Consider the following 139747-nt stretch of genomic DNA (forward strand, 5'->3'; position numbering starts at 1 on the left):
GTCTTATCCTGTTTTACCACATCAGCCTTCCCAGTGCTTTTCTTCAACCACCAACACTGTGACTTTACATGTCCTAGTTTCTTACAGTGAAAACATTTGAAACTTTTCATTTCTCTTCCACCCTCCTGGATTTCTTTTTAAAATTTTAAAAAAAATTCTCCTCCTTTTTCACATTTTGTCCCACATTTACATCCATCAACAATAAACAATAATCAGCAAGATATGTCAGTCCCCATAATAACAACAACGATCCCATCTACCCACCAACCCTCAACCCGCATGTTTACATAAACAAATGACAAAAAGGAATCAGGGATTACCCGTAGTCACCCTTAATCTTACACAGCTCCCCCCTCCCCCCCACCGCAGGTCTCCAGCTCCTCCCGTCCACTGCCTCTTGTAAAACTCCTCCTCCCAACCTTGGTTCCTTCCCCCAACTTTCCACCCCGGCTAGACCACTCGGACCCTGTTCTGTCAGGCTCCGATGGCCGCAGCCCCTCCCCCCACCTCACTCCCGTTCACTGGCCGGCTTAAACCGGCCAGTGTGGAGGCCCCCGCCCGGGTCCCTTTCCCACTTGCCTGGCCCTAGGAAAGCCCAAAGATCCCCTTTTAGCACACAAACCCCGCATATCCACCTACACCCCAAAGAACTCTCATTTTGAGTGAAAGTCCCGTCCCTTCCCTTGTCCAATATATACCCCATTGGCTCCTTTAATCACTACACCCGCGCGCAGTGATACAAAAAAGAGGAAAATACAGTCATGAGGTTACATCGGCACATGGCCATTCCTCAATTTGTCAGTTCTGCCACAGTCCTTCTGCTTTCGCAAACTCCTCCGCTGCTTCCGCCGTTCCAAAATAAAAGTCCCTGAGCTTGTAAGTCACCCTCAGCTTCGCTGGATATACAATGCCGCACCGCACCTTGCTAATGTACAGTGCCCTCTTCACCCGGTTGAACGCAGCCCGTCTCCTTGCCAGCTCCACCGTAAGGTCCTGGTATACACGTATACCAGCTCCAGCCCACTGCAGCACCCGCTTCTGCTTGGCCCAGCTCAGGACCTTCTCCTTCACCCTGTACCTACGGAAGCACAGAGTCACTGCCCTTGGCGGCTCACTCGCCTTTGGTACAGGCCTCCACGACCGATGAGCCCGATCCAGTTCATATCGGGAGGGATCCTCCCCCTCCCCCAATAGTTTTGCCAGCATTGCGGCAAAATACTCAGTCGGCTTCGGTCCTTCATCTCCTTCGGGCAGCCCCACAATCCTCAAATTCTGTCGCCTGGATCTGTTTTCCAGGTCTTCCATTTTTCCTCGCAGATCCTTGTTAGTATCAATCACCTTTCCGCATCTCTTTCGCCATCGAGGCAAGTTGATCACTGTGCTGCAATAACGTCTCCTCCACTTCCTTCAGCGCCTCCCCTTGCTCTCACACCTCCGCCACTGCACTCGCCACCTCCGTCCTCACCGGGGAAACCGCCTCCTCCACCATCACACTCAAAACCTCCCTCATTTCCTTCCTCACCGTCTCCATGCATTTCGCAATCTATGCCAACTGCTTTTCAAATTCTGCGGCCATCACCTTAGTTATTTCTTCAGCCGTAAGCAGTGCGGCCTTCCCTGGTGCTCCAGCCTCCATTTTTCCTGGTGACCCCGCGGTGACCTTTCCACTCCCCGAAGGACCTCCAGCTGTTTTTTTCCGGCCGTTTTCTTGCTCACCCTCGACATTTTTCTTTGTTCTTTTTTTCCTCCTGTGTCGTCACTGTGCCTCCTCCGTGCCTTCTCCCTGCTTCTGCCGCCTCCGCGGACCCTAGGACCGGGCTTAAAGCCCCCAAAATGCCGTTGCCGAACGGGAGCCCTCCATTGTGCGGCCGCCCGCCGTCACCGGAGGTCTCCTGGATTTCTTTTTTAATCATATAGAATTCATAGAATTTACAGTGCAGGAGGCCATTTGGCCCATCGAGTCTGCACCGGCTCTTGGAAAGAGCACCCTACCCAAGGTCAACACCTCCACCCTATCCCCATAACCCAGTAACCCCACCCAACACTAAGGGCAATTTTGGACACTAAGGGCAATTTATCATGGCCAATCCACCTAACCCGCACATCTTTGGACTGTGGGAGGAAACCGGAGCACCCGGAGGAAACCCACGCACACACGGGGAGGATGTGCAGACTCCGCACAGACAGTGACCCAAGCCGGAATCGAACCTGGGACCCTGGAGCTGTGAAGCAATTGTGCTATCCACAATGCTACCGTGCGGCCCGTACACTCTTTTTATTATCTCCCTCAGATCACCTTTACCACTTGTGTATTTCTCATGTCCCCAGTTTCTATCCCTCACCGGCTGAAACTGATGTCGGAAACTAAGCCTTTATTTATGAACTAACTCATAATCATCTGCCATTTCTGCTGCTAATCTCACAGTTTTAACCCTCTGTTCTTCCACATGAGTTCTCACTACATCAGGAATTGAATTTTTAAACTCCTCCAAAAGTATAATTTCTCTGAGATCATCATACGTTTGGTCTATTTTCAAAGCCCTTATCCACCTATCAAAATTTCTCTGTTTGAGCCTTTCAAACTCCATGTATGTTTGACCAAATTCTTTCCTTAAATTTCTAAACCTTTGTCTGTAAGCTTCAGGCACTAGCTCATATGCACCAAAGATGGATTTTTTCACCTCCTCATACGTTCCAGATACCTCCTCCGGTAGTGAGGCAAACACTTCACTAGCTCTACCTACCAGCTTTGTTTGAATCAGTAATACCCACATATCCTGTGACCATTTCATTTGTTTAGCTACCTTCTCAAATGAAATGAAAAGGTTTCTACCTCCTTCTCGTCAAACCTTGGCAATGCTTGGACATATTTAAATAGATCCCCACCACGTCTTCGACTATGACGCTCTATCTCACTATCCTCATCAATCTCATCCAACTGTATGTTTCCCTTTGCGTCTGCCAATTTTAACTGATTTTCATGTTTCATAGTCATTTTATGAAGTTCAAACTCTTTCTCTTTTTCCCTTTCCTCTCTATCTCTTTCTTTGTTTCTTTCTTCTCTCTCTTCTTTTTCCTCTCTATCTCTATCTTTTTCTTTGTTTCTTTCTTCTCTCTCCTTTTCTTTTTCTCTCATTGCATATTCAAGCTGCTTTAATTCTTTTTCATGTTCAAATTGCATAATCTGCAACTGGAGCTTTGCTATTTCTAATGAGTCAGAATGTATCTCAGGCAAATTTAAATGCTCAGCTACCACGGTAAGTACCTCATCTTTTCGCATTTTGCCAGGCAATGTTAACTGTAATGCTTTTGCCAAACCGAACAGTCTGCTTTTAGTCTCTGTCCGTAAGGTATTGCGTGTTACCGTGTCCACCACCAAAAACTGTTCCTTTAAACATCCAAAAGACTTCAAACCTTCAAAAACAGACATTAGGTTACATTCAATATATTTATAGTCTTTGGATTGCAGACATCAACAGACCAGTTCTGTGTTTCTTCCTGCAGCTCACAGCAAAACACACAGACACTCCCAGCTGCGTTCTCAAACTGAAACTCAAAAAAGCAGAAGTGAGCTCAGCTCCCCCCACCCTCTGACATCACTTCAGTAATATGATCAGCCCTATTTCTTAAAGGTACATTGCTTAAACATCCATTTCTTAAAGGTACTCTCACATGACAATTACATATGATAAACCTGCGGATTTGAAACAGAACAGACCAGACCAGAAACACATGAACGTCCGTCAATATCTCCGAAGTGAAAAGAGTTGTTAGCCCATCATCAAATATACAATGTCTGTGAATGTTTTGATGAAATGTCTATTCTTGCTCCACTTGGAACAAGATCAGAGCAACTGAAATAATGTTTGCAACTACTTTCAGCCAGGATAATGTGAATATGATTAACCTAATAAGTTATAACAAATAAATTATGAAAATAAAAAGGATTGCTCTAATATCTCCCAAAGTACATGAATCACTTTGAAGTGACATTTATGTAGGTAAATGAGAGAAAGTATGTGCAACAAGCTGGCACACAGATTTAATGTAAACTCAGCATCAATTTCCAGATTGCTTACACAAAAACATTGACATAATCAAATATTTTGGGGGCGTGTCTGATGGGAGCCAATGTAGAAAATTCTCATTGTAGGATTTAACAGGTTGCTGCTTAAACAGAGCAAAATTAACCATGATGTCTGAATGACTAGAATAATCACTCGACACCCAGATCCATTCCAATCGTCAAAGGCTTTAGTAATTTACAATGGTGGGGAGCAGGCCTCTGGACTCAACCATGCGCTTCTCCACCGAACAATGGAAACCATACAGTTCTGATCTATTTATTCAGCCCATCCCGACTGATTATAATCCAACCAATGCGCTTCTTGATTACATACACATCCAACCAAGGTAATAATTAGGTTTCTTGTGGCTACGTTATCAGCTCATGGTCAATCTTTGACCATCTCATGATAGTTGCAAATCATCTTATCATCAATCCTTGGGTTCTTACAATGGATCTCTTTGCTCAGGACTTCCTTCTCTTAATCATATGACTGACATTTCTTTGTTGCACACTGCAGCGGGCGGCCCCCTTGATAAGGAACCTTGCTGAGTTAGCATAACCGTCTGCAAAGAACTTGGTCAAGCTGTTCCAACCCAGAATGTCTTACACTTCAGTTAGTAACATATATATATATATATATAAACATGTAGCTGCCTCGACCACGACTGACCCCAATAATGTATCTACTGGATATTTGAACATTTCGAAATGTTGTATACTTCTGAATAATTGTAATTACACCTTCACTTCTAATGAGACACATCTGAAATGTAAATGTATTGATCTTGCTTACGACCTGTACTTCTTGCAAGTGACATACAGACATAATGTACTGCCTCTTCTCATCACATTGTGTACGCGGCCTGGGATGTTCAACTACATTAATGGAACTGTATAAATTCAAGTTGCTGTTGGTTTAATACATAGAACATACAATCCAGTGCTCACTCATTCACAGCGCACCACCATTGGATATATGCTACATTAAAAAAAAACAATAGTTTTAGATATATATTTAAAAGGGCAAATCGATTATCCAGAATTCGCTGCTCGCCGAAAGGTAGCCTTGTGGAGTGCGCACGCGCAGGCGATGATGTAATTGTGGTTCAGCGGCTGGCTCAGTGGGGTGATGTGGAGTGCGCACGCGCAGGCTCTCAGTCCGTTCACCCTCTGCCGCCTGGAGCAGGTAAGCAAAGGCAAGGCCGCCATTATAAAGGCATCGCGAACCGGTGCAGGGCCGAGGTTGCTTAACACGGCTGTTGCCAACGATGGGACGATGTTGTCGGCTGCAAGCACTTGTAAGTGGGGCGCACAGGACGGGGAGAAGACGAAGCAGAGGGTCAGGCAGGAACTGTGGAGGGAAACCGTTATTTTACATCTTTTGACCTGAGACATCAAGTCGGTGTTTCTCTCTCTCTCTCCACAAATGCTGCCTTACTGGCCGAGTATTTACGGCACTTTTCGGTTTTTGTTTTTATTTCGGATTTCCAGCATTCGCAGTATTTTGCTTTTGGAATTTGGTATGTTGCATCGGACAAAAATATCCGATGGCTCCAGTTCCGCCATCTTGTGTTAGGAAGGTCGCATCTCTGCAATGTACAGCACGGCGCATGCGCTGTTCTTTAGCCCCCCCCCCCCCCCCCCCCGAGCTTTTGGCATCTTTCCATCCAGTTCCAGTGACCGAGGAAGATAACCAACTGGTTTCAAAGACTGGAGTTATTATATGGTGCCATTTCCCCAACCCTACCACATTAAGTCTAAGCATATTATTTGTTCTGGGGTGAATGAGCATGTTAGAGAATGGATGCCTTGATTAATTTCCTATTCCTCAAGAGAATGGCCCCATAACAACCGTGGCAATGTCTGGCGGATTACCACTCTGGATGGACCCTCATTGGAATTCCAAAGCCCCTGTATCACCCAACCTTCCTGTTGGCTTGGTGAGACATGAGCAGCAAATTAGAGTAACTGGGGTGCAGAGAAGAAATACACTTTAAAGTTTGATGAAGGCAAGTGGTGGTTCAGACATCGGGTTGGAGACCGAGTGAGATGTCGGATGGAGCAAGCGAGGGTGTGTTCTTGGTTGGATGCTGTGGTAGTTCCACTGGAGGCTCTGGGTGTGCAGGTTGGTCTGGAGTTCATAGTGTTTTTTTCCCCTCCTAACTCTTTTTCAGAGTGACTGTCAATGTAAAACTGGCAGAACCATCCGAAGTTAGCAACTTTAACTTGCTGTGTTGGATGGTTCCCAGCCCAGTGCAATTATCCAGGAGAAATTATCCCCTCTGGATAATTACTGGGTAAATGGGTAGCACGGTAGCTCAGTGATTAGCACTGTTGCTTCACAGCGTGAGGGTCCCATTTCCGGCTTGCGTCACTGTCTGTGCAGCGTTTGCACGTTCTCCCTGTGTCTGCGTAGGTTTCCTCCCACAAGTCCCGAAAGAGGTGCTTGTTAGGTGAATTGGACATTCCAAACTCTCCCTCTGTGTACCCGAACAGGTGCCATAGTGGCGACTAGGGGATTTTTCACAGAGCTTCATTGCAGTGTTAATGGAAGCCTACTTGTGACAATAATAAAGATTATTAAATGTGGAAACTTCCTAGAGTGCATCATTGGGGTACTCCAAATGTGATGCTGGTGAACCAGGAAGTTATGGACCAATTGAGCTCAAATTGTCACTTGATAGTATAAAATGTGAACATTGCTGAAAATAAAGTCATGTTGCTGAAGCTTTTCACATTGCACTCCTCAGGACAATTGCAAGAATGCCAAATTTCAAACTATCATCATTTATGAAAGAAAAGGTACTGGAAAAGTAAGGCATCTCAAATACTTGAGCAACAGATTTAGCAAGTCATTTCATTCTGCTACTATGCAGTGACGGCATGAGTGATATTTTCCACGAATGTGATATTACCATTAGTCCAAAAAGGAACTCTGCCTACTGCATAATTGAACAAAATTGTGTATGAATTTCAGTGCCATTGTGATTTGAGGTACTTTGGCTGTATGTTCCAGTAATTGGCTGATCAAATCCAGCAGCATATTCCTTTGGTTATTCATAATAGGCAGGATACAAACTGCTCAACCAGCCTCCTTTATTTTCTCTGTGGCAACACCTCAACCAATCTCAGTTGATTTGCCAACCAGTCAGCAAGCACCCTTTTCTCCTCTTGTGTAAATTGTTGAGTGTTTAAAGTTGGCTGCTTTAGTCCTGATGAGTGAAAGATGAAAGTCTTTGGTAACATGTCCCCCTCTTCAGCAAAACGTAGAGTCTGATCACGTACTGCTTTTCATGGAAACTATTCATACTACAATTAGCAATGCAAACAAGTATATCTCAACTATGAACAAGCTTGGTGTCACTTGCTTTATATGGAACTGGAGAATTCCATACAAGATTGAGGTGATCAGCCGGTCAATCTCTTTATTCTTTCATATTTAATTAATCAAATATCCTTTTTGTGCTTTCACTCCCAGCTCCATGCAAATCTACATCTTTTTTAAAGTCCCACCTCATCCAAATAACTAATAACTTCAGTTTTAAGAAGAATGGGTCTCCCAAGCCTGTCAATGGCAAATGCCTGGATTAGAGTTAATAATGATTGTGTATCCACTCCTTAGCAGCTAAAACTCTTATTTGTCTATAATGCTTTTTACCGACTAAACATTGTTAACAGAAACTCACTTAAACCTAAAGTTAATATTACGGTATTCCTGTTTGCTTCTCAACATCACAAGCCAGGTAAGGAAAGAGTTGGGTTGAGTGTTGTGTATATTATTGGCGGGGGGGGGGGGGGCGGTCTTGGATTACCATAAGACTGCATGAATAACTATGGTTTTTAAAACCTTTTCTGCTGTTTTGCAATTTTTTTCTATTCAAGGAAGGAAGGTTTTACATTAATATTGCACCTTTCATAACATACGTAATATCCAAATGTTACAACATTGGGCGAATGCACAGTCAGTTCCAGCCTCACTGACCCAACGAAGGTGAATTAACCAATAATTTGTGTATTTTCCTGAGATCTTTGACCCTTGACTGCTCCAATGAGTTACAGGCACCAGATATATACGTGAAATATTAACACTGTTTATACAAGAGTAAAAGATGAACATATGTTAAGAATGAAACCATGGTCTGCTCATTTAATTATTCCCAAAACCCTGTCCCACCCTCCACCCTGTCCCACCCTCCACCCAGACACGCACAAGACAGACACACGATGGAGAGCGCAGAAAGGGTTTAAAAAAAACAAAACAGGGATTAAGTGGCATGAGAGATTTGAGGATCCTCGCTGCTGGGGTTGAGGCCTTTTTAGGTGGTGATCTCTTCAGAATGCGAGGTGTTGAACCGCCTGTTAGTTTGGATCTTAAAGCTGGGCCACTGAATTCTCGCTGTGGGATCCCCTCCAGGGACACGTTTCAACTTGTGTTGAGCTGAGCCTTACCATCGGAAGATGCACTTCAGGTCTGCTCAGTTTCTGAAGTGGTCAGCTTTAGCAGACTCGCAGCTTCTCTCAGTTAAACAGAATATCAGAGCAGCAGTTTTTGCAGGGCCTTTGAGTGGTCTGGGAACTTTAATGGGAGAGGAGTCGGAAAGTTCCCTCTCCCCAGCTCTATCTTCAAGCTTTGACTGCTCACTAACTGCTCTGTTTACCTGAAGGGAGTTCCAGCTAAGATTTGAGAGAAAAGTTCACCTTCCTGGGAGAGATTCAAAAGGATTCTGCTCCGCTCTGCAGCTCCAAACAAAACCCTGATTTGGGGAAATAGTCTCAGAGTGCCTACCAGCTCGGCTGAAGAGAAAACACAGCCTCCAACGGAGGTTTTCCAGAGAGAATTCCACCCCCTTCAGGGAGAGAGAACTCAATGCCTTCAGCCCTGTCCCGAAACAAAACAAACTTAAGAGCAAACCTGCCTGTCTAGAAACTACTGAACGGTTTTCACCAATCGCGGACGACAGGGGATTGTCCCGGAATACTAGAAGAGCCGATTGTCAGAGCACATACTGCTATTTGTTTTTTAAAATCAAAGGGGTAGACCCAGCAATGTCCAGGTGCAGAAAGTATAACAGCCAAAAGAATAGGTATTGCAAGGAAATGAGTCATGGTTCCTTACACAAAATATGTTACAACACTGCAAAGCATTCCATTGTCTGTTACACAACCAATTTTCAAGTCCTGTCAAACAACAAACGATCAGTTAATCTGCTTTTGATGTTTGTGGATAATTATTTGCCAGAACCCGTTACAAACCTCTTTGAATAATACTATGGGGTCTTTTACATATATGCCACAAGGCAAACTGGTCATGATCTCGATGAATCAGTTTCCACGCTCCAGGAAAACATCTTCCTAGAGTCAGAGGGTGTAAAGTGATTATTTTCCATAGGGGTGCACTGGTACTTCAGACAACCTTCAGATTAAATTCCATCCCAGTCTCTGGCATTCTGTATTTTTCAGTATTATATGGGTTAAGGTTCCAGCCCACAATTCACTCCCAGGTATCTTATTGAGCACAATAACATTCACTTGCATGGACGTACAATTGACCACCATACCAGATAGTGGATTCACACATGACAGTCACTTCAAATGCTCAGCGTACATAATGTACACTGGATTGTCACACTTGAATGCATTCACACGAAAGACAACTATTTGAATCCAAAGAGAAAATGCTGGAAAATCTCAGCAGCTCTGGCAGCATCTGTAGGGAGAGAAAAGAGCTAACGTTTCGAGTCCAGATAACCCTTTGTTAAGCCCAAAGGTTATTCTCTCGATGTGGTTGTTATATATGCTATAATTTGACGTATGTGCACTTAAAACTGCAGCGTATCTCGCTGACTGAATTTGAGACCTGACTTTGAAAGATGTAAACAGCTTCTATTCTGGCAGTAAATTCTTACTGGGTTGGATAAAGGAATTTCACAAAAATTATGTATGAATGGAGCGTTTGTCTGTTTGTTCTTGGGTTAAAACAACCGGTGTTTCAGAGTTGCTCATTTCATTGCATTTGTATTTAGCCAAGCGAGCCAAGTCATCAAGGTAATGATGCAAATCATTTGAACCAGTCATTGCTGGGAAATGAATGCATGTTGGAAAACATCCTGAAATGCTGAACAGTAATATAAGGAATTTAAAATAAATGGTTTCTCAAATTCTATTTGAATACGTGCAATGGTGGCAGGTAACAGTTCATATTTTATATACTCGCATCCAAGGTTTTGATAATGGCATTTGTCAACCTGCTGAATGAGAACGCAAAACATTTAGTTGACACTGTAGTTTGAAAAATTTGATTGTAAAATCTGATTGTATTTGCCAACTATATTCCATGTGCAGCACTGTGTTCTAGTCACTCATGGCTCATTCCTATGTTCTCGGCTGCTTTCTTTCTCTTTATTCTCCATGCATTTGTTTTGTCAGGTGGAGAATTCTTGTGGATTTTCTTTTCAGCTATTTTTAGCTGAAAATGGCCTACCTATCTTTCCCTTTCCTTTTGGGGCTCACTTTTTCTCTAAGTCTGTATTTTCCCTTTCATCACTGCTGCTAATATGCCAGTAATAAAAATGGGTTTAGAGCCGTGTCTCATTCAGTCCAGCCGCTATGAGCTTTGCTTTAGTCTGGTTAGAAATAAAATATTGCTCCATTTCTCAGTCCATCCATCTAATAATGGGTGACATCAATATTTATTTTTCTCTGTGAAGTCATTGATAAATTAGATTTCTCTGTAATGGATAAAGTTCTAATCTCACTTTTAAAGCACACTTTCTTAATTTGTTTTAAACTTGGTTCATCCAATCTGGAATTTTTACACATGCCAGTTGAAAAAACATTTGCTCAAATTGGAAAGCGAGACCTCGCACAACAAAAACAGATCATGCTGGAAATTCTCGGGGCTGACAGCATCTGTGGAGAGGGTAAAGAGCTAACGTTTTGAGTCTGGATAACTCTTTGTCCGAACTGAGATACCTCCAGTGGGTTCAATTTGTCAAATTAAGTAGTGTGTGTAGATCTGGGTATCACAATTCAAGAAAGTATGTACAAGAGTGTAGAAAACAAATCTCAAATGGTTCCAGTAATGAGCAACTTCAGTTGCATAGATTGGAGAGGTTGGGACTGTCTCCATGAAAAAGAGAAAGTTGAGAGGAGATTGGATAAAGGAATTCAAAATTATGAGGGTCTGGACAGAGTACACTGGGACGGGGGGTGGTGGACTATTTGCTATTGATGTAAGGATTGAAAGCAAATGGGCACAGATTTAAGGTAATTCTAATGAAGACATGAGGAAACCATTTTTCACTGTTTATGGGATGTGGAATGCATTGCCTGACAGCATGATGGAGGCCAATTCAAGAGGGCATTAAACTATCTGAAAAGGAAGAATAAGCAGAGCGATTGGGAGAAGACCCTGCCCGTTGCAGACCAGCACTCTTGTCGCAACTCAAAAGACCACAAGGTCAGCTGGATTGGCCATGCTAAAATTGCCCCTTGGCTGCGGAGGGGTGGGCTGGATGGGGTGCTCTTTTGGATGGTTGGTGCATACTCGATGGGCCGAATTACCTCCATCTGCACCATAGGGATTCTATGATTCTAAAACAAGAAATTCAGTCCATAATTCTGACAACAAAATGAGAGAGTTAGAATTAACAGTATAATAAAATACAATAAAAAGGCATCTGCATTCCATCAGGGCTGGATTTGAACGTTCTTGGGAGCTGCATATTTACTGTCTTGGTCAATGATAGAAGAGCCTAAAGTATTGAGAGAAAGTACACCATACAAAAGGAAAGTGGTCAGGGTGCCAGTTCATTCTGATAGTAAGAGGTGAGTTTGGCACAAAGGGTTGGAGTCAAAAAATACCAAGTCTGCTGATGCCAAAAGAGAAAATGCTGGAAAATCTCAGCAGGTCTGGCAGCATCTGTAAGGAGAGAAAAGAGCTAACGTTTCGAGTCCAGATGAGTCTTTGTCAAAGTCTGCTGATGCCATGTAGTGGCAGTTGAATAAAGATCGTGTGTGGCATGCAAAGGAAGCTTGGTCTCTGGCTGGGTTTATAGATGTTACAGGTAACAAGTTCCGAAGGCCTTATCCACATTGGCATTTATGGAGGCTTTGTCTGCCATTGAATTACTCTTGCTGAGCAGAGTCTGGAAATGAAGTATGCTCTGCCTTTTTACCTGTGTAGATGGACCTTGTTCATTCTCACAACTCCGTATCGAGGATTTAAATTAAGCTGACAGGAAGCAAGGTTGACCATCTAAACACTTTAGGACTAAATGTTAATGCCTCGAACTGGTAACTTGAATGACGGTCAGTGCAGCCACCATGGTGGTATTGTACAGAGTGAGGCGCACTGGATAAACTTGTTCTGTGTGACAATAATGAACCCAGGTTATGGTTTCCACCCCTGCGATCGATGGTCTGTCGATGAAGAGATTTGGTGCTTCTTTGATCAGTTCTATCCAGACTGAAGAGGTATGCAGGTCTGGGGGGGGCGGTGGGGAAGAGGGCATGTGTTTGTCTTGTACAGGAGAGGCTGAGACAGCAAAGTAGTCTGTGAGTGAGGAGCTGATTGGCAAGCCGCAGTGAATGCATTCCTCTCGAAACGCTCGGATTCATTTGCTTGCCGATGGTTGCTGGAAGACAGGGCCCCGCCCTCCCTCATCTCTGCCCCACACACTATACAGCACATGCATGTCATATGATCCTTCACATGGTCTTGCATTGAGGTGCCTGTACATGTATGTAAAAGCATTGGATTTGCATTTCAATCTTCGGCTCACTGTTCATTCTTTGCTTGAACTAGCCTGCCCAGCTAGCCTGACAGCCCCCGCCCATGACGCCTAGCATCCTACCCCCCACTGATTCCCCTCCCCCACGTTAGTGCAAACAGTCAAAACAAAGGCTAGAAATAAAAACAAATAAACAATCCCTTCCAATTCCGAACACAGAGACTCATCCCTTAACAAAGCACTGTGTCATTCCTTTTTAAAAACAATTTCCTATTCAGGGATAATTTAACGTGGCCAATCCACCTACCCTGTACATCTTTGGGTTGTGGGAGTGAAACCCACGCAGACACTAGGAGAATGTGCAAACTCCACATGGGCAGTGACCCGGGGTTCTGTTATCATTCCTGTCACACACTCCTCACAGATACTCTGCACTCCCAGTACATTACCCTAATTCATTGTATTCTTCTGATCTTCCACCCTCTCGGGCTTGACTCCCTATTAGATAAGCTGACAGCTTCTCTCTTTTCCAATAAAGAGCTTATCTATGCACTCAGGACTGGCTCATTTATGAGAAGCAACCCAAATGCCCCATCCTACTCTTGCATTAACCTTCTTGCCCAGTATGCCTGTTGGAAGATAAACGTGCCAATCTCCTCCCTGTACAATTCATCCCTTCCTCTGCTAAGCCAGTGATCTCGGCCAGTAAGTCAGCTCTCACTGCCCTTCAAGCATCTCCCTCCTGAATACAGGAGACTTGGGAGCATGAGTCGGCCATTCAGCCTCTCTAGTTGGCTCTGCCATTCGATGCTGATCTGATTGTGGCCTCCACTCCAATTTCCTGTTTGCCCCAGCCCTCGATTCCCTTGTCAATAAATGTTTATCTAACTCAGCCCCAATGACCCAACCTTCACTGCTCCCTAGGGAAGAGAATCTCACTGACTGACAACCATCTGAGAGAAACTTTTTCTCCACATCTCAGTCTTAAATGAATGACTCCTAATTTCTAAACCGTGTCCCCAATTTCTAGACTCCAACACCCCCCCCCCCCCCCCCCCAAAAAAAAGGGGAAACAGCATCTCAGTGTCCACCCTGTCCTCTCGGTAAAATCGCCACTCATTCTTCTAAATCCCAACGAGTACAGACTGAACATAGGATAATCCTAAGTGAACCTTCTCTGAATGGCTTCTTGTGCGGTTATCTCCTTCCCTAATACGAGACCAAAACTGTACACAGTACTCCAGAGGTGGTCTCTCTGAGATCCCCCTTGCAATAAATTGCAGCATTCCATTTGCCTTCCTAATCACAAGTTGCACCTACATACTAACCTTTTGTGATAAATGTACCAGGACACCCACATCCCTCTATACCTCCGAGTTTTGCTACTTATTTTTATTTAAATAATCTTTATTAGTGTCACAAGTAGGCTTACATTAACACTGCAGTGAAGTTACTGTGAAAATCCCCTGGTCGCCACACCAGATCCGGTGCCAGTTCGGGTGCACAGAGGGAGAAATCAGAATGTCCAATTCACCTTACAAGCACGTCTTTCAGGACTCGGAGGAAACCCACGCAGACACATGGAGAACATGCAGACTCTGCATAGACAGTGACCAAGCCGGGAATAAAACTGGGGTCCCTGGCGCTGTGAAGCAACAGTGCTAACCACTGTGTTGCTGTGCTGTACTGCCTGCCAAAGTGGAAACATTTACATTTTTCCACATTACTCTCTCATCTGCCCACTCACTTTATCTAAATCCCTTTGCAGATTCTTGATAACTTTCTGACCTATCTTTGTGTCATCAGCAAATTTAATTACCATACATTCAGTCCCTTCATTCAAGCCATTAATTTAGACTGTAAATCTGTACAAGTATACAGACCCCAGTACTGATCCCTATGGTAATCCATTAATTACAGCTTGTCAACCTAAAAATTACCCATTTATCCCTATTCTGCTTCCTGTTAGCTAACCAATCCTCTCCATTCTAATATGTTATAGACTACATCAGGAACTCGTAATTTGCGAAATAAGCTTTGATGTGGCATCTTTATTGAATGCTTTTTGGAAATTCAAGTGTGCCACGTCTACAGGTTCCCCTTTATTCATCTGCTTGTTCCCTTATGAACAAAGTCATTATAATTCGTAAATTATTGAGACTTCCGGTGGTGGCCATGGAGCGAGTGGTCGCACATTTGGTGGCTCCCACTCAGTGTTTCAGTCCTTCCCCACCCAAATGATGTTGTATTTGAGGGCAAAAGATGTATAAGTGCCCAGAGAAGGTAATACTCGTTTATTGATCCATACACCAACCTCCCCAGAGGAGAAGTGCCACGAGAAAGAACAAGCAGTTGGAGCAGGAAAGCTTTAGTGGTGTGACACAGATGAAGGTGGTGGAGGGCAAGGGGGCAGCGCTGCCTGCCCAGCGGTCGATGGAGCAGCTGGTGGCGTTTTTAAATAACAGATTCCAGCAGCAGAGGAAAGAGGCCTTGGAGGATTTGGCCAAGGTGGTGGGGTAGCTTAAGGCGGTGATTGAGTGAGTGGAGCAGAGGCAGGAGGCTCTGGGCCTGGCGATCCAGAAGATGGAGGAGTCGGTGGTGGAGCATGAAGATTGGCTGACTTCGCTGGAGGCAAAGATAAGGATGGTGATGAGCAGCCAAAAGAGACCGAGAGAAATTGGAGGAGCTTGAGAACGGCTCCAGGAGGTAGAATTTGAGGATTGTTAGGATACCTGAAGGTATTGAGGGAGCGGCGGCCGTCATGTTTGTGGCAAGTCTGCTGGAGAGCCTGGTGAGAGAGGGGGGCCTTGGCCGGCCCTTCAAGGTGGATCAGGCACATGGGTGCTGAAGAGAATGCCACAGATTGAGGAGCTGCCAAGGGCGATGGTGGTGAGACTGCACCGGTTCCTGGATAAAGAGAAGATCTGGAGGTGGGTGAGGCAGATGAAGAAATGCACCTGGGAGGGGAGTGAGCTGTGAATTTATCAGGACCTGGGTGCAGAGATGGCTAAGCGGAGGGCTGGGTACAAGCGGATAAAGGCGGCCCTCTTCAAGAAGGAGATGAAGTTTTGTACCCTGCCCACTTGTGGGTGACATATCAAAAACAGGAATTTTATTTGGATTCGCTAGAGGGAGCAATGAGTTTTATGAGAGGCCATGGATTGGGAGGAGTGCGAGGACATTGAACTTTGGGAGGAGTTTTGTGTAAATTGTGGGGCACATTGGGTGGGTAAATTGCGGTAGGTATTGATGGGGGAGTGGCGATGCTGAGTGCCTTTTGTATCTCTTTGTCTGTTAGTTGGGAGGAAGGAGGGAGCAGGTGGACTGAAAGGGTGAGGGGAAGTCGGAGGCCTTGGGCAGGGGCCACCATGCCAGCTGGGCAGGCTTGTCAATGGGAGTGAAGTGGGGGGTTGCCAGGATGAAGGTGGGGGAGGGGTGCTTGGGTTGATTTTCTGTTTGGTTGGGGGCGGGGGAGGGGGTGTTGCTGACATGAGTGTGGTTGGTGTGGTGCAGTTGCGAAAGGAGAGATGATGGCAGCAGACCTCTGCGGGCGGGCCTGGAGGGGCACGTGACGCCGGCCGGGTAGCTTAAAAAGGGATATGGCTGATGGCGTGGAGTCCCCCTATCAGGCAGGTCACGTAGGACGTGTGAGAATTTAATGGGCTGGTTAAACAGCTGCATGTTTTCACGCATCTGAGGAGCCTGAAGGCAAACGTTGTGTTTTTTTAAAATATAGAAATTTAGAGTACCCAATTGTTGTGGACGGTGTGTTCTTGCAGGAGACGCACCAGAAGTTGAGGGATCAGATGAGCCTGAGGAAGGGATGGGAGGTACGGTGTTCTACTCTGCGTTAGACATAAAGATGAGAGGGGTGGTGTTGGTTAGTCGGAGAGTGACGGCGGTGGCGAGAGAGTTGAGGGGGTTCATGGGGGGCAGTGGACCCTCGGAAGTTTGGGAGGTCGAGAGTGAAGGAGTTTTCAAACTTTTCTCGTGTGCATCGGGTGTATTCCCGGATCAGCTTTTTTTGTTACGGACAATCATAAAGCAATGGACTAGGTCGGTGTGATGGGTCGCAGATACGTGCATGCAAATTCACTGAGATGATTCGGTCACTGCCTGTTGACTCCAGGCCTGCCTATCGGGTGGCACAGTGGTTAGTGCTGCTGCCTCGCAGCGCCAGCGACCCGGGTTTGATTCCGGCCTCTGGTGACTGTCTTTGTGGAGTTTCTATGTTCTCCCCCTGTCTGTGTGGTTTCCTCCCACAGTCCAAAGGTGTGCAGGTAAGGTAGATTGGCCATGTTAAATTGCCCACTAGTGTCCAAAGGTTACGGGGTTAGGGCAGAGGAAGTGGCCAAGGTACGGTGCTCTTTCAGCAGATCAGTGCTGACGCGATGGGCCGAATGGCCTCCTGCACTGTAGGGATTCTATGATTCCAAGATGCTGCTGGCAGGGTTGGCCGATTCGGAGTACTCGTGTGATTGTGGTTTCCGAGCATTCGCCGTACTGAGTGGATCTGTGGGTGTTGCAGAAGGAGGACCAACGGCCACAGTGGAGGTTGGATGTGGCGCTGCTGGCAGATGAGGGCATCAGTGAGCGGGTGAGGGCTGCTGTGGAGTACGTGGGAAGTCACAGCCACCATGCTGTGGCAGGCACTTAAAGCAGTAGTTAGGGGGCAATTTATTTATTTTCGGGCTCATACGGAGCGCGTGGAGAGGACGAGGCTGGTAGAGGAGATTCACGAGGGTAGTATTGGAGATGGTGTTAAAGGAGAGGCAGAGGCTCCAGATCGAGTTTGGGTTAGTGTTTGGGGGGGAAGGCAGTGGTGCAGTTGCGGACAGCCAGAATAGCAGTGTATGAGTACGGGGAATGCGAGCAGGAATCTGGCCCAGCAGCCGAGGAAACCGGCAGCGGCAAGGGAGATTAGTAGGGGGAGGGACGAAAGGGGTATGGTGGTGACGGATTTAGAGGGGGTGAGTTGGAGCCCCAGACTGGGGAGATGGGGATGTGGCGGTTCCTGTAATAGAGTTTCCTAAGGTGGAAGGGGAGAGGGTGCAGGGGCTGGGGGCTTCGCTTGGGTTAAGATTGATGTCATGGATGCGATGCAGGCATGGAAGACCCTGGGGCCGGACGAGTTCCCTGTAGAGTTTTATAAGAAATTTGGTGCGGAGCTGGGGCCATTGTTGGTGAGGACCTACAATGAGGCGCTGGAAGGGGGAGCTCTTTCACATTGTTGCAGACGTTCATCTCCCTGATCTTAAAAGAAAGACCAGGATCCAGAGCCATATGGGTCATACTGCCCGATATCGCTGCTGAACATTTGATGCAAAGTTGTTTGTGAAGGTGGTAGCATTGCATATTGAGGACCGTGTGCAGGGGATGATGGGGGAGGACTAGATGGGATTTGTGAAGGGAGAGGCAGTTAGCGGTGAATGTGCATAGGCAATGGAATATGATTATGATGCCCTAGGAGGGGCAGGCGGTAGACGTAGTGGTGGCAATGGATACGGAGAAGGCCGATCGGGTGGAGTGGGTGTATTTGCTGGGGCAGTTTGGGTTTGGGCAGGGATTTGTGGATTGGGTTTGGATGTTGTACAGGCCGCTGGTGGCGAGTGTTCGGACTAACCGGATGAGTTCAGAGTACTTTGGGTATCATCGTGGGATGAGACCGGGGTGTCCGCTCTCCCCGTTGCTTTTCGCCTTGGCGATAGAGCAGTTGGCAATGGCGCTAAGGGCGTCGAAGGATTGGAACGGGATTGAGGGGAGGAGCGGGGGGGGGGGCCGAGCCTCTGACCCAGTGGGCAGAGTTGGAGGGATTATGGCAATTCTGACGGAATTTGGCCGGTGGGATATAGCAAGGTGTTCCCAATCAATGCTAGAGGGCAAGAAAGGAGGTGAGCCGAGTTGCCGCTCATGATGGTGGGAACGAGTTTTAGGTATTTAGGAATCCACTGGGCCCAGCTACACAATTTAAACTTAGCACAATTGCTAGAGGGAATGAAGTGGGATTTTAAGAGGTGGGAAGTGTTGCTGCTATCACTGGCTGGGCGCGTGCAGACTGAAAACAATGGTGCTGCCCGGGTTCTTTCTGTTCCAGAACCACCCTAACTTTGGGATAATTTTGGGATCTGGGTTAGTGTGTGTTTGGGTGGGGGGGGTGACCCGTGCAGAATTATTGAACGCCGATGGTGAGGAAATGGGCTGTGGATGAGACCTTGGTATGGGGGCGTATGGACATGGTGTCGTGTAGGGAGACATGTTTGAGGGCACTGTTGTTTGCACTCCTTCAGTTCTCGCCGATCAGTTACTTTGTGAGCCAAGTGGTGGTTTCAGCATTCCGGGTGTGGAGCCAGTGCAGACAAGATTTTGGGCAGGAGGGTATGTCATTGTGGGTGCAGATATGCAACAACCATAGGTCTGTGCTGCCGCGACTGGATTAGAGGTTCTGGGGGTGGTGGCCGGTGGTGATCGAGTACTTTAGGGACTTGTTTATTGTGAGCAGGTTTGCAGGGCTGGAGGAGTTTAGTGCGAGCATGTTTGCAGAGCTGGAGGAGTTGGAGAAATTGTATGAGTTGCCCAGGGGGATTGGCTTTGGGTACCTGCAGGTGAGGGATTTTGTCAAGAGAGAGGTTCCATCCTTCACGGGGTTGCCACCTCTGGTGTTGCAGGGCAAGTTGTTGTCGGAGGACGATATAGGGGAGGGGAGGGTGTCTGATACCCTCCTGCACTCACTAACCTATGTTGGCTCGTAGTCGAGCACCATTTTAATTTTATTATCCTTGTTTAGAGATCCCTCTATGATCTCACCCTTCCATATCTCTGTAATCTGCGGCCCAAAAACCCGCCGAGGTATCTGCACTCTAATTCTGGCCTCTTGAACATCCCAATTTGAATAGCTCCATCTTTGGTGGTTGTGTCTTCAGTTGTTTCCATCCTAAGTTCTGGAAATCTCTCCCTACATCTCTGCCTTTTTACCTTGCTTTCCTCCTTTCAGGCATTCCTTAAAACCCACTTTTTGGCCAAGCTGATGCTCATCTGACTTGCATACATGCCTTGGTTAATATTTTGTTTCATAGTGCTCCAATAAAGAGCTGAAGCATGTTTAATATGTTAAAGGTGTTGTGTAAATTCCACTATCATTTGTAAAGAAAAGTTCCAATTTAATATTTCCTTCATAATTGGACTTCCTCCTTCGTCTTCACTTGTTAACCATTCTTTTACTCCGTGTTCTTAAATGATGTTTTTATATTGCCTTTTTGAAAGTCTTTTAACCCTTCTTTTCTCCCTTTTTATCTCTACTGCACTTTCTATATTTCTCATTACTGGTCTCCATCATGTATCTCCTCTAAGATTTTTCAGTTTTAGTCTCTCTATTCAGGAAGCTCTATACTTTGCTTTATCCTGTTTTATCTTTTGGGACTGTTTTTTATTTTGTTCTTTTATGACCATGGATGCATCCATGGCCCCCTTTCAGGCTCCACATGTACACTGATGACATCCAGTTTTACCTCTCCGTAGTCTCTCTCCCCTTCTGCACGTGTTGCCAGCCAAATGGTCTGACATCCGTTCCCAGATGAATTGCAAGTTCCTCCAGTTAAACACTTGAAAGGCTGAATAAATAGTTTCTATTCCCTGCTGTAATCTTTATACCACACCACCGATTCTACCTCCCGCCTCATCCACTACCTCAGATTGAACATAGTTAACCGCACCATCCTCCTCCAATGCTTCTCCACTGTCATGCAACTAGGTGGGACTGCTTTGAATTTTTTTTTAAAATTAATCTTTCATGGGATGCAAGCTTTGCTAACTAGGTCAGATTCTAATCATAGCCAGAGTTTCGCTTGCAATGGTTCTCTTTGTGCACTCAAGCCATTGCAACTGTTTTTGACCTTAAAATTCAATTTGAACCAGAGGTGGGCTATCGATCCCATATCCTCCAGGTCACAAAGACTACTTCTACCTTTATGCATCAGCTGTCTCTGCTTCTGCTTAGCTCATCTCTGCAGGAATCTTCATTCTTTTTTCTCACTTTGACACAATTTTTAAGCACTCTTGGGCAGTCTCCCAACCACCACCCTGGATATTCTTCAGCTCATTCAAAACCTGCTACCAAATTTGCACCCACTTGATTTATAACTTCTTCAACCTTAGTTTTGGCAGAAAGAGGTCTTCACCCCTTCAGCCACATACATTTGAAGTCCCTAAGCTGTAGATGAAAGTGTCTACCCCATTGCACCATCCAGTACTTTAAATTGGAAATTTAAGGCTTTGCTTATCAAGATGGGTAGAGTTTGCCACCTCTGGTTCAAATTATTTTTCGGCAAGTTTCACCACATGCCCTTTGGCCTCCAACTGACTTACCCCTACAGGCCTGACATTGTTCACTTGACATGCCCATTTCCACAGTGCACCAGCTTCCTCGCCCACAAAAGCAAACAAACTTTGTTACACAATCAGCTGATTTTTAGCAGTTGGTAAAATAGCCTTTATTTCCCATCTCCAATAATTTTATAACTAATAATCTAACAGTGATCAAATAATATGAAAAACAAAATAGGCAATCATTTTTAATGTCCCCTGGTTGAGGCAGTATTGAGATTAAACTTTTAATCCCTGAATGTCCAAAACAGACCTGGAGGGTTGACAATTAAATGGGTCATCTGAGATATGGAGCGAAGGTAAAAATGGAGAGGCCAATATGTGGAGAAACCTATTTTCTATACGTTTATTGCAAATGTATAATTGCAAAGTGAAATGTGTGTTAAATTGCAATCTTATTTACGGACTCTCAGACTAAGTTGCAGAAATCAGGCAGCAGAAGGAGGAGCCAAAAAAGGAACAAATCACTTCCTGGGTTAAACAAAAAAAACCCCACAGGGTTTGGATGTCAGCTAGAACATCAGGATACAAAGCAGCCAGAAGAAAAACACGACATACAGATGCTGCAGATTACGAGTGCTGATTTTGCAGTAGCTGTGAAGAACAACTAGCAACAAGGAAGAAAAGTAATTTCAGAACAAACAAACAGGAAAATCCAGGCCTTTAAACAAAAGGAGTCTGGGCATGAGACAAAGAGATTAGGTAAGTAATAAAGGAAAGACGAGGATTGTGAGAGGGAGGGACATGATGAGCGAACAGACTGCCAAATATAAAGGGAATGAGTGAGTTTTGAGTAATGATGGAAGAAAATTGAACTTTGCATTCTGTAAAGAAAGCAGTAACTGGAGAGGGAAGGGCCAGACTGAACTATATTAGAAAAATAAAAGAAAGATGAGAGGGCACAATGGAAATAAGATAACAGCATATCTTCGTAATAAAGGTTTCTCATGATACCGATTTCACAAGTAATGTGTTTGGAATATGTTATGTAGGGTAATCAGATTAAAAAACACTAAAGCCTTTCAAAATGCTACTTCAGATACTATGGTGGGCCGGTTGAGAGGTGTACGTGATTTTCAATGTTATCAACATTTTGATTCATAAAATGCATCAGGCAGAGGAGTTAAATGAGGTGACCACAATATGATGTGATTAAGATCCTACTGTAAAATGGAGGAAAGGTTATTATAAAAACAAGGAATGCCAGAATTTAGAAAGAGGAATGAACTAAGCTGAGGCAAGAGAAATGAATACAGGATTATTGATCAATGGAATTTTTTAAATAAAAAAAAACTAACGTTGCAGGTTAGATAAAATTTAAAGCAATAAGGAGATGACTTCAGAATGCTCTTGATTAAAGGAGAGACTGGAAATCAAAACTGAAGAAGAGAGTAAGCATGACTTAAAAATAAGATTAATAATGAGTGAATGAGACGAGGAATAAAGTTAATAACAAGATGGGGACAGCCAGGAGAGACTAAGACAAGAGAATCACAAACATTTTAGAAAAGGACAGTGTTCCACAGATTTATCAGTTTAAAGGAATAAATTATTAAATGTTGAGGGTCCATAAGTGGAGAGGCTGGTGGAAGGTAGAGGATAGCGAGTTAGTAGACGATGAGCAGAAATTTGTAATTATAATTTATTACAACAAGGGCAGCATGGTGGCGCAGTGGTTAGCACTGCTGCCAATAACACTGAGGACCCGGGTTCGATCCCGGCCTTGGGTCACTTTGTGTGGAGTTTGCACATTCTCCCCATGTCTGCGTGGGTTTCACCCCCACAACCCAAAGATGTGCAGGGAAGGCGGATTGGCCATGCCAAATTGCCCATTAATTGGAAACAAAATGACTGGACATTCGTTATTACAACATTCTTTGCTTCAGTGTTTATAAAAGATAGAGGTCTTTGGGAGGAGGCAAGTCTGGAATTGGTGAGAAGGGAGATGAAATAAATGAAGTAGAAATGAAATTAGTTAAGCTAAAGGAGGAACAAATGGAAGGACCTGGCTGGATAAACCTCAAACTCCCATAAGAAATGGGGCAGAAATGGGTTTCTAGAAATGACATTTCAGGGTTCAATTGAGATTTTATGTTGATCACTGTAACGTAATAGTCTTTTCAAAAAGAGAAACCGTTATCCCAGATAATTACAGGCCAGTTATTTTAACATTTGTGTTGAGGAAAGTTTTGGATCCTTTAATTAAAGATGGAATTGCTGTAGCCAAATGAAGAAAAAATAATTAGATGCAATCGGCACTGATTTCAGAAAGGAAGACTGTCTTCCAATCTGTATTGTTTGCAGAAATAGCAAATATTAGATGGAAGCAATTGACTTTCAACAATCCTTTGATGAAGTACCACACAGGAGACTTGACGATTAATGGTAATGGAAGTAGGAGAAGGTAGCAAATTGGATGAAAAGTTGGTTAGAAAAGAGAAAACCGAGAATCTGAGTTACAGGCAGTTTGTCAATGGTTGGAATTGCTGGGTGAAGTGGGCTTCAAAGTGGTGCCAGTATGGATACAAAATTGGCTGATGGAGAGAAAGCAGAGCCTCTTTCAGACTGGAGATTTAAAAAAAAAATACAAGTGTAGATTTTCCCAGGGTTTGTTACTGGGACTGCTGCTCTTTTTGATCCCAAAAAGATTGGGTGGGGTTGTTGGGATAGGGTGGAGGGTGTGGGTTTGGGTAGGGTGCTCTTTCCAAGGGCCAATGCAGACTCAATGGGCTGAATGGCCTCCTTCTGCACTGTAGATTCTATGATGGATGATTTGAACCTGGGTGTGCAGGGCATAACTTTCAAAATTTACTGATGATACAAAACTCTGAAATTTAATAAACAATGAGGAGAATAGTAACCAACTTCAGGATGACATAGACAGTGAAACAGAAGGCACTTGGGAGATGAAATTTAACACAATTGGGAAATGATGCATTTTGGTAGGAAGAATGGAGGGAGGCAGCACAAATTATGGGATGCAGGAATGGAGTGACCCATGAGTGTGGGGCGGGAGTCACCTGGTCCAGACCAGGTAAACCGATTTTGAAAATTCCAGATTTATTAATTTAACTTAAACAGCTGCTGGAATTTGAAATGTCCCCCGATATGAGAGCAGTTTTCAATGAGGATGTGGTTTTGTTGATTTATTTCTACGTGGCAAATGTAGAAATAAAGAAAGCATACTTTATATAAGAGTGTGTACACTTGTGTTTAAATTTTCAAATTAGGGCGGCACTGTGGCACAGTGGTTAGCACTGGGACTATGGCGCTGAGGACCCGGGTTCGAATCCCAGCCCTGGGTCACTGTCCGTGTGGAGATTGCACATTCTCCCCGTGTCTGCATGAGTGTTCACCCCCACAACCCAAAGATGTGCAGGTTAGGTGGATTGGCCAGGCTAAATTGCCCCTTAATTGGGAAAAAAAATAATAATTGGGTACTCTAAATTTATATAAAAAAACAAAATTCAAATTATCGAATTACCTTTATGTTCAATGTGTTTAAACATGTGGATATACCAGTTCGGTGGAAGAATGTCATTGAGTGCTGTACTGATTTATTTTTTTCTTAAAACTGGATTGGCCATGCTGAATTGCCCTTCGTGTTCAAAAAAAAAAAAGGTTCGGTGGCGTTAGTGGGTTATGGCTAGGGTGGGGGTGTGGGCTGGGTAGGGTGCTCTTTCCAAGGACCGGTGCAGACTCGATGGGCTGAATGGTCTCCTTCTGCATGCACTAAATTCTATGGACCTGAAATATGTCTGACAATGACTGAAGTTGAGAAGGCTGCTTTTAAACAAAAGCGTATGGAATCCTTGACTTTATTTAAACAGGCATAAATTAGAAAAGGAAATTATGTGAGAACTTGGAAAGTAACAAGAATGAGCACAGAACAAAATCAAGATAATCAGGCAAGCATTCTACAAATGGATAAGCACTAAACTCAGTAAACGTAAGACGGAACCTTCTGAGTGGAGAGCACAGTAAGTTTGAGGATGAGTGTTTCAGAATATGTTGGAAATGAGGTCTGGCAGGATATGTGATGAGAAAAAGAAATTCAAAAGCTATTTCTCCGTAGATTCTGCCTGACCTGAATATTTCCAGAACCTTTCTGTATTTAGTTCAAATTGATAACTCTTGCTTTTATGACAAGTATTTCACTTCAGTAATTACAGAAGAAAAGAATATTCGAGAGAAGATCCAACCTTCATTGGTTGATGAAATGAAATGTCATAAATAAAAGAAAAGCTTAAGGGGTTAAGTCAAAGGAGCGTGTTCGGGCAGCACGGTGGCACAGTGGTTAGCACTGCTGTCTCACAGCGCCGAGATCCCAGGTTCAATCCCGGCTTTGGGTCACTGTCCGTGTGGAGTTTGCACATTCTCCCCGTGTTTGCATGGGTTTCGACCCCACAACACAAAGATGTGCAGGGTGGGTGGATTGGCCACGCTAAATTGCCCCTTAATTGGAAAAAATGAATTGGTTACTCAAGAAGTTAAAGGAGCACAAAATGATGGGACTTTACTGGATATTTCCAAGAATCTTAAAGGAAATGGGAGAAAAAAAATAGTAAAGACCATAGAACTTTTCCCAGTGAATATGTATTGGAAGACTGGAGAGTAGCCAATATAATATATACGGTTAAAAGGAAACCGAACTAACAGCTAACCTGGATAATTGCAGGGAAATTAATTTAACAATGATAGAGAAAATTTTGGAGTTAACTTAAAGTGAAACAGCTTGAGTGTGTAAATGAAGAGAAAATAATTATAAGTGGGCAACATGGATTTTAAAAAGAAGATCATGCTTGCCAAACGTAAGAGATGGTGGGCGCGATTTAGCCAAAAAGTTTCTTAAGTGCGGTAACGAGCAGGAATTGCCGTGAGCTACCCGACGCTCAGACCAGTGAGGCTGTCACCGCTATAAACCGTTAATTAGTCCACTTAACGAGGCCCCACAAGCTTCACTCCGCAAACGATGGTCCTGCCAGCTGATTCGACAGGACCGTACTTGCCAACCCCTTGTTAACCAGGGAGAGCAGCACTTAAACCACTCCTGCACAGCCAACCCCACTCAGCTCGCAGCCATGCCATCGAGGAGACCAGCCCTTGATTCGGGGATGCCAACCTGGGCAGATTGTTGGATGCGGTAGAGGTTCTCTGTGACTCAGCCACAAGGCAGCCAGTGCCGCCTGGAAGGAAGAGGCAGCAGCAATCAGCTCGGGGTGGATCACAAGGAGGACCCGCACCCAGTTTCGTAAGTATATCAACGACCTCCACTGGGCCGCATAGGTGGGTTGGCACCTGACCCCCCCCCCCCCCAAAAGAGAATGTGCCTGGCACTGCCCCCACCCAGCACCATTCCTTGCCCCAGCCCACCCATGTCTAGCAGTACTGCCATGCTGCCCCCCCTTCCCCATTGTCCCCACGCCCTGCCTACGACCTATCTCTCCCGCCCACACCTCCGCAATGAACGATGCATGCGGTTTAAGATGTTCCCGTAGAAGAAGTTGGCCCATAACAGATTGGAGAGGGCCCAGATGGGCAGCGGGGTGCCGGACATCAGAGTCTTCAACCCCCACGAGGAAAGGCCGCTGGCGGTCGCGGGAGTGGCAGAGAACAGATCTGTCAGCAACGTAGAGGTTGGTGTGCTGCAGCGGTGAGGATCCACCGGCTCCCACCCAGATGACCTGTCACACATGAGTTGTTAATGCCATTCAGATTGACCCACCCCTCCCACTGACCACATGTCCATTCTCCCACAGGATCCTCATCAGATGGTGCTGGTGTGTCCGGTGTGATCCGTCCTCCGCCCCCACCTCCTATGAGAACACCTCGGTGGGGAGCCCCGAGGACACCACCCTATTCACGGCACAGCTATCATCCCCACCCTCCACTAGTGCAGAGATACGCACTTTGGTGGTGGACAGGCTTCTGGGGCACATTCTGGTGAGCACCACACAGTTGCCGATGCACATCAGGAGGAATCAGGAATGCCCAGGCAAGACAGCAGTCGGAGGTCTGCTGGATTCCAGGACCCAGCTGGGTCCCAGTCAGATGCTGAGCCACTGGACCAGGTTTACCCGGAGCTGATACAGTCGATAAGGTGCGGCCGTGATATTCCGAAGCGTATGCCAATGACTCTCCAGCAGGTCCCTAACCGAATGGAGGGGTCCCAGAGGCTACAGGTGCAGGAGATGGTGCTGGCAATGCATGGTACCGAGGCCAACACTGCTAGGGTGGTGTAGCAGTGGAGAGCCTGGTGGAGTGGAGGTGCCCAAGGAGTAGCTCAGTCAGTGACGGTCATGGCTGAGTGTCACGAGAGTCACTGGGGGATATGACCCAGTACCAGGTGGACCTTGATGAGGCCATGGGGGCCATATCCCAGTCTCAGTTGGGCGTTGCTGAGGCCCTCCAGAGCATGTCCCAGTTGCTGAGGAAGGTCTCCCAATCTCTTGGGCCTAGCTGAGGTGCTGTGAGACATGCCCCAGTCTCAGGTAGGCATAGCCGAAGCAATGTGAAGCTTGTCCCAGTCGCAGGTGGGTATTGCTGAGGCACTCCAGAGCATGTCCCAATCACTGAGGAGCATCGCTGAGGGCACTAAAACTATGCTACAGACATTAGGGTGCAACCAGGGCTGGCAGACCCAGATTATGCAGGGGTGGCCAGGGCTTGATCCCTCCATCCCAAGGTGAACCCCAGAGACATATGGGCACCGACCGGGAGGAGTGGGTGCTGGAGCCAACCCGGAGCAACTCTACGGAGTGGCAACAGTGTCCACCAGCTCCCCCAAGACCCACACTCCAAGACATCGGCGCATCTCAGAGTCAGCACCCAGAACAGGCTGGCACGGTGGGGCATGTGCCGCTGGCAAGTGCGCCGGGACTCTCCAACCCCAGGAGGACTCCCACCAGGAGCATCGAAGGCCACGGGATGAGGTAGGCAGCCAGCTGACTTTGTCAATGGGAGCGGGCTGGTTAGATCGCAAACAGATCGGCGTCCAGCGGTGTTCTTGATTTTGGCCCTTCCTGCGATTTATTGGCCTCGTCGCGCTCTCACTTAAGCGCAACGTGGCCATTAAATCGTGCCCCATGGATATGGCACAGCTTCCAATGGTGGAATAATAGAAAGCGGAGGTTTGCAAAAGGCCAGAATTGAAGTAATTACAATTGTCGGAAGTGGATAGCTGTGTTCCATGAGTTTGTTCTAAAGCTGCTTATTTTCTACATGAATTAATGATTGCGACATGAGGCCAGAGAAAGTATAGGAATGAGAATAGGCCATGTAACCCGGCCATTCAATCAGTTAATGGCTGATTGAGACCTAACTCCATGTACCTACTTTCACGTCTTTGGTTAACAGAAGTATCTATCCCATCGTGCTTTCAACAATTTATTTAGTATTGATTACCGTTTACGGGAAAAGGTTTCCTACTTCTGCCATCCTTTTGTGTGTATTTCCTAATTTCACTCCTGAAAGGTGTGGTTTTAATTTTTTTAGACAATGCCTTTTAGTCCTATACTTCCCAACAAATGGAAACCATTTCTCACAATTCACCCTATGTTTCTAATAATATATTAAAAACTTTGTTCAAGTAACCCTTCTAAATTCCAGGGAATACAAGACTAGTTTGTTTATTTGCTTATTGTAGTTTAATCCTTGGAGTTCAGGTATCATTCCAGTAAATTGACACTGCACTGCCGCCAAGTATAGATCCTTCCTTAGGCTGGTGCCCAGAGTACTCCAGGCGTGGTCTAACCGGGGTTTAGCTGCAGTATGACTTCCACTTGGTTTCATTCTATCCGCTACATGTAAAAGATAGCATTCCATTTGTTTTTTTGATTGTTGTCTGAACGTGTTCATGACATTTTGATGTTGTGTGCACCTGGGCATCCCAATTTTATTTTGTCCTCCACTGTTGCTAGCTTTGCACCAGTTAAAAAGCAACCTATTCTACCTCTTCCGTATCCAAACCTCACAGTCGACTACATTGAAATCCATTTCCTACAGTTTTCCCTATTCCCTTAATCTATCAAAAAATCTTTGTAGTTTAAAAAATTTTTTTTTTTTTTATTCAAGGTTTTAATAAAATATCAATAACAAAATGAGAAAGAAAAAAGAACCCAACAGGGTTAAGTGCAAAACACAATCTAAAAAAGCAACCCCCCAAACCCCCCCCCCATACATAAATAATAAATTAACATTAACACCCCGAATAACATAACATGTAAATAACATAAACAAAAGTAAAGTTAAACACCCCCCCCCCCCCCCCCGGGCTGCTGCTGCCGCCATTGACCAATGTCTATCGTTCTGCCAGAAAGTCTAAGAACGGTTGCCACCGCCTAAAGAACCCTTGTACTGACCTTCTCAAGGTGAATTTCACCCTCTCCAATTTAATGAACCCTGCCGTATCGCTGATCCAGCATTCCACGCTTGGGGGCCTCGCATCTTTCCACTGAAGGAGAATCCTTCGCCGGGCTACCAGGGATGCAAAGGCCAGAATTCCGGCCTCTTTCGCCTCCTGCACTCCCGGCTCCTCTGCCAAATATTGCGAGCCCCGAGCCCGGTCTGACCCTGGATCCTACCACCCCCGTCACCGTCCTTGCTACGCCTGTCCAAAATTCCTCCAGCGTTGGGCATGCCCAGAACATATGGTGTGATTTGCTGGGCTCCCTGAGCACCTAACACACCTGTCCTCACCCCCAAAGAACCGGCTCATCCTTATCCCGGTCATGTGTGCCCTGTGCAGCACCTTAAACTGTATGAGGCTGAGCCTCGCGCACAAAGCGGAAGAATTCACCCTCCCTCGGGCATCTGCCCACGTCCCCTCTTCCATCTCCTCTCCCAACTCCTCCTCCCACTTACCTTTCAACTCCACCACCGAGGCCTCCTCCCCCTCCTGCACCACCTAGTAAGTTTCCGAGATCTTCCCCACTCCCACCCAACCCCCGAGAGCACCCTGTCCTGTACTGTGTGTGGCAGTAGCCGCGGGAATTCCACCACCTACCGTCCGGCACTCGCCCTTACCTTTAAGTTCCTGAAGGTGTTCCCCGGGGGAGCCCGTACTTCTCCTCCAGCTCACCTAAGCTCGCGAACTTCCTGTCCACAAACAGGTCCCCCAACTTTCGTATCCCTGCCCTGTGCCACCCCGAAAACCCTCCACCTGTTCTTCCTGGGGCGAACCGGTGGTTCCCCCGTAATGGGGTCCACGCCGTGGCCCCAACTCCCTCTCCCCCCCCCCCCCCCCCCCCCATATGCCGCCTCCACTGCCCCCAAATTTTGAGGGCTGCCACCACCACCGGGCTCGTGGTATACCTCCTTGGAGGCAGCGGCGCCGTTGCCAGCGCCCCCAGATTCGTACCCACACAGGACGCCGTTTCCAGCCTCTTCCATGCAGCCCCCTCCCCCTCCATCACCCACTTGTGCACTATTGTCGCATTGGCGGCCCAGTAGTGCCCACAGGTTGGGCAGCGCCAGCCCCCCCCCCCCTACCTCTACTCCGCTCCAGGAACACCCTTCTCACCCTCTGAGTCCCTCGCGCCCACACAAACCCCATTATACTCCTGTTAACCCGCCTGAAAAACGCCTTTGGGATAAACACGGGGAGGCACTGGAACAAGAACAAAAACCTTGGGAGCACCGTCATTTTGATTGATTGCACCCTACCCACCAAGGAAAGCGGCAACGCGTCCCACCTCTTGAACTCCTCCTCCATTTGCTCCACCAGCCTTGTAAAGTTAAGCCTATGCAGGGCCCCCCAGCTCCTGACCACCTGGACCCCCAAATAGCTGAAGCTCCTCTCCGCCCTTTTTAGTGGGAGCTCGCCAATCCCCCTCTCCTGGTCCCCTAGCTGAACTACGAACAGCTCCCTCTTCCCCATATTGAGCTTGTACCCCGAAAAGTCCCCGAATTCCCTAAGGATCCTCATTACCTCTGGCATTCCTCCCACCGGGTCCGCCACATACAGCAGCAGGTCGTCCGCATAAAGTGACACCCTATGCTCCTCCCCACCCCGCACCAACCCCTCCAGTTCCTCAACTCTCTCAGTGCCATAGCCAGGGGTTCAATTGCCAGCGCGAAGAGCAGGGGGGACAGGGGACACCCCTGTCTCGTCCCTTGGTGCAACCGAAAGTACTCTGACCTCCTCCTATTTGTGGCTACTCTCGCCATCAGGACGTCTTACAATAGCCTAACCCATCTGACAAACCCCTCCCCAAACCCGAACCTCTTCAGCACCTCCCACAGGTACCCCCACTCTACCCTATCGAAGGCTTTCTCAGCGTCCATCGCCACCACTATCTCCGCCTCCCCCTCCCTTGCCGGCATCATGATAACGTTCAAAAGCCTCCACACATTCGCGTTCAACTGTCTCCCCTTCACAAACCCCGTCTGGTCTTCATGGATGATCTGCGGCACACAATCCTCAATCCTCGTGGCTAAGACCTTCGCCAGCACCTTGGCATCTACATTTAGCAAGGAAATCGGTCTGTAAGACCCACATTGCAGGGGATCCTTGTCCCGCTTCAGGATCAAGGAGATCAGTGCCCGGGACATTGTCGGGGTAAAGCCCCCCCCCTCCCATGCCTCATTAAAGGTCCTAACTAACAGCGGGCCCAACAGGTCCATATATTTTTTATAGAACTCGACAGGGAAACCGTCCGGCCCCGGTGCCTTCCCCGCCTGCATGCTTCCTATCCCTTTGATCAGCTCCTCCAGCCCAATCGGGGCTCCTCCAGCCCAATCGGGGCCCCCAGTCCCGCCACCAGTCCCTCTTCCACCTTTGGAAACCTCAATTCGTCCAGGAAACGGTCCATCCCTCCCTCCTCCCGTGGGAGCTCGGATCGGTACAATTCCTCATAGAAGTCCCTGAAGACACCGAACCAAAAATAGGCATAACATATCCACCGCAGTCCCCAATCGCCCATCCCAACCCTCAGTTTGTGTCCAGCTTCTCGGCCTGAACAAAGGCCCACGCCGCCTCCGGAGACTCAAAATAATGGTGCCGGTCCTGGTAGGTAACCCACAGTCGCGCCGGCTGCAACATGCCAAACTTCACCCCCTTCCTATGCAGCACCGCCTTCGCTCGATTGTACCCGGCCCTCCTCTTCGCCACCTCCGCACCCCAGTCCTGGTATATCCGAACCTCCGTGTTCTCCCACCTGCTGCTCCTCTCCTTCTTGGCCCACCTGAGCACACACTCCCGATCGATGAGCCGCACCAGCACCGCCCGCGGAGGCTCGTTAGCCTTGGGCCTCCTCGCCAACACTCTATGGGCCCCTTCCAGCTCCAGGGGCCCCTGGAAGGACCCCGCTCCCATCAGCGAGTTCAACATGGTGACCACATAGGCACCCACGTCCGGCCCCTCCAGCCCCTCCGGGAGGCCCAGAATCCGCAGATTCTTCTGCCTCGACCGATTCTCTATCTCCTCGAACCGCTCCTGCAATTTCTTGTGGAGTGCCTCGTGCGCCTCCACCTTTACCACCAGGCCTAAGATCTCGTCCTCATTGTCAGAGATCTTTTGTCGAGCCTCTCGGAACGCCACCCCCTGGGCCGTCTGTGTCTCCAGCAGCTTATCAATAGAAGCCTTCATCGCCTCTAGCAGGTCCGTTTTAATCTCTCTGAGGTAGCGCTGGATACCCTCCTGTTGCTCCTCCGCCCACTGCCTCCACGCTGCCTGGTCTCCGCCCGCCGCCATTTTGTCCTTCTTCCCTCCCTTCTTCAGGTCTACCACCACCTTTTTTGTCGCCCCACTCCTAGTTAAAGCCATTTACTGACTGGGAGCTATTATTAACTCCTTCCCACACTGGGAAACGTCAAAGAAGTGCCTTTGGGGTCCCTGAAAAGAACCCAAAAGTCCGTTTTTGCGGGAGCCGCCGAATGTACGACTTAGCTCCACATAGCCGCAACCGGAAGTCTCGAGAGGGAATCCTTTTGGCAGTGTTCGCTTCACCAATCTGCCCCAAAAGGTCTGTGGAGACTCCTGAAAAAGGTCTGAGAGTCCGTTCCAGACGGGAGCTGCTGAATGCGCAACCTACTCCTCCATGGCCGCCACCGGAAGCCTCTTCCCCGCTTCTTCAATGGCCTTGGTAGATCTTTTCACAGTTGTTCCCTCTGCTGCTAGAATTCACCTTTAATAAAGGCCCTCAAGTCAGCTTGCAGCCTTTAAGCTTGCCCTTCCCCCGCCTGCATGCTGGAAGAGGCTTTGTTTATCCTGCAGTTATAGCCAAATCTTTTACTGTTTCTGCCGGGTCTGGTAACCAAGAGACATAGCATTCCTGGGGGCCACTGTCGGGGCAATGTTGCAGTCTACTTCCCACACTGGGAAATATCGAACAAATGCCGTGGGGGCCCTGTAAAGAGCCCAAAAGTCAGTTCCAAGCGGGAGCTACCGAACATGCGACCTAGCTCTGCATAGCCGCACCTGGAAGTCTCAAAAATCTTTGTAGTTTTGCACTTACAATGATGTGGAGATGCCGGCATTGGACTGGGGTGGGCACAGTAAGAAATCTTACAACAGGTTAAAGTCCAACAGGTTTATTTGGAATCTAGCTTTCAGAGCACAGCTCTTTCATCAGGTGAGTGAAGGGGTGGATTACACAAACACAGCATACAAAGACAAAGCCAATGATGCAAGATGATACTTTGAATGCGAGTCTTTGCAGTCCAGACGGTGCAACTGGAGAGAGGGATAATCACAGGTTAAAGAGGTGTGAATTGTCTCAAACCAGGACAGTTGGAAGGATTTTGCATGCCCAGGCCAGATGGGAGGAGGTTAAATGCAGTGAGACATTTCGATGAAGATGAACATCTTGCCAAGGCCATCCCCACCCCCCCACTACTTGCCTTCAAACAACTGTGCAACCTCAAAGAAACTGTTGCAGCAAACTGCCCAGCCTTCAGGAGAACAGCAACCACGACACCACACAACTCTGCCATGGCAGCCTCTGCAAGACGTGCCAGATCATCGACATGGATACCACCATTACATGTGAGAACATCACCTATCAGGTACACGGTAAATACTTGTGTGACTCGGCCAACACTGCAGGAAAGGATGTCCCAAGGCGTGGTACGTTGGTGAGACCATGGAGACGCTTCAACAGCGGATGAACGGACACCGCGTGACAATTACCAGTCAGGAATGTTCCTTTCCAGTCGGGAAACACTTCAGCCGTCAAGGGCATTCAGCTTCTGATCTTCGGGTAAGCGTTCTCCAAGGCGGCCTTCAGGATGCGCGACAACGCAGAGTCGCCGAGCATAAACTTATAGCCAAGTTCCGCACACATGAGTACGGCATCAACCGGGATCTTGGATTCATATCTAACTACATTTAACGCCCCACCATCTGACCTGAGCTTGCAAAATCCTTCCAACTGTTCTGGCTTGAGACAATTCATACCTCTTTAACATGTGATTATCCCTCTCTCCAGTCGTACCAGGTGCCTTGAGATCGTCCCATCATTGGCAACATGGCTTATCTGGTTTCCTTTTCGTAATTTCTTTCTAACTGCATCTAGCAGGATTTTTATAAAGACATTAATTGGTGTTGCCCTTTTTTTTTTTTTTTTTTTTTTTTGCACCCTGACCCATGAGAAATTTGAGTCATCTCCAAAAGGGGCAAAGACCTGACTGTGCAGATCTTCACTCTTTTTTCCAGCCTGTGTCTGCTGTATAATGTATTTTAAGTGTAGGAAAACCCAGCCCCATTATGTTTGGGTGAGGATGGGATCAATCTCCATGTTACTCCAACCTTTGAATACTATTGTTGAAGTTTCATCCATGCAGTATAGGCTGTTGTGGTTTTTCTCTTTTCCCTGAAATAATTGGAGGAGTCTAGAGTACAGAATGATTGTTTATTGACAACGGGAGACCTCTGGAGCTGACTCTCAATGTAAAGAATCCGATGACATTTATACAAAATGTAGTGTCATAGGTAAGAATATTGCTTATATTGTACCATGTCTGTTTTAAATTTTTACATTAAACAAGTTACATTTGTGCATCCATGACAAAATACAAATTTCTTTACCCGTCAGCCTGGCCTCAATAAAAGTCGAGATGGATTTGCAGGTACAGCATTAGTTATTTTATTTGGCTTGCAAGCCTGATTCATTTCACAGAGGCATAAGACACATCCAGTCTCCTACACCCCGGAAAGCGAATGAACAAAGAGACGAAGGGATTTCTGCAAATCAATTCAAATGGTATCAAGTTTCACATACACGATTCCCATAGGTCATCCTATACCCCTCCTGGCCTGGTCATGCATTCTGATTGGCTCACTTCCAATCCCTTCCTCTGGCCCCTATTACCCAGCCTCCTTTTCTCCTCCTTTGGTGGACACACCTCCTCCTTGCTTTGCCATGCGGTCTGAAATCCTTTGTCTGTGAACTCACCAGAATGAGACTGGCCTATCTCTACATTACAGTAACTAATATCTCTAAAGTAACTATTTTATATCACATTCGTCATTCCCTCCTTTTATCATTCCATGATAACCGAACTATCCGATCCATAGCTACGGTCCCTCATCTAAAAAGATCCGTCACTGCATTTCCAATTCCTGGCGTAGCCCCCCTTCATCTGCTGCACCCTCATGGATTTTGACAGCCAAGATTTTAGGGGCGTTGATCTGTTCCAGTGTACCCCGCATTCTACCCATCACACATTTAAGGATAGCTGGGCCCACAAAGATGCAGCCAATAGCCACTGCTAAATACATGGCCATATTTATCAACCAGTCCTTCCAACCTCCAAATCCCTAGTTAGCCCAAGAGCCAGATCCTGCATTCCGTCCAGGTGATCCCGTATGTGATCCATAAATTTAGTGATGTTAGCGGTTAAGTCTTGAACTCCCATGATACACTTGCCCTGTACTATGGCGCATACCCCACCCTCACGGGCTAGAAGATGGTCAAGAGCATACCGGTTCTGCATTGCAAACAACCGCAGCTGAGACAATTCCTTGGTTATTGCCCCGAGGGCTCCCAAGGTTTCATTTCCCAAGATGGTAAGGCCACAAATAAAATAATTCCTATCGCTGACAGCCAAGGAACCCCCACACCTCCCAGTGTCAAGACGCCCCGAATTCCGCACCGGGCTGAGGGGCCCCGGTTGGGTGCGAGAAACTGCGTTTTTTTCCAGTTCTCGCAGAATTCAGCTGAGACTGCCCGGCATGCTAACTGATTATGCAGCATCCACGCCGAGGGGCAGGGGACTGTCGTAGGGACTAGAGTCCCAATAGCAATTTGGCAGGGAAATGGGGGTGACAAAACATTAGTTGCTGTACCATTTAAAAAAAAAAAAAAAAAAAAAGTAGTGGCCTTGTTCCGTGTACAGGTGAGCATCACAATCAGTATATCGGTTGCGTAGGGATCCCCCAGTAGCCCAGTTTATCCAGCTTTGGAACGCCCATTCGGGCCGCCTAGCAATGCGGAAAGCCCTAGTCCCAACAGTGATATGAGAAACATTCTCCCAGCCACAAAGGAGCTGGAGGCCGGCGTTCAATAGAACGCCAGTGGTGTTGTCACAAATGCATTGGCCAGACGCCTGGGTGATATGACACCTCCTGTCCGTACAGGTGGGGAACAGACATGTTATATTCGTTTCCACCTCTACCAGCAAACAGCCGTATCCTTCACTGCTGAAACAATTCTCGTACGACCGGGAATCCCTAGTGGGAGCGAAGTGGCTAGGTATGTACGCCCTCCACCGTTGCAGCCTATCATACTGTGAGTGGGGATTATCCCGAGGAAGGGGAAGGCAAATAACCGGTGGTGCTGAACCCGGATCGTAAGGAAGAGTGACTTGCTCGGGCGGTGGCTCGGAATGCTGACAATGAACCACCGTTTGGGGAATGCCCCAAAGCGGTGAAACAGAAAATAACCTAGACACCGCTGCTGGGTTCGGGTAGCAGACAACCCGTCCATGGCCATACAAGCGGTGGTAAATCTGGTAGAAGAGATTCATACTACCCGGGTTTTCCTCAGTGTGGCCTTTAACTAAATAAAGTGTATCTCCTGATAACCTACGTTCTAGCTGTACTCCCCTTCTCACACGCTCCGTCCTCCCTCTAGTCCCCCTCTCTCTCTCACAACCTCTCCCTACCTTCTCCTGACGGTCTGATGTTACCTTTATTGCACCAATCTTAACACATCCAAAATCAAATTTACATGTACTCCAAAAACAAGGCAATGTCCATATAATGTTTCCTTCCCATCGCCGGGACCGGTGCAATTGCTTCATGAGTCCTGCATTTTCCTTGAATTTGGTGACCTTCCATGAGTCGATACTATGTCCTCGTATATGGGGGCAGCGAAGAACATCACCTTTGCATAACTGAAATGTCCTTGTAGCTTGGTTGGGGTTACAAATGTAGATAATATTTCCCTTTTCCATGTCCGTCGCCAATAACACTCCAAGCGAGGTGAGGCCGAATATCACACAGACGGTGCGTAGCCACCCCATCATGCTCCACACCTATAAAATAGCACTGGGGAAGGGAGGCAGGTTAATCTGTCCAAGAAAATGAGGCCCGTTATCAGAACTCAACTGAGCTGGTATACTGTACCGGGGAATGATTTCCCGCATCAGAACTTTAACCACAGTAGCAGCTTTATTATCGGTAGTCGGATACGCCTCAACCCATCTGCTGAACCCATCCACAATGACCAAAACATATTTATAACATTGACACCTTTCCAACTCAATGTAATCCATTTGTAGCGTCTCAAAGGGACCACTGGGCAACAGGGTTTGCCCCATCCCACAAGGGATACCTTTGCCGGTGTTATATTGCTGACAAATCAAACACCGATTACTGATACTCTGGGCCAACCCCTGCATTTCAGGGTGCCACCAAGTGTCCAGCAACAAATCACTAGTCCCTCGAGCCCCACAATGAGTTGCAAAGTGTACACATTCAGTGACCCATAAAGCCAGTACATCAGACATACAAGTCTGATGTGCTGGCGTGGTTCATAAAGAGGAAACAGAATCATATGTACAACCTAACTGTTTCCACATTTGTTTATCATTCTCAGGAGCGTCCTCCTGTAACCTTATGACGTCTTGGATGGTTGGCATTGACTTGTCAGAAGCAGACATATTTATAGTAGATCGTTTAGTCTGACTTAACATTTTAGGCACCATCACTTGCTGAATTTGCGCGGCTGTCCGCGCTGCACAATCTGCTTGTTCATTACCAACGTCAACTGGGGTCTTACCATTTGTGTGGGCAGCGCATTTAATGACACAAATCTGCGCGGGCATAAGGAGGGCCTGCAGTAAGTCATTAACTAAACCCCGGTGGGATATCATGTCAGGTTGTTCTGACGAAATATCACTCAAATCGTCCCTTATTGTGGTAGTTTCCTGAATCAAGGCTAAACAGTCGTGGCCAGGTGCGTCTTCATGGACAGGGGGACCACTAAGAAAACAGGCTGGATTGATAGTGGTACAGTGTTTAAATGTCAGACGTGGATTGTTCAAAAGGTATATCTCATACCTATTCTGACGAGCTGCGGTAAGATGCAGTCTGCAATTGCCTCAGTAGTGCGATGGCCGAGTGGGAGCTATACACCGTAATATCCTGTTGGAGAGTGAGAGCATGTAACGGCTGTGCGATGGCATTGATTGAACGTAAATCCTGTACTAATCCGTACTGGTCTGGCTTGGCTGGTTTAGGCACAGCAAGTATGGGGGTGTTACATTCTGATTGGCAAGGGACCAAAATACCCTGTTGCAACAGGTCTCGGATTAATTTGTCCATAGATGGGGCTGCAGTCGAGTGTTAATCGTTTCAGGGACCTCAAAATATTTAATGGCAGTGCCGTCTGGCGTGACTTGAAGTGCGTACTCTGTTGGATCTGAATGATCCACTGCCCTCCTTACCATAGGCCCCAAATCCCTGGCATGGTACTGGTCGGGGACCTGACGTGTAATATGAGGGCTTACCGAAGCTGACTGTGGCCATAAATGTGGTGGTATTGTAACAAAATCGGCTGTACCTTCTTTTCCCGTGACTGTGGCTGTAACTTTGACTGGCCATTCGGTCCCAATTAAAGACCGGTATTTGTCCTCCAACTCCTCCCTGTTTTGTCCGGTTCTGTCATAGGCCAGGGTAACGTGATGCAGTGAATGTTCAATGTCTAACATCCACCACTGGGGGTGATAGAAATATAGCACTGTTGTCTCATCCTCCATGATTGGACCGTTACCCCTTCGTCTCCATACTCTAGCTGTAGCTGGAAGATACACAGTAAATCTCGGGCCAACAAGTTACAGTCCAATCCAGTAGTCACTACAAACTGATGATCTGCAGACTTATTCTCGTAAGTGACTGTCACAGGTTCAGAAATAGAATACTCGCACACCTGTCCTTGGAACCCCGACAAATGCTGGGTGTGGTCAAATAGTGGTAGGCGAAGTTCTGATTGCAGAGAAGACATGGCTGCTCCAGTGTCGATTACAAATGGGTGATGTTCATCTCCTATCTGCAGAGAGATAATAGGTTCCCTGTCCGATTGGAGAGTCCTTATGACTAAATTAGCTAGTCAATCCTGTGTTGGGAAAGGATTTGCCTAGGAGAAGTCAGTGTATTTCGTCTGTCCTCCCCTTGGTGGGTACCCCCTCCTTCTGCTGCCTGTCTTTTAAAGGGGCATTCCTGTTGCCAGTGATCTGCACGGCCGCAATTAAAACATGCATTGCTCCCTCTATATTTGCCCCGTCCTCTTCTCCCAGTAGGCCATAGAACATAGAACATAGAACGATACAGCGCAGTACAGGCCCTTCGGCCCACGATGTTGCACCGAAACAAAAGCCATCTAACCTACACTATACCATTATCATCCATATGTTTATCCAATAAACTTTTAAATGCCCTCAATGTTGGCGAGTTCACTACTGTAGCAGGTAGGGCATTCCACGGCCTCACTACTCTTTGCGTAAAGAACCTACCCCTGACCTCTGTCCTATATCTATTACCCCTCAGTTTAAGGCTATGTCCCCTCGTGCTAGCCATTTCCATCCGCGGGAGAAGGCTCTCACTGTCCACCCTATCTAACCGTCTGATCATTTTGTATGCCTCTATTAAGTCTCCTCTTAACCTTCTTCTCTCCAACGAAAACAACCTCAAATCCATCAGCCTTTCCTCATAAGATTTTCCCTCCGTACCAGGCAACATCCTGGTAAATCTCCTCTGCACCCGTTCCAAAGCCTCCACGTCCTTCCTATAATGCGGTGACCAGAACTGTATGCAATACTCCAAATGCGGCCGTACCAGAGTTTTGTACAGCTGCAACATGACCTCCTGACTCCGGAACTCAATCCCTCTACCAATAAAGGCCAACACTCCTTAGGCCTTCTTCACAACCCTATCAACCTGGGTGGCAACTTTCAGGGATCTATGTATATGGACACCTAGATCCCTCTGCTCATCCACACTTTCAAGAACTTTTCCATTAGCCAAATATTCCACATTCCTGTTTTTCCTTCCAAAGTGAATCACCTCACACTTCTCTACATTAAACTCCATTTGCCACCTCTCAGCCCAGCACTGCAGCTTATCTATATCCCTCTGTAACCTGCTACTTCCTTCCACACTATCGACAACACCACCGACATTAGTATCATCTGCAAATTTACTCACCCACCCTTCTGCGCCTTCCTCTAGGTCATTGATAAAAATGACAAACAGCAACGGCCCCAGAACAGATCCTTGTGGTACGCCACTTGTGACTGAACTCCATTCTGAACATTTCCCATCAACCACCACCCTCTGTCTTCTTTCAGCTAGCCAATTTCTGATCCACATCTCTAAATCACCCTCAATCCCCAGCCTCCGTATTTTCTGCAATAGCCTACCGTGGGGAACCTTATCAAACGCCAATGGCCCCTCAGAGGGGGCGGCGGTTGTAAAGCTGTTGGTGCATATGGTGGGCCATAGAAAGGAGCTGAGGGTCCCTTTGGGTGGGTTTGATATCCTCCCCCTCGCTGATCCACTCACCCAAAGTCACAATATTGGGGCTCCAGCTGGTAAGCTACCGTTTCTGCCGCTTGTTGGGGTCGCAGATCATCCTTTTTCATTACACACTCAGTCTTAACCTTTGTAACTGAGCCTCCTTCCTGGCCTACACCCTCCTTCCAATAAAATCTGACTGCCCTTGCCATCTGGGAAGGGTCGTTCTCTGTCCAATTCATGTTATTACATTTCACAGCAGTAGCCACGGAAGGTGGTAGGCAATGCATTAACATAGCACAATATTGAGGGGAATTCTGACCATTTTGACATGGCAAGTCGCCTGACTGCCCACGGTAGATTTCATTAAAACGTTCCAGAAATTCCTCTGGCTCTTCAATCTTCTTAGGTTTTAGGTCTAAGATAGCAGAAATATTTATGGGCTTTTGAAATGTGCTATTCAACGCATTCAGGATTTGTGTCCCTCTATCGTAGACTAACGCATGGGCTTGCTGAAGTGCGGCGTGGCTAGCATAATTCAGGTGATTGGTATCTTCCTAATCGGCAACTGTCTCCGAGTCTCACCAGGGGGCTATTTCCTCTGGTTCTTCCAAGACTTCGACGTCCCTCCCTGTCACTAGAGGGAGTCTTTCCCTTTCAATCCTGGCATCTCCCTTTGTTCTTGAAATTTGCGGTTTCCCCTTGGTCTGAAGGGATTTTGGTGGTATGCTTAATTGTTTCTGGTTAGGATCAAGCCCTTCTCTCGCTGTCCGAGATCGGGTCCTAGAGCTAACTGGGCTTGCGGAACAGAGCTCCTCTTCCCCTACTGATCATGAAGATGGTAAATCGGGACCCACGCTATCAATCAAAAGGGCTGGCGTTACTGGCATGATTGGAATCTGGGGAGCAGTGACTGGAAAACATTTTTTAAAACTCTGGTGGTTCTGGAGGTAGTGCAGACAATGCTACAGGTGCAGTCGGAACTTTTACTGACATTTTTAAATCATCGAATTGATCATTTTCTGTCAATTCAAGGCCAGCCATTGAACTACGTAGCCCATCTTTTGTTTGACCCGAGCCTTTCCTGTCTTTACTTGCGCGTTTTTTTTTTTTTTTTTTGAATGCACATTCCTTTTTCAAGACCTGTAATGTTTTTTTTTACCCTGTTCACTAATTGGAATTCCCATTTTAATGGCATTGTCCTGCCAACTTGATAACATGATCCTATCTCTTTCCTCTTGACAATATTGTCTCCATAATCTAATTAGCTCTTTAGCTTTCATACTTTGGCTCTTTTTTTTATTATATATATATATTTTTTTATTTGCTTATTTATAACCAATGGCAATTTTTTTTGTTGCTCCTTGGCAAAACGATTGAAAAGGTTCTAACAGTGTTCTTTTAAAACTTAAAATGTTTGAAAATTCAAATTTAATTACTGCAACTTGCAAGCTTAGCTCTGATCTCAACTCAGAACTAAATTTACGATTTGCTTAACACAAACTTGTATAACATTTGCAACTTAATTAATTCTTTATCTTAACAATTTTTCTTTTAACAAGTTTTTCTTACATTCTCAAAAATGTTGGCTGCTATCAATGAGGGAGCAGTTAGCTGCGGTGATGTATACCGGAGCAAAGTCAACTGTCATCTCCAGATTTACACTTTTTAAAATGATGTCAGTGATCTTCTTTAAGTTTCTATTAATTCACAAATAAAATGAGATAAACATTATTTCAAGTAAGTAAAACTTAAGACTCTGGCAATTTCAATCAATTGCTTTCGAAAATAATAACTTTTATCAAAGAGGTGGAGAAACCCACTGGTTTCCTTTAATTAATTCAAAACGTAACTTTGCTGGAGTTCACTGACTCAAAGGAAAGGTATCCGATTACACTACAGGCTGCTGCTGTTATCTCAAGGCCTGAGTGAGAAGCACTGTCTTTCGTCTTTAACTTTGGCTGCTGCTGTTAACCCTTTGAGCACTTCTGCTTCAACCAATATGCAGCATCCAGCTCTATGGATGTTCTTTGTCTTGAAATTTCTCCAAGCAATTCCCCACAATCTCAACTAGTCCTCAGAACTGCGTTTTTCGCCACTACAGTCCAAGGGTACAATTTTAGCTTAATCAACTATAGATTTAAAACACTCACACATGGAATTGAATCATCTGTTTTAGATGTCACATCAACCCATAACCTAACCCAAGCCGAATCAGAACTCACACATGGAGTTGAACCATCTTCAGATTTAAAAACACTTATTTAACTGAACCCTCATCTGCTGAAGTCACATCAGTCGTCAACAACACAATTAACCCAAAACTGAACTATCAATTATGATATCCCATCAGTTTAATTTTCTAATCCCCAGACTGACCTTTGATTTCGTCGAGAAGATCTTTCCGTACCAACCGCGAGTGACCATAAGACCATAAGACATAGGAGCGGAAGTAAGGCCATTCGGCCCATCGAGTCCACTCCACCATTCAATCATGGCTGATTTCAACTCCATTTACCCGCTCTCTCTCCATAGCCCTTAATTCCTCGAGAAATCAAGAATTTATCAACTTCTGTCTTAAAGACACTCAACGTCCCGGCCTCCACCGCCCTCTGTGGCAATGAATTCCACAGACCCACCACTCTCTGGCTGAAGAAATTTCTCCTCATCTCTGTTCTAACGTGACTCCCTTTTATTCTAAGGCTGTGCCCCCGGGTCCTAGTCTCCCCTGTTAATGGAAACAACTTCCCTACATCCACCCTATCTAAGCCATTCATTATCTTTGTAAGTTTCTATTAGATCTCCCCTCAACCTCCTAAACTCCAATGAATATAATCCCAGGATCCTCAGATGTTCATCGTATGTTAGGCCTACCATTCCTGGGATCATCCGTGTGAATCTCCGCTGGACCCGCTCCAGTGCCAGTATGTCCTTCCTGAGGTGTGGGGCCCAAAATTGCTCACAGTATTCTAAATGGGGCCTAACTAATGCTTTAGAAAGCTTCAGAAGTACATCCCTGCTTTTATATTCCAAGCCTCTTGAGATGAATGACAACATTGCATTTGCTTTCTTAATTACGGACTCAACCTGCAAGTTTACCTTTAGAGAATCCTGGACTAGGACTCCCAAGTCCCTTTGCACTTCAGCATTATGAATTTTGTCACCGTTTAGAAAATAGTCCATGCCTCTATTCTTTTTTCCAAAGTGCAAGACCTCGCACTTGCCCACGTTGAATTTCATCAGCCATTTCTTGGACCACTCTCCTAAACTGTCTAAATCTTTCTGCAGCCTCCCCACCTCCTCCATACTACCTGCCCCTCCACCTATCTTTGTACCATTGGCAAACCTAGCCAGAATGCCCCCAGTCTCGTCATCTAGATCGTTAATATATAAAGAGAACAGCTGTGGCCCCAACACTGAACCCTGCGGGACACCACTTGTCACCGGTTGCCATTCCGAAAAATAACCTTTTATCCCAACTCTCTGCCTTCTGCCTGACAGCCAATCGTCAATCCATGTTAGTACCTTGCCTCGGATACCATGGGCCCTTATTTTACTCAGCAGTCTCCCGTGAGGCACCTTATCAAAGGCCTTTTGGAAGTCAAGATAGATAACATCCATTGGCTCTCCTTGGTCTAACCTATTTGTTATCTCTTCAAAGAACTCTAACAGGTTTGTCAGGCACGACCTCCCCTTACTAAATCCATGTTGACTTGTCCTAATCTGACCCTGCACTTCCAAGAATTTAGAAATCTCATCCTTAACAATGGATTCTAGAATCTTGCCAACAACCGAGGTTAGGCTAATTGGCCTATAATTTTCCATCTTTTTCCTTGTTCCCTTCTTGAACAGGGGGGATACAACAGCGATTTTCCAATCCTCTGGGACTTTCCCTGACTCCAGTGACTTTTGAAAGATCATAACTAACGCCTCCACTATTTCTTCAGCTATCTCCTTTAGAACTCTAGGATGTAGTCCATCTGGGCCCGGAGATTTATCAATTTTTAGACCTCTTAGTTTCTCTAGCACTTTCTCCTTCGTGATGGCTACCATATTCAACTCTGCCCCCTGACTCTCCGGAATTGTTGGGATATTACTCATGTCGTCTACTGTGAAGACTGAAGCAAAGTACTTATTTAGTTCCTCGGCTATTTCCTTGTCTCCCATCACAAAATTACCAGCGTCATTTTGGAGCAGCCCAATGTCAACCTTTGCCTCCCGTTTGTTTTTAATGTATTTAAAGAAACTTTTACAATCATTCCTAATGTTACTGGCTAGCCTACCTTCATATTTGATCCTCTCTTTCCTTATTTCTCTCTTTGTGATCCTCTGTTTGTTTTTGTAGCCTTCCCAAATATCTGACTTCCCACTACTCTTTGCCACATTATAGGCTTTCTCTTTTGCTTTGATGCATTCCCTAACTTCCTTTGTCAGCCATGGCTGCCTAATTCCCCCTCTGATAACCTTTCTTTTCTTTGGGATGAACCTCTGTACTGTGTCCTCAATTACTCCCAGAAGCTCCTGCCATTGCTGTTCTACTGTCTTTCCCACTAGGCTCTGCTCCCAGTCGATTTTCGTCAGTTCCTCCCTCATGCCCCTGTAGTTACCTTTATTTAACTGTAACACCTTTACATCTGATTCTACCTTCTTTCTTTCAAATTGGAGATTGAATTCTACCATATTATGATCACTGCCTCCTAAGTGCTCCCTTACTTTAAGATCTTTAATCAAGTCTGGCTCATTACCGATTTCGGCGTGAGAACAGCTGGTGAGTCAGTTTCAGCGGGAGCATTGTGGAGGGAGGTTGCTGGGAGGTAAGTCAACCTTTAAAAGCACTTGTCTTTGCAGGGGCAGGACAGTCGATTTCGGCGTGAGAACAGCTGGTGAGTCAGTTTCAGCGGGAGCATTGCGGAAGGAGGTTGCTGGGAGGGGCAGGCCAGTCGATTTCGGCGTGAGAACAGCTGGTAAGTCAGTTTCAGTGGGAGCATTGCGGAAGGAGGTTGCTGGGAGGTAAGTCAACCTTTAAAAGCACTTGTCTTTGCAGGGGCAGGCCAGTCGATTTCGGCGGGAGAATCAGCTGGTGAGTCAGTTTCAGCGGGAGCATTGCGGAAGTGGCTGCTGGGAGGTAAGTCAACCTTTAAAAGCACTTGTCTTTGCAGGGGCAGGCCAGTCGATTTCAGCGGGAGTGGAGCTGGCTGGTTAGTCAATTTCAGCAGGAGCTGAGAATTTTTCTTTTTTTTTAATTAGTTTTTTAGGCGGGAACAGGAAGTCGACCCGCGGACGTCTGGGAAGACCCTCACCAATAAATTCTGGTGGAGAGGAAACCCGAGACACTACACGTGTAGTGTCTCCCACCCGCCCTCCTCCTCTAACCTAATAATAAAACCCATTGGTCTGAGGTAAGTACCATATTTTATTATATTATTATTATTTTTTATAAAAATTTAATTTAGTTGTTAGCCAGATCTTGGTAGAAAGTTAGAGGAATGGCAGGGAAGGGAGTGCAATGTTCCTCCTGCAGGATGTTTGAGGTGAGGGATGCAGTTAGTGTCCCTGCTGATTTTACCTGCAGGAAGTGCTGCCATCTCCAGCTCCTCCAAGACCGAGTTAGGGAACTGGAGCTGGAGTTGGAAGAACTTCGGATCATTCGGGAGGCAGAAGGGGTCATAGATAGCAGCTTCAGGGAATTAGTTACACCAAAGATTGGAGATAGGTGGGTAACTGTAAGAGGGACTGGGAAAAAGCAGTCAGTGCAGGGATCCCCTGCGGTCGTCCCCCTGAGAAACAAGTATACCGCTTTGGATACTTGTGGGGGGGGGGGACTTACCAGGGGTAAGCCATGGGGTATGGGCCTCTGGCACGGAGTCTGTCCCTGTTGCTCAGAAGGGAAGGGGGGAGAGGAGCAGAGCATTAGTAATTGGGGACTCTATAGTCAGGGGCACAGATAGGAGATTTTGTGGGAGCGTGAGAGACTCACGTTTGGTATGTTGCCTCCCAGGTGCAAGGGTACGTGATGTCTCGGATCGTGTTTTCCGGGTCCTTAGGGGGGAGGGGGAGCAGCCCCAAGTCGTGGTCCACATTGGCACTAACGACATAGGTAGGAAAGGGGACAAGGATGTCAGGCAGGCTTTCAGGGAGCTAGGTTGGAAGCTCAGAACTAGAACAAACAGAGTTGTTATCTCTGGGTTGTTGCCCGTGCCACGTGATAGTGAGATGAGGAATAGGGAGAGAGAGCATTTAAACACGTGGCTACAGGGATGGTGCAGGCGGGAGGGATTCAGATTTTTGGATAACTGGGGCTCTTTCTGGGGAAGGTGGGACCTCTACAGACAGGATGGTCTACATCTGAACCTGAGGGGCACAAATATCCTGGGGGGGAGATTTGTTATTGCTCTTTGGGGGGGTTTAAACTAACGCAGCAGGGGCATGGGAACCTGGATTGTAGTTTTAGGGTAAGTGAGAATGAGAGTATAGAGGTCAGGAGCACAGATTTGACGTCGCAGGAGGGGGCCAGTGTTCAGGTAGGTGGTTTGAAGTGTGTCTACTTCAATGCCAGGAGTATACGAAACAAGGTAGGGGAACTGGCAGCATGGGTTGGTACCTGGGACTTCGATGTTGTGGCCATTTCGGAGACATGGATAGAGCAGGGACAGGAATGGATGTTGCAGGTTCCGGGGTTTAGGTGTTTTAGTAAGCTCAGAGAAGGAGGCAAAAGAGGGGGAGGTGTGGCGCTGCTAGTCAAGAGCAGTATTACGGTGGCGGAGAGGATGCTAGATGGGGATTCTTCTTCCGAGGTAGTATGGGCTGAAGTTAGAAACAGGAAAGGAGAGGTCACCCTGTTGGGAGTTTTTTATAGGCCTCCTAATAGTTCTAGGGATGTAGAGGAAAGGATGGCGAAGATGATTCTGGATATGAGCGAAAGTAACAGGGTAGTTATTATGGGAGACTTTAACTTTCCAAATATTGACTGGAAAAGATATAGTTAGAGTACAATAGATGGGTCGTTTTTTGTACAGTGTGTGCAGGAGGGTTTCCTGAAACAATGTGTTGACAGGCCAACAAGAGGCGAGGCCACGTTGGATTTGGTTTTGGGTAATGAACCAGGCCAGGTGTTGGATTTGGAGGTAGGAGAGCACTTTGGGGACAGTGACCACAATTCGGTGACGTTTACGTTAATGATGGAAAGGGATAAGTATACACCGCAGGGCAAGAGTTATAGCTGGGGGAAGGGCAATTATGATGCCATTAGACGTGACTTGGGGGGGATAAGGTGGAGAAGTAGGCTGCAAGTGTTGGGCACACTGGATAAGTGGGGCTTGTTCAAGGATCAGCTACTGCGTGTTCTTGATAAGTATGTACCGGTCAGACAGGGAGGAAGGCGTCAGCGAGGGAACCGTGGTTTACCAAGGAAGTGGAATCTCTTGTTAAGAGGAAGAAGGAGGCCTATGTGAAGATGAAGTGTGAAGTTTCGGTTGGGGCGATGGATAGTTACAAGGTAGCGAGGAAGGATCTAAAGAGAGAGCTAAGACGAGCAAGGAGGGGACATGAGAAGTATTTGGCAGGAAGGATCAAGGAAAACCCAGAAGCTTTCTATAGGTATGTCAGGAATAAGCGAATGACGAGGGAAAGAGTAGGACCAGTCAAGGACAGGGATGGGAAATTGTGTGTGGAGTCTGAAGAGATAGGCGAGATACTAAATGAATATTTTTCGTCAGTATTCACTCAGGAAAAATATAATGTTGTGGAGGAGAATGCTGAGCCCCAGGCTAATAGAATAGATGGCATTGAGGTACGTAGGGAAGAGGTGTTGGCAATTCTGGACAGGCTGAAAATAGATAAGTCCCCGGGACCTGATGGGATTTATCCTAGGATTCTCTGGGAGGCCAAGGAAGAGATTGCTGGACCTTTGGCTTTGATTTTTATGTCATCATTGGCTACAGGAATAGTGCCAGAGGACTGGAGGACAGCAAATGTGGTCCCTTTGTTCAAAAAGGGGAGCAGAGACAACCCCGGCAACTATAGACCGGTGAGCCTCACGTCTGTAGTGGGTAAAGTCTTGGAGGGGATTATAAGAGACGAGATTTATAATCATCTAGATAGGAATAATATGATCAGGGATAGTCAGCATGGCTTTGTGAAGGGTAGGTCATGCCTCACAAACCTTATCGAGTTCTTTGAGAAGGTGACTGAACAGGTAGACGAGGGTAGAGCAGTTGATGTGGTGTATATGGATTTCAGCAAAGCATTTGATAAGGTTCCCCACTGTAGGCTATTGCAAAAAATACGGAGGCTGGGGATTGAGGGTGATTTAGAGATGTGGATCAGAAATTGGCTAGCTGAAAGAAGACAGAGGGTGGTGGTTGATGGGAAATGTTCAGAATGGAGTACAGTCACAAGTGGAGTACCACAAGGATCTGTTCTGTGGCCGTTGCTGTTTGTCATTTTTATCAATGACCTAGAGGAAGGCGCAGAAGGGTGGGTGAGTAAATTTGCAGACGATACTAAAGTCGGTGGTGTTGTCGATAGTGTGGAAGGATGTAGCAGGTTACAGAGGGATATAGATAAGCTGCAGAGCTGGGCTGAGAGGTGGCAAATTGAGTTTAATGTAGAGAAGTGTGAGGTGATTCACTTTGGAAGGAATAACAGGAATGCGGAATATTTGGCTAATGGTAAAGTTCTTGAAAGTGTGGATGAGCAGAGGGATCTAGGTGTCCATATACATAGATCCCTGAAAGTTGCCACCCAGGTTGATAGGGTTGTGAAGAAGGCCTATGGAGTGTTGGCCTTTATTGGTAGAGGGATTGAGTTCCGGAGTCGGGAGGTCATGTTGCAGCTGTACAGAACTCTGGTACGGCCGCATTTGGAGTATTGCGTACAGTTCTGGTCACCGCATTATAGGAAGGACGTGGAGGCTTTGGAGCGGGTGCAGAGGAGATTTACCAGGATGTTGCCTGGTATGGAGGGAAAATCTTATGAGGAAAGGCTGATGGACTTGAGGTTGTTTTCGTTGGAGAGAAGAAGGTTAAGAGGAGACTTAATAGAGGCATACAAAATGATCAGGGGGTTGGATAGGGTGGACAGTGAGAGCCTTCTCCCGCGGATGGATATGGCTGGCACGAGGGGACATAACTTTAAACTGAGGGGTAATAGATATAGGACAGAGGTCAGAGGTAGGTTCTTTACGCAAAGAGTAGTGAGGCCGTGGAATGCCCTACCTGCTACAGTAGTGAACTCGCCAACATTGAGGGCATTTAAAAGTTTATTAGATAAACATATGGATGATAATGGCATAGTGTAGGTTAGATGGCTTTTGTTTCAGTGCAACATCGTGGGCCGAAGGGCCTGTACTGCGCTGTATTGTTCTATGTTCTATGTTCTATTACATAACACTAAGTCCAGAATGGCCTGTTCCCTCGTGTGCTCCATCACAAGCTGGTCCAAAAAAGCCCTCCTGTAAACATTCAATGAATTCCCTCTCCTTGGGTCCACTGGCAGCATTATTTGCCCAGTCCACCTGCATATTGAAGTCCCCCATGATCACTGTGACCTTGCCTTTCTGACATGCACTTTCTATTTTGTGGTGCATTTTGTGCCCCTGGTCCTGACCACTGTTAGGAGGCCTGTACATAACTCCCATTATGTTTTTTTTTCCTTTGTGGTTCCTCAACTCTACCCACACAGACTCCACATCATCTGACCCTATGTCATTTAGTGCTATTGATTTAATTTCATTCCTAATTAACAAGGCAACCCCGCCCCCTCTGCCCACCTCCCTGTCTTTTCGATAGGTTGTGAATCCCTGGATGTTTAAATGCCAGTCCTGAACCCCCTGCAACCATGTCTCTGTGATGCCTCCCACATCATACCTGCCAGTCACAATCTGGGCCACAAGCTCATCTACCTTGTTCCGTACACTGCGCGCGTTTAAATATAGCACCTTTAATTCTCTATTGACCGTCCCTTTTTGTTTTCTTAGTGTGGTGGACCTTGGTTTACTGAGCCTTTCCATACACTGTGTCATATTTTGTGGGATGGGGACTATCGTAACCTCTCCTGAGTTTTGTCTTTTCGTGCTTTTTTGTATTCCTAAGCAGCTACGCTTCCCACTGATTACTTCACCTCTTGGTTCCCTGACTTCCCCCCCCCCAATCTTTAGTTTAAAGTCCTATTGACCACCCTATTTATTCTTTTCGCCAGAACACTGGTCCCAGCTCGGTTCAGGTGGAGACCATCCCAACGGTATAGGTCCCCCCGTCCCAAAACTGATGCCAGTGTCCCATGAAAAGGAACCCCTCTTTCCCACACCACTCTTTCAGCCACGTGTTAGCTTCCCTTATTCTTGCCTCCTTATGCCAATTTGCAAGTGGCTCGGGCAGTAATCCGGAGATTATGACCCTTGAGGACCTGTTTTTTAATTTGAATCCTAGCTCTTTATAATCTCTAAACAGGTCCTCTTTCCTAGACTTGCCTATGTTGTTGGTACCGACATGGACCACAACAAATGGATCCTCCCCCTCCCTCTCCAGTATCCTTTCAAGCCGGTCAGAGATGTCCCGCACCCTAGCACCGGGAAGGCAACATACCATGCGGGACTCTTAATCCTGCTCACAAAGGATACTATCTATCCCCCTGATAGTAGAATCCCCTACAACTACAACTTGCCTATTTACTCCCTCCCCTTGAATGGCCTGCTGAACCATGGTGCCTTGGTCAGCTGACTCATCCTTCCTGCAGCCCTGTTCGCCATCCACACAGGGAGCAAGTGCCTCATACCTGTTGGACAGAGTCAAGGGCTGAGGCTCCTGAGTTCCTGACTGCTGGTTCCCTTTACCTGCCTGACTTGCAGTCACACCCTGCTGTCCCTGGCCACTGGCAGGATTTAAACTACTTACTCTGACAGGTGTGACTGCCTCCTGAAACAGTGTCCAGGTAAGTCTCCCCCTCCCGGATGTGCCTCAGTGTTTGAAGCTCAGACTCCAGCTCATCAACTCTGAGCCGGAGCTCTTCGAGCAGCCAACACTAACTGCAGATGTGGTCGCTGCAGCTCTCAATGGGATCAGCCAGCTCCCACATCAAGCAGCTCAAGCACATCACCTGACCAGTCATCACTAATTAATTAATTAGTTTAATTTAAGTTTGAGTTTAGCTGTGTTTTTTTTTTAAATTTGGGGCAGATTTGCTATGAACCACTCAGATCACAGCTTCCCTCTGACGTTACTTTTGGAAAAAAAACTGGAAAACAGGAAGTTACCGTTAGGTTTTTATACTCAGAGACTGCTCCTCCTCCTCCGAACGGCTCCCGAAATTATGCCCGAAGAAAGAGAGAGAACAAAACAGTAGGGAAAAAGCACCTTCTCCCACTCTTCACCGAATTACCTCACTGCACCAAATTACCAAATTCTCACTCGGTCTGTATCTCTCTCACTCAGGCTGTGTCTCCTTGACCTGCGCAATGCTTACTAATGTGCGCTTTCTGTCTGTCTTTTATACTGACTTTAGGATGATTCACACTAAAACTTCAAAGAGAAGAATACAATGTGTACCTTTGTGCCCCTTAACAGGCCTCAGGTGACTGCCAGGTAACTGCCTCTCAGCAATTAGGGTGACCAGACTAATCAGACGATAAGAAGAGGGGAAAAAGCAATGCGTGGTCATTTCCTAGCTATACATTGTGGGCCCCTTCTTCCCACTCTCCCTGTTCATAGTCAGTCTAATTCTGATTTTGCGGTTGGTCAGAACCATCTTGAGAAATCCCGGGTTTTCGGCACCAAATGACAAAATACAAATTTCTTTACCCGTCAGTCTGGCCTCCATAAAAGTCGAGATGGATTTACAGGTACAGCATTAGTTATTTTATTTGGCTTGCAAGCCTGATTCATTTCACAGAGGCATAAGACACATCCAGTCTCCTTCACCCCGGAAAGCGAATGAACAAAGAGACAAAGGGATTTCTGCAAATCAATTCAAATGGTATCAAGTTTCACATACACGATTCCCATAGGTCATCCTATACCCCTCCTGACCTGGTCATACATTCTGATTGGCTCACTTCCAATCCCTTCCTCTGGCCCCTATTACCCAGCATCCTTTTCTCCTCCTTTGGTGGACACACCTCCTCGCTTTGCCATGCGGTCTGAAATCCTTTGTCTGTGAACTCACCAGAATGAGACTGGCTTATCTCTACATTACAGTAACTAATATCTCTAAAGTAACTATTTTATATCACATTTGTCATCCAGGCAGAATAAATGTGCCCTACCCTACAGTTTTCTATGGATCCCTTCCTACTTGCTGCCAGACCCCAATAGATGTCTTTGGACCTTGGGCCGAGTTAGGAAAACATGTTTGTTAAACTTTATGCTGACTGCTGTAGATTGTGTCTTAGGACCACTTTTTAAGGTCACTGAAATCTGAATTGACTGGAACACGTTGCTTAACCCTTATGCTAACCGTTGAAGATGGTGCCACATCAGTTTTTAACTGACATCTTTATGAAAATTGCTTTAGTATACTGTACTACACTACAAATCCCTTCAATTAGATGTTAACTTCCCTAATAGATTGATTGGTGTTAATAAATACTAATCAGGTGTCTTCCTACAACAAGGCCATTTGGGAGATTTAATAAATGTTCCAATAAGTCAACTTCTTCAAGCAAGCTGTATAAAACCTCATGAGAACGAAAGCAACACTTAAAAAACAAAACCTGATAGCTCGCATGAGCAATATATTGAGCTGTGGTGAGTGGACCTCATGTTCTTGCAGATGGAGAGTTCCTGATCTCAGTTCTTCTTTGTAAACAAACTCCTCACTCACCCCTCCAGTGAGAGACTGGGAATAGTTGGAATGAGAGAGATTTCTGGGGCGTCTTCCTTGTGGCTCTCTGATTATCAAGCAATCAGGGTGCAGTCATTCACTGTGGATGCTGCCCAGACATGCCAACTCTAAAAACCTTCAGCTTTGGAATTAAGAGAAAACACATTTTCACATATTGACAACATTATGGTCGGTCACAATTATTTCTAAGCTTTACTCTGAAACTTCAATGATTTCATTAAAAAAATGAAGACTGGGCGGCATGGTGGTGCAGTGGTTAGCACTGCTGCTTATGGTGCGGAGGACCCTGGTTTGATCCCAGCCTGGGTCACTGTGTGGAGTTTGCACATTTTCCTCATGTCTGCGTGGGTTTCACCCCCACAATCCAACGATGTGCAGGTTAAGTGGATTGGTCACACTAAATTGCCCCTTAATTGGAAAAAAAAATAATTGGGTACTGTAAATTTATTTTTAAAAATTGAAGACTGCTTAAGGAAATTGTTTGACTTGTGTATGCAGTTAACATGTCGAACAAAATGGAATACATTGTTAATCTGGTGTGTGACACAAACAGCATCATTCATTTTTTAATGATTAATGTGTGACTATAATTGTTTTATTAAATGATTGATAAAGGGAGTATATAGCCAGCCAGGATTATTAGGAAGCCAACTCATTGTTTTGTTAGCAAACCAATTCCCTACTTTAGAATTGCTATTTACCACTACACTTATTTTGAAATCTGATCAATTAATTGTAATAGCAACATTTTTCACATGGGTATGCAGACATAAAGTGTAAATTTGTGCATTCACTTTCCCACTCCAAGATTAAAGCAGAAACTAACTGAAAGGGCATTGCTGGGTGAGTAAGTGTCTCTGTGGACATTGTTGGTGTGCAGGATTACCAAGTATTTTCCAGGAACAATGGTGCAAAAGGTAGTGACAAGATTTTGTGGTTTCATGTAGAGGATGTTACACCAGCTGGAGGAAAGGATTATGGCTAGTTCTATATTTTGAATCCGACTGGCTTTTCAACCAGTAGGTTTTTGGAAATTAAATGAAGGATAAAAAAAGCGCAAAGTAAATGGGAATCTAGACTACAAAAACATCAGAATGTTAGGCAACAGTGCTCTCAGATGGGAAAAGATATAGAATATGTGCCTCAGGTTCAATGAAAATTGGCATCAGATTACAATATCAGCCTGCATGTGAGACCACGTGGAAATGGTGTTGCAGAAGGAGAAACTAATTATTTCCTGAGTTAAATGAAAACTGCAGGGATCAAAGGTCAGGTGACACATTCAGAAGCAAAGCAAAACCAATGAATGGAAACTGAGTATATAGATTATTCTGGTTTGGGGAGTGAAAATCTCCCGTGGGGAAATATTGGGTTTGGAGCAAGAGTAAAAGAGAACAAAGAAGGAAAGCAACTCTCGTGCTTCAAATAAGTGGGAGGTAACTTTCTGGATGCCATGTTTACTGTAAGTACAATGCCGGAGTGCCCATAATGCACCCTGTGCCCATTCAAATAGGCAACCACCTATTTTATGCAAGTAGACTGAGCCCTGAAACTCTGGTGGAGGTCAGGCTTCTCCACTCGGTGTTCAATCTCTTATCCTGCCATAGTGTAGCCACCTAAATTGGCCTACTCCCGATTTAAAATGGCGAACGGCAAAGGCTGATGGGAAAGTCAGTCAACATAGACAGAAACCAGCAGCTGCAGGTTTGCTGTGTATTTACCTCTCCAAAGGCCAGACAACATCGATACCAGCGACCATCAGCATAACAAAGTAGCAGCCATCTGCATACTGATGAGCAATCCCCGGGAACAATAGGTAACATTTTGGACACAAAGCAAAGCCAGACTCCTCGGCACCAGCAGGAGCCAACACAAAGGAGGTGAACGAGCACCTCAAGACCGCCCATCGATCAGAGAACCGCTCCAGTATTGGAGAAAATCGAACCAAGCGATTGGGACAAAGTCCAATCACTTGGGACCAGGTATAGGGTCCGCCCAGAAAGGCGGGAAGCCCCTGGGGACTATAAGAGTTGAGCCCCAAGTTCAAATCGCTCTCTCTTCACCTCTGCGTCCTGCCCAGGTCACCCAGCAACACGAACCAACATTGACCGTGACCGGTGCAGTGACTCCCGACAGAAGTAAGTCTTAATTCAACGCTCGCTACGAGATGGGCGCTCCTAGCTACCAATCCGTACCAACTTCGAATCCCGCAGACTCAGAACCCGAAAGAAAGGCCATTTGTTCCCCTGACCTAGTGGGCCAGTCCGAAGTTAAGTATAGGCCTGTTAGTTATAGAAGTAGCTTAGACGTAGAATTTGTGCATGAGTAGCGATTACTGTGTATAATAAATGTGCTTTGATTTGAATCTCACTAATCAGTGTATTGGGTTATTGATCATTACTCTGACTTGAACCTCGTGGCGGTATCAAAAAGATACCTGGCGACTCGAGAGCAAAGGTAATAAAACAGAGCAATTGAACCAAGGAGAAAATCAGCAACAGTAGTTATAACCATTGAGCTGGGCAGTGAATATTCAGGACCCTAGGTTTTAGCAATTCTATGCAATGCAAATGGAGTTTCACTGCATTGGTTGTTGTCCAGAGCTTTGATGGTCCTGATTCTTGGTAGAACTGGGGTCAGAATTTCACAACACGAATGAGGCTGCAGGAATTTGACAATTTGGGGAGTGCCCTTTGTTCTGAGGAGCAGTGAGTTGATCACTTTGCTCTTGGAGGCAACAAGTTTCTTGGTCACTGTATCATCTTGCCTTACCACACAGAAAATGGAAATCCTCGGTCTGACAGCACTGGTAAGTTGCTTACAATGCAAAGACTTGTGTTTTGTGATTAGTTCCTGAACGTAAATTTATCTGTATGTTTCTGACTTAAAGACCCACTTCAAATGCTGCAACTTTAGTCATCTGTCCTAATTGTTCCTCTTTTGAATTTGTCTGATTATGCTCCTGTCAAATACTTTGGGTCTTTTACTAAGGTATGATATAACGGTGTTCTTGTATCTGTATTTCTACTTTTTATGTTCCTATTAATGGGTGTTAACTAGAAAATGTAAACATTCAAATTTTATCAGCAGAAGAGGTGATAATGAGTAGTGTTTTTGCTTTGAAAATTGGACTCTAGCTCAAATTAGGCTGAGAAAAGATACTAAGTCTTGCAGCATTAAACTTTCTGAAGTTTCTATAATCCAAACAAAAGTACAACAGATGTATAAGTCATTTTTTCCTCTTTGATACGTACACATATGCAGGGGGGAGATTCTCTGATCCTGAGGCTAAGTGTTGACACCATCGTAAACGCCATCGTGTTTTACGACAGCGTCAACAGGCCCCCAGGAGCAGCGATCCTGCACCCTTTTGGGGGCCAGCACGGCACTGGAGAGACTCACGCAGCTCCAGCTGTTGATACTGGCGTCAAACGGGCGCCACGGGTTTGCGCATGAGTGCTGCGGCTGGCATCATGCGCGAGTTGCCTTCTCCGCACCGGTCCCGACACAACAGAGCTACAGGGGCCTGGCGTGGAGTAAAAGAGGCCCCACCAGGAGAAGCCAACCCCGATTATGGGCCAGGCCACGGTGGAGGCCCCCCCCCCACCCCGCAGGATGGATGGATGGCGAGGTCCCGCCAGGTAGGACCACATGTGAACGGCGCCGGCAGGACTCTGCCTATCTCGACGGCCACTCGGCCCATCGCGCGTGGAGAATCGCCGGGGGGGGGGCTGTGTAGAGCGGCCCCCGACCGTCGCCGCGCCGACCATGGCAGCGCCAATGGCGCTGATTCTCTGGATTGGCGTTTCTCCGACCCGTCCCGGGGTCAGAGAATTCCGCCCAGGATACTTAAAAAAATATATATATATATTTAATATAAACTTTACTGGAATAGAGATTTTAAAATTTGTCCTCTTAACTTTTCTTAAAAGGAATGTTTTTTTAGAAAGCACCCACACAATCTGTTATTATTGAACATTAATATAATGATTGAGCTGCACCAAATGCTACAGGTTTATCATTAGAAATTGTGCGCACCGCACTTGCTTGGGTGGCACAATCTGCCTTCAGCTTACAACACTAACATACATTTTTACAGCATTTGCCATATAGTAAAACTCATCTGAACATTTCGCAGGAGAATTTCTCAACAAGATTTGTCACAACCGCATTGAAATATGAAAAATGACCAAAAGTAGGGCCGCGAGGCAAAGAGGTTTAGGAAGGAAATACCAGAACTTACTTGCGGAGTGATTAAAATCAAGGATCCACAAAACACAAAAGTGCCAATGGTAGAATAGATCCAGAAATGTAACGTTGTCATGATTCAGTGCTGAGTTTTCCAACTTCTGCCAGTGAGAAATGGCGACAACCATTTCCTTTAGCGCTCCTGGAGCAGGGGGGACAACAATGCAGCATGAAGTCTACTCATGCTTATAATTCACAGATCATTGTTGGAAGTATTGGTCAGAGGGTGGAAGCTAATGAAAGGACATAACCCAGTAAACTAACTTGCTTGCGCTCAAATCTATCGCAGCGGGGAGTAAGGACCTTGTAAAGAACATAACATTGTGAGTGAAATAAATGGTTGTTTTGTTTTGCAGAAGGAACATATTGCCTAGAACAGACGAGCAGGATGAACACTACAATTAGAGCTCCATCACTGCATCAAGAACGATTCCATATAAGTGATTCGGGAGAAAGTATAAAGTTTCTGAACAGCCTTACTCAAACTAAAAGCAGTCAAGAAGGAAAACTGTATTCAACAAATTCAGATAGTCAGGGAACCAATACTACATCTTCGGAACCAGAACCATTCAGCAACACTACCAAAAAGAGTATTTTAGAAGATGATGCTATTGGAGATTCTTCACTTCAGGAGATGCAGATACCTTCAACTTGCAAGGCTGGTAATAAGCTGACCACATTTCCAGAAGATTCTGTGCACGATGAAGATTTTAAATGTTCTCGTTGCGAAAAGACCTTCAAACAGTTATATTTATTCACTGCTCATCAGCGTTTCCACAAGAATGAGGATGCATTGAAATGTAAGATATGTGACAAGGTCTTCATGCACATGTCGAGTCTCCTGAAACATCATCGAATTCACACAGGTGAGAGGCCATTCAAATGTGAGGTGTGTGGAAAGGCCTTCTCGGTTTCATCAAGTCTCTTGCAGCATCAACGCACTCATACAGGTGAAAAGCCCTTCCAATGTGACGTCTGTCAGAAACGCTTCACAGAGTCCTCTTCACTCAGAACTCATCAACACATCCACACGGGCGAGAAGCCATTCAAATGCTCAGTGTGTGGAAAGGGCTACAGCAGGTCCTCGCAGTTGCTAATCCATCAGCTAACACACACAGATGAGAAGCCTTTCCAGTGTACCATTTGTCTGAAGGGTTTCATCCAGTTCACCCACCTCACCAATCACCAGCGAGTTCACACTGGTGAGAAGCCATTCCAGTGCAACCTCTGTCAGAAGCGTTTTGTCTCCTCCTCCTCACTTGCATCACACCAGTACATCCATACTGGTAAGAAGCCATTCAAGTGTGAGCAGTGCGACAAGACTTTTACGCAGTCATCAAACCTCCTGAAGCACCGACGCATCCATACCGGTGAGAAACCATTCAAATGTGAAGTGTGTGAGAAGACCTTCACTGTGTCCACAAGTCTCCTGAAGCACCAACGCATCCACACAGGCGAAAAACCTTTTAAGTGTGATGTTTGTGCAAAATGCTTCATTGATTCCTCTTCTCTGACCAGGCATCAACGCATCCACACAGGAGTGAAACCATTCAAATGCGAAGTGTGCGGCAAGGTGTTCACACTCTCATCAAGTCTCCTGAAACATCAACACATGCACACCAGGTAGAAATGTTTCACTGCCTCCTCTTGGCCATATTAACACTGAGAAACTATTCAGCTAAACATTTAGGAACGCTTTTAGTCCATCATACAGATTAGCCAAGTGTGATGACTATCTAGTTTTTCACTGCCTTCTTCTGGCATCATCACATCATTATGATTGAGAAGTTAATATCAGAGGGTAGAGTTTCTGCTCATTACACTAGCAATATAACTGCAATTGAGGGGACTCAGCTGAACCAATGCAGAATATTGGAATTTTAACTGAGTTATGCCCATAAAAAGGTTTGTTTTCCATGATGTTGGTTCAAGATTCAATTTGCCAGGATCTGACCCTGCCTACAATAATGACAATATCTCCAGGGAGAAAGTCTGAGATTATGACAACTGTTATTGTTCAGGAAAACTGTTCAAATGTTGCTAATGTTCTTGGGTGCACAGTCAATAGACAAGATTTAAATAATTCAGTATGGTTTTTGTTTAAAGTAGTTACTCAAAGGTGGAAGGCTGATTTTGAAAATGCTTATTTTTGGTGAACCCTTTTTAAACTGTTAAGAAAACTGCAGCAAGTGAAGAATAATTTATAATGGAAAGAAGAAAAATAAACCAATGTTCTATTTACTGCCAGATTGCTCTGGTTTGATGGAAGATTTAACGCTTTTGATCATGTATACAAATTTTAGGGGAAGCTTGAATTGGAACCAAATGAGTGCAATTTCCAGATTGTTTTTGTTGAAGCATTCAGTTTATTCACTACAGAATCCATAAAGGTACAGAACCGGAATCGCTGATGAATTGATATCGCGCCACTCCAGACCTCCCACAATGCTTTGACGTGTAGTCACTGCTGTAATATAGGAGACCTGATAGCCAATTTCCAAGCAATAAAGTCCCACCAACAGAGGAGTACACTGCAAGATCATCTGTTTTGGATGGACTTCCAAATGATGTTCAAAAAATGTGCCACGTAACAGGCTTGCCAGCAAAGTTGAAACCCATGAAATAGAGTCAATGGCAACATGAGTATAAAAACAGGAAACTGAATAATGTTGAGTGATTGTTTTTCAGACTGGAAGAAGCTATATAGTGGCGTTCTCCAGAGGTCAGTACAACACCTGCTTTTCTTGGGATAGTGGGCACAATTTCAAAATTTGCAAATGACACAAAGTTTGAAAGTATTGGGAATAGGGATATATGTGATAGACTTCAAGAGGACATTGTCCGGTGTTCACGAGCAAGATGAAATTTAATGCAGAGAAGTGTGAAGTGATACCTTTTGGTAGGAAGAACAAGGAGAGAATACTGCACAAGACCATAATTAGAAGCAGGAGTAGACCACCAGGCCTTTCAAGCCTGCACCAGCATTCAATATGATCATAACCTCATAGAGGGCTATACCCCCATCACCCTCTATTCCTCGATCTATCAAATATTTATCCATCTCCACTTTGTGGGTGGCATGGTTAGCACCGTTGCTTCATAGCTCCAGAGTCCCAAGGTTCGATTCCCAGCTTGGATCACTTGTCTGTGTGGAGTTTACACGTTCGCCCCGTGTCTCTGTGGGTCTCCTCTGGGTTCTCCGGTTTCCTCCCACAAATCCCAAAAGACGTGCTGTTTGGTAATTTGGACATTCTGAACTCTCCCTCTGTGTACCCGAACAGGCGCCAGAATGTGGTGACTAGGGGCTTTCCACATTAACTTCATTACGGTGTTAATGTAAGCCTACTTGTGACAATAAAGATTATTATTTAAATATTTCTAATGATCCAGTCTCCACCACAGCGATTCACCTCACTCTGCGCATCTTAATTTTAAATGACCGGCCTTTTATCTTGTAGCTAGGTACCCTAGTTCGAGACTCTCCCACTAGTGCAGACATCTCACCATCTACCTTGTCAAGCCCCCTCAGGATCTTACATGTTTGAATAAGGTCACCCCTCACTGTTCTAAACTCCAAGAAATACCGACCCAGACTATTTAATTTTTTGATAGGACAACCCCCTCATCCCAGGAATTTGGCTGGTGAATCTCCTTTGGACTACCTCCATTGTTACTCTCCCCTATTTGAGGTAAGGGACCAAAACTATGCAGTATTCCAGGTGAGGTCTCACCAACATCCTGCACAATTGCAACAAAATCTCCCTATTTTAAAACTCCAACCCCTTTGCAAAAAAAGGCCAAAATATCGTTTGCCGCCTTAATTACCTGTTGCGCATGCCTACTGTTTTTTTGTGATTTATGCAGTAGAACACCCAGATCCCTCTGAAATAGACTCGTCTGCAGTCTCTCTCCATTTGGATAATCTGCCTTTTGATTTCTCCTACCGAAGTGCGTGACCTCACAATTCCCCACGTTAAACTCCATTTGCCAGGTTTTCGCCCAGTCATCCAGTCTATCTGTATCCTGTTGCTGAATCACACCATGGTCTTCCACCTATTTTCGTATCATCGGCAAATTTAGAAACCTCTGGCGTGCTGTTCATGGGTCCTGGCGACTTGTCTGCCTTTAGCCCCTTGATTTTCTCTGATACTCTCTCATACCATCATTATTGCCCTTAAAGTTGCAGACACTGGTTATGGAGCAATGGCATTCACCCTCAAACGGTGTGTGGAATTCTGGCATTCACCCTCAAACGGTGTGTGGAATTCTATCATATTGTGGTCACTAACCCAGGGATCCTTTTTTAAAAAAAAAAAAAAAAAAAAAATCTTTATTCACATTTTTCAACAAATTTTCACCAACCCCCCCCCCCCCCCCAAACAAGAAAAAGAAAACAAAAACACAACAAGCAGAAATTGTGCATTGGATTTCCCCCAAATACAATAACCCCCCCTATAACAGTAGAAAACACAAATAGGGAATACCCCGCCCCTGGGCTGCTGCTGACCTCTTCCTAACTCATAGTCTAGGAACGGTTGCCACCGCCTGAAAAACCCTTGCACAGACCCTCGCAAGGCAAACTTTATCCTCTCCAGCTTGATGAACCCTGCCATGTCATTGATCCAAGCTTCCACACTAGGGGGCTTCGCATCTTTCCACAGTAACAAAATCCTCCGCCGGGCTACCATGGACGCAAAGGCCAGGATACCGGCCTCTTTCGCCTCCTGCACTCCCGGCTCGTCCGATACCCCAAATAATGCTAATCCCCAGCTCTGCATGACCCGGGCGTTCACCACCTTGGACATAGTCCTTGCAAAACCCCTCCAAAACCCAGGCACGACCAGAACATATGGACGTGATTTGCCGGGCTCCCCGAGCACCTCCCACATCTGTCCTCCACCCCAAAGAACTTACTCAACCTCGCCCCTGTCATATGCGCTCTGTGAGTAACTTTGAACTGTATTAGGCTGAGCCTGGCGCAAGAGGAGGAAGAATTAACCCTACTCAGGGCATCAGCCCACAGACCCTCATCTATCTCCTCCCCAAGTTCCTCCTCCCACTTACCCTTTAACTCCTCCACCGAGGCCTCCTCCTCTTCCTTCAGCTCCTGGTAAATCACCAAAACCTTGCCTTCTCTAACCCATACACACAAAGTCACCCTGTCCTGAATCCCACGTGCCGGAAGCAGCGGGAATTCCCTCACCTGCTGCCTCACAAATGCCCTCACTTGCATGTACCTGAAAGCGTTTCCCAGGGGTAGCCCAAACTTGTCCTCCAGCACCCCTAGGCTCGCAAACGTTCCATCGATGAACAGGTCCCCCATTCTTCTAATCCCTGCCCGATGCCAGCTCCGAAATCCCCCATCCATCCTTCCCGGGACGAAACGATGATTCTCCCGAATCGGGGACCAAACCGAGGCTCCCACCTCGCCCCTGTGTCGCCTCCACTGCCCCCAGATCTTCAGCGTCGCTGCCACCACCGGACTCGTGGTGTACCTTGTCGGCGAGAGCGGCAGCGGTGCCGTCACCAGCGCCCTCAGGCTTGTGCCCACACCGGACGCCATCTCTAGCCTCTTCCACGCTTCCCCCTCTTCCTCCATTACCCACTTACGGATCATCGCCACATTGGCTGCCCAATAATAGCCACACAAATTTGGCAGCACCAGCCCCCCTCTGTCCCTGCTACGCTCCAGAAACACCCTCTTCACCCTCGGGGTCTTATTCGCCCACACAAATCCATGATGCTCCTGCTTACCCGTTTGAAAAAGGCCTTGGGGATCATAATGGGAAGGCACTGGAAGACAAAGAGAAACTTCGGGAGGACTGTCATTTTGACCGACTGCACCCTACCCGCTAGTGAGAGTGGCAGCATATCCCATCTTTTAAAATCCTCCATCTGCTCCACCAACAGTGTCAAATTGAGCTTGTGCAGGGCCCCCCAACTCCTAGCTACTTGGATCCCTAGGTACCGAAAGCCCCTTTCCGCCCTCTTCAGTGGTAGCTCGTCTATCCCCCTTCCGTGGTCCCCTGAATGCACCACAAAGAGCTCACTCTCCCCTACGTTGTGTTTATACCCCGAAAAGTCCCCAAACTCCCGAAGGATCCGCATGACCTCCGCCATCCCCTCCATTGGATCCGCCACATACAACAACAAGTCGTCGGCATACAATGACACCCGGTGTTCCTCTCTCTCTCTCTCTCTCTCTCTCTCTCTCTCTCTCTCTCTTCCCCCCCCCCCCCCCCCCCCCCCTCCCCCCCCGGACCAATCACCTCCATTTCCCGGACTCCCTCTGCTCTGTGCCATGGCCAACGGCTCAATTGCCAGTGCAAACAACAAGGGGGATAAGAGGCACCCCTGCCTCGTCCCCCGGTACAGCTGAAAGTACTCCGACCTCCGCCGGTTCGTAGCCACACTCGCCACTGGGGCTCTATATAGCAGCCTGACCCAACTGATGAGCCCCTCCCCGAACCCAAACCTCCGCAACACTTCCCAAAGATACTCCCGCTCCACCCGATCAAAGGCCTTCTCCGCGTCCATAGCTGCCACTACGCTTCCCCCTCCACCGAGGGCATCATAATCACATTGAGGAGCCTCCACACATTTGTATTTAGCTGCCTACCCTTCACAAATCCCGTCTGGTCCTCATGAATCACCCCCGGGACACAGTCCACAATTCTCGTAGCCAGCACCTTCCCCCGAGGGATCCTTAACTACAAAATCCCTTATTATTCCTCCTTCATTACACAAAACCGAATCTAAAATAACCTACTCCCAGGTGGGGTCCACAACAGAACGCTCTAAAAAGCAATCCCTGATGCACTCCACAAATTCTTCTATGCTACCCTTGTCGGTTTGGTTTGTCTAATCAATATGCAGATTAAAATCTCCCATAATTGCAGTATCCTTCAAACATGCCCTTGATATTTCCTCTTGAGAGGTCACATTTCAAAATGGCCACGAACATGTAAAAATAAATGCGGCCGCACTGTGGTGTGCGCATGCGCTCCGATGATCTGGCACGCATGCACAGTGCGGCCGCTTTTTGTTTTACAAGTTCGGGGAGGTTTATTTGATAAAGTTTTACCGGAATAAAATGCAGAACTTTGGACAGATGGAGACTCCATACTTTCCGACACTGGAAGGCTTCACCTTCATCCAACAAGTTCCATTGGAGGAGCGTGTAAGAGGGCCAAAGGGACCCAAAACCATTTCCTCCATTTTTGTCAGCAGCAAACAAGGTAAGAGAAAATGGTGGGTCGCGCAGGTCAGCTGGCGTGGATCGCGAAGGTTGGCCGGGTTTGGGTCCAGAAGGTTGGCCAGTTGGTAAAAATGGGTCCCCGGAAAAAAAAGTTTGAAGAACACTGGTCTGGAAGACCACTGGTCCCAGCATGATTCAGATATAGGCCATCCCAACGGTACAACCCCCATTTTCCCCAGTATTGATGCCAATGTCCCACGAACCGATACCCACTTTTCCCACACCAGTCTTTGAGTCAGATATTCATCTCTCTAATTTTACATACCTATTCCCAATTTGCATGTAGCTCAGGTAATAATCCAGAGATTCTAACCTTGGAGGTTCTGTTCTTTAATTTAGTGCAACTCCTCAAACTGCCCATACACAACCTCCTTCCCTGTTCTAGCTATGTCATTGGTGCCTGCATGGACCACGGCCACTGGATCCTCCCCCTTCTAACGCTCGTTCCTCTCCAGTCCAGAGCAGATGTCTCAAGCACTGGGCAGGCAACACAGCCTTTGAGACTCTTGCTGCTGGCAACCGAGAACAGTGTCTTTCCCCTGACTACTATCCTCAACTATGACTACATTTGTCTTTTCTCCCCCCTAAATGGAACGGCTCCTTGAACCACGGTGCCGTGGTCAGTTTGCTTATGTTCCCTACAGTTTCCTCTCTCGTCCACACAAGGAGCAAGAATCCCATAGCTTTTGGACAGCGACTAGGACTGAGGCAGTGTTATCCCTTGGATCCCTCTACCTGCCTCACAGTCACACCCGCCTGTCCCTGACCATTGACAGAATTTAGTCAGTTAATCTAAGGGATAACTCCTCCCCTTCCCTAATGTGTTGCAATGTCTGAAGCTCAGACACTAGCTCAGAGCCAAAGTTCTTCGATGAACCAACATTTTCTATAGATGTGGTCACTGTGAGCCACAATGGCGTCCACCAACTCCCACATGTTACAGCTACAACACATCGCCTGGTCCTGCATCCCTATTTTATTTAATTAGAATTTATTTAATTTAGAATTTCAATTTGTTTTTATTTACACCACTAATCTTTACTTCCCGCAAATTCTGTTTCACTACCTAGCCTTCGCTTCCAACGGTAGAAGCGAGAAAAATGCGTCTACCATTCTCTTACCTGTGATATCACACAGGTGTATACACATAAAATAAAAGATAAAATTGTAATGGGGATGCAGCAGCAGAGTAACTTGGGGGTTATACATGCACAAATTATTAAAGGTGGCAGGGCAGGTTGAAGGCGGCGCGGTAGCACAGTGGTTAGCACTGTCGCTTCACAGCACCAGGATCCCAGGTTCGACTCCTGGCTTGGGTCACTGGATATGGAGTATGCACTTTCTCCCTGTGTCTGCGTGGGTTTCCTCTGGGTGCTCCGGTTTCCTTCCACAAGTCCTGAAAGATGTGCTGTTCGATAATTTGGACATTCTGAATTCTCCCTCTGTGTACCCGAACAGGCACCGGATTGTGGCAACTAGGGGATTTTCACAGTTACTTCATTGCAGTGTTAATGTAAGCCTACTTGTGACAATAAAGATTATTATTATTTAAATATTTCTAATGATCCAATCTCTACCACCTTGGTGGAATGTTCCAGAGATTCACCTCCCTCTGCGAGAAGAAATTTCAGTGCATCTCAATTTTAAATGACCGGCCTTTTATCTTGTAGCTAGGTCCTTTTGTTCGAGACTCTCTCACTAGTGAAGACATCTCACCATTTACCTTGTGGCGACTAGGAGCTTTTCACATTAACTTCATTGCAGTGTTAATGTAAACCTATTTGTGGCAAAGATTATTATTAGTGGTTAATAGGATTCTGGGCTTTATACACTGGGCAAAATCAAAGAAGTTATGGCGAATCTTCACAAAACACTGGTTTGGCCTCAAGTATTATGGGCACCACACTTTAGGATGCAGAAAAAGATTTACAAGAATGGTTCCAGGAATGGGTGACTTCAGGGTGGATTGATTGGAGTAGCTGGCTTGTTCTGAGAGAGCAGATGATTGAGAGACGATTTGCTGGATGTGCTCAAAATAATGAGCGGTCTGGACAAAGTAGGAATGTCGAAACTGTTCCCATTGGTGGAAGGATCAAGAACCAGAGGACACCGCTGTTAAGAGAGTGGTAAAAGAAATCAAACATGCAGGAAGTTGTTGGGATCTGGAATGCACTGCCTGAGTATGTGGTGCAGGTCAACTCGGTCATGGCTTTCAAAAGGCAATTGGATAATTACCTGAAGGGAAAGACTTGCAGTGGGGCAAGGTGAGTTGCAGCTAGCTGATTTAATATAATGGACCCAATAGCTGCCTTCTGGGCTGTAATTTATGATTTTAGGCGTTGAGAGATAAATGTTGGGTCAGAAAAATTACCAACCACTGCTGCTTAACCTGGGGGTCCTCATCCCTTCTGTGCTGTCAGAACTATGAAAGGGCAGTGGAAGCAGTCAATAGGGACGCTCAAAATGGGAAGTTGGATAAATACTTGAAGGGGAAACAAATTGTAGGATAGTGGGGAAAGAGGAGGGGGATGTGCAGTTCCCATCTACAACATTAATGTTGATGTCTTCCTATCCCTAGGGGCGGCACGGTAGCACAGTGGTTAGCTTCTCCAGATTAACTTCACAGCTCCAGGGTCCGAGGTTCGATTCCCGGCTTGGGTCACTGTCTGTGCAGAGTCAGCACGTTCTCCCCGTGTCTGCGTGGGTCTCCTCCGGGTTCTCTGGTTTCCTCCCACAGTCCAAAGATGTGCAGGTTAGGCGGATTGGCCATGATAAATTGCCCTTATTGTCCAAAAAGGTGAAGTGGGGTTACTGGGTTCAAGGGATAGGGTGGGGTAGGATGCTCTTTCCAAGGGCTGGTGCAGACTCGATGGGCTGATTGGCCTCCTGCACTGTAAATTCTATGTCTGTCTCTGACATAATGGCATGACAACATGGGAGAATTATCTCAACTGGCACACCTGTGACAAATCCATCATCCACAATGCGCCAACTAACAGCATATCTGTTTAACTGGAATTTGCAAGAGAAAGTTTAGCAATTCCTCGAAGCATGCAATAAAATTTCAGCAAAGTGGGCAATGGAGCAGCAGAGTCAGCATCTTGGAAAGGAATAAGAAACTCTTAAACTGGGTTTCAAACGAAGAATGTGGGCATTGTGTAGAGGAACAGATGACACCACAAACACTTAGATATCTGCTGTTACTGATGCATGTCTCCTGCTGCATTTAGAAGCAAGAAATGGATCTCTCAATTCAGACTTGGGTTAAACCAAGTATGAACAGCTATTAAATTACAATAGTTTTCTATGTCATGTGAAAATAGTGTTTATCTTTGCTGATCAACTCTTGAATGTAGTAGATTATTAAAGGAGCTAAACACAACTATTAAAACAATGATTTGCTGATATGAATTTTCTTCACTGAAAAGGTAATAGATTTATGTAATATTTTGCATGAAAAGTAATTGAAATAGTTGGAATAAATTAGTTCAAGATGCATTCGATATTTCTGGAGAGGCTGATGAATTTGGGTATATTTTCCTCTATTCACATTAATAAAAATGCTGCATGGACTTCTTATGCATATGCTTGCAAATACGCAGCATCATTTTAAAAAGTGGCCAAATGGGATTTAACCGAAAAGGGTTGAGCTTGTTGGACTTCCTGTCCATTTAATCTGCCTCCAGTTTCAGCAATTTCAATTAATGCAAAGTTGATCTTCTCCCAGTTCTTCTGAGACCTCTACCTTTGAAGTGCTCACCAGTTCTAGCGTCCTTTAGACTTTATTTTTACTATTTCAGATTCCACTTCTGATTACTGTCTATTCAGTTCCACTGTTGTTTTCCTCCTAGGGCAGCACGGTAGCACAGTGGTTAGCACTGTGGCTTCACAGCGCCTGGGACCCGGGTTTGATTCCAGGCTTGGGTCACTGTCTGCAAAGTCTGCACGTTCTCCCTGTGTCTGCGTGGGCTTTCTCTGGGTGCTCCGGTTTCCTCCCACAAATCCCAAAAGACTTGCTTGTTAGGTAAATTGGACATTCTGAATTCTCCCTCCATGTACCCGAGGCACCGTAGTGTGGCGACTAGGGGATTTTCACAGTAGCTTCATTGCAACGTTAATGTAAGCGGACTTGTGACAATAACATTTATCATCATGTATATGCTGCACCAGACGACAATGTACGATCATGAAAGTAAAGCTTGTGATCCTCTAGATCCTTTGTGTTCCATCCAACCATCATGATAAGATAATGGTAAGAAACAACCTGGCTTCACCTGCAGACTCATTATTAACTATCTTACACTTTGTACACTCAAGTGGTCTGACGGCTTACAATGCAAACATTCAAAATTTGCAAAGATTATTGTCCTTAGTGCTGTTTGGTAGCCTGATCTGCTTAACTGTGAGCTGGCTGATCAAGCAGTTCATCCATTATAAGGAGGGTCATCTGGTCTCCCTCTTGAGTTTATTGGCATTTGTTTACCTAGAATGTTTTAAAAATGCTGAACAAAATTCTTAAATCATCGTGAACTCTGCAACAATCTTTCTTGGCAGTAGGTGACAAGGATCTTCTGCATTCTGTTACATTTCTAACTTTAAGCCAAAGTTTCAGTATGCAATTCCATGGATGGAATAAGTAGCTTTTTCCTTAATTTCATAAATAATTTGACTGCAGTTTTCAGGCACTAAACTATATGTTTCAAAAGGGCCTACACTAAATATTAAGACCATAAGACATCGGAGCGGCAGTAAGGCCATTCGGCTCATCGAGTCCACTCCACCATTCAATCATGGCTGATTTCAACTCCATTTACCCGCTCTCTCCATAGCCCTTAATTCCTCGAGAAATCATATTCTTTTCTAAAATTGTCAGCTATGGTTCTGTGACAGTATTCATACCATTTGAGTTAAAAGGGTGTTAGTTCAATTTCCACTCCAGAAACTCGGTTCAATCTAGGCTGCCACTTCAGTGTAATTCTGAGAGAATGCTGCTATGATGGGGATACTGCCATTCAGATTAGACGTTAACCCAAGATCCCTCTAGCCTTAAAGTAGATGCAAGGATCCCACTGAGGGAAGGGGTGCTCTCCCAAGTGTCCAGGACAATATGTCCTCCCCCCCCCCCCAGTCAACATCACAAAAACGTTCCCATTGCTCTTGCTATGTACAATTGACTGTAGTGTTTCCAATATTACAACAGTGACTACACTTCAAAGTACTTCATTTTTTTTTAAACAAACAATTTTATTGAGGTATTTTAGGCATATAGAAAAAATGACATTGTACAGTACAAACAAAAAAAGAAGTCAAGACACAAATTACACATGAAACATATTGCAGTCCACAGCTCTGTTCATGCACGGACCTGCCTCAATATCCCCCTACTCTACCCTAGCCCCCCCCCCTGCTGACGCTTACTCCTCTGGGAAGAAGTCAATAAATGGCTGCCACCTTCGGGCGAACCATGGTAGCGAACCTCAAGGCGAACTTGACTTTCTCTAGACCAAGAAAGCTCGCCATGTCCGATAGCCATACCTCCGCCATTGGGGGCTTTGAGTCCCTCCATGCTAACAGTATTCGTCGCCGGGCTACCAGGGAAGCAAAGGCCAGAACATCGGCCTCCCTTTCTTCCTGGACTCCCGGGTCCTCCGAAACCCCAAAGATTGCCACCTCCGGCACATTACCAACTCAGTTTTCAACACCCGGGACATGACATCTACAATTCCCTGCCAATACCCTCCGAGTTTAGGGCACGACCAGAACATGCGTACATAGTTAGCCGGCCCTCCGGCGCATCTAGCACACTTGTCCTCCAGCCCGAAGAATCTGCTGATCTGGGCCACCGTCATGTGGGCCAGGTGCACGACCTTAAACTGGATCAGGCTGAGCCTGGTGCATGTTGCGGTGGCGTTTACTCTGCTCAGGGCTTCTGCACGGATACCGTCCTCCAGCACCTCCCCCCCCCCTCCCCCCCCGGAGCTCCTTCTCCCACTTCAGCTTCAGGTCCTCGGTCTGCGTATCCTCAGCTCTCATTAGCTCCTTGTAAACGTCTGAAACTCTCCCCTCTCCCACCTCTCCCCTAGAAACTACCCTGTCCTGCCTCCCCTTCGGCGGGAGACGTGGGAAGGACAGCACCAGCCTGCGTACAAAATCCCTCACCTGCAGGTATCTAAAGTCGTTCCCTCTCGTCAGCCCAAACTTCTCCAGCGCCCTCATGCTCAGAAAGCTCCCTTCCAGGAACAGATCCCCCATCCTCACAATCCCCGCCCTCCTCCACAGTCGATATCCCCCGTCCATGTTCCCTGGGGCAAATCGGTGGTTGCCGCATATTGGGGTCCACACCAATGCTCTTATCTCCCCTACATGCCTCCTCCACTGGCCCCAGATCCGAAGAGCCGCCACCACTATCGGGCTGGTGGAGCACCGTGCCGGCAAAAGCGGCAGAGGCACCGTGACCAGGGCTGCTAAGCTAGTGGCCCTGCACGAAGCAGCCTCCATCTGCTCCCAAACCGACCCCGCACGCACCATCCATTTCCTTATCATCGCAATGTTGGCTGCCCAGTAATAGTTGCTGAAGTTCGGCAATGCCAGCCCTCCTTCTCCTCTCTTCCTTTCAAGCATTACCCTCTTCACCCGCGGGGACTTCCCTGCCCATACAAATTCCAGAATAATTTTATTCAGCCTCTTAAAGAAGGACCGCGGGATTAAGATGGGGAGACACTGAAAAACAAACAAGAACCGCGGGAGAATCGTCATCTTAACAGTCTGCACCCTCTCCGCTAATGACAGCGGGAGAGCATCCCACCTCCGGACCTCCTCCCTCACTCGTTCCACCTGTCGGGACAGGTGGAGCTTATGCAACCTGCCCCAGTCCCGTGCCACCTGAATCCCCAAATATCGGAGCTCTCCCCCACTAGCCTGAACCGCAACCCCTTCAGCCTACTCTCCTGCCCCCTCGCCTGAATTACAAACAACTCGCTCTTAGCCATGTTGTTTGTATCCGGAGAACCGGCCAAATTCCCTCAGGGTTGCCATAATACCGTCCATCCCCACCATTGGGTTTGATACATATAACAGCAGATCATCCGCGTACAACGAGACTCTATGGTCCACTCTCTCCCCCCCCCCCCCCCCCCCCCGGACCAGCCCTTTCCAGCCCCTAGAAGCTCTCAGTGCAATTGCCAGCAGCTCTATGGCCAGCGCAAACAGTAGTGGGGAGAGAGGGCAGCCCTGTCTTGTCCCACGGTGCAGTCTAAAGTAGTCCACTGTCGTCCTGTTCGTCCTTACACTCGCCTTCAGGGCCTGATACAATAGCCTAACCCAGTCGATGAACCCCGCCCCGAACCCGAACCTTCCTAGTACCTCCCACCGATAATCCCACTCGACCCGGTCAAAAGCCTTTTCAGCATCCATGGCTACCACTATCTCTGCCTCCCTACTCTCCGGGGGCATCATAATCACGTTGAGCAGCCTTCTTATGTTGGCCACCAGCTGCCTCCCCTTTACAAACCCGGTTTGGTCTCCACAATTACATCCGGGACACAGTCCTCAATTCTGGTCGCCAGAATCTTGCCCAGTAACTTGGCGTCTACGTTAATCAAAGAGATCGGCCTGTATGACCCACCGGCCTCCAGGTCCTTATCCCGTTTCAGAATGAGCGAGATGGTGGTCTGCGACATCATCGGCGGTAAACTCCCTCTGTCTCTTGCGTCGTTAAAGACCCTGACCAGCACCGGCCCCACTATCCCGGCAAATTGTTTGTAAAACTCCACTAGATACCCGTCCGGCCCCGAGGCTTTACCCGACTGCATGACTTTCAGGCCCCCCAACACCTCTTCGATCCTGACCAGGGCCCCCAGTCCGTCCACCTTCCCACTCTTGGGAAGGTCAGTCCGTCCAAGAATTGCCTCACCCCCCTGGTCCCCCGGTTGGTTCCGAAGTGTGCAGCTTCCGATAAAAGTCCCTAAAGACCTTGTTCAGCCCTGCTGGATCACCCACTAGATTACCTTCCCCACCCACTACCCTCCCTATTTCCCTAGCCGCTTCCCTCTTCCTCAGTTGCTGCACAAGCATTCAACCTTCTCCCCATGCTCATAAATCGCGCTTTTTACCTTTCTAAGCTGCTCTACAGCCTTGCCTGGGTTATAGCTGGTCGTTCTGCTCGAGGCGATGCCTTTGCTGAGCAGATACTGACGCAGTTCATCGCTCATGAACAATGTACCCCGGTCGCTGTGGATATAAGCGGGGAAACCGAACAGGGTGAAGATGCTGTGCAGTGCCTTAATCACAGTGGCTGAGGTCATGTCGGGGCAGGGAATGGCGAATGGGAAACGGGAGAACTCATCAATCATGGTGAGGAAATAGGCATAACGGTTGGTGGACGGGAGGGGCCCCTTGAAGTCCACGCTCAGTCACTCATGCCTTCACGAGTCGAACCTTGTCTGGCCGGTAGAAGTGTGGTTTGCACTCCGCACAGACTTGGCAGGCCCTGACCATGGCCTTGGCCTCCTTGTTTGAGTAAGGTAGGTTGCGGGACTTGATGAAATGGATGAGCCGGGTAACCCCCGGGTGGCAGAGGTCATTGTGGATGGCTTGCAGGTGGTCCTCCTGCGCGTTGGCGCATGTGCCGCGGGACAGGGCATCTGGGGGCTCGTTGAGCTCCCTTGGATGATACTTGATATCGTACGAGTAGGTGGAGAGTTCGATCCTCCACCTCAAAACGTTATCGTTTTTTATTTTGCCCCGTTGCGTGTTATCGAACATATAGGCGACTGACCGTTGGTCGGTGATGAGGGTAAACCTCCTACCGGCGAGGTAGTGTCTCCAGCGCCGCACAGCCTCCACAATGGCTTGTGCCTCCTTTCCGACTGCAGAGTGTCGAACCTCGGAGGCGGTGAGGGTTCGGGAGAAGAACGCTACTGGTCTGCCTGCCTGGTTGAGGGTAGCAGCCAGGGCGATGTCTGATGCATCGCTCTCTACCTGGAAAGGGATGGTTTCGTCCACCGCGTGCATAGCGGCCTTGATGATGTCGGCCTTGATGCGGTTTAAGGCCAGTTGAGCCTCAGCCGAGAGGGGAAAAATGGTGGTCTTTAGGAGTGGGCGGGCTTTGTCCGCATACTTGGGGACCCACTGGGCGTAATAAATGAAAAGCCCCAAGCACCGTTTGAGGACCTTGAGGCTGCAGGGGAGAGGGAGTTCCTTAAGGGGGCGCATGCGGTCCGGGTCGGGACCTAGGACCCCGTCTTCCACGACATAGCCGAGGATGGCCAGCCGGCTGGTGTGGAAAACGCATTTGCCCTCGTTATAGGTCAGGTTAAGGGCTCGGGCGGTCTGGAGGAACTTTTTGAGGTTAGCGTCATGGCCCTGCTGGTCATGGCCGCAGATGGTGACATTGTCCAAGTACGGGTATGTAGCCCGCAAACCGTACTGGTCCACCATTTGGTCCATCGCCCTTTTAAAGACGGAGACCCCATTTGTGACACCAAAGGGGACCCTGAGGAAGTGGAAGAGCCGGCCGGCTGCTTCGAAGGCAGTATAGGGGCGGTCTTTTGGTTGGATGGGGAGCTGGTGGTAGGAGGATTTGAGGTTGACCGTGGAAAAGACTCGGTATTGGGCGATCCGATTTACCATTTCCGCGATGCGAGGAAGGGGGTACGCATCAAGCTGCGTGAATTGGTTTATGGTCTGGCTACAATCCACGACCATCCGTTTCTTCTCCCCGGACCGGACTACCACCACTTGCGTTCTCCAAGGGCTGTTGCTAGCCTCGATGACCCCCTCTCCCAGTAAACGCGGGACCTCTGACTTGATAAAAGCCATATCTTGGGCACTGTAGCGCCGGCTCCTGGTGGCGACGGGCTTACAGGCGGGAGTGAGGTTCGCGAATAGCGAGGGGGGTGCGACTTTCAGTGTCGCAAGGTAGCATACCGTAAGGGGGGGGCAAGGGTCCGCCGAACTTCAGTGTCAGGCTTCGGTGGCTGCACTGGAAATCCAGTCCGGGCAGCAGGGGGGCGCAGAGGTGAGGGAGGACATAAAATTTGAAACGGGTGTATTTAGCGCCCTTGGATCGAGAGATCCGCAATACAGTACCCCTTGATTTGCACCGAGTGGGATCCAGATGCGAGGGCTATGGTTTGGGATGCGGGATGGGTGCGTAGGGAGCAGCGCCTTACCATTTCAGGGTGGATAAAGGCTCTCCGTGTTCCCGGAGTCGAAGAGGCATGCAGTGTCGCGCCCATTGACCTGGACCTGCATCATGGAGTTCTGCAGGTGTTTTGGTCGAGGGTGATCGCACCCACTCGTGGGTAGTCGGAGTCCTCAGCTGAGTCGGACTCGTAAAATGGCCGCCGCTGTCGGTTGCACGTGTCGGGTTGAGAAGATGGCCGCTCCCATGATTCGCACGAGGCTGATGACGCATCAGAAGGGGGCGTGTCGGGTCGGTGCGCAGCAGCATTGCAAGGCCTGTGGGCCTGAGAGCCTGATTTTCGGGCCGGCTGTTCTTTGTTTTTCTGGCCCCTGGGTCTGGCCAATCAGACCCTCGCAAAATGCCCTTTCTTCCCACAGATCGCGGAGCGGGCTGGGCAGCGTGGGCTTGGGTGCTGGCCCTGTCCGCAGAAGTAGCACGGTGTGCCCCCATGGTGAGTGGGTCACCGAGTGTAATACGGCTGAGTCGGAGGAAGTCTGAGGGGGGCTCGCAGTGTCCGCGCGGTACGTACCCAAGTTATGTCGGGCCACCTCCAGCGAGGAGGCGAGCGTTAGCGTGTCCTGGAGGTCATTTGCCCCGTTTTCGAGCAGCCGCTGCCGGATGTAGGTCGAGCGGATGCCGGACACAAAAGCGTCTCTGATGTGTAGGTTCATACGGACTTCCCCTGTCACATCCTGATGGTCACAGTCCTTGGCAAGCGCGGTGAGTTTCTCAACAAACTCGTCTAGCGATTCCCCCGAGTGCTGCCGGCAGGTAGAGAGCAGATGCCGGGCATGCACGCGGAGTAACTCAACTCTCCTTCTCATAAGTTGTCGCCTTTTCGAGCGTTGCGGAAATTCTGTGACTCACCCGGGCGTGGAGTAGACGCAGCTTGCGTGGCCCCAGGATGGGAGTCTCTGCGGAGTCCAGGTAGGCCTCGAAGCACCGCAGCCAGTATTTTAAAATTTCCTTCGCCTCCGGTGTTCGTGCTTCCAGATTGAGCTTCTCTGGTTTTAGGCCTGCGTCCATCCTGAATCTAGTTTAGTCTAATGAATTGAGGTACCCTCAATAACGAAGCTTAGAGATTAAACTGTAAAGAAGGCTTTATTAGACTAAGAACTATGTTAGAGCTGAGACAAGTGCTGACTGCTACACAGCCCATGAGACACCCCTTGATATATGGCTCACAGATGGGCGTTTCAAGCTCGGTCTTAAAGGGGACATCACCTTACATGATGATAAGGCAGTAACCGTTCATCACACCAACCCTTTTAACTGTTTTCTTTATTAATCCCCCCCCAGCCAAGCTCCAACTAAGCAAAGAGCCCAAACAGGAAACATTCAGGTAAACCATGCAAAAAAACAACAACAAAAAAGATACATCCCAAAACGGGAGAGACACCACATATACTTAAAAGCTCTAACATGAGTCTAAACGTCCTTAGCTCAGGGCCAGCCCTGGCTTCTTAACAAAGTCCATCGCCTCTTCGGGTTCCTCGAAATAGTGGTGCTGACCCTTATACGTAACCCACAGTCGCGCCGGAAAAAGCAGCCCGAATTTCACCTTGTTTTTATACAGTATCTCCTTCACCTGCCTGTAGCCTCCCCTCCTCCTGGCCACCTCAGCGCTCAAATCTTGGTAAACACGGAGGGTGGTATTGTCCCAAATACAGCTGTGTGTGCTCTTTGCCCATTGCAGCACCCGTCCCTTGTCCAGGTACCTGTGAAAGTGCACCACCATCGCTCGTGGGGGAGTGTCCCGTCCACCACTGGCAGGCGCGGGAACACCTCGTTCCCCAGCAACTTCTGGAACATACCCTTCACATATGCGGCAGCATCTAGCCACTCTGCCCCCTCCGGGAGGCCCACGATTCTCACGTTCTGCCGGCGAGATCTGTTGTCCAGGTCCTCCAGCCTTTCCAGAAGCACTTTTTGCTGGTCCCTCAGCCTCTGAATTTCCACATCCGCCACCGTTTGAAAGTCAGCCTGCTCCTCCACTGACTTCCCCAACTGCTGGAGCTTCTCAGCCTGATCATCCAGCCTTTTCCCCATCCAATCAATCGACTTCTGAAGCGGCTCCAAGTTGTCACGCTTCAAAGCCAAAAAGCCCTCCCGCATAGTCTGCAGCAGCTGCTCCATTGTGGGCTGGGCTGCCGGCTCCTTGCTCTGAACACCAGCCATGCTGGTCTCTCTCACAGCCTCCACTGTGCCCTTACTCGACCACTTCTTCTGCTGTTTACGGTCCCTCCGCCTTCTTAGGCCCATACAATTCTGTATGGGTCCAGTGCCTGAGTACTATTGCTTTCCAGTTCCGCGCTCAAAAGCGCAAAAAAGTCAGGGGAAAAGGTCCAAAAGTCCGACCGAAACGGGAGCCACCAAATGTGCGACCTGCTCCCTCATAGATTATCATCATAGATTATCATAGAATTTACAGTGCAGAAGGAGGCCATTCAGCCCATCGAGTCTGCACCGTCTCCTGGAAAGAGCACCCTACCCAAGGTCAACACCACCCTATCCCCATAACCCAGTAACCCCACCCAACACTAAGGGCAATTTTGGACACTAAGGACAATTTAGCATGGCCAATCCACCTAACCTGCACATCTATGGACTGTGGGAGGAAACCGGAGCACCCGGAGGAAACCCACGCACACACGGGGAGAATGTGCAGACTCCGCACAGACAGTGACCCAAGCCGGAATCGAACCTGGGACCCTGGAGCTGTGAAGCAATTGTGCTATCCACAATGCTACCGTGCTGCCCTCCGGAAACCCCTCAAACTACTTCATTGATGCCTTCAGATTACCTGAAGCTGTGGACAGCCCAAATGTGAAGCATGTTCTTATTTTGTTTTCAGTTTGGTTTCACTGGCTACTGACTTCTTGCATTTCATAGAATCGGCAGACTAGCTTCACTGCCCAATAGCTAATCAAATGATAGCACAACTGGGGCCTACTTTTCTACATATGTGTGCCTCTAATCTTGCTTCTCCTATCTTCCAGAAGGAGCCCTCTAATGAGATGAGGTTAACGGCAAATTATTTTAGGAGGGAATAGAAGTGTTTTATGGTGAATTTTGATTATTTATTACTCATAAACATTAGAAATAAAATTTGAAAACTGTTATTGATGGGGTACCTCACTTTGCAAGTCAGAATACATATTGAAAGCATAATGTCTCTAATTTCCTCACTGTTCCACACTCAAATCTGCAGCAATTCCACCCCCACGCCCCCACCCCCAAAAAGTGGCCAAAGATGACTTCACCTGGCATCCTCATATTATTCCAGGGTTGCCAAGCCACGGCTCATACTGTGGTTTTACTATGGGGCAGGGAAACGATGCAAATCCAAGTCAAGCACAACCAGAAAGGGATCAAACCTCATGCTGTGGGTGTTCTGAACCACACGTGAACCATTTAGCTAACTGACCCACCCCTTGCCAGATACAATTTTTGTGTATTGCTGTTTGCAGGATTGAGGCTAGGGGGCCACGGAGGTTCAATGAACTAAGGAGTTTTATTAAGATGTGTTTAGTACAGGTTGCAGACGTGCTCTGTGCGGTTAGCTTTGCAAACGGTCAATGACCTCATCTCTAATAATATCATGCATACATTATCTTAAAGTGCCCTGTTCAGCTTCAATGCTGCTGGTGAGAAATCACTATAAATACACAACATTTCCTCCCCCTTTGAATCAAAAATCCCCAACACCTCAAACAAGTATAACATGAATGATCAACTAACAACAACAGTCAAAATGTTATGATTTGGAGGTCATTAACCTCTATGGTTGCTGGCGAACTTCAGGCATCTCCTTTTAAGCACTTGCTGTAACCTCTGGCGTCTTTGACCCAATGTGAACATCGTGAGCCTTTTTTTAACTGGAGTCAATGTAATAGTTTGAGGTTGGCTCGGTGCTTGAATTGCAATCGAGGTGCTGTTTGTGTCAGGTTTTCGGGAAGGTCCAGGTCATCTCTTGGCACAGTGAGATTTAGACTTTCCGCAGGTTCTAGATCTGTCTGATTGGCTTTCACCACCAATGATCGATCTGCATGATTCCTCCGGATTACATCGTTGTGGGGTTGGACGCTGCAAGAAAGAGGTCCGTTCTGTACTATGATCCGCGTATAGTGACATCCGATGCTCCTTTCGTCCATTCACAATCCCTCACCACTCTGCCGACCCCCGAAGAGCCATTGCCAGCATAAACAGCAGCGGCTACAGCGTGCACCCCTGCCTTGTTCCCCTGTGCAGTTCAAAGTTCTGTGAACCCATGTCATTGGTCCATACACTCGCCCTTGGTGCCACATATAACAGGAGCACCATGTCACAAACTTTGGCCCAAACCGTACCTTCCCAGGACCTCAAACAGGTATCACCACTCCACCGAATGCCTTCTCTGCATCCATGGACACCACTACCTCTGGCTCTCGACGGGGTCATGACCACGTTTAACAGCCTCCTTAAATTATTAGAAAGCTGTCTGCCCTTTACGAAGCCTGTTTGGTCCTCCACAACCACCCCCGGGATACATCCTTCCCGCCGCCAACTTGGCCAGTACTTTCACGTCTGTATTTAACAATGATATGAGTATATACGACGACCCACATTCCAACGGGTCCTTCCTCTTTTTGGATATTAATGTGAGTTTTGCCTGCGTCATCGTCTCTGGCAGCTCCCCCGCTCCAATGCCTCATTAAACGCTCCCAAGAGATGTGGTGCCAGGTCCATCGCAAATTCCTTATAGAATTCCACCGGGTAACCATCGGGCCCCGGAGCCTTCCCCGACTTCATACCCCTAATACTGTCCACTATCTCCCTCAGCCCCTAGGGCTCCTCTAGCACCTGCTTCTTCGCTTCCTCCAACTGTGGAAATTCCAGTTAGTCTAAGAACCATCCCATCCCCCTCTTCACCCCCCAGGTCTGCCCTGTACAGCTCCTTATAGTAATCCCGAAACACCTCGTTTATCTTCCCTGGCTCCGACACCACATCCCGTAGTACAGCTGTCCTACTGCCCTCCCCGTCATCAACTAATCAAATTGCCCCTGTAATGTTTTCCTCCTCGCCAATCCCTCTGTGGTGGGTGCCCTCGAGTACTCCCTATCTACCTCCACTATCTCGTTCATTAGCCGTACATTTTACTCCCTCCGTCCCCTATCCGCATGTGCCTTTAACAAGATAATCTCCCCTCGGGCCACCGCTTTTAGCGTTTCCCACAATGTGGCCGCCAACACCTCCCCGTTTTGGTTCAATTCTACATAATCTTTAAGCACAGCCAGCAGTCTGTCACAAAATCCTCCATCTGCCAACAGCCTCCATCCCGGCCTCTGCTCCCGTCCCGATCTAAGCTGACTCTCCAGCCAGTGGGGCTCAGGGTCCAAGAATACTATCCCCGCGTACTCTGCCCCCACCACCCCAACCAAAACCTCCCGGCTCACCACAAAAAAGTTGACTCTTGAATACACCCTATACACATGTGAGAAAAAGGAATACTCCCTTCCCCTGGGTTCTTGAAGCGCCACAGGTCCACATGCCCATCTTTTCTATAAACCCGCCCAGCTCCTTTGCCATTCGTATTTTACCCATTGTCCTGGGGTTCGACCTATCTACCCTCGGCTCTAGGACACAATTAAAATCTCCTCCCATAATGAACTGATGCGTGGCCAATTCCGGGATTGCTGCCAGCAACCCGGAAACCTACATCATCCCAAGTCGGTGCATACACATTCACCAATACCACCGGTGTTCCTTCTAATACCCCACTCACAATCGCATATCTCCCACCCGCGACCCTCACTTCCTTTGTGCTCACAAAGCCCATTTTCTTACTCATCAAAATTGCCAACCCCCATGACCTTGAATCAAACCCCGAGTGGCAAACCTGACCCACCCATCCCTTCCTCAGCTGAATCTGGTCCTTCATGCGGACGTGCATCTCCTGCAGAAAGGCCACCTCTGCTTTTAAACTCCTTAGGTGCGCAAAGACCCAAGATCTCTTCACCGGTCCATTGAACCCTCGCATGTTCCATGTCATCAGCCGTTGGGGGGCCTCCACCTCCATTTCTCTCTACCATCCGCCATCCTCACCTTTCAGCTCTACCCCTGTTAATTTAATCCTGTACCTTGAAGTTAAATCACCACTATTCTTAGAAATCTCCCCCTAAACCAAAAAGGGGCAAAAAAGATGTTCTAAATGATGCACAAGGATTTTCACTCCTTGACTCCTTTGCAGACTTAAGTAGGTGCTATTCGGGTCAAACTAATGTTTCAAGTTATCCCCGGTATAACCTATATCTTCAAAGAAAGTTTTATCTACTTACCACTCAGTAGCTTCAATCCTGGTCCCACCTTGCTGAGAAAGTATAGTAGACTTATCAATATTTTTGTAATAACCACTGTTTCAGGTTACGGTGAATTTTTAAATTACTTTATTTTTCTTCAAAAGATAACATCACTGTCTTTACAACAAGTAAAAAAGATCTCGTTTCTGGATTTTCCATTCCGGTTGTTCGGACCTTCATGGACCCTTGACAATCTCTCTTCTTATCTGTGGGATAACTGTGGGATAATCTGTCAGTAACTTCGATCCCCTGCTTGGCTCCTGCATTCAGCCATTCCCATCTACCGAAGCAGCTCTGAGAGCTGGAAGTAATGATGGCTGTTAGCGATTCAGGATCTTTATTACCCTTCTCAGCCGTGCTGGTTACATTTTATTATCTTTCAAGTAATATCTTCGTTCATTTATTTAATTTTGTTTGTCCATTTTATTCATCTAGTTTCCATCATGTCTAACAAGAGAATGTTTCAATGATAAGCATTGGCAAAAAATGCTTTGATGCTTGTCAAATCTCAGAGGAGTGATACATCCGGTTCTCGTCATGTTTAAACTGATTCCTGCTTGGTGTTAATTTATACCTTAGTTACTCAACCGTTATCTCCAGACTTCCACTTCTAACTGATGTCATGAAATTTCTATTATTCACAAATGCACATTATTTCATGTAATTCATTTAAGATTCTGGCTTGCTAAAATAATTAACTTCTATGAAAGTGTGAACTAATGTTTCCTCTATGTAACTAAAAACTTAATTCACTAGTATTTCTTTAACTTGAAAGGACAGCATCAGATTACAGCATAAGCTATCTCGAGCTGGTTTTTAAACTGATAAAGGCTATTTGCATTTCAAACCTTCTTTTCTGAATGCTGTTAACTCTTTGTGGGATTTTTGCTTGTTTCTTCTCATACTCCTTCGGGTTTTGTCAGACCTACATGTTTCAAATGACATCTTTCCCATTTTACTTTACAACCTGGCCCATCCAAGATGGACCCTTTCGCCGCCCCTGACCATGTTTCTTCTCCAACCTCGCCTCGTCGCATCACCCTTCCTTCCCCCCCCCCCCCCCCCCCCCCGGCCAACTCTCGGCCTTTCCCCCCACCTCACTTCTGTTCACTAGCATTACCTGCCAGCATGGCAACTCCTGCTCAAAGGCACCTCCTGCTGACCCCCTCCCCTCACTCTCACCTCTCTGATCTGTGAAGAAGGCTCCCCGCTGACCTCCCCCTCCACACCCGAACAAAGGTGCGTCTTGAACCACAGGTCACTGTGGTAAACCACTGTGTTCCTATATTAAGGGTTGTACGGTAGAACCTGCACTACAGGTTCACCTGGGCCCCTGCATGCTAGCTCCGCTCAGGAGCCGGGTTATAAATATGCGTGGCCTTCAGCTCGCAGCCATTTCGACAGCTGCTGTCGGAAGCCACACTTCAGATACTAATAAAGCCTCAGTTTGGATTCAACTTCGTCTCCAGCCAAATTGATCGTGCCTCAATTTATTAGTATCAGATTCAGAAGATGGACCTCCGGATTAAACCAGATCGCCTGCAGCTGGATCCACACGCAAGCGATGCCAGAAAGGACTTTCAGCACTGGCTAGCTTGTTTTGAAGCGTATATCAACGCGGCGCTGACCCCTGTTCCAGAGGCTCAGAAGATTCAAATATTGTACTCCAGACTCAGCTCCAAAGTCTTCCCGCTGATCCAGGATGCCCCCAATTACGCTGACGCTATGACTCGACTCTAAGAGAGTTATGAGCAGAAGTCGAACACGCTCTTCGCCAGACACGTGCTCGCAACGTGCACTCAACTACCTGGTGAGTCAATCGAGGACTTCTGGAGGGCCCTGATCCCATTAGTTCGGGACTGTGACTGCCAGGATGTTACAGCTAAGGAGCACTCAGATCTCCTTATGAGGGACGCTTTTGCAACTGGGATTGGGTCCGATGTTATCAGGCAGCGGCTCCTGGGAGGGGCCACGCGCGACCTCGCAGAGACTAAAACACTAGCGTTTTCCATGACGGTCGCCCTGTGCAATGTACAGTCCTACGCCCCCAATCGCACGGCCCACTCCTCCTACGCTTCATGGGCCCCACTGGCAGCCGCCCCAGAGGGGGCGCTACCCACCCAGTACGCCTGCGCTACGCGCCAGCCGGTGATCTCCGGGGGGGGCCCCGATGCTTTTTTTGCGGCCAACAAAGACACCCCCGCCAACGCTGCCCGGCAGGCGCTGCCCTTTGTAAGGCTTGCTGAAGAAGGGCCACTACGCAGCGGTGTGCCAGGCCTGCTCAGCGGCAGCGGTCGGCCCCAACCGACCCCCCCCCCCCCCCCCCCCCCCCCGCCAGCCCCCCCCCCCCCCTCCGGTCACTGACAATGGGCGCCGCTATCCTCCCCTCCTCCCCAGGCCATGTGCGAGCAATGGGCGCCGCCATCTTCTCCCCTACACCAGGCCTGCTCAGCGGCAGCGGTCGCCCCCACCCCCCCCCCCGGTCACGGACAATGGGCGCCGCTATCTTCCCCTCCTCCCCAGGCCATGTGCAAGCAATGGGCTCTCCCCCACACAACACGTGCATTTCATAGGTTCCGCCATCTTGCTCCAGCCCCGCAACGTGCGTTCCATGGGCGCCGCCATTTTGTGACCTCCAAGCGCCGCCATCTTGTCCACCACGCAGCACACGGAGACCAATGGTTTTTCAGGACCCCGACGCAGCGGCCGCCTCACTACCCGATGATCAACCATGACTCGCATCCATGGTAATCGACCAGTCCAGACCACACATTCTGACCAACGCCTCCACCAGCGTGAAAGTCAACGGCCACGTGACCTCCTGCCTACTGGACTCCGGGAGCACCGAGAGCTTTGTCCATCCAAATATGGTAAGGCGCTGCTCCCTTAAGGTACACCCTACCAATCAAAGTATCTCCCTGGCCTCTGGATCCCATTGCGTAGCAATCCGGGGGTACTGCACGGTCACGCTCACAGTCCAAGCTGTAGAGTTCCACGGTTTTCGCCTCTACGTCCTCCCTCACCTCTGCGCTGCACTTATCCTTGGCCTGGATTTTCAGTGCAACCTCCAGAGCCTGACCCTTAAATTCGGCGGACCCTTACCACCCCGCACTGTGTGCGGCCTTGCGACCCTAAAGGTCGATCCTCCTTCCCTCTTTGCCAATCTAACTCCAGATTGCAAACCCGTCGCCACCAGGAGCAGACGGTACAGCACCCAGGATAAGGCCTTCATCAGGTCCAAGGTCCAGCGGTTGCTTCAGGAGGGAGACATCGAGGCCAGCAACAGCCCCTGGAGAGCTTAGTGGTTAAGTCTGGGGAGAAAAATCGAATGGTCGTGGACTACAGCCAGACCATCAACAGGTACACGCAGCTCGACGCGTACCCCCTCCCACGCATATCTGGCATGGCTAACCAGATTGCACAGTACCGGGTCTTCTCAACGGTGGACCTGAAATCCGCTTACCACCAGCTCCCCATCCGTAAATCGGACCGGCCATACACTGCCTTCGAGGCAGACGCCGGCTATATAACTTCTTAGGGTCCCCTTCAGCGTCACCAATGGGATTTCGATCTTCCAAAGGGAGATAGATCGAATGGTCGACCGGTACGGCTTGCGGGCCATGTTTCCGTACCTAGACAATGTGACCATCTGTGGCCCGATCAGCAGGACCACGACGCCAACCTCGCTAAATTTCTCCGTACCGCCACTCTCCACAACCTCACGTATAACACGGAGAAGTGTGTGTTCCGTACAAACCGCTTAGCCATCCTCGGCTATGTGATCCAGAACGTAGTTCTGGGGACCGATCCCGACCGCATGCGCCTCCTCATGGAGCTTCCCCTCCCCCATGCCCCAAAGCCCTCAAACGCTGCCTGGGGTTCTTCTCGTATTACGCTCAGTGGGTCCAAAACTATTCGGACAAGGCCCGCCCACTCATACAGTCCACTCTTTTTCCCCTAACGGCCGAGGCTCAGCAGGCCTTCAACCGTATTAAGGCCGACATCGCCAAGGCCGCGATGTACGCAGTCGACGAGACGCTCCCCTTCCAAGTCGAGAGCGATGCATCAGACATCGCTATGGTCGCCACCCTCAACCAGGCAGGCAGGCCTGTGGCATTCTTTTCACAAACCCTTCATGCCTCCGAAATTTGGCACGCCTCCGTTGAAAAAGAGGCCCAAGTCATCGTTGAAGCTGTGCGGCATTGGAGGCATTACCTGGCCGACAGGAGATTCACTCTCCTCACTGACCAACGGTCGGTTGCTTTCATGTTTAACAACACACAGCGGGGCAAGATCAAAAACGATAAAACCTTGAGGTGGAGGATCGAGCTCTCTACCAACAACTACGAGATTTTGTATTGCCCCGGTAAGCTCAACGAGCCCCCCGATGCCATATCCCGAGGTACATGTGCCAGCGCACAGGTGGACCGACTCCGGACTCTGCACGACAACATTTGTCACCCGGGTGACACACGTTTGTACCACTTCATCAAGGCCCGCAATCTGCTCTACTCCGTCCAGGAAGTCAGGGCAATCACCAGAGACTGCCAGGTCTGTGCGGAGTGCAAACCTCACTTCTACCAACCAGACCATGCGCGCCTGGTGAAGGCCTCCCGCCCATTTGAACACCTCAGTGTGGACTTCAAAGGGCCCCTCCCCTCCACCGACCGTAACACGTACTTCCTCAGTGTGGTCGATGAGTACTCCAGATTCCCCTTCGCCATCCCATGTCCCGACATGACGTCTGCCGCCGTCATCAAAGACTTCAACACCATCTTCGCTCTGTTCGGCATCCCCACCTACGTCCACAGCGACAGGGGATCCTCATTCATGAGCGATGAGCTGCGTCAGTTCCTGCTCAGCAGGGGTATCGCCTCGAGCAGGATGATCAGGTATAACCCCCGGGGAAACGGGCAGGTGGAGAGGCAGAATGGGACGGTCTGAAGGACCATCCAGCTGGCCCTACGGTCCAGAAATCTCCCGGTGTCCCGTTGGCAGGAGGTCCTCCCCGACGCCCTGCACTCTATTCGGTCGCTCCTATGCACTGCGACTAATGACACACCCCATGAACGTCCCTTTGCCTTCCCCAGGAAGTCCACCTCCAGGGTGTCGCTCCTGACTTGGCTTGCAGTTCCAGGACCCGTACTCCTCCGTAAGCATGTACGACTCCACAAGGCGGACCCGTTGGTTGAAAGGGTACAGCTACTCCACGCCAACCCACAGTACGCCTACGTAGCGTACCCCGACGTCCGCCAAGATACTGTCTCCCTCAGGGACCTGGCACCAGCAGGTTCCACACACAGGTTCCCTCTGGCCCGGCGCCACCCTCCCCTCCCCCGGCGCACCCAGCCGCAACCCCCGCCCCAGGACCATCCGTCCTCCCCCTGCCCATGCCCGAGGATGAAGAGGATTTTGCATGCTCCTGGAGTCACCGAGGACCAGACCGGCACCGGAATCGCCACCACCACTGCGGTGCTCCCAACGGTAGATCAAGGCTCCGGACCGACTGAACCTGTAACTTGATCTGGACTCTTAAAACATCATCATTCTGTATAATTATCCTCCACCCCCGCTGGACTCAATTTTTTTTTCTCTGTATTTTAAAACATGTACTTGTGTATAGTTCTCCACCACCCCCGCCGGACTCAATTTTAACAGGGGGTGAATGTGGTAGTCACCACTGATATATATGTATTAGGTGATTTGTGGTAAGGCCCTGTACTACAGGTACGGGGTAGTTCCCTGCCTGCTGGCTCCGCCCAGTACGTGGAGTATAAATATGTGTGCTCCTCGTACAGCAGCCATTTCGCCAGCTGCTGTAGGAGGCCACACATCTTAGTGTTATAAAGCCTCAGTTGCATTCAACTCTTGTCTTTGTATAATTGATCGTGCATCATCCAGATTGAATTCCATTTGCCACTGCTCAGCCCATCTGACCAGCCCTTCTATTTATTCCTGTAATCTAAGGCTATCCTCCTCACTATTGACTGCACCACCAATTTTCGTATCATCTGCGAATCACATATGCCAGTCTTCAGCCAATGCGATTCACTCCATGAGATGTCAATATATGTCTGAAGGTACTGGATACTGCAAAGGCTCTGGGCCCTGACAATATCCCAGCAATAACACTGAAGACTTGTGCTCCGGAACTTGCCGCACCCCTAGCCAAGCTAATCCAGTACAGCTACAACACTGGCATCTACCCTGCAATGTGTGAAATTGCCCAAGCTTGTTGTGTACACAAAAAGCAGGGCAGATTGGACCAATTATCACCCCATGGTTCACTTTTGATCATCACCAAAGTGATGGAATAGTCATCAACAGGCAATAAAGCGGCGTTTACACAGCAATAACCTGCTCACGGATGCTCAGTTTGGGTTCTTCTACCAGGGCCACCCAGTTCATGGCTTCAGGACAGCCTTGATCTCAATATGGATAAACAAGCTGAACCCAAGAGGTGAGGTGAGGCTGCCTTCAACATCAAGGTCGCATTTCAACAATTGTGGCATCAAGGAGGCCGAGCAAAATTGGAGTCATTGAGAATCGGGGAAAGCCCTCCACTGGTTAGTTATACGTAGCACAAAGGAAGATGAATCACTGCATCACAGAATTGTGATAGTGCAAAGGGAGGCCAGTTGGCCCCTGTTGATGTCTGCACTGGCTCTCCAAATGAGCATTATGATTTAGTATCATTCTCCTGCCTTTGCCCTATACCCCTGCACATTGTTTTATTTTTCTTTAAAAAAAACTATTTTATTCAGGCATTTTCATTAAAAAAAAACAACATTATAAATAACCACCACCCACTCCCCCCGCTACTCCCACCCCGCCCCCTCCTCCAATCCTGCCTTCCCCATTTTAACCCCCTTACCCCCCCTAATCCCCAATTCCCGCCCCCACCCCTTTTGCTGACTCCTCAATCCTCCTTAAAGTCGTCAATAAATGGCTTTCACCGCCGAGTGAACCCATCACCTGACCCACTCAGGACAAACTTGACCTTCTCCAGCCTCAGGAATTCTGCCAGGTTGCTCACCCACACCCCCGCTCCAAGTCTCTCCATCCAAGTAAGATCTGTCTCTGGCTATCAGGGAGAAATCGGCCTCCTGCGCCCCTGGACTCCCAGGTCTTCCGACACCCCGAATATCGCTACCTCTGGACTCGGGGCCACCTTTACCCCCAACACCTCGGACATTGAACCCCTGCCAGAATCCCTTCAGCTTCGGACATGCCCAGGACATGTGGACATGATTCGCGGGCCTCTCCATGCACCGCTCACACCTATCCTCTACCCCCTCAAAATCCTACTCCTCCTTGCTACCATCATATGTAACCTGGAAATTACTTTAAACCGAATGAGGCTTAGCCTCGCACATGACGAGGGCGCATTCACCCTCCACAGGGCCTCAGCCCACGTCCCGTCCTCCACTTCCCCTCCCAGCTCCTCCTTCTGTTATATTACACTTTGTGGTAATATGTTGTTACTCTTTGCCTTGTGATCCAGAATGGTCTGATGGGTTGATGATAAAGAAACCACCAATCTCTAACTTGAAGCAAAACTGATTTATTGAATAATGATCAAATTAGATAGAGTTCACACACTCTACAGAGCTATAACTATTAATAAATTAAGATTGAGTTTCTTAAACAGTTATCTATAATCAAGTATTAACTAATGATATCCTCATGCTTCTCTCTAATCTTTTTTTGAAATAAATTTAGAGTACTCAATTATTTTTTCCAATTAAGGGGCAATTTAACGTGGCCAATCCACCTACCCTGCACATCTTTGGATTGTGGGGGTGAAACCCACGCAAACACGGGAAGAATGTGCAAACTCCTCACATTGGGTAAGTGACCCAGAGCTGGGATTTGAACCCGGGTCCTCAGCGCCGTTGGCAGCAATGCTAACCACTGTGCCACCGTGCTGCCCTCGTCTCTCTAATCTAACTTAGTCCTTGAGCTGTGATCAATCTCTCTCCTCTGCTAACACTACCCAAGATGTCCTGAGGTCTGATATTTATCCTGGAAACTGGTGGCACCCTCTAGTGTTTAAATTACACTGCGATGTAATAATTAACCCTTCATGGTATACCTATATACATATCATTACACCTCCCACTTACATTTTATATCCCCCACTGGTGCCTCCTCCAAATCCATCAGCTCCTTGTAGACTTCGGACACCTTCCCCCTCCCCTATTTCCTCCTTCAACAGCACCTTTTCTTTCAACCCCAAGGGCGGTAACCCAGGAAAAGATGGCACCTCTCTCCTCATAAAATCCCGGGCCTGCAGGTACCTAAAACCTTTCCCCCCGCTCCAAAAAAGCCCTTGTGACCCGTGGGGTCGTCCCTGCCCATACAAGCCCACAGATCAGCATGTTAACCTTTTTAAAGAACGACTTTGGATACTTGTGTGGGGGGGGGGGGGGGGGAGGACGACGACTTACCAGGGGTAAGCCATGGGGTACGGGCCTCTGGCACGGAGTCTGTCCCTGTTGCTCAGAAGGGAAGGGGGGGGAGAGGAGCAGAGCATTAGTAATTGGGGACTCGATAGTCAGGGGCACAGATAGGAGATTTTGTGGGAGCGTGAGAGACTCACGTTTGGTATGTTGCCTCCCAGGTGCAAGGGTACGTGATGTCTCGGATCGTGTTTTCCGGGTCCTTAAGGGGGAGGGGGAGCAGCCCCAAGTCGTGGTCCACATTGGCACTAACGACATAGGTAGGAAAGGGGACAAGGATGTCAGGCAGGCTTTCAGGGAGCTAGGATGGAAGCTCAGAACTAGAACAAATAGAGTTGTTATCTCTGGGTTGTTGCCCGTGCCACGTGATAGTGAGATGAGGAATAGGGAGAGAGAGCAATTAAACACGTGGCTACAGGGATGGTGCAGGCGGGAGGGATTCAGATTTCTGGATAACTGGGGTTCTTTCTGGGGAAGGTGGGACCTCTACAGACAGGATGGTCTACATCTGAACCTGAGGGACACAAATATCCTGGGGGGCAGATTTGTTAGTGCTCTTTGGGGGGGTTTAAACTAATGCAGCAGGGGCATGGGAACCTGGATTGTAGTTTTAGGGTAAGGGAGAATGAGAGTATAGAGGTCAGGAGCACAGATTTGACGTTGCAGGAGGGGGGCCAGTGTACAGGTAGGTGGTTTGAAGTGTGTCTACTTCAATGCCAGGAGTATACGAAATAAGGTAGGGGAACTGGCAGCATGGGTTGGTACCTGGGACTTCGATGTTGTGGCCATTTCGGAAACATGGCTAGAGCAGGGACAGGAATGGATGTTGCAGGTTCCGGGGTTTAGGTGTTTTAGTAAGCTCAGAGAAGGAGGCAAAAGAGGGGGAGGTGTGGCGCTGCTAGTCAAGAGCAGTATTACGGTGGCGGAGAGGATGCTAGATGGGGACTCATCTTCCGAGGTAGTATGGGCTGACGTTAGAAACAGGAAAGGAGAGGTCACCCTGTTGGGAGTTTTCTATAGGCCTCCAAATAGTTCTAGGGATGTAGAGGAAAGGATGGCGAGGATGATCCTGGATAAGAGCGAAAGTAACAGGGTAGTTATTATGGGAGACTTTAACTTTCCAAATATTGACTGGAAAGGATATAGTTCGAGTACATTAGATGGGTCGTTTTTTGTACAGTGTGTGCAGGAGGGTTTCCTGAAACAATATGTTGACAGGCCAACAAGAGGCGAGGCCACGTTGGATTTGGTTTGGGGTAATGAACGAGGCCAGGTGTTGGATTTGGAGGTAGGAGAGCACTTTGGGGACAGTGACCACAATTCGGTGACGTTTATGTTAATGATGGAAAGGGATAAGTATACACCGCAGGGCAAGAGTTATAGCTGGGGGAAGGGCAATTATGATGCCATTAGACGTGACTTGGGGGGGATAAGGTGGAGAAGTAGGCTGCAAGTGTTGGGCACACTGGATAAGTGGAGCTTGTTCAAGGATCAGCTACTGCGTGTTCTTGATAAGTATGTACCGGTCAGGCAGGGAGGAAGGCGTAGAGCGAGGGAACCGTGGTTTACCAAAGATGTGGAATCTCTTGTTAAGAGGAAGAAGGAGGCCTATGTGAAGATGAGGTGTGAAGTTTCAGTTGGGGCGATGGATAGTTACAAGGTAGCGAGGAAGGATCTAAAGAGAGAGCTAAGACGAGCAAGGAGGGGACATGAGAAGTATTTGGCAGGTAGGATCAAGGAAAACCCAAAAGCTTTCTATAGGTATGTCAGGAATAAGCGAATGACTAGGGAAAGAGTAGGACCAGTCAAGGACAGGAATGGGAAGTTGTGTGTGGAGTCTGAAGAGATAGGCGAGATACTAAATGAATATTTTTCGTCAGTATTCACTCAGGAAAAAGATAATGTTGTGGAGGAGAATGCTGAGACCCAGGCTATTAGAATAGATGGCATGGAGGTACATAGGGAAGAGGTGTTGGCAATTCTGGACAGGCTGAAAATAGATAAGTCCCCGGGGCCTGATGGGATTTCTCCAAGGATTCTTTGGGAGGCCAGGGAAGAGATTGCTGGACCTTTGGCTTTGATTTTTATGTCATCATTGGCTACAGGAATAGTGCCAGAGGACTGGAGGATAGCAAATGTGGTCCCTTTGTTCAAAAAGGGGAGCAGAGACAACCCCGGCAACTATAGACCGGTGAGCCTCACGTCTGTAGTGGGTAAAGTCTTGGAGGGGATTATAAGAGACAAGATTTATAATCATCTAGATAGGAATAATATGATCAGGGATAGTCAGCATGGCTTTGTGAAGGGTAGGTCATGCCTCACAAACCTTATCGAGTTCTTTGAGAAGGTGACTGAACAGGTAGACGAGGGTAGAGCAGTTGATGTGGTGTATATGGATTTTAGCAAAGCGTGTGATAAGGTTCCCCACGGTAGGCTATTGCAGAAAATACGGAGGCTGGGGATTGAGGGTGATTTAGAGATGTGGATCAGAAATTGGCTAACTGAAAGAAGACAGAGGGTGGTGGTTGATGGGAAATGTTCAGAATGGAGTTCAGTTACAAGTGGAGTACCACAAGGATCTGTTCTGGGGCCGTTGCTGTTTGTCATTTTTATCAATGACCTAGAGGAAGGCGCAGAAGGGTGGGTGAGTAAATTTGCAGACGATACTAAAGTCGGTGGTGTTGTCGACAGTGTGGAAGGATGTAGCAGGTTACAGAGGGATATAGATAAGCTGCAGAGCTGGGCTGAGAGGTGGCAAATGGAGTTTAATGTAGAGAAGTGTGAGGTGATTCACTTTGGAAGGAATAACAGGAATGCGGAATATTTGGCTAATGGTAAAGTTCTTGGAAGTGTGGATGAGCAGAGGGATCTCGGCGTCCATGTACATAGATCCCTGAAAGTTGCCACCCAGGTTGATAGGATTGTGAAGAAGGCCTATGGAGTGTTGGCCTTTATTGGTAGAGGGATTGAGTTCCGGAGTAAGGAGGTCATGTTGCAGCTGTACAAAACTCTGGTACGGGCGCATTTGGAGTATTGCGTACAGTTCTGGTCACCTCATTATAGGAAGGACGTGGAGGCTTTGGAGCGGGTGCAGAGGAGATTTACCAGGATGTTGCCTGGTATGGAGGGAAAATCTTATGAGGAAAGGCTGATGGACTTGAGGTTGTTTTCGTTAGAGAGAAGAAGGTTAAGAGGAGACTTAATAGAGGCATACAAAATGATCAGGGTGGACAGTGAGAGCCTTCTCCCGCGGATGGAAATGGTTGGCACGAGGGGACATAGCTTTAAACTGAGGGGTAATAGATATAGGACAGAGGTCAGAGGTAGGTTCTTTACGCAAAGAGTAGTGAGGCCGTGGAATGCCCTACCTGCAACAGTAGTGAACTCGCCAACATTGACGGCATTTAAAAGTTTATTGGATAAACATATGGATGATAATGGCATAGTGTAGGTTAGATGGCTTTTGTTTCGGTGCAACATCGTGGGCCGAAGGGCCTGTACTGCGCTGTATCGTTCTATGTTCTATGTAATGATCGGGAGACTCTGAAATACCTTGGCAGCACCATCATCTTTACTGTCTGCATCTATCCCGCCAGAGGCAGCACATCCCACCTCTTGAAGTCCCCCTTCATCTGCTCCACCAGCCGAGTCAAATTCAGCTTGTGCATCTGCGCCCAGCCCCGCATCACCTGAATACCCAGGTATCTAAGACTCGCCCCCACCACCTTAAACGACAGTTGCCCCAAACTCCTCTCCTGCCCTCCGGTCTCAATCGGGAACACCTCGCTCTTTCCCATGTTCAACTTGTACCCAGAGAACCGGCCAAAGTCCTCCAAAATCCCCATAATGCCCCAATGCCACCGAAGGGTCCGAAATGTATAACAGGACATATGTGGACAATGAAACCCTGTGCTCGACACCCCCGGCACAATCCCTTTCTAATCTCTCGATGCTCTAAGCGCCATTGCTAATGGCTCTATTGCCAAGGCAAAAAGCAATGGGGAGACCGGACACCCCTGCCTCGTCCCATGGTGCAGCCCAAAATATGCCGAGCTCACCTGGTTCGTCTGCACACTTGCGACCTCCGCTCTATACAGCAATCGGACCCAGTCCATAAACGCCTGCCCAAACCCAAACCGGCCCAGCACCTCCCACAGATATTCCCACTCCACTCGGTCGAAAGCCTTCTCCGCGTCCATCGCCACTGCCACTTCCACTTCCTGCCCCTCCTGGGGCATCATAATCACATTAAGCAGCCTCCTCACATTGGCCGACAACTGTCTCCCTTTCACAAACCCCGTGTGGTCCTTACCTATCAACCCCGGGATACAGTCCTCAATTCGCAAAGCCAACATCTTCGGCAGCAACTTGGTGTCTACATTCAATAGCAATATCAGACGGTACTACCCACACTGCTCCGGATCCTTGTCCTTTTCCAATATCAGGGAGGTGGATGCCTGCGACAGTGTAGGAGAGAGTTCCCCCCTCTCTCTTGCCTCGTTGTATATCCTCACCAACTGTGGCACCTGCTCCACCCAACCATTTTATAAAGCTCCACCGGGAACCCATCCAGGTCCAGGGCCTTCCCTGCTTGCATCGCACCCATGCTCTCCATCACCTCCCTCAACCCAATAGGGGCCCCCAACCCTGCACCAACTCCCCATCCACCCTGGGAAACACCAGCCCATCCCGAAACAGCCTTGCCATCTCTACCTGTTCCACCTTCTACCTATGCGCCCAAGTTGAAATAAACTCTCCCCAAACCACTGCCTGGAGTGGCTCCCACAGCATGGCCGTCGTGACCACCCTCTTGTCATTGAGCTCCACATATCCCTGAATGGCAACCCTCATGCTCACACATCTCCTCATCCACCAACAACCCCACATCCAGCTCCACTGTGGGTGCTGGAACCACCCCCCTCACCCCCCACACCAGGCTACCCGCAAATCCTCTCAGTGCGACGCGAGGTCAGAGACCATGATCGGCGAATACTCCGAGTCAACCACCCATGCCAATAATGCCCTGACCATCACACCGCCTCGAGTACCTCCCAAACCTCCATGGGTACACCCCCAGCCATACGCTCCATAAACCCTTTCAGCTCCTTCGCCATCTCCTTCGCCACTGCCGACACCTTCCCCAACTCGAGCTCGCCTGGTCCAAGTTTGGCTCTATAACTGTATTAAAATCCAACCCCCCCCCACCCCGCTACCCCCCATGATCAACCTGTACGGGTCCAGATCAGGAATATTCCCCAGCACCCGCCTCATGAAGTCTATATCATCCCAGTTTGGGGTGTAATCATTTACCAGGATCACCGGCATCCTCTCCAGCTTCCCACTCACCATCACAAACTTCCCCCCCCCCCTCGAATCTGCCACAATGCTCCCCACCTCGAACACCATCTGCTTATCCACCAGCACTGCCACCCCCCCCCCCCCCCCCCGTCTTTATATCCAGTCCCGAGTGGAACACCTGCCCCACCCATCCTTTCCTCTGCCTTGTCTGCTCCCCTCTCTTTAAATGCGTCTCCTGCAAAAAGGCCACGTCCGCAGACTCCTCAGGTACGCAAACACATGCGACCGTTTGACAGGCCCATTCAGTCCCCTGACGTTCCATATGACCAGGCTCGTCAGGAGAGCACCCCGCACCCCTCCTCTGTCGATCAACCATATCCGTTTTTGGGCCAGCCCCCGGCCCGTGTCACGCGACCCTCCCAGCCCATCTTCGGATGTCCACTAGCATCTGTCCTTTTCCAACTGCACCACATTAGCCACACCCTTGTCAGTAACCCTCCCCCTCCCCTCTCTTCCAAACAAAACAACTTCCCCATCCCCTCCCCCATTTCTATCTCCTGACAACCCCACTGCACTCTGGTTACCTAGCCCACCTAGCTAGCATGATGGCCCCCGCCCAACGCCTCCAAACCTCCTGCCTCCCCAATTTAGCTCCCCCTCCCCCACGCTCCCCCAAAAAGCAAAAAAGGTACACTCACCCTTGAGCGGAAGGCCTGCTCTTCAAAAACCCCGCCATCAAAACAAAAGGAACATTTCAAGGGGAAAAGTTTCTTGAGAACAAATAAACATTCGCACAAACCCCTCCAAAGTTCACTGTCCTCCTTCTCCTGCCAGTCCATTGTCCCTCATAAACTCCATCGCCTCCTCTGGCGTACCAAAATAATTTTCTCGATTTTGGAAAGTCACCCAGAGGTGAGCCGGGTACAGCACCCCAAACCTCATGCCCTTCTTGAAGAGGACCGCCTTGATATGGCTAAACCCAGCCCACCTCTTTGTCAGTTCTGCACCCAGGTCTTGATACACCCGCAGCTCGTTCCCGATCCCAGATGCACTTCCTGGTCAGCCGCACCCACCGCAGAATCTTCTCTTTATCCAGAAAGTGGTGCTACAGCACCACCATCGCCCTCGGCGGCTTGCCTGCTTGCGGCCTCCTCATCGGCACCCTGTGCGTCCGGTCGACCTCCAGGGGCCGGTCAAAGGCCCCTCCCCCAACTGCTCCAACATTTTGGCCACAGACATGCCGGCCTCCGCACCTTCGATGCCTTCGGGCATCCCCACAATCTTCAAATTTTGCCTTCTGGAGCGATTTGCCAGATCCTCCACCTTCTCCTTCAGCCTCTCCTGGGTGTCCCACATCACCCCCACCTCAGCCACCAATGAGGCCAACTGCTCCTCATACTCTCCCATCACCCCTCCACTTTCTGGATCTCTGCTTTAACCGGCTCCAAAACCTTGGCCAGGTCTTCCAGGGCCTCCTTCCACTGCTGGCTGAACTTAGCGTTTAGAAAAACCATTAATTTTTCTGTTGACCACTGGATGGGCAGAACATCCGCCATCTTAGCCTGTGGCGCACCACAAAGACTCTCCTGTTCCAGCAGCTCTTTTATTCTCGACCACTCCTAGTTCATGAATCCATCCACCAACCACACCAGAGGAGTTACACCTTCTCCTCGAACTCCTACACCTCTTTCCATCAAAACCTTCGCCCTTCAGAAGGAGAAAGGACCAAAAAATACCACTTTGAGTGGGAGCCACCAAATGTGCGACCTCTCACTCCATGGCCACCACCGGAAGTCACCTGCACATTGTTTGTATTCAAATAATTAGCTATTCAAATAATAATCAAGAATGCCTTGATTGAACCTGCCTGCATCACACCTCCAGGCAGTGCATTCCAGACCAGAACCACCGCTGTATGAAAAAGCTTTTTCTCACATCACATTTGCCTCTTTTGCAAATCATGTTAAATCTATGTACTGTGGTTCTTGATCCTTTTCCGAGTGGGAACAGTTTCTCCCTGTTTACTCCGTCCAGCCCCCTCATGATTTTGAACACCTCTATCAAATTTTCTCTCAGTCTTCTTCTCTCCAAGGAGAACAATCCCAAACTCTCCAATCTATCCTCATAACTGAAGTTTCTCATCCCTGGAAACATTCTTGTAAACCTCTTCAGCATTCTCTTTAATACATTCACATTATTCCCACAGTGTGGCGCTCAAAACTGTACACAATACTCGAACTGAGGTCTAATAAGTGTCTTGTATGTGCTCAGCATAACTTTCTCTTGTCACAAAAACAGAAAATACTGGACAATCTCAGCAGGTCTGACAGCATCTGTGGGGAGAGAATGAAGTCTGGATGACTCTGTCAAAGCTAGAGAGAACTGGAAATGGGTCAGATTTGTACTGCAGTTCGGGGGCGTGGGTTGGTGGGGCTGGACAGGGGGCCAGCGATAGGTAGAGATTGACAAAGATGGTGAGGACAGAAAGACAAAAGGAATGTAAATGGAGGTGATTAAGGTTAAGAAGGATGCTGATAGTGGCACATAAAGAGATTAGAATGTATGATTGGCAGAACAAAGGTAAACAGTTCTTTCTCTTGTGATCTGTGCCCTATTAATAAAGCCCAGGATACTGCATGCTTCATTAACTGCGCTCTCCACCTGTCTTGCTATCTTCAATGATCTGAGCACATATACATCCAGGTCCCTCTGCTCCTGCACCCCCTTATTTTATATTGTCTGTCCATGCTCTTCCTACCAAAATCCATCACCTCACACTTCTCTGCATTGAATTTCATCTGCCACCTATCTGCCCACTCCACCAACTTGCCGATGTCCTTTTGAGGTTCTACACTGCCCTCCTCACATTTTGCAATGCTTCCAGGTTCCGTGTCATCTGCAAGCTATAAATTGTCTCCTGCACACCATTAATGTATATCAGGCAAGGGTCTGAGTATGGACCACTGGGGAACTACTTTCCCCCAGCCCAAAAAATATCCATTAACCATTACTCGGCTTCCTATTATTCAGCCAGTTTTGTATCCACATTGCTACAATCCCTTTTATTCCATGGGCTAGTCTCACAAGTCTGTTGTGTGGCACTGTCTCAAAGGCCTTTTGAAAGCAAGTACACCACATCAATAGCATTGCCCTCATCGATCCTTTCTGTTACCTCTTCAAAAACCTCCAGCAAGTTAAACATGATTCCCCTTCAGAAATCCATGCTGGCTCTTCCTAATCAACCCATGTTTTCTATGTGACTAATTCAGGGTGGCACGGTAGCACAGTGGTTAGCACTTTTGCTTCACAGCACCAGGGCCACAGGTCACAGGACCCGGCTGGGTCACTGTCTGTGTGGAGTCTGCACGTTCTTCCCTTGTCTGTGTGGGTTTCCTCCGGGTGCTCCGGTTTCCTCTCACAAGTCCCAAAAGACGTGCTGTTCGGTAATTTGGACATTCTGAATTCTCCCTCTGTGTACCCGAACAGGCGCCGGAATGTGCTGACTGGGGGATTTTCACAGTAACCTCATTGCAGTGTTAATGTAAGCCTACTTGTGACACTAAAGATTATTATTATTAATCCTCCACCTCTGGCAGGGGGAATTCCTGACGGCAAGGTTCAGTTGTGCTTTTAAAAATCTGGAAACATGCACAGTGGCTGATGATGGAGAGAGAGGAGGTAGGAGACGCAGATGCGCGACTGCGAGCTGCCGGTGCTGACACTGGCCGGGCTGGCGGGTGGGGAGGGGGGCACTGTCAGGCCCAGCGAAGTTGGGGGGTGACCAGGGTAGGGGCAGTGGGGCTGGTGTCACCCCCCCATGGGGCCGGGGTGTTCAGGCATTTACCACCATTGCTGCAGCTTACAAGGCAGCCAGCTTGTTGCGCACCCCACTGAACTCCGACCTCGGCCCGTGTTTCTGCAGAGTGGTACCAGCCATATGGGCGCCACCACCCCTCGCACCCCAGCAACAACCACCACCCCACAACCCGCGCACCCAACCCTCCACCATACCACCCCCCTGCAACCAGCTGCCACCTGGCCCATCCAAGGGCAACGACCACAGTGGCTCCTACAGTAGGGCGACGGACGGGAGCCGCAGAGCATACCACTGGCAAAGGCAGTGGTAGCCAACCGTACCCCGGCAGCAGAGACGTGCGCCAGGGCCAGAGGCCCCCATGGTGCCCGGCACCAACGGGGCCAAGGGTGTGGAAATGGGGGTGGGACATGCGGGGTCAGGGTCCGCAGTGCAAATCAGGGTCACCATGTGGACTGTTGGACTTTGTTGGACACGGGGGTATGCACCATGCTAACAAGCCAGCCTTTCACCGCCTGCCGGCAATGGATATTGGAATTCAACCAGGCATGGTGGCCTTTCTGCTAGTTGCCTCAGCCCTGCGGTATGCCCTGAGGCTGTACGAGCCGGAGTTGCTCATGGAGGAGGACGCTGCAGCAGCGGAGCCTGCCCCAGAGGAACGGGAGGCAGCCACTGAGGATGGAGAGCTGACCATCCAACAGTGTGAGGAGGAGGTAAGAAGGAGGTACTGCATGAGGCCTCGTTTGTACCGGTAGCATCTGTCATTCGAGGACCTGCCGGACCGGGCATGCGGTCGAAGACTCCGGCTGAGCAGAGAGATAGTGTGACGTGTCTGCCAGATCATGGTACACCTGGCACCGTGGGGGAAGACACGTGCTCCCATGGGCGTCTAGGTGACCGTCGCCCGGAACCATTGCGCCATGGGGTCTTTTCAGGCGCCGATGGGGACTTGTCTGAATTTCACAGAGCTCAATGCACAATTAAATCTGTGCCGTCATGGAGGTCCTATATGCCCGAGCCCACTAGGATGCCTGCGCAGCAGGGTTCGCCATCATCGTCGAGATGCCCGAGGTCCAGTGGGTGATCGGCGGGTGATTATCCCCCCATGAGCACCTGCAGATGACAAGCCAGTCTTCACAAACCGAAAGGGCCTCAATGAATATGCAGCTGGTGTGTGACCATCTGATGCATGACTGCGCCCGATACCAGGGCACGGTACACGATGCCTTCATCCTGGCACACTTGATGGTTCCGGACCTCTTCAAGGCGCACCCCTGGCTGAGGGTTTGGCTCCTGGGTGAAGGGTTTTATCCGCTGCGGTTGTGGCTGATGATGCCTATCCAGAGGCCACAGACCGATGCGGAGACCCGCTACAATGACGCCCATGCAGCGACCAGGGGCGTGATTGAGCGGTGCTTCGGCATCCTGAAGATGCAAATGGGCCGCTCTGGAGGAGCCCTCCAGTATAGCAGTAGGAGGGTCTCCCACATTGTGGTGGCCTGCTGCATCCTCCACAACATCGTGCACCAGAGGTGCAACATGCTGGAGGAGGAGGCTGAACGTCAGTCCTGTGTGACAAGGATGATACAGGGGAGGGGAAGGATGGGCAGGTCATTGGGGCTCAGGCAGGCACGGGAGGCTGCACAATGTGTGAGCCTGGGAGACCGTGGACAGGATGCTCTAATTGTCTACAGGTTCACCGACTAGGGGGCCTGGCTAGCGGCATGGATATCCCATCCCACCCCGGCCGACCACCCCCTCCCATCAACAGCCCCTGTGCACCCCTCTCCCCCCATGCAACCCCCTATTGCCTCACTACGGGGTGTGGGCCCTGGGTTGGCAGTAATAGTTGGTCTGGTCCATGGGATGGAGGATGATGACAACCCGCTCTGCGATGAGCTCTGGTACTCTGCATCATTTGACAATGTCTGACTCCTGCCCACAGTAGCACTTTCCACCATCCACCTGGGTGATCCCTGAATGCGAGCTGACCATTCCATCACAGGGTGCCATCAAATCCCTGGGGTGGGGTCAGGGGGATGGGACAGGGACATGGGAGCAGAGAACATTGGCTGTACTGGGCTCCGTGGCCCAAGCCCCCTCCCCGACCCTCTACCCAGCAGCCCCCCCCCGACCCCTCGTGCCCCCAGCGCACCCTCTGCAGCCAACCCAGCCCATCTCACACTCTTCTTACAGAGCACCGAGGCAGGTAGTGAACATGTGTTTATTGTGAACATCTGGGATGGTGGAGGGTGTTGGAGACAGCTGTGATGGAAAGTGGGTGTCTTCCCCGGACTTAAGAATCGGGGTGTCACGGGAGGTGGGTCGTGGGCTCCCATCGGTGTACGTGTCTTCATCCTCGCTACTTTCGCTTGTGGTTCTGGTTGGGGTCGGGGGTGGTGGACCCCAGAAGGGCCCACGGCATCTTGTGCAAGACACAAGACAGGACCCATGATTGCATCGCGGGTTGAGGAAGAGTGGGGGTGGTGGGGGTGTGCAGGGGGAGGGGGACGTGTGGAGAGGAGAGGTGGAGGGGTGGGGGATGGTGGTGGTGGAGAGAGGGGGTGGAGGGAGGTATGTGGGTGGTGGTAGGGGGGGGGGTGAAACAGGTGCCATGGGGAACCGCAACTCAGCAGGGTCTCACTTCCTCGCTTGATGCCGATCTCCGCCTCAGCGGCTATCCTTTTCTCAGGCCTGCCAACCACGTCCAGTGCCCTCTGTTCTACTGCAGTGAGGAGCCGCAGGGCCGCAGGCAGTCTTCTCCCTCTGGTGGTGATTGTGAACGGCCTTCTCCTGGGGGTTTGGGGGAGGGGGGGGGGGAGCTACTCAACCTGGCTGACCTGAGGAGGTCATGCAATTTGTTATGGCACCGCTGGCTGGTCCTGACGGTGCTGCCCACAGTGCTCATGACCTCCTCTGAACCTCCCCCAAGTCCGGATCTTGGCCAGAGCCCCTCCAATTTCCACTCTCTCTTCCCTCATACTTGGATGCATCTAACTCGGGCCCAGTGCCTTGTCAGCTTCAAGTACTATCCAACACTTCCTCCGTATCAATTTTGAGCCCTTTTAGGAACAGGGGGCTGAATTCTCCGCGTTCGGGGTTCTCCGTTTTGCCGGCAGCCCGTAGGTTTCCAATGGCGTGGGGCTGCCCCACAGTGGGAAACCCCATTTGCCAACCAGTGAAATGGAGAATCCAGACGGCGTGCTGAACCAGAAATCTGGCACGGCGGGACGGAGAAACCCGTCCAGGGTTTCCTCCTCTGTCACCATTTACAGATGCTGCTTTCTCTGCCTGAGTCAGCAGCTGTATTGTGTAGCCATCTGGGATGGCCACGTCCTGATTACAAAATGGACATTTGCAAAGAATGCAGGGAAAATTGGACAATACTGAGAAACAAGCAGGTGCACGGTCTGTCTGTTGATTAGAACCTTGGCTCTCAGACAGGACAGAAACTGCTAAGCCATCTACATACTAATGTGCCATCTCCGGGGACAAAAGGGAAACATTTAGATACACAATGTTAAGGCAGGCATCCCGGCGCCAGAGGAGACTCAAATAAAGCAACCCAACGGCCACCTGCGACACGCCCAGCAACCAGGGAACCCACCCTCTATTGGAGGAAGATCGATACGACTGATTGGGAAAGACCCAATTAGTTGAGGCCAAGTTCGAGGCCCGCCCAAAAGCGCGCAAAGCCCTTTAGGGTATAAAACGTATTCCCCAAGAGAGAATCTTTCTTCTTTGGCCTTGGCTCTCAGCGAAGAGAGAGACCTGCCTAGCAGCTACGCCAGACCAAGTAAGTTCCAAGTCAACGCACGCTACGAGATAGACACTCCTAGTTGCTATCCTGTAAACAGCTCAACCCAGCAGACTCAGAACCTAGCAACGGCCATTGTTCCTCTGACGGAGTGGGCACCCGAAGCTAAGTATAGGCTTTAGTAATAGTGATAGTTTAGGTTGTAGAGTTTATGCATGAGTAGATTGGACTGTGTGTAAATATATGAGCATTGCTTTTGAACTTACTAACTGGTGTATCGTATCTTTGATCAGTATTCGGTTTTAAACCTTGTGGCAGTGTCGAAAGATACTTGGCGACTCTTGAGCAAATGTAATTAAACAGAGCCAAATTAAGAGACAACACCAAAGAGAGCAACAATTGCACAGGTGAATTTCAAAGCAGTTATTCTTTTCACTGTCTCTGTCTGGACTGCTCCCACGTATCCAGGTAGAGCTCTCTGTAATGGGGGACTTCCAGGCAGGGGTCTCTGTAATGGGGAGCTATCAGGCAGAGGTCTCTGTAATGGGGAGCTACCAGGCAGAGGTCTCTGTAATGGGGAGCTTCCAGGCAGGGGTCACTGGAATGGGGGGCTTCCAGGCAGGGGTCTCTGGAATGTGGGGCTTCCAGGCAGGGGTCTCTGGAATGGGGAGTGTCCAGGCAGGGGTCTCTGTAATGTGGGGCTTCCAGGCAGGGGTCTCTGTGATGAGACGTTTCCAGGCAGGGGTCTCTGTAATGTGGGGCTTCCAGGCAGGGGTCTCTGTAATGGGGAGTTTCCAGGCAGGGGTCTCTGTAATGGGGAGTTTCCAGACAGGGGTCTCTGTAATGTGGGGCTTCCAGGCAGGGGCCTCTGTAATGTGGGGCTTCCAGGCAGGGGTTTCTGTAATGGGGGGCTTCTAGGCAAGGGTCTCAGTAATGGGGAGTTTCCAGACAGGGGTCTCTGTAATGGGAGGTTTCCAGGCAGGGGCCTGTGTAATGGGACGTTTCCACGCAGGGGTCTCTGTAATGGGACGTTTCCAGGCAGGGGTCTCTGTAATGGGACGTTTCCACGCAGGGGTCTCTGTAATGGGACGTTTCCAGGCAGGGGCCTCTGTAATGGGACGTTTCCAGGCAGGGGTCTCTGTAATGTGGGGCTTCCAGGCAGGGCTTTCTGTAATGTGACGTTTCCAGACAGGGGTCTCTGTAATGGGGAGTTTCCAGACAGGGGTCTCTGTAATGGGGAGTTTCCAGGCAGGAGCCTGTGTAATGGGACGTTTCCAGGCAGGGGTCTCTGTAATGGGACGTTTCCAGGCAGGGGTCTCTGTAATGGGACGTTTCCAGGCAGGGGTCTCTGTAATGGGACGTTTCCAGGCAGGGGTCTCTGTAATGGGACGTTTCCAGGCAGGGGCCTCTGTAATGGGACGTTTCCAGGCAGGGGTCTCTGTAATGGGACGTTTCCAGGCAGGGGTCTCTGTAATGGGACGTTTCCAGGCAGGGGCCTCTGTAATGGGACGTTTCCAGGCAGGGGTCTCTGTAATGGGACGTTTCCAGGCAGGGGTCTCTGTAATGGGACGTTTCCAGGCAGGGGTCTCTGTAATGGGACGTTTCCAGGCAGGGGTCTCTGTAATGGGACGTTTCCAGGCAAGGGTCTCTGTAATGGGATGTTTCCAGGCAGGGGCCTCTGTAATGGGGGGCTACCAGGCAGGGGCCTCTGTAATGAAGGACGTCCAGGTAGGGGTCTCTCTTATAATGGGTCTCTGGTGGGGTCTCTCTTTTGGGGGGATTTCTGGTGTGGAGGAGGTGGGTTGTGCAGGATTTGCACTGTGGGGGGAGGGTGGCCCTCCAATAGGCTTTGAGGGCAACTGACTAAAAGAGTTACCCCCTTGGCCCATCGTGAGGTCCATCGTGCCAGGGCCACACTGGAAATACCTGCACCAATTCTCACCCTCGTGAATTCTGGTCTAGAGGACCAGTGATTCACACGGGCTTGGAGAATCTGGTGCCAGACCCTTAATAGGATGTGAATGGGTTAATTTGACCCATTTACTTCTTCCCGAAAACCTTGATGCTGCAGCCAGGGAGGGACCGGAGCATCGGAACGGGATTAGTGCACTTTTTAGCCGACGTAGGATTGGCCACTGCATCGGGAACTTCACTCCCGGTTGCGAGTGGTGGAGTGTCTAGCCCCTTAATTTCTATCTACTTGTTCATCCAGAGATTTCTGGATTTATTTGCCATTTCTTTCCCTTTTAAGAGAATACACCTTGACTGTGCCCATTTGTTTTTGAAGATAGCCTACTGTTCAGCTACAGATTTTCCCATTAACCTTCCTTCCAGTCTATCCAGCCCAGCTCCGTTCTTGCCCCATTGAACTTAGCTCTCTCCCAGTTAATAATTCTGGATTGCCCATTATCCATTTCTACCATCATCCTAAAGCGATACAATGATCACTATCTCCTAAATGTTTCCCCACTGACACTTGGTCTACTTGGCCACCTAATTTACAAGAACCAGACCCAACATTGCATCCTTTCTTGTTGGACTTATTACGATCCCAGACCAGTCTCCAACAGTGGCTATGATATTGGACCGAAACTCCAATATTTTGTTTTATTTTGTAAGACTATGCAGAAAGAATACTGTGCTCCATGAGTGATTGCACGAAGAAAAAGAGATTTGGTATTTAAAAACAAAACTATATATATATTTTTTAAAATTTAGAATACCCAATTAGTTTTCTTTTCCAATTAAGTGGCAATTTAACGTGGCGAATCCACCTAAGCAGCACATCTTTGGGTTGTGGGGTGAAACCCACGCAACATGGCGAGAATGTGCAAACTCCACACGGACAGTGACCCAACAAATCTATATTAACACAATTTTAAACTCTTTAACCGCACACCTGAAAATAGCTAACATTTACCCCTTAAACAATACTGCTAAATACAGTAAACACAATACCCTTAATTATTATCTCTATTGCCAATTAAACAGCAAGAAAGAAAAATCATACAGCTCTCAATCAATCCTACATCCCAATGACACAGAAAAATACTTGTTTTCCAGACAGATTCGGTTCCTGTTAGAACCCCTGCAGATTTTGGCTGGATATCTTCAAAAAGCTGTTTCAACTGGTTTGTTTCAGCTTCACCCTTGTCCTCAGACAAGTCTGTACTTCTTTAAATACTATTCTACTGTGAGAGCAAAAGACATTACTTGTGGACTCAGTGTTAGCCAGATCAGAACTGAACTCAAAGGGCTGGATTCTCTGATTCTGAGACTAAGTGCTGACACTGGTGTGGGAAAGGTGGTGTTTTACAACTGAAAAAATGGTGCAAAATGGTCACCGATTCTCTGTCTGGTGGGGGGGCTAGGAGGCATGCAGCATAGAGCACTAGGCTCTAGCTGCGGATGCGGCCAGAGAATTGCCGGGTCCGTGACCGTGCTTGCAGCCTGCAGCAACATGGCGCCGGCCGCGCACAGACCCTGCCTGACAAATAGTGAACGCCTTTGGTCAGGCCCGCCATCCCTGGACCACCCCCACCACTGCCCCCAGCCCCCAGCACCCGCCAAAACCCCCCCTGCCCGTCAGATCGGCTCCCCCGACTGTGGCGGTGCTGGACTTAGTCTGCAGCCACCACGCTGAGTTCCCGAAATAAATACCACAAGTGACCAACGCCCTTGGGAACTCGGCCCATCGGGGATGAAGCATCGGGGGGAAAGCCTCAGGTAACGTCCTGAGGCCGACCTGAATGCGTGCGTGCGCTGTTTTGGAGGGGGTGGATCATCGCAAACGTGGCGCCGCCCCCAATTTCGTGCCAACGTGTATTCTCTGGCCGATCGCCGAATGCGATTTTGGTGTCGGAGACCGGAGAATCCCGCCCACAAGGTCTCACAATGTCTGAATACCTCAGCTCCACCCAAAAATGACATCATCTCCCAAAGATGAAAACAAATTAACTCCCCAGGGACTCCCCCTAGTCAAACAACAGTAGATTAACGTCAGCTTTCACAATGGTCAATTTCACCTCTGGCTTCTAAAAGATTTCTGGTCTCGCAAAACAAGATTCTTTCCAAAACATGACTACTGCAGTCAAACACACTCTATCCCAGACCTTTAACCCCCAAATTGCCAAATGTCTACAAGACTAACAGACTCAAAAACAGATTCTTCCCCACTGTCACCAGTCTCCTAAATGACCCTCTTATGGACTGACTTCATTAACACTACACCCTGTATGCTTCATCCGATGCCAGTGCTTATGTAGTTACATTGTATATGTTGTGTTGCCCTATTATGTATTTTCTTTTATTCCTTTTTCTTCTCATATACTTAAGGATCTGTTGAGCTGCTCGCAGAAAAATACTTTTCACTGTACCTCGGTACACGTGACAATAAACAAATCCAATCCAATGTATCTAAAATCCTGCATTTGTCACAGATTGGGCACATAGAAACATATATAGAAAATAGAAGCAGGAGGAGACCATTCATCTTTGAGTCTGCTCCACTATTCATTATGATCATGACTGATCATCGAGTTCAATACCCTGATCCAGCCTTCCCCCCATATCCCTTGATCTCTTTAGCCCAGGATCTATATCTAATTCCTTTTTGAAATTACACATTGTTTTGGCCTCAACTACTTTCTGTGGTAATGAATTCCACAGATTCACCACTCTCTGGGTGAAGACATTTCTCCTCACCTCAGTCCTAAAAGGTTTACCCCTTTTCCTCAAATGATGAACCCTAATTTTGGATTCCCCCACCACCTGGAACATTCTTTCTGAATCTAATCCTGTTAGAATTTTATAAGTTTCTGTGAGATCCCCTCTTACTCTTCTGAACTCCAACGAATATGATCCTAACTGACTTAGTCTCGCCTCATATGACAGTCCTGCCATCCCAGGAATCAGCCTGGTAAACCTTCGCTGCACTCCCTCCATAGCAAGAACATCCTTCCTCAGATAAGGACACCAAAACTGCACACAATACTCCAGATGTGGCTTCACCAATGCCCTATACGATTGCAGTAAAACATCCCTATTCCTATGCTCAAATCCTCTGGCTATGAAGGCCAACATACCATTTGACTTCTTTACGGCCTGCTGTACCTGCGCGTTTACTTTCAGCGACTGATGCATGAGGGCACCAATGTCTCGCTGAGTATCCACCTCTCTCAATTTGCACCCATTCAAACACTAATCTGCCTTCCTATTTTTGTGACTGAAGTGGATAACCGCACATTTATCCACATTATATTGCATCTGCCATTCATTTGCCCACTCACTCAGCCTGTCCAAATCCTGCTGAAGCATCTCCACATCCTCCTCACACCTTACTCTCCCACCCAACTTTGTATCATCTGCAAGTCTGGAGATAGTGCATTTAGTTCCCTCATCAAAATCATTAATATATAATGTGAACAGTGGGAGTCCTCGCACAGATCCCTGTGGTACCCCACCAGTCACTGCCTGCCAATCAGAAAAAGATCCATTTATTCCAACCTTTTGCTTCCTGTCTGCTAACCAGCTTTCTATCCATCTCAAGACACTACCCGCAATCCCATGCGCTTTAACTTTACATAGTAATCTGCGATGTGAGACCTTGTCGAAAGCATGCTGAAAGTCTAAATAAACAACATCCACCGGTTCTCCATTGTCAACTCAGCGAGTTGCATCTTCAAGAATTCCAGTAGATTTGTCAAGCACGATTTCCCTTTCATAAATCCATACTGACTTTGTCTGATTATACCACTGCTTTCCAAAAGCTGGGCTATGAAATCCTTGATAATGGACTCTAACAACTCCCCAACAACCGAAGTTAGGCTCACTGGTCTATAGCTCCCTGTTTTCTCTCTACTTCCTTTTTTGAATAGCGGGATTATATTAGCTAACCTCCAGTCTGTAAGAACCATCCTAGAGTCTAAAGAATTTTGGAAAATGACCACCAATGGATCTACTATTTCTAGGGCCACTTCCTTAATTAATCTGGGATGAAGATTATCAGACCCTGGAGATTTATCCACCGTGAATCCCATTTCTTTACTAATACTAATTCCCTTCAGCTCCTCACTAAAACGTGTGTCTCTCAGAACTTCCAGTACATTATTCAGTCTTCCTTTGTGAAGACAGAAGCAAAGCACAAATTTAGTACATCAGCCATTTCTTTGTTCCCTGTTATGAATTTCCGTTTCTGACTGACTACATTCGTTGTTATCAATCTTTTTCTCTTTGCACATATAAAGAAACTTTTACAGTCAGTTTTTATGTTCCCCAATAGCTAACTTTCATGTTGTATTTTCCCCTTCTTACTCAATCCCTTGGCCTGTTTTTGCTGAATTTTAAACTGTTCCCAATCTTCAAGTCTGTTGCTTTTCCTTGCTAATTTGTATGCCTCTTCTTTGGATCTAATACTATCTCTAATTTCCCTTGTAAGCCATGGTTTGGCCACAGTTCCCTTTCTATTCTTGCTGCAAATAGGAATAAACAACTTTTGGAGTTCACCTATTCGTTCCTTGAATGCCTGCCATTGCCTGTCCGCTGTCCTTCCTTTCAGTAATGTTTCCCAGTCCGCCAGAGCCAGCTCATGCCTCATACCATCATAGTTACCTTTATTAAGGTTCAGGACCGTGGTCTTTGAATCAACTACCTCACTATCCACCTTGATAAAGAATTCTATCACAAGGGTTCTCTCACAACTAGATTGCTAACTAATCCTTTCTCATTGCACATCTTCCTCAGAGCCAGTACCAAGAATCTAAAGCCCTCCCTCCTGCACCATCTTTCCAGCCACGCATTCATCTTCCTTGCGGTCCTATTTTTGTATTCACTTGCATGTGGCACTGGGAATAATCCGGAGATGACTGCATTTAAAGCACTGCTTGATAATTGTCAACCTATCTCCCTAAATTATCATTGCAGGACAACATCCCCTTTCCTTGTGATTTGGAGTCAGACACGCTACCGTTGGGCCACAAGCTCAACTGCTAACATCACCTTTCCTAACAAAGTAATTGTGCCAAAATGGGCCAAGATCTCGTGTAGTTCACCTTCCCCCAGAAGAATGTCCCACAGCCGCTCTGTGGCACTTTTGCCCGACACCAGGGAGGCAACATACCATCCTGGAATAAAGGCTGCAGATTATTCCGCTACAATTAATCCCCTTCACCATTGCCCTTCCTTTCTTTTTCCTCCCCTCCTGTACAACTGAGCCTCTCATGATACCATAAACTTGGCTCTGACTGCACTCTTTCGAGGAACCACTCTCACCTGCTTTCAAAATGGAGAATTGATTTGTGAGAAGACCCCCAGGGAACTTCTGCACTCCCTGCCTGGTTAGCTTTGGCTGTTTGGTGGTCACCTATGCCCTCTCTGCCTTCAGGCTCCTAAACGGAACACCTCTCTGAAAGAATTATCCACGTAGGTCTCAACCTCGTGGATGGGCCACAGTGACTCCAGCCACTGTACATGCTTTGCACCCCAGAGCTCAAGTTTCAGCAGCAGGTAGCACTTGTTCCACTTATGGTCAACTGGGGTACCAGCAGTGTCCGTGACTTCCCACTTATTACAAGATATATGTTCCTCAACCGAGTTGCTCTGCCATGTCTTAATTTTACTTCCCTTTTGTTAACTTTATTTTGGATTACTTTTTTACTTTATTATACTGTCCCTGATTTTCCCTTATTCTGATATTTATAGTTGTTGGAAGTCAATCATCTCAGTCCGAGGATATTACTGCAGGAGTTCCTCAGGGTGGTGTTCTAGGCCCATCCACCTTTAGATACTTCATCAATGCTGTTCCCTTCATCATTCAGTCAGAAGTGGCTCCTGATTGCGCATTTCCTTGTGATTTCGGGCACTGTGGCAGCAGTGTGCACAGCTACAATAAGCTCATGCCTCATACCATCATAGTTACCTTTATTAAGGTTCAGGACCGTGGTCTTTGAATCAACTACCTCTCTATCCACCTTGATAAAGAATTCTATCACAAGGGTTCTCTCACAACTAGATTGCTAACTAATCCTTTCTCATTGCACATCTTCCTCAGAGCCAGTACCAAGAATCTAAAGCCCTCCCTCCTGCACCATCTTTCCAGCCACGCATTCATCTTCCTTGCGGTCCTATTTTTGTATTCACTTGCATGTGGCACTGGGAATAATCCGGAGATGACTGCATTTAAAGCACTGCTTGATAATTGTCAACCTACCTCCCTAAATTATCATTGCAGGACAACATCCCCTTTCTCAAGTTCCAGGCAATGACCATCTCCAACAAGAGAGAATCTAACCATCTCCCCTTGACATTCAATGGCATTAGCATCACTAAATTACCTCAATGTCAACATCCTGGAGGTATCATTGACCAGAAACTGAACTGGACTAGCCATATATATATATATATATACTGTGGCTACAAGAGCAGGCCAGTGGTTAGAAATTCTTCAGTGATTAACTCACCTGACTCCCCAACGTCTTGTCGACCATCTACAATGCACAAGTTGTGAGTGTGATGGAATACTCACCATGAATAATGGGCCGAATGGCCTTACTTCCGCTCCTATGTCTTATGGTCTTATGGTCTTGCTTAAATGGGTGCAGCTCCAACAACAGTCAAGAAGCTTGACACCATCCAGGACAAAGTAGCCAGCTTGATTGGCAGCCCAACCACCACCGGCACACATAATAATAATAATCTTTATTGTCACAAGTAGGCTTACATTAACACTGCAATGAAGTTACTGTGAAAAGCCTCTAGTCGCCACACTCCGGCGCCTGTTCGGGTACACAGAGGGAGAATTCAAAATATCCAATTCACCTAACAAGCACGTCTTTCGGGACTTGTGGGAGGAAACCGGAGCACCGGTAGAAAACCCAAACAGATACAGGGAGAATGTGCAGACTTCACACAGATAATGACCCAAGCCGGTAATCGAACCTGGGACTTGGGAATCGGGCACTGTGGCAGCAGTGTGCACAGCTGCAATAAGCAACTCTCCAAGGTCTCTTTGATGGCATCTTCAAAACACGCAATGTATACCACTTAGAAAGACAAGGACAGTAGATGCACAGGAACAGCAGCATCTGGAAGTTCCTCTCCAAGATACACTTGATCCTGATTGAAACTATATCACTGTTCCTTCATTGTCGCAGGGCCTAAATCCTAATATACATTCCCTGACAGCACTGTGGTATATCTGCAGCATATTGACTGCAGTGTTTCAAGAAGGCAGCTCACCACTACCTCCTTAAGAGCAATTATGGATGGGTAATAAATGCTGCCCAAGCCAGGGCTTGATGAATCAATGACTACAGTAGCTTCAGTTGACTCAGTTAAATCTCTCGCTGCTATTGTGAGATTTATTATTTGAAGCTTTCCGTCTTGTCATGTGAGAGTACCTTTAAGAAATGGATGTTTAAGCAATGTACCTTTAAGAAAATAGTGATGTCAGAGTGTGGGTGGAGCTGGGTTTCAGCTCGGCCATTTTGAAGTTTTTAGTTTCAGTTTGAGGAGAAAGCTGGGAGTGTCTGTGTGTTTTGCTGAGAGCTGCAGGAAGAAAACACAGAACTGGTCTGCTGATGTCTGCAAATCCAAAGACTATAAATATATTGAATGTAACCTCATGTCTGTTTTTGAAGGTGAAGTCTTTTGGATATTTAAAGGGACAGTTTGAAGGATTATTGAGTTTTGTAATCTTTTGGGGTTATCTTTGAAGTAATGGGTGTTAAGATATTCAATGTTTTTTTTTAAAGATTAAATTGAGTTCATAGAATAAACATTGTTTTGTTTAAAAACCCGCGTGTCCATAATTGTAATACAACACCTGGGGAACAAGCCGTGTGCTTCAAAAGCAACAATCCATTGAAGGGGGGGGGGAGTTGGTTGGACTCCATGATACATTTTGGGGTTCTGAAAACACCTCTCCCATAACAACTGGGGGCTCGTCCGGGATAAAAGTCTATCTATTGGATTAGCTTTTGTGAACTTAAAGACAGTGAAGGATTGTTGCTTTTCCGGTGTGGTATTTTAGTTTAGGGGAGTGTGTTGTGGACAATGGCTCTTTCAGAGGCTCAGACGTTTTTGGGAGTGGAGACGGTCACACGCAGTACCTTACGGACAGAGACTAAAAGCAGACTGTGAGATTTGGCAAAAACATTGCAGTTAACATTACCTGACAAAATGCGAAAAGATGAGGTAATTATGGCGGTGGTTAAGCATTTAAAGTTGCCTGAGATACCATTTGTCCCATTGGAAATGGCATAAATTCAGTTGCAAATTAAACAAATGGAACATGAGATAGAGTTAAAGCGGCTTGAATATGAAAGAAAGAGAGTGGAAAAAGGAAGAGAAAGAGAGAGAGAGGGGAAAAAAAAGGAGAGAGAAGAAAGGAGAAAAGAAAGAATAGCCCTAGCAGAACAAAAAGAAAAAGAAAGGGAGATACAGATCAGGGAAAAAGATAAAGAGGGGGAGTTTGAACTTCAGAAAATGGCCATGAAACATGACAGTCAGTTAAAATTGGCAGACGTAAAGGGAAACGTACAGTTGGATGATAGTCATGAGAATAGTGAGAAAGAGCGTCATAGTCGAAGGCTTGGTGGGAATCTATTTAAATATGTCCAAGCATTGCCAAGGTTTGACGAGAAGGAAGTGGAAGCCTTCTTCATTTCATTTGGGAAGGTAGCTAAACAGGACATGTGGGTATTACTGATTAAAACAAAACACCTGTTCAGTTCCTCAGCCATTTACTCATCTCCCATTATTAAATCTCCCTTATCATTCTCTAAAGGACCAGTATTTACCTCAGCCACTCTTTATTGTTTTATATATTTGTAGAAACGTTTACGATCTGTTTTTATATTCTGAGCAAGTTTACTCTCATAATCTATCTTATTCTTCTTTATAGCTTTTTTAATAGCTTTCTGTTGCCCCCTAAAGATTTCCCAGTCCTCTCGTCTCCCACTAATCGTTGCCACTTTGTATGCTTTTTCCTTCACTTTGATACTCTCCCTTATTTCCTTAGATATCCATGGTCGATTTTCCCTCTTTCTACCGTGCTTCCTTTTTGTTGGTATAAACCTTTGCTGAACACTGTGAAAAATCGCTTGGAAGGTTCTCCATTGTTCCTCCACTTTTTCACCATAAAGTCTTTGCTCCCTGTCTAGCTAGTTCTTCTCTCGTCCGATTGTAATCTCCTTTGTTTAAGCACAAAACACTAGTGTTTGATTTTACCTTCTCGCCCTCCATCTGTATTTTAAATTCCACCATTTTGTGATTGCTCCTTCCGAGAGGATCCCTAACTATAAGATCATGAATCAACCCTGTCTCATTACACAGAACCAGATCTAGGACCGTTTGTTCCCTCGTAGGTTGAACCCATATCTTCATGTAACAACCTGCCGCGTCGCTTACCATTAGTGTTTTTACTTCCCGTTTTATTCCTTTTAGTATTACTGGGCCTATTCACTGAGCTCCCCTCAGTCACTGTACCTTGTACTTTTTGATTTTTGACTATGGCTTCTCTGCCTTACACTTTCCCCTTTACTGCCTTTTGTTTCTGTCCCTGTTTTACTACCTTCCGACTTCCTGCATCGGTTCACATCCCCCTGCCACATTTATAAGAGGACCACATAAATTGATTAAGGAAAAATTGGTGGGTGAGAAATCGGAAATTACACTATTGGATTATGTTTCAAATTTTAGGGGACGATTAAATAGAGCAGGTGAATTGGCTAGCCAACATTTGAAAGTTGCACAAAATGTGATGAAAAGGGTCGCGGACAAGAAACCCAAAGTTCGTAGTTTTGCCAGTGGGGATAAAGTTTTAGTGTTGTTACCAGTGGTAGGTGAGCCTTTAAAAGCTAGGTTTTGTGGACCGTATCAGATTGCAAGGAAATTAAGTGAGGTGAATTATGTGGTAAAAACACCAGATAGAAGGAAGACTCACCAAGCGTGTCATGTGAATATGCTTAACAGGTACTTTGAAAGGGAAGGAGAGAAAAAGGAGCTTTTAATGATTCTAACTCAAAGTGACAAACCAAATGCAGATGACTGTGAATTTGACATACCTCAAATTAAATTGGAAAATTAGTTCTTAAAAATTGGGATGAATTGTTAAGTTACCTTCCAGAGGAAAAACAAACTGACCTGAAAGGGTTATTGATATCCATGGGCAAGTTTGTAGAGATAAATTGGGAAGTACTAAAATGGCTATACATGATGTAGATGTGGGAAATGCTGTTCCGATCAAACAACATCCATATAGACTTAACCCTTTAAAATTGGCGCAGGTTAACAAAGAGATTGAGCGTATGCTTAAAAATGGCATAATTGAAGTGGGTTGCAGCCAATGGAGCTCACCCATAGTGATGGTATCTAAACCAGACGGTACCCAACGGTTGTGTGTGGACTATAGAAAGGTTAATGCAGTTACAAGAACGGACTCTTATCCTATCCCACGGTTGGAGGATTGCATTGAGAAAGTGGGACAATCAGCTTTTATTTCTAAACTGGATTTACTTAAAGGTTACTGGCAGGTACCTTTATCCGAATGGGCGAAGGAGATTTCAGCTTTTGTGACTCCAGATGGTATATAGCAATTCAAAGTTATGCCATTTGGCATGAAAAACGCCCACATTTCAACGGTTAACTAATAAAATTGTTTCAGGATTACCCAATTGTGCGGTATACACCGACGAGCTGGTAATTTTTAGCCAGACATGGACAGAACATTTAAAACATCTGATGGAGTTATTTGATCGACTTCAGGAGGCGGGTTTGATGATAAACTTAGTCAAAAGTGAATTTGGAAAAGCCCAAGTCACTTTCCGTGGCCATACAATCGGACAGGGTCGATTGGTCCCACGGAATGTGAAAACAAAATTTATTGGGGAGTTTCCGATACCCTCGACACGACGGGAAATAATGCGGTTTCTTAGTATGAGTGGATTTTACCGGAAATTTGTATGAAATTTTAGCAGTGTGGTCGCCTCTCCCATAACAGTCTGTTCTATAGTTATTGGTGTGGAATATGGCTGTCACCTGATTGATCCTACTAAGTACATAACCAAATAAGTCAGAATGCCGGAGAAGAAAAAAAATCACATGTAAGGACACAGAACCTTTTTATTCAGATTTGAAAAGTAAAGCGATGTATGATTATTGAGTAGACATGTTTTTGTTTCAAGCACCCTTCCAACATCAATTATACTCTTGGATTACATATGGTATGTTGCAGAGTAGAACACCTTTTTGTGTGGTTTTGGAATCTCACCTACACCAGACTGACAGAACAATACATATTCAAACATAGGTAAAGACAGTTTGTTCACTGCAGTCAAAAAATAACTACCTTAAGGACCTAACGCAGGTCAATCTATCTCTATCTGGCCAAATATCAAAAGAGTTTACACTTATTTTTAGGATGCAAGAAGAATCAACTATTAGTTGACAACAAGAAAATAAACAACAAATTATACTGAAAATGCTCATAACTTTTTGGTCTTACCTTACTTCATCATTTAGCCTGCCTGAACGGAGCCAAAGTTGAACCAATTACCATCTATTCCATTGAAAATTATCTACTTTTATAATTACTACGCTTTGTTTGAATGCCCTGCATAGGGACTAAATTCACAGAATAACCGACCATCTGGGAAAAACTTCATGGTCATTCATCACAAACACCAGTGTAATGATGTAAAACGATGCCAACACTATAATAGTATCTCATGCATTCATAGGGTCGACATTTCACCTCAGTGTTTCAAAGTATTTCATATGAAGCACTATTTTTGAACTGCAAACAGTAGTTCTGCAAACAGTATACAATTAACCAATCAGGTATCATATAGAAGGCTATTTTCAGAAACTCAACTGAGTTAATCGCAAACAAAACTTACCTCATGTAAACCAGGAGTTGTGCCTAAAGCCGACATTCCAATAAATAGATTAAAGTTCCAAAACTTGGCCAGATAATTCAGTACATAGGCCATTAGTTTTATCTTACATAGAAAAAGGGTGAATTTTTGTTTCCTTCTTTTTGAACTCTCCTGGTGCACCTACCGAATATGCCCAAATATGGACAGATATTTAATGCATATAAAATCAGTACGGATCCATTGATATCCTTGATCCTCATTTTGTAGATGATGATGGCATTTGATCAGGGATAAAAATAAATCAAACATGGATGACATCTTCAAGTCAACTAACTGTGGTGCAGGGCAGTTAATGATGACTCTTACCCAAACAATGTGAGTTCAGGTTTGACTTGCGGTCCACATGGTAAAACAAAACACAACTGTTTGTTTTTATAGACTCATTTGAACATGTAAAGCATGAATGCAAATAGCTATTGAGTCTGTGACTATTATGTCTACAAGGATGTTGGACATGAATTTGGAAAGATATGGGAAATGGGATAATGGTAACTCCAGTTTAAGAGCCAACATGGGCCAAAGGGCTCAATATCCTCCCTCTGTTCTGCAGTTTATGACTTTGTCTGTATGGTAAAATAGTCATTATATTAAAGTCACGACCCAGCCATTTTTAATAAAACCTGCCTTTTATATGGTACCTTGCATGACCTCAGGATGTGCCACAGTGCTCACCAGCCATTTAATTAATTTTAAATAGAGCCACTACTGTAATGTAGAAAATAGGGAAGCCAATTTGCACACAGTTGAATTCTCATGAACAGCATGTGAAAATGGCCAGACGACCTTTTAAATTATGTTGATTTAAGAATAAATATTAAACCCTACATTTTGAAATTCAAAGTTTGAAATCAATGCCAGGAAATAAAGCAATTTGCACAATTACACAAAATCAGGTTCCTTTTCTAAAAAGTTGTTCATTATATCAATTGTAGTGGAATTTAGTTTTGTAGAGATTGTGGGAGTTAAAGCATTCAGTGAAATCTGTACCAGAGAAAACTGGGGGGAAAAGTACGGCAGCTCCTGGACCACCTCATGGCGTCTTGGAACATGCACAGTTCTGAATAAACAGCTGTGAGATACATTAGGGAACGATATTCTCAGAGCACTATTTGAAGCAAAATCATAATCTTATTCAAAAGTTTTCTTACATATAAATGGCTTAATACTCTCCTATGTTTTACGCCAATGGAACTTGCTTGCATAAGTGAGTGACACTGATCATTCACTCATAATGAGGTGCACACATAAATTATTCTTGTGTTTTGTTGAGTATGTGTGTTTGTATTCGAATGGCAAATAAAGAGAAAATCTTCCAGCCTTTAGTTTCAGTTTTTACCCATTTGTTTCACCAAGAAAGATTCTGAACCCATTTCCAGTTAAATTGTTCAACTGGCAATTTCTGACAGTTTGTCAAAACAGCTCTTCTTATGTGAACCTACTCAGACAGTAACTCTAATACATTTGATGCATTAACAAGTAAAACAACTATAAAGTTCTTTCCACTTTCAAAAAATACTGTTTATCCATTGTGAGTCCAAAATCACTGCTCAGGATGTGAAGCCCTTCCCAAGATAACCAAATGTTGTCCACAATACTTTTAAATGATGGATCCATTCATGCTGTTTTCTCTTTGGCCACATGAGTACGCAGGTGGTTGCCAATGACAGAAGAATTGACAAATTTCTTGCCACAGATATTGCATTTGTATGGCTTCCCACCGGTGTGAATGCGCTGGTGCGTCATCAGGATGGCAGCAGTGCGGTACAACTTCTTGCAAACCTGACACCTGTACACCAGCTGCTGGCTGTGGATACGCTTGTGTACTTTCAGGCTTGAATTTGAAGTATATTCCTTACCGCACACAAGACATTCAAAGTGCTTCTTCTTGGACTGAAGGGTTTGGATAATGGGCTGAGACATCTTCCAAGGCAGCTTTAACCACAGCCAGATCTTCACACAGGAGGGCACGGGATCTTCAGTAATGGAACTAATAATTCTCTTCCTTTTAATTGAAGAATTCCAACTCACTTCTCTGCTCACAAAACACTACTCAAGGTCTTCATACCCAAAGTTTTCTGGTCGACCACAAATCAATCCCAAGGGAACACAAAATTTGGAACTGTTTTGTGCTCTGAAAAGGAGCTAATTCCTTTTCAGGACTTGGAATCAGAAATTTGCAGCCTTAGCTGAATTATATAGCCTGCAGTAAAAGAAGAAAACCACACATTTTTGTTAGAGAGCTAAAATCAGGTACTGAACATTTCTTTGTTAGTAAGTGGTTAATCCACATGAAGAGGATATTTAAGATTTTCTGCAGTGGCGCAACGGGTCAATGTGTCCATTGTGTGATCCGGAGTCACATACATCACAAAAATCACAGGCTCCCTTCCTCATCTGTACTGAGTTTGCTCATTTCTGGTAAAGTAATACGAGCTTCAGTTCTTCTGGTCGAACAGGTCTAAATAAAATCTAAATAAGACAGGATTTCTGACTCCTGTTAACCAGTTATTTATGCTAGAAAATCTGTGTGGGTTCATGGATTTTGATTGTGACCCACTTTCTGGCCAAACAGCCCACTGGTGCCCACTTTCCAGACTCACATGTAGTCACTACCTATAGAACAAAAGTAAAGTCACCGCAGTCCCAGATCACCATCCGCTGCTTTCCCTTTTGAGGGGGAGAGATGACTGGTGGTGATTTAACCTGAGGATCACTACATCTCTCGCGCGAGGCACGGTTTTCTTGAATAACCTCAGCCAGTATGGGTATTAAACCCACGATGTTGGCCTTGCTCTGCATCATGAACCAGCTGTCCAACCAACTGAGCTAAACTGGCCCCTTGGCTCAGAACCTCCAGTAGAGAAGGTAAAGGGAGAGGTGGGATTGTAAGGAAAGGAAGAGCATGATAATTAGCATATTGTTTATCTGTTCTGTTTGTGGAGCTCAGCTTCATCAAACATCGTCACATTCTCAATTACGTTCTTTACATTTTTATAAATAAGCATATCGCATAATTATTTCATTGTTCCCTTGTTTGGAGTCTTCCTGAAACACTTTGTATTCCTATAGCACCTCGTCACACAACAGCTAGTTTACATCACAAACTATAATGGTAAGATAGAGCTCACTTTGGCACTTTGGTCAGGTTGGCTGAGGGACAATGTTGCCCAGGGAACTCCTTGATCTTAATGTTTACCTGAGCTCTAGGAGCTAGCTGGTGGATCTAATGTTTCATTGGTAAAATGACACCTCTGACAAAGCTGTGCTTTCTCAGTACTGCAGTGAAATGTCCACTTTGGTTACTGGAGAGATCTACCATGCGGTTCTAGTGAAGTCTGACAACACTAAAACTCAGTAGAAATTTGAGTTAAACTTCTCGGATGCAAATAAGAATCTTTTATTGCCTCCACTTGATTACAATTGAGAGAAACTTAAATCTATTCTCAATTAAGCCCTGCTAGCAAAGGACTTAAAGAGAAGTAATTTATAAAACAATTTAACTTTCAAAATAATACAGAAATGGTTTCTTGCTTACGGCAAAACAGCTTGCATGAACTTCAAGAGTTCCTCGCGAGTGATGGTGGTCCGGTTCCACAGGTTCCTGGATAAGGAGCGGGTTCTTCAATGGGCCAAGAGCACGCGGAGCTGCAACTGGAGCAATAGCATCCTGTGCATTTACCAAGACGTGAGCGCAGAGGTAGCCAGAAGGAGGGCAGGCTACAGGCAAATTAAAGAGATTTTATATAAGAAATTTAGGCTGCTCTATCCGGCGTGACTGTGGGTTACGCACGAGGGCCGGCACCATTATTTTGAGGAACCCGAGGAGGCGATGGACTTTGCAACGAGGCAAGGGCTGGTCCTGAGCTGAGGACTCTTGGACTCTTGTTGGAATTTTTAATTCTTTCTCTCTTGTTTCTGAGAGATGCCTGCATGTTTTTTTCATGCTTCTGTATTTTGGTTTTTATGTGTTTTTTTTCTCTTCATGTCTCTTCTTCGCTTTTGTGTTTGAGTTTTGTTAGAAAAAGAATGGTTCGGAGATGGGGGGGTGTTTTTCAGGGAATTTTTGCGATCTCTTTCTGCGTTCAGATAGGAATGGTTGGCAGTGCCTGCTATTTTGTTTTGCATGACTTAAATTGCACTATTGTTGGGGCTATCTCTGTCCTGTTTAAAGTATTTGTTCAAGCAGGGCTGATTTGGGGAAGCGGTGTGGATGGGCCGGGGGGAGGGGAGCAGGGAACAATAGGTGGGAGACTCGCTGGCGCCGGAGTTGGCAGCCACCAGGCTAGCTGGGTGGGCTAGTCAATGGAAGCCAGGTGGGGGGTGTTCATTTCGCTAGTTTATTTCAGGGGTTAGGTTATAGGGTGGTGTTGCTAGGAGGGGGAGTAGGTCTGCTGATGATGTTGGAAATTGGGCATGGTAACAGTGAGGAGGTCAGGGGGGGAGGCGGCCAGGAGGCGGGCCAGAGGAAGCACGACACATGGCTTGGGGGCTGGCCAAAGAAAGGAGATGGCTGATCGGCAAAGGGGGGGTGGCGAGGTGCCCCCCGACCAGGCTGATCACCTGGAATGTTAGAGGGCTAAACGGGCCAGTCAAGAGGGCGCGTGTGTTCGTGCATTTACGGGTTTTGAAGGCAGACATAGTCATGTTACAGGAGACTCACTGGAAAGTGGCTGACCAGGTCAGATTAAGGAAGGGCTGGAATAGTCAGGCCTTCCATTTGGGGCTCGACACTAAGACCAGGGGGGTTCGATCTTGATCAACAAGCGGGTCCAATTTGAGGTGGAGGGCACAGTTGTGGACGGGGTTGGCAGATTTGTTATGGTTAGGGGTAAGCTCGAGGGGGTGAGAGTAGTCCTGGTCAACGTATATGCCCCTAATTGGGATGACGTAGATTTTGTTAAGAGGTTGCTGGGGAAGATCCCTGACTTGGACTCACGCAAACTGATCATGGGTGGGGACTTCAACACAGTTCTGGACCCTGGCCTGGACAGGTCGTGTTCAAAAACGGGTCGGGTGCCAGCGATGGCAAAGGAACTGAGAGGGTTCATGAAGCAAATGGGGGGAGCTGACCCATGGAGATTTAGTCGGCCGTCGGCGAAGGAGTTTTCGTTCTATTCTCATGTCACAAGGTGTATTTCCGAATCGATTTCTTTATCATGAGCAGGGACTTGCTGACAGGGATGACGGGTGCAGAATATTCGGCAATTACCATCTCGGACATACTCCGCAATGGGTTGATCTGCAGATTTGCAAAGATAGCTTTCAGCGCCCACAATGGAGGCTGGAATTTGGGCTGCTGGCGGACGAGGCGGTGTGTGAGAGGCTGAGGAAATGCATGCAGAATTACCTGCAGGTAAATGATACTGGAGAAGGCTCAGCAGCGGTGCTCTGGGAGGCACTGAAGGCAGTGGTGAGAGGGGAGCTGATTTCAATCCGAGCACATAGGGACAGGACAGACAGGGCAGAAACGGACCGACTGGTTGATGCACAATCAATTGCACAGAGACAAGAGTTGAATACAACTGAGGCTTTATTACTCTAAGATGTGTGGCCTCCTACAGCAGCTGGTGAAATGGCTGCTGTATAGGGAGCACACATATTTAGACTCCGCCTACTGGGCGGAGCCAGCAGGCAGGCACTACCTCTGTACCTGTAGTACAGGGTCTTACCACACATCTTCTAATATGTACAACAGTGGTGATTACCACATTCACCCCCTGTTGAAATTGAGTCCGGCGGGGGTGGTGGAGAACTATATACAGAGCAAGTTTAATATACAGAAGCGAGAGAAAAAAAAACTTTCTGAAGTCCAGTCCAAGGTGGTTTGATAGTCCCGAACCAATTATAGATTTAGCCGGTCCGGGGCCTTGATGTGGTGTTGGGAGCGATGCAGTGGTGGCGGCGATTCCGGTGTTGGTCTGGTCCTCGGTGACTCCGGGAGCGTGCAAAATTCTCTTCATCCTCGGGCATGGGCAGGGGGAGGACGGATGGTCCTGGGGGGGTTGCTGCTGGGTGCGCCGGGGGGGGGGGGGGGGGGGGGGGGGGGGGGAGTCGGGCCAGAGGGGTGTGTGTTTGTGTGGAACCTGCTGGTGCCAGGTCCCTGAGTGAGACAGTATCCCGGCGGCCGGCGGGGTTCGCTACGTAGGCATACTGGGGGTTAGCGTGGAGTAACTGCACCCTTTCAACCAACGGGTCCGCCTTGTGGAGTCGGACGTGCCTACGGAGGAGTACGGGTCCTGGAGCTGCGAGCCAAGTCGGGAGCGACACCCCGGAGGTGGACTTCCTGGGGAAGGCAAAGAGACGTTCATGGGGTGTGTCGTTAGTGGCGGTGCACAGCAGTGACCGAATGGAGTGCAGTGCATCGGGGAGGACCTGCTACCAGCGGGAGGCCGGGAGATTTCTGGACAATAGGGCCAGTTGGACGTCCCACCAGACCGTCCCGTTCTCCCTCTCCAACTGACCGTTTCCCCGGGGGTTATAGCTGGTCGCCCTGCTGGAGACGATACCCCTGCTGAGCAGGAACTGACGCAGCTCATCGCTCATGAATGAGGATCCCCTGTCACTGTGGATGTAGGCGGGGAAGCCGAACAGCGTGAAGATTGTGTTGAGGGCTTTGATGACGGTGGCAGACGTCATGTCGGGACATGGGATGGCGAAGGGGAATCTGGAGTATTCAGCGACCACACTGAGGAAATATGTGTTACGGTCGGTGGAGGGGAGGGGCCCTTTGAAATCCACGCTGAGGCGTCCAAAGAGGCAGGAGGCCTTCACCAGGCGCGCGCGGTCCGGCTGGTAGAATTGCGGTTTGCACTCCGCACAGACCTGGAAGTCTCTGGTGATTGCCCTGACTTCCTCGACAGAGTAGGGCAGATTGCGGGCCTTTATGAAATGGTACAACCGTGTGACTCCCGGGTGACAAAGGTTGTCATGCAGGGTCTGGAGTCGGTCTACTTGTGCGCTGGCACATGTACCTCGGGATAGAGTGTCTGGGGGCTCGTTGAGCTTGCCGGGGCGATACAAAATCTCGTAGTTGTAGGTGGAGAGCTCAATCCTCCACCTCAAGATTTTATCATTTTTGATCTTGCCCCGCTGTGTGTTATTGAACACGAAGGCTACCGACCGTTGGTCAGTGAGGAGAGTGAATCTCCTGCCGGCCAGGTAATGCCTCCAATGTCGCACAGCTTCAACGATGGCTTCGGCCTCTTTTTCGACGAAGAAGTGCCGAATTTCGGAGACATGAAGGGTTCGTGACAAGAATGCCACGGGCCTGCCTGCCTGATTGAGCGTGGCGGCTAGGGCGACGTCTGATGCGTTGCTCTCCACTTGAAAGGGCAGCGTCTCGTCTACTGCGCGGTCTTGGTGACATCGGCTCTAATATGGTTAAAGGCATGTTGTGCCTCGGCCGTCAGGGGGAAAATGGTGGACTGGATGAGTGGGCGGGCCTTGCCTGTATAGTTTGGGACCCACTGGGCGTAGTAAGAAAAGACCCCAGGCAGCGTTTGAGGGCCTTGGGGCAGTGGGAAAGAGGGAGCTCCATGAGGGGACGCATGCGGTCGGGATCGGGCCCCAGAACTCCGTTCTGGACCACATAGCCGAGGGTGGCTAAGCGGTTTGTGCTGAATACGAACTTCTCCTTGTTATAGGTGAGGTTTAGGAGAGTGGCGGTGTGGAGAAATTTAGCAAGGTTGGCATCATGGTCCTGCTGATCATGGCCGCAGATGGTGACATTGTCTACGTACGGGAAGGTGGCCCGCAGCCCGTACCGGTCGACCATTCGGTCCATGTCCCTTTGGAAGACCGAGACCCCGTTGGTGACGCCGAAGGAACTGTGAGAAAATGGTAGAGGCGGCCATCTGCCTCGAAGGCAGTGTATGGGTGGTACGCCTTACTGATGGGGAGCTGGTGATAGGCGGATTTGAGGTCTACAGTTGAGAAGACACGGTACTGTGCAATCTGATTGACCATATCAGATATTCATGGGAGGGGGTACGCGTCGAGCTGCGTGTACCTATTGATGGCCTGGCTGTAGTCCACGACCATTCTGTGTTTCTCCACAGTTTTCACCACTACCACTTGGGCTCTCCAGGGGCTGTTGCTGGCCTCGATGATGCCTTCCCAAAGCAGCCGCTGGGCCTCAGACCAGATGAAGGTCCTGTCCTGGGCGCTGTACCGTCTGCTCCTGGTGGCTACGGGTTTGCAATCTGGGGTTAGATTTGCAAATAGGGAAGGTGGGTTGACCTTTAGGGTCGCGAGGCTGCACACAGTAAGGGTTGGTAGGGGCCCGCCGAATTTCAGGGTTAGGCTCTGGAGGTTACACTGGAAGTTCAGGCCGAGTAGCAGGGCAGCGCAGAGGTTGGGCAGGACATAGAGGTGGAAGCCGCTGAATTCTACGCCCTGGACCGTGAGTGTGACTATACAGTACCCCCGGATCGCCACGGAGTGGGGATTGTCCGTACGTGATGGGGGTTGGGGCAATAGCGGCGACTGACCGGGCCTGGCACACCGCAGCGAAGTGCCCCTCTTGCCACAGGCCCTGCAAAGGGCGGTGCGGGCCGGGCAGCGTTGGCGGGGGTGTTTCTGTTGCCAGTAGAAGTAACATCGGGGGCCCCCGGGGTTGGGTGGCTGGCGCGTGGCACAGGCGTATTGGCTGGGTGAGGCCCCCGGTGGGGCGGCTGTCTGCGGAGTCCATGATGTGTAGGAGTGGTGGGCCGCACGGCTGGGGGTGTAGGCCTGAATATTGCGCGAGGCGACCGTCATTGATAGCGGTAGTTTTTTAGTTGCTGTGAGGTCGATCGTGGCCCCCTCTAAAAGTCGCTGGCGTATGAGGTCTGACCCTATCCCCATAACGAAGGCGTCCCGCATGAGGAGGTTCGAATGTTCCGTGGGCGTGATGGCCTGACAGTCACAGTCTCTGTCCAGGGGAATTAAACCATGCCAGAAATCTTCTACAGACTCACCAGGGAGTTGACTGCGAGTAGAGAGTACGTGTCTGGCGAAGAGCGTGTTCGTCTGCTGGGCGTAATTCTCTTTCAGTAGCGCCATGGCTTCATCGTGGTTCGGTGCGTCCTGGATAAGGGGAAAGACGTTGGAGCTCAGCCGCGAGTAGAGTATCTGGATCTTCTGAGCTTCCGGGATTTGGTCCTGTGCAGACCTGATGTAAGCTTCGAAACAAGCTAACCAATGTTGAAAGACCTTTTTGGCATCGCTTGATTGCGGATGCAGCTACAGGCGATCCGGCTTGATGCACAGATCCATCTTCTGAATATCTTAGAGTAATAAATTGATGCACGATCAATTGCACAGAGACGAGAGTTGAATACAACTGAGGCTTTATTACTCTAACATGTGTGGCCTCCTACAGCAGCTGGCGAAATGGCTGCTGTATAGGGAGCACACATATTTATAGTCCGCCTACTGGGCGGAGCCAGCAGGCAGGGACTACCCCCATACCTGTAGTACAGAGTCTTACCACACATCTTCTAATATGTACAACAGTGGTGATTACCACACTGGTTAAGGAAATTTTACGGACGGACAGGAGCTATGCGGAGTCACCGAGGCCAGAGTTAGGAAATGACAGAGGCTGCAGACTGAGTTTGGGATGTTGTCTACAGGGAAGGCCGTAGAGCAGTTTAGAAGGGCAAAGGGCGCCATAAACGAGCATGGGGAGAAGGCCAGCAGAATGCTTGTGCAACAACTAAGAAAGAGAGAAGCGGCTAGGGAAATAGGAAAGGTAGTCGATGGGGAGGGAAACCTGGTGGGGGACCCGGTAGGACTGAACAAGGTGTTTAGGGACTTCTATAGCAAGCTGTACACACGGAACCCACCACGGGACCGGAGGGGATGAGGCCCAACCTAAGGAGGCTGCTCAATGTGATTATGATGCCCCCAGAGAGCAGGGAGGCAGAGGTAGTGGTAGCAATGGATGCCGAAAAGGCCTTCGACCGGGTTGAGTGGGACTATTTATGGGAGGTGCTGGGACATTTTGGGTTCGGTGTGGGATTCATTGACTGGGTTAGGCTGCTATATCAGGCCCCAGGGGCTAGTGTGAGGATGGACAGGATGACATCTGACTACTTCAGACTGCACCGCGGGACTAGACAGGGATGCCCCCTCTCCCCACTGCTGTTTGCGCTGGCTATAGAGCCGCTGGCAATTGCTCTGAGAGCTTCAAGGGACTGGAAAGGGCTGGTCCGGGGGGGGAGTGGAACATAAAGTCTCGTTCTACGCGGATGACCTGCTGTTATACGTGTCAGACCCAATGGTGGGGATGGACGGAATCATGGAAACCCTGAGGGAATTTGGTCGGTTCTCAGGATATAAATTGAACGTGGCAAAGAGCGAGATGTGGGTAGTGAAGGCGAGAGGTCAGGAGAGTAGGCTGAGGGGGCTGCCATTCATTGGCGGGGGAGTGCAGACGGTGAAGATGTCGATTCTTCCGAGATTCTTGTTCATATTTCAGTGTCTCCTCATCTTCATCCCGTGGTCCTTCTTTAAGAGGCTCGATAAAATTATCCTGGGATTTGTTTGGGCGGGAAAGTCCCCACGAGTGAGGAAGGCGAATCTCGAGAGGAGCCGAACGGTGGGGGGCTGGCGTTGCAGAACTTTAGCAACTACTACTGGGCAGCTAACATAGCCATGGTAAGGAAATGGATGGTGGGTACGGGGTCGGTTTGGGAGCGGATGGAGGCTGCTTCGTGCAGGGGCACCAGTTTGGCAGCCTTGGTTACGGTGCCTCTGCCGCTCCCGCCGGCACGATACTCCACCAGCCCTATAGTGGTGTTGGCTCTACAGATCTGGGGCCAGTGCAGGAGGCATATAGGGGAAGTGAGAGCATCGGATTGGTCCCCAATCTGCGGTAACCACCGATTTGCCCCAGGGAATATGGACGGTGGGTTCCAATTATGGCGGAGGGCGGGGGTGCGAGGATGGGCGATCTGTTCCTGGAAGGGAGCTTCCCGAGCATGAGCGTGTTGGAGGAGAAGTTTGGGCTGGCGAGAGGGAATGATTTCAAGTACTTGCAGGTGCGGGATTTCGTACGCAGATTGGTACCATCCTTCCCACGCCTCCAACCAAGGGGGATCCAGGACAGGGTAGTTTCCAGAGGAGAGGTGGGAGAGGGGAGAGTCTCTGACATTTATAAAGAACTAATGGGAGCAGAGGAGGCACAGACTGACGAACTGAAGCTTAAGTGGGAGGAGGAGCTCAGGGGGGGAGATATAGGATTGCATATGGGCAGACGCTTTGAGTAGAGTAAACACGACCGCAACATGCGCCAGGCTCAGTCTGATCCAGTTCAAGGTCGTACATCGGGCCCACATGACGGTAGCCCGGATGAGCAAATTCTTTGGGCTGGAGACAAATGTGCTAGATGTGCCGGAGGACCAGCGAACCATGTACACATGTTCTGAGTGTGTCCTAAACTAAGGGGGTACTGGCAGGGATTCGCGGACGTCATTGTTTTGTTATGCTCTTGGCGTAGCATAAGCTGCTTCCTTGATGTTCACTCTGACAAAAGAAGGTTCAGACGTGGAGATAACTTCAACACGTTTATTAAACTATTTGCAATTCTCCTACTCGGATTCAACGCTACTGGTAATCCTGATATAGCTACTCAGACTGACTAACCACTCTGCTACAATCCACGTGGTGGGAGTGATGTGTAATCAACCCTGTGCCTGAACTCACTGAGAGTCTCCACTGGAAAGAGACTGAGCATGTGTGATGTGTCCTTTTATATGGGTTGGTGTAAAGCCCTCCTGTGGTAGTGTCACCTCTATGTGTATCGTGAATGCCCATTGGTCGTGTCCTATCTTACTGACCTATTGGTTGACTGTTTGCGTGTCATGTCTCTGGTGTTCCCTCTAGTGTCTAGCTATGTGTAGTGTATGTACATTAACCCTTTGTGCACTTACAGTGATGTATATCACCACATCCCCCCTTTTTTCGTGTTACACATTTTCTGTACAGTGTTAAAGAAAATTGAACAAACTCGGTAGATGAGTGATATCTGTACAAGTTATGATAACAGTGATCATTAAACAAAAGTCCAAATCATATGCATGAGTCCAAAGTTCACTAATTATTATGGTTGAGTGGCTTTCTTGTTTGGTTGGTGAGTTGATGATGTTGATGGTGGCATTGCATTGTAACCGCCATCAGTGTCCCTGTGCTGAAGGAACCAAGAAGTGGTCAAGTCACGTTGTTGTCGGATTTGGATTCTTTTTTTTTTCTTTCGATGCTTGTGGTGGTAATTCTTGATGGCATCTGCCCTGAAAGGCAGGTTGCCTGTTGGTAGTGCAGCAAACGTGAATTGGTAAGATGCATTGTCCTGCCATGGTATGTCATTGTACTGAGCTGAGCAGTAACAGTGTCCCGCATTTGCAGAGTTGTACCACGTTGTACCAGTTGTAGTTCCATTGTCGTTGTTTTTGTCGTGCTTGTTGTCGACGTTGTTGCCTTTGGTACGCTTCTTGCTATTGTCTTTGATGTTGTTGTTGTGTTGGTTGGTTTTGTTGCCGTGTTTGCTGCGCTCAAGGACCATACTCTGTGGATAATACGAGTCCTTCACACAGTTACTCGTGTCAGCGTCCTTTGTGGCGTCTGCTGTCTCCTTGAGCGTGCCGTCACTGAGTTTGCGGCACTTCCCGTCTGGGGTCATGTCCGGCTTACTTGAATCAGCTTTGGCTTGTCAATGCTCCCTGTCTGGAGTCTGGTCTGTTTCACCTGAGTCAGTTTCGGCTTCTTGATGCTCCCCGTCCGGAGTCATTTCAGTCAGGAATGCATTTGCTTGCAGAGAGGCTCGAGCGAATGAGGTTTGAAGTAACGTGGTGTCACCGGAGTCACCAGTAGTCTCACTGTGATTGTCGAGTGCCTCTGTACATTCTAGCTGAGGTCTGTCACGTTGTACATCTGGTATGGGAAGTGGGATGCCGTCGTCACGTGTCTCACATACAGTGGGTAGAGACTCAGTAGCTTCTTGTCGTTCACTTGAGCTGGGTAGACCATCAGAGTCTTCTTCTGGCGGCTCAAATAATCTGGGTGGACTGTCATAGTCTGCTTGCTGTACACTTGAGCGTGGTAGACTGTCAGAGTCTTCTTCTTGTTCACTGGAGCGTGGTAGACTGACATAGTCTGCTTGCTGTACACTGGAGCGTGGCAGACTGTCATAGTCTTTCTGTTGTTCACTTGAGCGTGGCAGACTTGCATTGTCTGCTGCTGGTTGCTCAGAGGAGGTTGCTAGACCCTCATGGTCTTGTTCATGCAAGGACTGCGCTTGGAGTCTTGCATTGCTTCTATCGTGGAGGCTGTCCACGAGCTCACTGTGGAGGCTTGTGTCACTCCCTCTGTGGAGTCCTGCAGCTTTCCTTGTGTGGAATTGTGCATTGGCCTCTCTGTGGAAACTGTCATCACTTCTTGTTCATGCAAGGACTGCGCTCTGGAGTCTTGCGTTGCTTCTATCGTGGAGTCTGTCCATGAGCTCTCTGTGGAGGCTTGTGTCACTCGAGTCACTTCGTGTTCATGCAAGGACCATGCTGTGGAGTCTTGCGTTGCTTCTATCGTGGAACCTGTCCACGAGCTCGCTATGGAGTCTTTCATCGCTTCATGTGTGGAGGCTGGGACCCTTTGTGGTGCGTGGACCATTCTCTGTGTAGAGTCGGGGATCCTTCGCGGTGCATGGACCACTCTCTGAGTGGCAGCAGGCCGCTCTCTGTGGGCTTGTACTGCTCTCTGTCTCTTGGTGTCAGGCCGCAGCATAATCCTGCACTCACGAGTCGGGTGTCATATCTGCTGGGCTGAAGATCCTCAAATCCGAAGAACTCATCATCACGGTCGTCATTGTGCAACACGTCTAGTTGCGGTACGGATTTGGTACTGGGGTAGCCTCCCAAGGTGAAAGCTTCTTCTGAGTCGTTGTCTTCCAAGGCCATATCATCACGTTTTGTATCGGAGCTGGCATTGGGCTTGCGATGTCCAAAGAAGAATTCAAGGTCTGAGTCATAGTCTTCAAGGACTGTACCATCTCTTTGGGCGGTGCTAACTGCTTGTTGCAGAGTTCTGCGGATGTTACTTTCAGCTACTGGTCGAATTTCAGGCATTGTGCTGTCGTTCCAGGTGAAAGAATCTGGTTTTGAGACTTTACATTTTTTTTTCTGTGTTTTGGGACATTTTTCCTTTAGGTGGGCATGGTCCGGGGCCTCTGACATCATGACTCTTGTGACGTAGAGCGTAGGAAGCGATTGCGCATGCGCAGATCGCTGTTCCTTTACTTGGGGCCTTTTTTGCAATTGTGCATGCGCGGCTTCTCGTGCATGCGCAAATGGACCTTCCTGTTCTGTGCGCTCTTCACGCAACTGCGCATGTGCAGCACCTTTTCCAAGATGGCTGCAATTCAAAACTGCCGTTCGTTGCTGCAAGCCTACCTCGCAGTGAGTTTTGGCGCCTCTTTTACCTTTGTTCCTTGTATTTTCCCTCGCAGAATTCTTGGAATTTGTCCAGGACTGCCTGGAAGTCGCTCTTGTTTTGCTCCTTCAAGTAGTTGAAGGTCTGGAAGATTTCAGCTGCTTCTGGACCCGCAATGGTAAGCAGAAGCTTTATTTTCTCTGCATCCGCCATGCCATCTAGGTCGGAGGCTACCAGGCAGATCTCGAATCTCTGCCGGAACCAATGCCAGTTTTCACTGAGATTGCCTTGGCACTGGAGCTGCTGTGGAATCGGAATCACAAACATCATCTTGCCTGGCTTTTGTTGCTGGTTGTCACTGTTCGCTGAGTTGAAACTATATGGATTTAACAGTCCACTTCTGGAACCATGTTTTGTTATGCCCTTGACGTAGCATAAGCTGCTTCCTTGATGTTCACTCTGACAAAGGAAGGTTCAGACATGGAAATAACTTTAACACGTTTATTAAACTATTTACAATTCTCCTACCTGGATTCGACGCTACTGGTCATCCTGATATAGCTACTCAGACTGACTAACCAGTCTGCTACAATCCATGTGGTGGGAGTGATGCATAATCAACCCTGTGTCTGTACACACTGAGTGTCTCCACTGGAAAGAGATTGAGCATGTGTGATGTGTCCTTTTATATGGGTTGGTGTAATGCCTTCCTGTGGTGGTGTCACCTCCATGTGTATCGTGAATGCTCATTGGTCGTGTCCTATCTTACTGACCTATTGGTTGACTGTCTGTGTGTCATTTGTGGTGTCCCTCTGGTGTCTAGCTAGGTGTAGTGTTTGTACATTACTTACAGTGATGTATATCACCACAGTCATGTCCTGGGTATTGAAAACTAGGGTGGCAATGAGTCCTGAGGTGGCAATTTGTGGGGTTTCGGAATACCCGTGAGTCCAGGAGGAGAAAGAGGCCGACGTCTTGGCCTTTGCTTCCCCGGTAGCCCGGCAACGAATCCTGTTGGCATGGAAGGACTCAAAGCCCCCGAAATCTGAAGTATGGCTTTCGGACATGGCGAGCTTTCTCAGGCTGGAGAACATTAAGTTTGCCTTGAGACGATCGCTGACAGGGTTCGCCCGGAGATGGCAGTTGACTTCTTCGCTGAGAATTAATCGTCAGCAGGGGAGTGGGGGGGGGGGGGGGGGGGGGGGGGGGGGGCGGGGGTTGGGGGAGAGGGGGGGGGGGGGTTGGGGGAGAGGAGGGGGGGGTTAAGGTAGCGTAGAGTAGGGGGTTGCTTAGGCAGGTTCTTGCGAGAAGAGAGACGATGCTTGCATTATGTCTTATTTGCTTTTTGTACACTACCGTATAATGTTGTTGTTTTGTATGCCTAAAATACCTCAATAAAATTGTTTATTAAGTATGAAAAAAAAATACATTTGATTCGATGGTTAACTGTCAATCCTCAATGTGCAACATAAGTTTTAAATGTTTCATGTTTGAATATTTGTGTGTGCTATGGAATGTGATTTTGTGCTGTAATCAAATCTGTTTTTTACTGGTTTTCTGCTGACTTTACTTTATCCATATTCTGAACAATAGTGGCTTCATATTGCTCTGGTGCCTATTTCGACCTTGATCTTGATTACTGGTACAGCTCATTTCTTAATATGAAACTAACTTTAAAATCTGTTCATTAGAACAAAGGTTTGTTCATTTCGTCAGCAAAATGTTGTTTTTATCTCCAATCAGTTTGTGGGTGTGTCAGGCTTTTGTGCCTCTGTTGAAGTTATGTGTTTTGTCATGACCTAAGGTTATGCGTGCTGAAATCCTTATTTTAAAATGGGTATTAAAACTGGGCTTTAATATTTACATTAAAATAGCCTTTTTACCTATCAGAAAACAGTTGATTATCTTCAGTTACATGCTCAGTCCCATGCTATAGCTTGAACATCCGATTTTCTGTGTCCGAGGTGAGAGGGCTATCAGCCGAGCCAAGCTGCCAATGCTGGGATCAGAGGACAGGCTGAAGTCCTGCTCTTGGGCATCCAGCAATGTTGCTGTAGTAATCGGGGACAAGGAGTTTCCCGTCCAATTTGGATTCAGTTCACTGGCAGAACGATTCCAGGCTTCCCTTATTTTAAATGTTTTTTCCCGTACCTTTCCCTTTTTCAGCTGACCTGTATTGTTTACACTCTCCAGAGGTCTGTTATCCGAGGACCCAGTTGGATTTGGTGACTGCTACTTGGGATTAGTGCATTACCCTTTGCAGCTGGAGTCTTCAACTGTCCAAACTGCCACCGCCTCGCCCTTTTAAACCCCGCTCCCCACATTCTAGAACCTGCCGACTTCAAACTGCAGAGTTCCATTCTGTTAGCTGCCCAGGACCGGCCCCTCCCCTCCCCTTAAAGGGAAGCCTCGTCTTCCCTGCAGCTCCACAGACACCCGCAGCCATCAGCAACCCCTCCCAAACATCTCATTATTAAATGTCCGAACATCACAGCCGGGATTTCCTGATCCAATGTTTCTGATGGAAGCAGGGAGTCCACATCTGGAAACAGAACAGCTGCTGATGTAGGGTTCGGGCCACTAATTATTGCTATTGATTGGAAAGCAAGGTTCAGGGGGTGAGGATATTCCAGCTGGTCAACAGGCTATTCAACTGTGGAAGGCACCATTGCTGAAGCGTGATTTCTTTTTTTGAAAAACATTTTATTGAGGTGCTTTTTTATCAACACAACAAACGTGACACAAATCAAATCAAGCCAACAGGGCTGCAAATAACCAACTCAACAAAATATCCCACCAACCCGCCCCCCCCCCACTTCCCAATCCCTTTAACTCCCCTCCCCTACCCCTGCTCTTGACACCATCATGTCCTGCAGCCCCTGGGGCGGCAGGTGAGGAAAGGACAATACCTGCCTCCGAACAGAGTCCCTCACCTGCAAATACTAAAACCCATTCCCAACGGGCAGCTCAAATTCCTCTTCCAACTCCTCCAAGCTCGGAAAGCCGCCCTCAATGAACAGATCCCCAAACCACTCGAACCCCGCCTGATGCCACCCGCAAAACCCTCCATCCAGTTCCCCCGAAACAAACCGGCGATTCACAGAAATCGCTGCCCAAATCAAAGCCCCTCCAGCCTCAGGTGCTGCCGTCACTGTTCCCACACCCTCAGGGCCGCCACCACCACCGGGCTTGTGGAGTACCTGGCCGGCAAGAATGGCAGAGGCGCTGTTAACAGTGCCCCCAACCCCATGTCTTTATAAGAGGCTCCGTCCACTCTCATACCGACCCCTCCCCCATTACCCACTGATGCTCGATCAATAACTCCAGAAGCGAGATTGGATGCCAATTGAAGGCTTTATTGGACTAGATGTTTCCCCCAGCAGCGCAGGTACAGAATGCGGCTGCTAGGGAGACACAGATTCTTATACTCCGCCTTACTGGGCGGAACCAGCAGACAGGCTTCACCAATGATCTTCATGTCTCAGGTACCTCCCACACTAATGGTCTTACAGCCTCAACCTCAGTATCGTAATACCCCTAATACAGACTACCACATTCACCCCCTGTTAAAAGAAGAGTCCGGCGGGGGTGGTGGTCTCGCGTCATACAGTGGTAGAGGTTATGGTGATACCCGTCGGTGGTACAGTGTTTTGCCTTATTACATGTCACAACTATTTACAGTAGTATTCATTTTACATGTACATATCAGAATGAAGCAATTAGTTGATCGGGGGCCCTGGTCATCCTCTGTGATCGTCACAGTTTCGGCGGTGATGCAGGCACCGGCTCGGGCATCCGTGACTCCGGGAGCATGACTTCGGCTTCTTCGGTAGCTTCGGTAGCTAGGTGGGATCAGTGGAAGAACTGATCCACCTGGGAAGGGAGATGTGGGTGGGGATCCAGCGGGCGCCAGGTCCCGTAGGGAGACCGTATCCTGCCGGCCATCGGGGTACGCCTGTAGGCGTACTGAGGGTTAGCGTGCAGGAGGTGGACCCTCTCTATCAATGGGTCCAATTTGTGCGCCCGCACGTGTTTGCGGAGCAGAATGGGTCCAGAAGCTGCCAGCCATGTTGGGAGCGAGGTCCCGGAGGAGGACTTCCTAGGGAAGACAAGGAGACGTTCATGAGGTGTTTCGTTTGTTGTGGTACACAGCAGTGATCGGATGAAGTGGAGTGCATCGGGAAGGACCTCCTGCCAGCGGGAGACTGGGAGATTCCTGGACCGTAGGGCCAGTAGGACGGTCTTCCAGACCGTTCCGTTCTCCCTCTCTACCTATCCATTTCCCCGGGGGTTATAACTGATCGTCCTGCTCGAGGCGATGCCCTTGCTGAGCAGGAATTGACGCAGTTCGTCGCTCATGAAGGAGGACCCCCTATCGCTGTGTATGTAGGCGGGGAAACCGAACATTGTAAAGATACTGTGGAGGGCTTTTATGACAGTGGCTGCGGTCATTTCAGGGCAGGGGATGGCGAATAGGAACCGGGAGTATTTGTCAATCACGTTCAGGAAGTACGTGTTGCGGTCGGTGGAGGGGAGGGGCCCTTTGAAGTCTATACTGAGGCGTTCAAAGGACGGGAAGCCTTTATCAGGTGCACTTTCTCTGGCCTGTAAAAGTGAGGCTTGCACGCCGCGCAGATTTGGCAGTTCCTGGTGGTGGTCCTGACCTCCTCGATGGAGTAGGGCAGGCTGTGGGTCTTGATAAAATGGAAGAATCGAGTGACCCCCGGGTGGCAGAGGTCCTCATGGAGGGCCCGGAGTCCGTCCACTTGTGCGTTGGCACATGTGGCGCGGGATAGGGCATCAGGAGGCTCGTTTAGCTTCCCGAGACGATACAAGATCTCATAGTTGTAGGTGGAGAGCTCGATCCTCCACCGTAAGATCTTATCGTTCTTTATCTTGCCCCGCTGTGCATTATCGAACATGAAAGCTACCGACTGTTGGTCAGTGAGGAGCGTGAATCTCCTGCCGGCCAGGTAATGCCTCCAGTGTCGCACAGCTTCTACTATGGCCTGGGCCTCCTTTTCAGCGGAGGAATGACGGATTTTTGAAGCATGGAGGGTGCGTGAGAAGAAGGCCACGGGTCTGCCCGCTTGGTTGACAGTGTCCGCCAGACCTACGTCGGACGCGTCGCTCTCGACTCGGAAGGGAAGGGATTCATCAATTGCGTGCATCGTGGCCTTTGCGATATCTGCCTTTATGTGGCTGAAGGCCTGGCGGGCCTCTGCCGACAGGGGGAAAACTGAGGATTGGATTAGTGGGCGGGCCTTGTCCGCCTAATTGGGGACCCACTGGGCGTAATATGAAAAAAAATCCCAGGCAGCGTTTTAGGGCCTTGGAGCAGTGGGGGAGGGGAAATTCCATGAGGGGGCGTATGCGTTCGGGATCTGGGTCGATGACTCCATCATGCACTACATAGCCGAGGATGGCTAGACGGTCAGTGCTGAACGCGCATTTGTCCTTGTTGTAGTTCAAATTAAGGGTTTTTGCGGTTTGGAGGAATTTGCGGAAGTTGGTGTCGTGGTCCTGCTGGTCGTGGCCGCAGATGGTGACATTACGAGGTACGGAAACGTGGCCCACAAGCCGTACCGGTCAACCATTCGGAAGACCGAGACTCCATTTGTGACACCGAAGGGAACCCTTAGGAAATGGTAGAGCCACCCATCTGCTTCGAATGCAGTGTACTTGCAGTCATCCGATGGATGGGGAGCTGGTGGTAGGTGGATTTGAGGTCCACCGTGGAAAGGCCCTTGTATTGTGCAATCTGATTGACCAAATCAGATATGCGGGGGAGAGGGTACGCGCAAGTTGCTTATACCTGTGCTTCTCCCCGGTCTTTACAATCACTACTTGAGCTCTCCAGGGCCTGTTGCTAGCCTCGATAACACCTTCCTTCAGTAGCCGCTGGACTTCCGACCTAATGAAGGTCCAGTCCTGGGCACTGTACCGTCTGGTGGCGACGGGTTTGCAATCCGGGGTGAGGTTCGCAAAAAGGGAAGGCAGGTCGACCTTGAGGGTCGCCAGGCTGCAGACAGTGAGCGGGGTATAGGGCCGCCAAATTTAAAAGTTAAGCTCTGGAGGTTACATTAGATGTCCAACCCCAGGAGTGTGGCAGCGCAGAGGTGAGGGAGGACGTAAAGTCGGAAATTTTTTAATTCTCTTCCCTGGACCGTGAGGTTCGCTACGTGGAACCCCTTGATCTCTACAGAGTGAGACCCGGAGGCCAGGGAGATTTTTTGATTAACTGGGTGTATGGGAAGAGAACAGCGCCTTACCGTGTTGGGGTGTATGAAGCTCTCTGTGCTCCCGGAGTCGATCAGGCAGGATGTTTTGAGCCCGTTGATGAGTACGGTCGTCGTCGCGGTCGAGAGTGTTCGGGGCCGAGACTGTGCCAGGGTCACCGAGGCGAGTCGTGGTAAAAGTTGGAGATTTTCCTCGGGTGGTGTGTGGTCATCCAAATCGGGGTCCTGAGACTCCAGCCAATATGGCGGCGCCCATGGGTCGCACATGGCTGGGGGTGGGCAAGATGGCGGCACCCACGCATCGCACGTGATCCCTGGGGAACACGATGGCGGCGCCCGGTGCCCACACATGGCTGGGGAAACAGAAGATGGCGGCGCCCTCAGCCCGCACATGGTCCGAGTAGAGAGATGTGGTGGCGGCCCCGGTTCGCCCCCGGACACAGCGGCGACTGCCCGGGCCTGGCATACTGCCACGAAATGGCCCTTTTTGCCACAACCTTTGCAAGTGGAGGAGCGGGCCGGGCAGCGTTGCCGGGGGTGCTTGGCTTGCCCACATAAATAACAGCGGGGCCTCCCCAGGGTTGCCTGGTAGCCGGGCGGCACAAGCTTGTGGGGGGATGGGGGATGCATCGGGGTCGGCTGCAGGTGGGTTCCACACTGCCCAAGGGGCATTTCGGGAGGCCACATCCAGGGAGCTAGCAAGGGCCTATGCCTCCTTGAGGCCTAGTATTTCTTTCTCCAGAAGCCGCTGATGGATTTGGGAGGTCAGCATACCTGCAATGAATGCGTCCCGGATTAAAAGTTCTGTGTGGTTGCTGGCTGAAACCTGCGGGCAGTCACAGTTCCCACCCAGTACCAGGAGCGCGCGGCAGAATTCACTCAGCGATTCCCCCGGGATTTGTCGCCTTGTCGCTAGCAGATGTTGGGTGTAAACCTGGTTTACTGGGCGAATGTAGTGTCCTTTCAACAGGGCCATCGCGGCCTCAAAATCGTCCGCATCCTCGATGAGTGTGTAGATCTCTGGGCTCACCCTCGAGTGGAGAACTTGCAGTTTCTGGTCCTCCGTGGGTGCAGTCGTGGCCATCCTGAGGTACCCTTTGAAGCACGCCAGCCAGTGTTTGAAGGTTGCTGCTGAGTTTGCCGTGTGGAGCCTGAGTTGAAGACACTCGGGCTTGATTCGGAGGTCCATTCTTTAAAATCTGGTCCAATAAATTGATGCTCGATCAATCACTCCAGAAGCGAGATTGGATGACAATTGAAGGCTTTATTGGACTAGATGTTTCCAACAGCCCCTGGAGAGCAGCGCAGGTACAGAATGCGGCTGCTAGGGAGACACAGACTCTTATACTCCGCCTTACTGGGCGGAAACAGCAGGCAGGCTTCACCAATGATCTTCATGCCTCAGATACCTCCCACACCAATGGTCTTACAGCCTCAACCTAGGTACCGTAATACCCCGAATACAGATGACCACACCCACTTCCAAACCATAGCTATGTTCGCCACCCAGTCTGCGGCATGCTTTTATTTTTTATTTTTTAATAAATTTAGAGTACCCAATTCATTTTTTCTAATTAGGGAGCAATTTAGCGTGGCCAATCCACCTACCCTGCACATCTTTGGGTTGTGGGGGCGAAACCCACGCAAACACGGGGAGAATAAGGGCAACACGGTAGCATTGTGGATAGCACAATTGCTTCACAGCTCCAGGGTCCCAGGTTCGATTCCGGCTTGGGTCACTGTCTGTGCGGAGTCTGCACATCCTCCCCGTGTGCGCGTGGGTTTCCTCCGGGAGCTCCGGTTTCCTCCCACAGTCCAAAGATGTGCAGGTTAGGTGG

At 48.1% G+C, this 139747-nt stretch overlaps 1 protein-coding gene across 1 annotated transcript; it reads left to right on the plus strand.

The window, feature by feature from the left end:
• Window positions 1–5119: 5119 nt before the first annotated feature.
• On the plus strand, window positions 5120–61597 carry LOC140419477 (uncharacterized). Its single transcript, XM_072503359.1, has 2 exons — window positions 5120–5255; window positions 58576–61597. The coding sequence occupies exon 2, from the start codon at window positions 58608–58610 to the stop codon at window positions 59844–59846; it is 1239 nt and encodes a 412-aa protein (XP_072359460.1). The 5' UTR covers window positions 5120–5255; window positions 58576–58607; the 3' UTR covers window positions 59847–61597.
• Window positions 61598–139747: the final 78150 nt, after the last annotated feature.

Source organism: Scyliorhinus torazame, chromosome 1 (genome assembly GCF_047496885.1).
Source record: "Scyliorhinus torazame isolate Kashiwa2021f chromosome 1, sScyTor2.1, whole genome shotgun sequence".
In the NCBI taxonomy this organism is placed as follows: Eukaryota; Metazoa; Chordata; class Chondrichthyes; order Carcharhiniformes; family Scyliorhinidae; genus Scyliorhinus; species Scyliorhinus torazame.

Excerpts from the sequence above, each read along its gene's own strand:
- LOC140419477 (XM_072503359.1), top strand. The coding sequence starts at position 58,608 with ATGAACACTACAATTAGAGCTCCATCACTGCATCAAGAACGATTCCAT.